Here is a 144,179-nt window from a genome sequence, read left to right as displayed (position 1 = left end):
CCATGAGGGCTATAAGACCGATACGAAGGAAGCAAGAGAGAAACAGACTTAAATAGAGGGGGAGATTTTCAGATTTTCTGAAGTGTTCAGATGAAATGGAGGCATTATCGTCCTGTGAGGTTACAATGTAAAGCCCACAGTCGGTTGCCCTTCAAAAAACTCTGAGGTTCAGGAGAGGAAAACCATACGAGACTTGGCAGAAAAAACGGTTTCGATTTCTGAGTGCATTTCATGAGCATGCTTTACAACTGTTTGTTCCTCGGCTTGTGGGGACGGTCCCTCAGAGAAATCGTGTTGCAATCTTGGTTTTAGTGTGCCTATCAACAGCTTTTCTCTAAACGACTTTACTCCTGTTTCATTACCACTTCTCTACAAGATAAAAACTGCTAAAAGATACAAGGAGAGAGAGAGTGAAGCACCTGCAGCCACTGATGTGGCCCACTCTCTCCTGCAGGGAGTACATCAGGACAGAGCTTATTTTTCCTGCTCCAAGGTGTGTTATTTTAAATTAAAAGCTTTGGGGCTGTTTTGTGTGTTTAGCTGTAGTGGGAATGAGTTGATAAAAGAGGATTAGTAGAATAGACAACCTTGCAGTAGGCATTTGGGTTAGAGACAAAGACTTTATACAGAAAGTGGACCTATTCACTGTGGAGTCATCCATTGGTTTGTAGATTAACATTTAGAAGCCTCGAGTTTGGCATTTTGGCAATTGCCATATTAGCTTCGGGCTGTTGGAAGCAGAAGTGACATGAGAGGTGGGAGCAGAAGGACAACTGAAAGCTGAGCAAGACTTTTTTTGGAGACTAAAATCCAAAAGGCTTTCAAAAACTGAAAACACACTGAACAGCTCAAAGATGAACACTGAGAGCAACCAGATCGGACCATGGGGACCTTTCAATAACAATATATGCAGAACTGAAGAACTAAGGTTTTTCATTATTCAGATTTGTTCAAATGTGTTGTAAACATGTCCTGAAATTGAAGCTTGGCACCTTGCATGATAAACTGAGAGGCAAACATTCCTGCCAATTGTTGCAGAGCCTACAGATCTTTTTCAATAGCCTCCTCTTTTTTCATAAAAACTTCAAACCAACTTACAATCATCATGGCATCCTCCCACCACATCCTCCATCAACTTCCATTTTCTTCCAACTGCACAATACACCCATATGAGCTATAACAGCCATTTCTACATCACAGAAACATCACATTTATCCCTTTTTTACAACCTCCACTTCTTCTAAGACCATCTTCACCCACACACTCTAGTATCAAGCTATTTGATGTGGCCATAAGTAACCCAGCTGTTATTGATGGGTGTACTCAGAGGTTTAAGAGACTTCAAAAGCTACATGTGGACTAACTCTTTAAAGAAAGATAATGCAATATGTCGTATGGAGTCATATATCTAATTTCCACCCAGACTATTGTACGTCTAGTTAATAACTGAATACATAACTAAATACAGATATCTTTATTCTAAAAACAGATATAGAAAGCAGGATTGCTACACTCCTTCTCCGCAGACTGCATATCTAGAAACAATCTTGTTGTAGTCCTTCTGGTCATTCATTTAACTGAAAATGTTATCTTTCTATCAAACATCTCCATGGATGCTTGATATCCTAATGAAATACAACAATCTTATTAAACTGAACATATTGCTGCCTAGAGGCACTGACTCAACACACCTTTAATTTCTTATTATGTTAGGAGTTCAGCAACATATAGAGCAGGTCATTTCATTCTCGTATTAAACTCCATTATGCTGTTCCCCGTCTGCTCACATTATAGCCCTGAATACCTCATGTTGCAAAATATTTACACTGCCCTCAGCTTTGCTCCAGAAAATCATAACAAATGTGCACGACCACATCATCCATAGCAATGCCCCTGTTTCTGTGTGTCCTTATTTCCCCAAACACTCATTCTCCAGTTGGGCAGTTAATTGAATTCGGTGCTGGGTGCAAAGTAGTGAGTCTTTAGCCACAGTTTCCTGTTCGCAGTGCAAGAGGTAGCCGAGGTTGCAAAGCTGTGCTCATATAGAGGAGTCAATGGTGCATAGATACACCCACGGAGTAACTGATCATGATATTCCACGGTGGATGCTCAGAGTCACTACTGGCTCTCAACACGAACACAGGAGTAAATCAGCTGCTCTGTTGTGCAAAAGGAAAGTCTAACTCTCATAACTCAGTGAGATGCTTGATTTGCTTTTGGCTATAGTGAGAGGATGGATACATGTGGATAATACAGATGCTTGATAGTCCTTCCTGACAAAATGATCCTAGTGGGGAGACAGTATGCCTGGAACAAACGGTCCCTGAGTATCTGTTATGTGGCATCCTAAAAAAATAATGTCTGCAGCAGAGTATTACAGGCAGTGTAATCTTGTCCTTCTCTTCAGAGCACCACTTAAAACTTTAAAGTGCTTCATCCCTGACCGCTCCCGCCCTACACGTCCCTTTTCATCACAGTACAGTCCTTTTCAAATATTCATCTGTATGTAGTTTATCTTCGTCATTCAAGCTCAGGGCTGAGACCAGAGCAGTGCAAAGAGAACTTAAAGATTCCTCAGCAGGCTCACAGAATAATGCTGCATCGGAGCCGACCTTTTCCGATAGTGTCTTTAAAAATAGCTCTGGCTGTCCTCCTCTCCCCTCTCACTTCGCACAACACGCCACTGTCACTGTTTCGCACCTGCTGTGGTGAAACCATTGCATAACCATCTCTGCTCATGCAGAAGATCGGCGTTTCTGTCCAGCGACACACTGAGAGAATGTGTGTATGCATGTCTAAAGCCTCTGACAGAGACCAGGAAAGGACACTGAAGGTCAATACACACATCAAACAGGACCAAATTTCTGCACAAATAGAACTATGAATAATGCCAAGATCTTTTTTCATGCAGTGTTTTGCACATGTTTACAAATTAATTTCACCCTTCAGACTCTGCATGATGTCCCTCTTTTTAGTGGAAATTGGGAACATCAGCCTGCATTGGAAAGAGTAGGAATAAATTCCATCAAAGTTATGATGATTTAAAGAATATCATTTTAATATAATATTTCTCCTCACTATAGACAGTGGCAAAGGTAAGATGTAATGTGTTACATCTGATTGGAACAACTATTTATAAATCGTCCTTGAAAACTGCTGATTGATAAAGTGAATCTGAAATTTGGAGAATCCTGCAAATTGTTGGCCTCTCTAATGGCCACGGGTCTCCAGTTACCATGACAGAGTTTTCATCACTTTAACTGAATTACAATACTGGGCTTATTAAATTTAAGGGTAACAAGCAGCCAAACATTTAACGAGTAAGGATGATCTAGAACTTTTAATTTGATTCGGCCCAATCGCAATATATGTTTCATTGCAGTAATCATTGCACAGTTTGGAGAAAATCTTGCAAAAAGAAGCCCAGTTTTAATGCAGAGGCTTTCTGTATATGTAAGAGAAAAAAACAGATGGGATGTGGTTTGAGTGCCAAGACTGCCAACACATACACACCCCTGTGTCAATGTATTGGAAATTCCAGTTAGAAAATGTGAACATGAAGCCCAACCCTACTGTGGCATTACTTTTTAAATGTCCTTTGAGGGATTATCAAGCTTTAAATCAGTTGTTTATTGTGTTGTACTGGTGGATTAGCTCCTAAAAGGTCATGTTAGCAGAAATGTCAGTGAATAACAACAGTCCACCACTGGTTATGAGAGGATTGATGATGAGTGAACAGTACATCTTCAATTTCCAGTTACTCCATCATGCATGCCTGTCATCAAATGGGCAATTTTAAGAAGCCAGCCTCGTATAAAGACAGACATAATACACAAAAAGAAACAGTAAGCGAGAGTGAATGGAAAGGATAACCACAGCAACAGCACGTTAAACTACCAATGTGCAATTCAAGAGGATTTACAAGAAGGGCTTTCAGCAAGAAAGAGGAGTCAATTTCCACTTGCTTTATAGTGAGACTCTGTAATATACAAGAAATAACAAATAGCACTTCTGCTTGGATAGCTTGTCTCAAGTTTTATTGCTGACTTTAATTGCAAAGATTTACCGAGTTGTCTTATCTACAAACTGTCCTAATGTGGCGTTCACACCAACCATTAGCACTGCCCATTTTAATATGACTGTAAAACATTTCAAATGCTTTAAAACTCTTCACCTGAGATTTGTATAAAAACGATCTCCAGTTGAATTAAATCTTCGCACCATGAGTCACAATTAACTCTATTAACTCACTTGAAATGTATCTGCTAATTATTCCTTCTACTGCTTGTTATTGCCTGCGCCATGACTCTGGGGGTTCAAATTTTCAGAAGCGTATTATTGTGAAAGTGTTTTGCGAGAGAGGATTCTGCATTCAAAGCCTTATGGTTTAAACCTGTATAAAAGTGCAAGATTTAAGTAATATTAATTGATGAAATATAAGATTCATTGAAGTGTGAAAACATTAACGTATTTAACTGAAGAATCTAAAGATCTTTACATCGAATCACTCTAGTTCTACAGGCTCACCTTCAGAGGAGCTGCCTGTAATCCATGGAGATAAATGACCTTTTTCTCTTAGACTTATTTAAATGCCAACTTTTAATAGGTTTTTTGGTACCGGCTGTGAATTTGACTCCTGAAATGCTATAGGAAATTGTGCTTTTGCCAACTTTTATAAAACATTGTAATATCCTTTATAACTAAATACTTTTTACAGTTATATAAAGTTTTTGTTTAGCTACTTTATGTCCCTTTTAATGCACACTGGATAAAACATTTGAGAGGGTGTGTCTCTTCCAACACTAAAGAGAGCTTCGGGTGGATTTGTATGCTGTAAGAACAAACATAATACACTCAACTGATTTGATGTCGGACTGACTGAAACGAGATGGATTTGAAATTGCGCTCCAAGACGTCTGCTGCGAATGGTGTGAGCAGTGTTTGCTGTGAGGTGTAGCGAGTCAATTATGGCGAGAGTTCTGGGCAACAGCGTCAATTTCAATTACTGTTATCACTTGCCTTTAAAGATGCGCGCATCAAGAGGCAATGCAGCCTTCAACCAAACAGAATGGCTTTGTAGGTCGATGCACAGATAGAAAAATGAATGGCTTTGATACCGAATGGAGCGCTGAAGTGAAGATAAGAATGAAGATGGAAGTTTCAAAACCTACTGCAGTCCTTTGACGCAAGGCTATTAAATTGACTAAAAGTACAACTCTTAACTTTTAAAATGTTTTCCCCCAAGTTTTGTCGCAGGAAGCTCTTACTGTACATATCTTCTTAACCTTTTCATTGATGCTCCTAAGAGAAGGGCCTGTAGAGGGAAATCGACTGGATACTGGTGGATGAAAGTTCATGATGTAAGGACAAGGGTTTTCTAAGTGCTGACCAGAGCCTCAGCAGGAGGAGGCAGCAGCAGCATGCACAAGCAAGAGCATCTGAAGGAGTTGATTTGAGAGGAATACAACTTGTTTTACTTGATCAAAAAGGTTAGATTGGCTTCGCAGTGTCTATTCTTCCGGGTATATAAATGCAGATGAATGTGTTTTTACTTTTTCAGAGGAAATTCTGTTCATTAATACATGAAGAATAGAAGAATACGTAACTTTTTTCAAGATGGACCCACATCGTGACCTGTGAACCAATATTTCTGTCTGGCTGTTATTTCTAATTAAGCAGCAATCTCCGCAGCACATACTTTTCTAAACAGCCTCTCAACCACTGAGGCGCTCTAATAATCCTGAAATCTTTTAAAGGTCTCGCAAAAGTTATTACAGCCACAGACTTCTTTTGTTTTGCTAGCGGTATATTTCCATACCTCAGTGAAGCTCTTATTGTTACACCCACCAGGGCAAACGTGCACAGAAAGGTGACATTTACCTTATTGAATTTTACATCATTAGCTGCTAATATTTTCTATCAAACACAAATAACAAAAGATTCACCAACTCTGAGTTGAAAATGATTTCAGATCAAGCTGGATAAAACCAATCTCTTTTCAATGAGGGGGGGTGCAGTTTGACTCCACAACTACACCTCATACTGAGAATCTCTTCTACAGAGCTATCCTACCTGTTTTATCACAGCCAATGTGATGGTGAGCTGTGAAATTGACAAACCGGCAGTGAAAAACAAAGTCAACCAAATAAACATAAGGTCACTTTTCTGACTGTTCTGTTTGTAAACTCACATATGAGATATGGAGCGTAAATAGTAAAACATCATTGTTGTATCTCTTTCTTTAACCCTAACGCCTCCACCCCCTTCCTCGGCTATTTCAAACAGAGAAAATTATCCTTTGGGCAAAATAACATTCAATATTTAAACACAGTATCCTGCCCACCAAACAGAACTGGAACTGGAAGCTTCATTTCCCAACTCGCTCTAAATGTCACAAATTTCTCCAACATTTTTCTTCATTTCACAGTCTGGTTTGCGGGGAACCATGAAATGAAGAGGATTTCCAAAATACACATTTTAATTTGAACCCATGCAGCCCTTGAATTATGTAATATTCAAACCGATATTTTAGGTCTTGATCTTTTAACCACATGGGGGTCATACAAAATGTTACCTGAAAGAAGGTAGTCCATATAATCTTCCAGACAGGTCTCTTCTTTTTCTTTTGTTTCTCTTCTTAGACAGAACTAATTAAAGTTGACTCGAAAAACTCCCCCCAATATAACGTTGACAAAACTGTGTTAATGTTCTCTGCAAGGACTGTGAGGTTGACGTAAAGGTTAAATAAAGAGAAATAGCTGTCCTAACTGACAGAGAATAAGGTTTTAAATAAAGGGCAGGCACAAACAAACAAACAATGTATCTGTCCAATCGACACTGTCGCCAACACTCCTCACAGACAGCAGCTCCCAAATGCCAAGGATAATTACTGGATGGTGTACCAGAACTCCTAATTCTCCCTGAATAATTGTCAATAAATATGAGAACAAGATCTGAATTGCTTTTGTTTTATCATCCAAATTCTTGCAGCACAACAAATGCCATTCTGCCCATGTTGCACTTTCTATTTCCGACATTGTGATCGCAAAAAAACTCTAACTTTGTTTCTCTGATCAGGTCATGAGGGTTCAGCCTCTCTCCCGCAGCTGAGGAACATGGTATGAATAAAATGTTGTGTGTCCGTCAGAGGCTTTAAGAGAGTGATCAGTTCCTTTATCTCATCTGTATGTGCTTCTGAAACTCCACTTTGACTTCAGTCCGAGTTTGTTCTCCAGTCTTGTACAAAAACAGCAGTGGTCTTTATCACAAACTCTAAATAACTTTTTACTTCTTCAGAAAAAATGAAAATTGACTCTTAACTTGTAACAATCAAAGCTGGCAAATCCCATCATTACAGGCTCTCTCTCTCCTATGAATATGTATTTTATATTTTAACACTAGAAGTATTCTTCATGTACTGCTTGTACTGCACTTACTTAATTATTTAAAAGGTATACGTAACCATTCCACACAAAAATGTCCAAAAATACCTGGACATTGCAGTGGTTCAGATCCAATATTACTTCATCACTCACATTCTTGTTATTGAATTGATAGAGAGACTACTGGGAGCAGGACATTACATACATTATTAACAGAGATTAGATACAGTAAATGCTCAACAGATTGTATACTATTGATATTCACTCAGAAAAAGGACAGTTAATTACTTTTTGCAAATGGCTTTCCAACTCTCTAATAACTGCTGTCACTGACACAGTAACCATAATCACTGAAATCAATCATACTGGAACTGTGCAGTTGGAAACTCATGCTGGTGTCAAATAAGTGAGTAATTAGTTTGTGGTTTCTATCTTTAAATGTGGATATTTAAACTTTTCAATATTGAAGAGTTTCCGAATCCTATTTATGCGAAAAAAGTTTAACGGTTTAACACATTTATATCTAACTACGATGAAAGTAGCTGCAGTAAAGTTTCTGTTCTTATGGTTTTGCTGACCTGGAAAAGGAGAGAACCCAAAATTAATTAAAAAATATCTCATTTGCACATGTGCATGAGGAGACACTCTCCAAGATGTACCCAGTCTCTCCCAAACAGACAGAACTGCACCAAAGATTTCAAGCGTCTCACTAATTGATTGGATGACAAGGCTGCAGCTAATGGGGAATAAATACGATTAGCAGAAATGGTTTCCTCATATCAGTCATTAACATGAAACAAAGAGTTCATCCTCATCAAACCAATTTAGTGTGGAGCTGTACTTGTCACTATTCAATGAAACGGAAAAATGTGAATATTAATATTCAAATATCAATGTGTTTTTCCATTTTAGTCACAAGAAGATCCATCACTCACATTGAAGACACCGGTTTCATTATAAAGCCAGTTAAAGGCTCGGGGGTTGAAACCGTTTCCGTGAATAACAGTTCTGTGGGAAACATATAGCAAGACAAATACTTAAGATATGATTACTGCCACTTTCCACTGATTTCTTAGAAACCTTGCAATTTAAAAAAGGTACACAATAAATCAGCCAGGTCGTCATGTTATCTTTTTCATTACCAAGATTCTTCTCTTACCTTGAACAGTATTCTTGTAGCCTCATCCTGAGCACATTGGAGTGCAAATCCATTTGATATGGTACCATAGAACACAATACAGTCTGTCATATATTAATTGTACCACGCTTTTTTTGTGTTTATTTTATATATCTTCATTTGGTGTAAATACCATTCTTTTTGTAATGCTAACTAAATTTGGTCTTTTCTTACATCTGAGTTTATTATGTTGTTTATGTTTGCACCATCATACACCAAGTCAAATTCCTTGTATGTCTTACTGTACCTGGCTATCATGACATATTTCCAATTTTGCAGCTTAAAATAAGTATACTTGACCTTTAAGATTACATTAATGCTCCAAACGTCTAATTTAAATATGGAAAAGCAAACTAAAGAACCATAACAAATCTTGTGAATACCAAAACCACAGGGCTTTCCTCCCTACCACAATTAATCATTTCAATCTCCCACGATGCATCATTAATTGAGCCCTTCCGGACTCGTCTGACCTGGACAGTAACAGATAGATATCTTGACTTGTGGATCAATGGGAGTATTTGACAACTGGGAGTCTAAATGGGAATTTGATGACCTGTACTGGTGTCAGTCAGTTGCACCTGTAATTGGACCTTCCTGCCAATCACTGTCGGGTTTGATTGCAGTGAATTGACGACGCAGCTTTGGAGGCCAGCCTGTGCACTGAGCATGCTCCAAGATGGTGCTGACTGCTGATTTAGCATGTTTCATGCTGCACAATGCACTCATTATAGTTAATTGTCCAGGTTTTTTTTAAATAATGAACTGATCATTAAGTTTGGGTAGATATTAACTCCACATCCAATTTATTTGTGGCTTCAACGTCAACACATGTCTACAGCATCCTAAAACAACACTCAGATATCAATATGTTTAAAGAGATGTTGTTGTTCGCTGTAATTGTTCCTCCTGGCCTTACTGGTTGGAAAAAGATTATTTCCTACGTATTTTCCAACATAGGAGTTGGGGGTCAACATTAATAGTCTTTGCTGCTTGTAAAAAAGGTGTTTTAAAATAAATCCTTAGCTTATAAAGTAGTTTTAGTATGAAATTGCCTCGGCGTTAGCTCAGCCAGTTAATACTGTCTAGGGATGCACAAAGAAGACATTTTGCACGAAAAGGAGACTGTAACCTTGGAAGGTATCCACTTGATTTGACTAACTGAGATGTGAAATAATGTCTAATAGTAGCTTTTAAATCCAAAATGCACATTTGCATAAAATAAAAAATCCCATTTTTCTGAAGTTCAAGACAATATGTGAACATCTTCTAAAATCCTACAAAACATTTAGGATTTACCTTTTTTCAATGTACCTTTAATGTAATATCTTTCAATTTCAAAGTTTTAAGTTGGATAATTAGATTAAAAAAGGGTAGATACAGTAGTAATCTCTCTATCTCAATAACACACACGAGGTTGAGATTTATAATTAAACAGTTCAATGATTTATTGTTTAGTCTATAAAATATCAAACCCACTTTCTCTAAGTCCAAGATGATGTCATCAGTGTCAGTCCCAAAAATATATACAAAACATATTGCAGATTATTTTCCTGTTGATAGACTAATCCATACAGTTAACCAATCATCAACTCTGGAAATAAGACAGGGAAAAGATCACAGATTTGAGGACTACAGTCAAAGAGTTCTTGTGGTTCTGCTTTTATTTTTTTTACAATATTTTTTTTAATCTAACTATATCTCGGCACATTTCAGCAACTCTTCTTCCTTTTTATCAATCTGCCAAAGCAAGTCATCAATATACCAAACATAAAAAGCCAGGGAGAATGATGGACCAAACAACCACTTTACAGGGCTAGTTACCCCTAAATGAACCAAAAATAGACTTTATTGTTTCACACTTTATCTCCTTCATATTCACCACCCGCAGCCATCACTAATGTGCGCAGTCATGCAGCCAGTGGTGCTTAAGTTGCAGCCGCTGTGATGCAGCTTTATGTCTGAAAGAGCACAGGCTATGTGGCAGAAGTTATCTGAGGGCACTGCCAGGAGAGCTGCTATCTGAGCAACGGCGAGGAAGCTGATAAGATCCCATCAGCTGTGAGGAAGACTTGCCTCACTGATGATCAAAGTCCTTTACTTTAATTTCTGGCTCAAAGGTTTTGAGAGAAATAACAGTTCACAGTTCAACTTGTGTCCATCACATCGTATAGCTATTTTACTATCCATATTTTAAGTCCCACTTTCCCTTTATTGGACACACCTAGATTTATGGTTAGGCCTTTTCATTTAATATCCTTGTTGTGAAATGCTGGCTGTGGATCAAAGTCTATTAAAACAGAAGCTACGCAGTTTGAGGACAAATTGGTTTTGGAACAAACAGAAGAGGTTGGTAGCTCTTGGGCTGGAAACTTGAACTGCCTGTGCATGAGAGTGCAACTTTTACTTGGAAAAGGAGGAAAGATAATGTTGATGCGAGTCTTAACGTTGAGTTCTAATATAGTTCTGTAACAAATGGTAAACTTACCCAGCCTCAAAGTAAGATTAGAGAGAGTTTGAGTCTGTAAAGTGGTTTGCTAACTGCACTGAATAACATGCACAGCAATAGAATGTCGCATACGCCATCACTAGGAGGCTCTTATTGTCTTGTGTTGTGTTTTATTTACTCTCACTAAGAGAGAATTAGCCAATGAATCAAGAAAATAATTATGAGTGGACACCCTAATCCAGTCCCCCCTTTTGTTTAAATGGGAATCACCAGTCTTTTCTTCTCCAGCCCAATGTTATTATTCCCGACTTTCACACAACACTAGAGAGAAATGTTGACAAAGAAAGCACAACATTATCCACAGACACCATCAGGACCCTCGTAACTACTGTGCGATACAAATGGAGAGTCTACCCCTCCACAAGAGAGTCATGAAGAGTATCATCTCTTTCTCTTGGTAAAATCGAGCCCACAAGTATCCTTCCCTTACAACCACTACCTTCTTTTTTGCCCTTCTCACCCTTGAGTAGATCAACTCGTAAAAATAGGGCTGTCTTTTCCCAGGAATTTTGTTTAAGTGCTGGTGCTGCTCAGGGATTAATCCCTCCAATTGGATCTCAGATTAATTATTATACTTCTTTATACTGGTCCTTTACTTTATGTTGAATGTGTTTATTGCATTTTAAAATTAGATCCAAGGAATGATGTTATCACAGAAGGACTTTCCCAAGAAGCAACCACCATAACTCACGTCTGAAGCAAATGACAAAGAGCCATTTGATGCAATTTATCAAATGGCAACGCATTGAGTCCTAAAAAACTGACTGGACTGAAGTCAAGAGGCAAACCGTCATAATCTTTTTGGAAATACAAATTCAATACATTTATTTTTTCATTTAAACTATGCATTAAAAATAGCCTTGATGATACGGTGGATAGCCACTTTCTCTAATGTGTGTTTTTTGAAATATTATTGTTCCATTAGCAGCCGTTTAAAAGGATCTAAAGTGGGTTTTGATTGGGGGCAGTGTCATCTTGGTAGCTATGCCAATACCATTGATCATGTCAATGGCTGACTAATCGCTTCAAGAAATTGTGCTTTTTTTCTGGCTGCAAAAACCCAAAGATGGTGCAAAAGTGGAAATAAATGTGTTCAATGCCCCTGTCACAGCCACTTTTCCTTTCATCAGCCAGTAAGATCACTATTGATTGGGGGCAGTCAAGATGTGAAGCATGGTTTTCAGGTATATCATTTACTTCCATCTCTTTTTGAAAAAAAAGTTTGTTGTTACCAAAGCATTATTGTATATATGCAACTACCTTACTCTTCGTAAAGCTCAACTATAGTTTTCAAAACACAAGGGCTTAATCCATGTTTAAGAACAGTGCTTTATTTATGAGAGTAGCCTAAAAGGACGATATAGAAATGTATCATAATGGTCCATTTCCAGCATACTGCAAGAGAAGAACCATCGGAGTCCAAAATATCATGAATTTGTCAGTATCATTGTTATTCAGACCAGCTATACTAACACACCACTATAACATCTTTAGCTGTCAGTCTCTTTCAATACATTCATTAATACTGACCTGCTAAAGCTACACAGAATGGATTTGTCAATTCAAAATAGTCTCACTCTTTCTTTTTCCCAACCATGCAGGTGTGAATTACAGTGAGTCACATTGATGTCTGAGGAAGTGATACACTCTGACCTTCACATTTCACATGAGTATCCATCAACTCCATGAAAATAGGGGCTGCCGCTACACCGTAGTGTGGTTTCCAGGGCAACCAAAGCAAATCCCTACTCAATGGCCTTTCATTTCTTTTATGCCATTTGTATCTGTTTCACATAATGTGGGCAAGGTTAAAAGAAAAAGTATACTTATGTTAAGCCCAAGTACACTTTGTAGCCTATGCTCTTACTTGCATAATATGCTAATTTCAACAGGGTACATGAGGATTGATTGTAAAACCTAAAGAAGATGGAAAATGTTGGTAAGGTGATACAAATTAGTCTTCATAGGTCTCTATTATTTTAAACTTGTTATGTTTGGTGTTACATTGTGTTTCATTTGTATTAAATGAACTTTTTCACAGAACCAAAGTAGTGTGATTTGAATTATTGTATGTGGAGTGATGAGGCCCGAGCCTAGACGCCAAACTCACTGATTAAGCAAATCCAAGAAATCATTTTTTTGAGTGCAGTTGTCTGAACAAACACAGTCGACATATTCAAATTGCAAGTGGATGAAGCATTACCGCCGAATATTTGACTGCTTTTGACTGCTTCCTTGGCTGCCAAGTTTGGTGGAATTGAGTCGATATGGTCACAATTGAGGTTAAAAGTCTCCAAACAATCAAAACAAATGTGTTATTTTTATTTTTATTCTACCTAATCAAAACTCAACATTTAAGATACAGTTATAATAAGATACTTCGTACAGACAAGATTGCATTCAAGGAGAAGAGAAAAGATGCTCGGTCACAGATCACACACAATGGAACAGAACTCTGCAACTAGTGGTTGCCCCTAGCAACATCATTTTTAACTGAATCCAACTGCTGGTGCCAGAATAGTCAGGTTACTGATTACACTTTGGAGTAGTAGGTTTTCTATGTATTTCTCTCATTTAACCCATGCATCTCTGTACTGGGAACAATACAGTGATTGAATTGAAAGAAAGTCGGGATACTCCTGCCCTTGAGCTGTTTCAGTAATGAACTGGTTAGGGTTCTGTCATGTACAAGAAGTAATGATTGAAAACCTACACTCATGAACTTCATTAAGAATGACAGCTGAGCAAGACTTTCTGTCTAGGGAATTATACAGAATAAGCCTGGGCTCAACACAGTCTCTGCTACAAGAACAGAAGGGCAAACACATCAATATTTTCAAATGCCAAATGGTATGGGTGGTCTCACACTAACTTATTTACTTTTTTATTGCCAAGTGTTTTATTGCTTATTTAATCTGGTGTTGGCTACATTCATATCTTGACTTCGTTTTCTGTATTGACTTCTGGCTTTGCTAACCCCTCTAGCTGCCGGGCCTGCTTAACATATGGCGAAACTTAATAAGTTAAAGCCGACCTCATAGTTTACAATCTGGTCTGGAGGGATGTTATTTAGTACTTTGATTATAAAGCATCTTAAATCACTAGAAAAATTCGCTATTTAAATACCATTTATTACTATTATGTTCCCAGAATCATTTCAGGAAGGTATTCCAATGTCTTTCCTACAACTTCAGCAACAGTTTGATCTGGCTAAGGAACACTTTTGGTATTAGCAAATACATTACTTTATTGATTCACATACTCTAACTTTGCCTTAAATTCGAATATCTTACCAAGTAATTTCTTTGTTCTACAATCCATTTGTCACCCACTGTTAATGAGTTCCAACACAGTCTGTACGTACAAAAGTCAGAGGCAAGATCAATAGCAAATATTCCATAGATTACAATTAAGGGAGCAACACAGATCATAGACCATTATCTTTATGCCTAAATTCTCCAAACAAAATTAACAGTTCTGGAATGACTTTTGGGTTAGTGCATAACCAAGGAGCTGATTGGTGTTTTCAAAATCAAACTTAAAAAAACATGGGTCTACCATCTGAAGATTCATTTTGAAATATCATTGAATGGGGAAATTTGACTAACAAACTGATTGTTATGCTAAAGTTTTTAATGAAACAATCATTGTTTTTAACTGTATATGAGCGAGAAGTGATATGGGACTGTAGCAGAATACAAAAGGTGGTATGATGTCCTGTTTCTAGGAGGGCACTATTGAGTAATGCAAAAGGAGCATGCACCAGCACAAATTGTATTAACTTCAGCTATGACATTATAAAAACAGAGTGTGTGACATCTTGGTTAATCCTGTTTATTTTTAATTCCAGACATTTAGATAATTAAATTGGTATAAATAGTGCGCTGATGGTTGACAGTTGTGGAAAAAGCCTGAGAGCTTTTTCGAGCAACAGTCGCTTGACAGTTGTGTAGAAAAAAGGCGCTCAAGACACGCAGATTTAATTGAATAAAAAGACACTTTACTATGTGCATTTTATTCAGATATTTCACTCGAGGAGGAATATATGGTTAGAAGAGAAGAGCGGGGTTGGAAAATCTGCTTACAAAATAAAGCTATATCATTCTTACTCGCACATTCAGAAATTAAACTGAGCAATTATTTCCACGTTGGCCCTTTCACTGCATGCTAATAGCAGCTGTCACAGGCAGCTACGTACGGGAGTGTTGGGAATTTTATTTTCAATCTTATCTGCTAATGAGTTAAATTGGGTCTTTGATCTCAAAATGTAGATTCTTTGCAAAAAGATTAAAATGCTAATTTCTTAAAAGGGACATGTTACTACAAGTATCAGAGAAAATGTTCAAATGATCAACTGGTGGGATTAATTATTTGCTAAAGTACCCAGATGCTGGGCTTAGGGAGAAGTTTGTGGATTTTCAACCATATTTTCTCATGCTAGTCATCCCAGTTGCATATCTATAAGGTCCACAGCTTTTGCCACACATCTCTTCTTCCACCTGCAGCACCTGTAGCAATTTACTTCCACCATCCCCTGACATATTGGATGCCTGGAGAGAGTAGATAGTTTAAGAACTGCGGGAGGGCTTTGGCAGTTTTGTCCGTTCACCACACCCGAGCTCACTATCAGAGCATAGAAATGCATTTTGGACAGCCATGCAGTTCCCAGGCATGCAGCAGACATTATGGATTTGTAAACATGTTGTCGGAGTAAATTCCGATTTTCTTGAGCTACAGTCCACCAGGGAGGGAATTAAAATAAATGTAGAAGAGGCTAGGACGCTGAATAGTAATGTGTTGGAAACTATTCGAGAAGTTTTAAAGGCCCCCTATTATGCAAGATGCACTTTTTTCTGTCTTTAATACATAAATGTGTCCCCGGTGTGTAAGGAGACTCACAAAGTTTCAGAAAATACAACCCTCTCTCTTTTCCTCCTTACCCACATATATTAACCTAATATGGGGTTTAATTAATTGTTCAATTATAGCATAATGGGAGACCTTTAAGCTGCAGTTTGTTTGTGTACTTTGGCAAATATACGTATTCACTGGCTTTTTAAGAGTTAGGTGAGGAGAACAATAGGCTCTAATCAATGTTTTCTTGTTTATCAAAAAAGACGACTACATTTATTTGCAATGATCATTTTTAGACAGTGGCAATCCAGCTGCGCTACTCACTGAGACTATATTAACATTTAAATAACTTTAACATTTTAATAATGAACTACTTTCCAAAGAAGTCTTGGCCAGCCCCAAATCATCAACAAAGACTGAAGTGTCCCTGCTACTGTACATGGTGATCAATTATGCAATACATCTTAACATTGTAATAACACCATAGGTTTACACTCTGATTACTGGTTTGAATTATTGAATGTGTTTCCAAAAAATCACGTTTTTTTCCCTCAATTATGGCATGGCATATCTAAATGGCCTACACAAAATCCACTTGGAGCTTCAACTGCAGTTACCATGGAAAAGAGGCCAGTCAGAGATGTGAAGAGGAGCCAAAGATGCAGTTGTGAAGAGAATATGACACCATAGTGGGCAAAGAACCTGAACATCATTTAATTTAAGCTGAAGATGGTCTTATTTGTTTTACAAACAGCGTTATTTTTACCTCTCACACACTGTCATCAGGATATGACAGAATGAAGCTTTGTAATTGGATGTTTCTTACGGAAATACACCTTGATACTCGTATAATTCTCCTCTTATGTATTTAGGTACACAAGGTTGTATTTTCTGATGCAGTTGTTAATCTATTGTACTGAAGCACAAATCCCCCTAAACCGTACATTGATTAACCTGCACTCTATTGTATGGTTCAACATATTTGTGATCTTTAAATGTTTTTCAATATTCATAGTGTAAATAATAATTCTTAAATAATTTCTATTTCTTTACATTCTCATTCTGCCTCCCTTCCTCATGCCCCTCATACACACAACAACACAAGATAAACGCACAATAATCCACAATAAACAAAGTGGGCAGTGATGCAATATTTTCCTCCTTCAAAATGTTGACTGTAGAAATTTCAATAATAATAATCCTGTAGAGAAAATGTGACATCATGAGCGCCCAACTTGAAAATGTCTCACAGTCCTCGAAACGCCTGCTGACTTCACAGCTTCTCCTTTATTTGAGTGTCGGTTCTTCCAGTCCACATCGGATATAAACTTTGTTTACTGAAGAATGCTTTGCTTACTCAGAGACGTTATTTTGCCCTTGGCTGTGTGAGGCTTCATGCCCCATTACTCCTGTTTACAGAGGATGGAAATTGGTTCTGAGTTCTGGATCCTCAGACACTGTTTGGCAACACCTCTGACCACTTCTGTTCCTCTGACAAGGATCCAGCTATCTTGGATAATAACCTGTGAATCACTATCTCAGATTACTCACACAGGAGAGACCGGGGAGAGTTGTGGGCGATAGTGTCAACTGTGTAATTGTGTATGATTTCCGCTTATAGATGACAGAAAAAAATCAATTTGCAGACAGAATAGCGCCATGCATATCTATAAATTGTGCTTCCCTTAAAGTGCCTCCAAGGGCTGTGGCACGTGGCAGACGCTACACACTTTCATCTCGTCACGTTAGCTCATTATGGGGGAGCGACACACCAGCTGTGACTGGATTTCCTCTCTTACCCAAGGCTGTACTGAGTCGCCTGCATCTCCCTCCGCAATCACGCAAAACCAAAGAAGCATTTCCTCACAAACAAACATGTAGAGGGAGAGTGAGAGAGAAACAACAAAAAAGAACATGGTGTCAGGTGAATAAATGATATAATCACGGTTACCAAAGTCCTCCTTGCTCTTGGGCTTGGAGCCAGTGTATTTCTCACCGTGTTATGATCGCTGCGGAGAGAGAAGACCTGCTACTCTGATATGTTTCAGAATCAGAGAGGGTGTTGGCCAGAGTGGATCACCGAGCATTTCATAAAAAGCAGCAAGTAATGAAAAGCGGGAAAGGGTCAGGTCCTCCAGATATGTAGCATTCATATTCAAGGGCGAAGGATAAATAGATCTCTGCCTCTTTTAGTTAGAGTGGAACATCTGGTTATAGATAGACATGTCAGCAGAATACGTGAAAACAAAAACATAATTTCCACTATGATAGTTCAGTATTCAGAACTGTACAGAAAATCAATCATAAAGTTCACAAAACATATTGTGAATAGAGAATATTGTACATGTACGCGTTTCAAAATGTGAAATATAAAAGAGCACTTGTAACATGATTAATTTGATGAACAATATGCACTTCAATAACTCAGATTTATTCAGTGCTGGAATAGTGTGAACATGAGACAAAAGCAGAAGCAGCACTGCATGATCACTGCTGGGAAAGAGCTAGATCTTTATAGACAATCTGTTCATATCGTGGATGTTTCAAGCTGTTGCAATCAATATTTTCAAACTGACAAAGGATCAAAGCTCTGTTTAGTTTGGAAAACTGTTTATTTTACTACTTGGATTAACAAACTCTGTGATAATTATAACCAAAATCTTCGCTTTATATTATGTTATAGTTCATCTACCGGCTTTTTCCTTTTGCATCATAATGATTGTACAAATTAAATTAAAATGAAATAATAAATAATGACAATAATCATTAATGTCAACCATAATTAGCACTATCACAAAAAAGAACATCAAACATGATATGAGGAAACACTGAGGAGAGACAGAGAGAAAATCAGTTTTAGAACTGTGCCCATATTTAAGTTAATGGCTGGCTGCCACACATTAAAATATCTGAGGTTATATAGAAGAGGTGTTATTATGTCTGAGTCCTGATTTCTCATTATTTCCTTCCCCTCGTCTATGTCCTGAGGTTTATTATTTTAATGGCGAGGAGTCAGCCCTGTACATCACCTGCTGAATAAACGACAGCAGGGACGGTTGTTTTTAATGAGTTGAAACATACGGAAGCGCTTCACGTCTTGTCTAACAGGATAGTAATTTCAATGCTGCTGAGAAGGGATAGAGGTGTGAGGGATCAGGATATATAATATTACAAGCTTCTTCTCTATAGTGTACAGTACTTCTTATATATTTACGATTCATACATTCATAGAACAGACAGACGACTGATAAAATACCTCATTCCATGCACTATCGTTTTCTATTATTAGAAAAACAGACGTGTTTGAATAAAATTGATAATGTCACAGGAATGGATTCATCACTAGAATTGCTTTTCATACAAGTAACGGTGTCTGCATTGGCCTATTACAACACATCTTCCTTATTAGAGAACAAATTGCCATTACGCAATTCATATTTGCTTTACATATTTTCACCGGTGCATTAAAATGGTTATTTCTCACAGTGTCCATTAGGCACGTTTAACATTACGGAAAAATGTGTTTCATTATTGAAGATTATATTGGTTTATGAAAATGCGGCTGGAAGGATAAACCACAGTGCTGTCTCACTAGACGTCTGCGTGACTGAAAAGAGAATTCTTATCTATAAATAAATATAGTTGAGACATCTGCAAGTTACTTATTCTGATTCCTGCAGAACTTTAACATAAAGTATGGACTTTCATACAGTCCTTATGAGTCCATGTGCTGGTGTCGTGTCCCTGTGAGGGAATAATGGATGTCTAATCAGATTATGAACCATCTCTGTGTCCTTTTCAACGGATGTAGACAAAAATCAGTTCTCCATTTCAGCCATTGGACCTGAAGCCCCTTTCATCCTATTGTCGGATGGAATATACACCTTCAAACGCTCACATATTTTTCATCAGGGGGAAAACTGCGCTTCAAGGTTATGAAAAGGAACATATTCTTCTTATTAGGAAACGGTGTCTTCACAAACGCTGGCCACATTGTGCTGTATACAGGACTCCTTGTTCCGGGATGAAAGCATTGGAAAAAAACATCTCAGCCACAAGTCATTCAATAAATCCGATGCCTGAAGGAACCAAATTTAATCTGCCCGAGTGAACTTAATCAAATTACACAAAGACTGTGTTTGTGTGGTATCTTTCTACTTATCTTTCCCTTAAAGGTCTGTGTGATTGTTTTAAACGATACATGCACAGATAACCCCTCTATTTATACATCTGCAATGTTTGAAAGAGTTATTATTGCTCTCCTGTTAAGATAAAGTCAAAATGTTTCCTGTGGGTTTCAACACGTTACAGCCTCAAGATGCCATATCTCGTCTGCTTGATGGAGCTTAAGGCAGAACAGACACTAATGGGCTGGGCTAATGCATTTCTGAGGTCATTCAATTAACATCCCAGGTTGATGTCTGCTGTTGATTCCAGCTCCTACAAAATGTCGTCTAATCTCCTCTTTCTCTCCAACCAAGAGTCCTTTTCTAGATGTCTTGTACATTTAGTTTGCTTTATTATCCATAATAATCATACAAATACAATTATTCTCAAAAGTCCATGAAAGGATGGTAGGTAACACAACCCAGTTTTATTAGTTTGGGTTTTGGGGGCATATAGGGAGCAATAGAACAAGTTATTAATACTTCATCTACAATAGTTAGTAGTTTTATCGACTAGTTGGTCTAAAGATGATTTGCAACTACACTGTGAATCTGTTAATTGTGTTATAAAGCAGAAAAGACAAACATTTGCTTGTGCCAGCTTTTTTAAATGTGAGGATAAGAGGGTTTTTTTGGGTAAAATGAGGTTTGAATTTAAAATGGACAAAATATGGGAGGACGTTAATAACTTGAAACTTAAGTCAATATGTTAGGTTATTGGGCAGAAAGGTTTGGTTGTGTTACATATTTAATGTTTTTTTAATTAAAAAAATGGTTAACCTATTGTGTTGCAAGACACATTTGAAAGAAATCTTACTTTAAAGTAAATCAATTCTAACTTGGCGTATGTCTCCTACCAATATTTCCTATTAAGAGCAGACCAAAAGCAACATAAGCATTGACATGGAGTCTTGTTTCTTGTCACACTGAACAGCAATATTTACACTCCTATCAGATCTGTCAGGGGAAAACCTGGCTCTTAAACTGCTAATCGCCCAACTATCAACAGCTAGTTGCTGAATGTGTCTACCTGCTGTTCAGTGCTGTTCAGGTGGTGTTCGGGGATTACTTTGCTAAATACAGCTAACTGCTGCTGCTGCTGCTGCTGCTGCTGCTGCTGCTGCTGCTGCTGCTGCTGCTGCTGCTGCTGCTGCAATACTTTAAGAGTAAACAAAAAGTATAAAGCTGTAAACTAAAACAATGAGCAAAAAGGCGCTAAAATACTCTGTAGAGCTGAGGGGAATGATGTCCGTCTAGTACGATGGGTGACCCTTTCACATTTCACAGGCATCTGATCCAATATTAATAGAAAAAGGTGATTACACAACAGCATTACATCATTTGGGTCAAAATTGTGCGAGTCAACCTACAGGGAGCAATAGCAAGGACTGAAAATATTCCATTGTCAATAGTGGTAGTAGGCGTGTCTAGCTATTGCAGCGACTGTGGCAATGTATTATAGCAATCTGTAGAAATGACTATGTGCAAGTACTGTGACCTCCCACACAGAGATCTACAACTTATGTGGACCATATACCATCGTAATCAGGACTGCTCTTGAATACAGAGCAGATGTTTAAGCAACAATAATGAGTGCTGTCTCACTGAAATAACAGAATTAAATTAAAACTGTTGTTTATGCCTCTGCTTTGGCTGCAGGGTGAAATCTAATTCTGTGCTGCCTGTGTGCATGACCGAAGAGGATGGAGGACAGAGAGTGCCCAGGCCTCTCAGCGGAGAGAGAAGCTGTAGCAGCATGTCAATCTAGATAATTAGTGCTTACACTGAGGGAATGAGACTTTAATCAGCAGAGCTCTGTGTTGATCATCAGTGTTCAGCGTTTTTCAGAGAAGCATCACTGGAATGTTAATGGAGTCACTGACCCTCTGGCTTGTTGGCTAAAGGCAACAAGAGAATGTGCATTCATTAAGACACACTCCCTGTGCTTCTCTTGGCCATTTTTTCCTTCATACATGCCATCTACATTGGTTTTTCCAAATGATTCCAGCAATTTTCAGCAGCAGGTCTCTTTTTTCCACTTTAGAAACTTTTGTTATATCTTAATATTTATTAGATGGATGAGAACATTCTGCCCAGATGACTGTCAAGTATAAACTTCAATCCTCAGGTACTATTTGTGTTCATTGCTCTCGTGGCAAATCAGAAAATTCAATAAATGTATTGAAAGAAAAAAATCCAAAGACAACTTTTAAGTGGGACTTCAACATATCCTCCAACTTCAAGTTTGTTTGTTGGCATTAAATGCAGCATGTGTGGAGAGGATGTGGTCATGGCGGCAGCTGTGTGGATCTGAAAATGCCAAGCCATCACTCTCCTTTTGAAGCCAAGTGTGAAATGGGCTTTAAATCACTTCTACCCCAAGCAGTCACATTATTGATGGCAGCCTCTGAATCCCATGAACGAGGGAGTCTTATCGCTTTAGCACAAATGCTGCAAATTAGTCAAGTAATTATTATGGCTTTAGCCTTATAAATGCAGCTAACCACAAATCCTCTCAAAAACATGCATGCAACGGAAATTAAGTATTTTACAAATACTGTAGCGAATGGTACGGACCAGAGGGCACCTTTTCACAATCCAGTCCTATTCATAAGAAATGTATCTCTGAGTTTCTATCGCACAAGAACGAAAACGATGCAGGTCCCCACTTCTCAATTCATAACGAGAGGCTGGTTCATTTGTGATATTGTATCATTAGACACAAATGGATAGAGATCAAAGAGAAAGGCAATGGATGCTTTCGGTGTTGACGCCTTAACGATTCAACCCAAAAAAGATAACTAACCAGAAAGATTATAAGTACTTTTCCCTTCTAGATCTGTACAGAACATGCCAGACTTAGCTGTGGTGCAGTTATACAGAGATATGGGGCAGCACTCTTGGGACTGGATGACCTGCACTAATGTAGATCTCTTCCCGTCTGAGCCTCGCTGACCTTCAGTTTGTCCGAGCTGTGTTGAGGCTCTGTACTGCAGAGAGGAGAGGGCAACATCGCCAGTGTATTGTTTTTCTGATTACCAGTGCTGGACAGATATCACACCTGTTGGGGGCTGGCGTTCAGTGCCGGCCTGTGGTTGGTGTATTATCAGGCCCCAGCAGCCACCATTCATCTTCCCATTGTGTTTTTCTCGGGGAGATACAAAATGACATCATTCCCACTCTCATCTCATCTCATTCTCCAGAAGCTGTCTCCGCTGTGATGAATCATTTCATCTTCTGTTCATCGTTTGATGGCGTAGAGACAGAGCAGCAGGCGTTTCCAAGGCAAATGTATTGCGTACTCATTTTTACAGGCCATAGACAGTGAATCAAAACATCCAATATTAACATTTCCCGCCTGCACGAAAGATGATTATGGACCTATCCCCACCCCCCTGTACCCATCCTGTATGCTGTACAGTCATACTCAATGCTTCCCTTTATTGTCCTGCCTTGTTATAATATTCTGAATGATGATCCTTCTTTTAGATTGTTTTCAAAATTGTAAGTAATTTATTAAAATAGAGTAGGCACCTGTTTTTATCTGATACAACATAAGCTGCAATAATTAGTAGGGCTGTATCAAATAGTTCAAAGCTTTATTTACAGCATTGAAGATTAAGCTACACAACTATTATTTGTTTTGTAATCTTGGTAGAAATATTCCAGTGTGTAAGATGTTTCTGACTTGTGTGATTCCATCATTTCAAAAGTCAAAATGTGGATTTCAGCACATTTTTATCTTATGTAATATTCTCTATACATTGTAATTTAGGTCTTTCTAAACACTTCAATAGAAGCTCCAAATGTTGAATGTTTAAAAAGACATTGGGGGTTGTATTCTCTTTAAGGTCTATGTCTTCTACATGGATCATCAATCACTGACAATGCTGTCATTATGCCTGAGACGCATAGCTTTATGATTTTATAATGCGTGTTGTCATTAGGGGCATTGTTAAGACTCTTCAACAGTGGTCTGTCTTTTACGAACGAGTAAGCTGTAGACGTTTTCATTTAAATGGAGTCAATATAAGTTTAAATACCAAGCTAGCTAGAGCTGATCAAATCTGCTAGCGACAAATGCTGGAAAAAAGGGATTCATTGTTAAAATCTAACAAACATCTCCAGTGGTAAATCTTCCAGAACGGAAAGCTTGAGGCGCAGCAAAAATAATTTGGTGTGATGGGGCTTAGCAGTTGTACAGTGCATATTGTTTCATTTTACTTCTAAATTTAGACATTTGCCATCTAGATGTGGGAAATAGGTTTTAAGACATCACCATGCTGCTCTGACTCCCCTGCCCTTTCCCTGACACCAACCATGACATGATAAGCTCTTATTAGGAAATCTGTGCCGTGTAATGGCTTCAGCTCTGCCCATCTCACAAAGAAGGCCAATGGAGACCTGGGCAAGGATGCATTTCGTTGTTCACCCACGTTTTCAATCAGCATCACTACGTATAGCCAAATGTATTTTTCATACAAAAACACCTTTATTCCTTCCTCTTAATGTACACTTGAGGAGGAAGAAAATTACCCACAGTGGGTGGTGATTGTGCAAAATGGATGTGAATATCTCAATTGCGAGTGCAGCTCTGCTCCCTGATTGATACAGATGTGTAGGCTGCAAACACACGGATTGCAATTTTCCTCCTGTCGCTGCTGTAAGGGCCGATTTTCAATCACAGCTTCCAATCAGCCCGCTGTTATACAAGATGCACTCACTGATGCTATCGTATTGTTAAACCTAGAAATCTAGTTCTCGTTAAAATTATAGCAAACACTTACAAATATTTCAACTACTCATGTATATATTTAGAACCTTTATATTCCGGTCTACAAAAAGTGTTGGAACGTTTGTGTGAAGTTAAACATACGCGTTAAGGCAAGGGTTACCTGCCAATTTCAAAAACGTTACATTCAATCACTATTTATACATCCCATTCACATCATTTCTTAAGAAAGTGAGGAAAATAATATATAGGCTCCATATATTTAGCCTGGAGTCTCTATTTTTTCTTCAATGGACGTTAGGTTTATCCATTTGGTACAGGGATACATTTTGCCTGTATCAAACCAAAAGTTAGACATTTGGTGTGCTCCATGGGCAGTTTTATTAATTAATAAAGAAAATCTCTGAGAAATATACAAGCAGTCTAACATGAGAGTAGATTTGCTTTGTGCATTACTGAAGACTCAATAGTTATAGCACTTGAAAATAATAATAATGTTAATTTTCATTTCTCAGAACCAAAACGGCTGTCTTCCAAATGACTTCTTTTGTCCTACCAGCAGTCAAAAACCTACAATCATTTATGGAAAAAAAGTAGCAAAAGATTCAGATAGGAAACATTTTGAAGGAGCTAAGTTTGTTTGCTCAAACAAATGATTACTAAAACAGATGTTTATTACATCTCAGATAAGGACTTCAATATTTCTAAAGGATATTCTATATCTAAAGAAATTATTGCCATAGATTGCTCAAAAGTTATAATACAAACTACAAAAAAAAACAAGTGGAGTAACAATAAAAAAATAAATGTAAGTTTTATAGGAAGTAATAGTAATCACAGTGCCTACAAATAACTTCAATAAAATAGAAAAGAAAGGTGTATGTTTTAGGTATAAAAGCAATATTGCCCATGATTTTGAAAGTTATATTTGCACAAGCAACAAAAGTAATCATGTTCCTGCCACCAATCATTTCTTTGGCCAACTTTATTTTCTCATGGTCTGTAGTCTGGCTTGTAAAGAGGCTGGTAAAAAGTGAATGTCACTTCAGGAAAGCTAAAGTATATCATTTTGGGATGCACTTTATGTACATTTTATGATTAATCCGTGCTGAAGTTGCGTAATGTTCTCAGCACGAGATGTTTACATGTCAAAGTGAGTGAGTGCTAAAATTGATACGACTGAATCATCATCGGCTTTGACGTGCAGGAGTTGCACATTTGTTTACTCATTTGAGGTTGCTTCCTTTCATCAAGCGCAGCACAAACACAGAAATCTAATTTACTGCTTTGTCCTTAACTGTACGCTGCCTCTGCTGCTGAAGTGAACAGAGAGGTAGATTGTGTTGGACAGATGTGTGTTTGTGAATAGCTTTTTCATTAACTGTGTATGAAGATAAAAGTAAAAACACATCTTCACCATCTCCTGTGTCTGGCTTGCAGCCTCATCCAATTTCTAACTCTGGCGTCCGATGACAACAAAAGACGAATAAAATAAAAGCTCTGAATACATCAGAATAACAGAGTCATCTTTACTGTAACAGAGGGAATAATTAAGGAGTTCTGACTGGTGTCACATCACCACTCAGCAGAAATTACACCTGGAGGTGGATAAATTGTTTCTCTGTCAGACACATCGTTCTCTGTGAGGAAGGACTATAGGTTTGTTAGAAAATGTAAATTGAAACAGCGTCGGTTTCATCAGAGCGAAGGCGCTTTGCAGATGGGTTGTATAATTGTGATATGGAAGACAACAAATTGTTGAGGACAGAGTTTGAGCGCAGAAGAAACCCACTGGGGCTGCAGAAAAAAGCAAACAAACGATCATACAGGCAATCATTGTCATTTTAAATGCTCCCTCAGCTTTTAACTGCCTGTGTTATATTGTCAAGCCATAAACGTAATAGCAACAATCGTTTTTTCAGATTGTGGGGGAAAACCAACAGTCCGTATAAATGGCTGTAAATCTGTCCTTTCATCTTTATGTTGGTAGCGTCTTTGTCTAATGGGGAATTGTGGATTTAGGGGAGTTTTGTGTGGCTGGGTTGGCTAACGAGAGCGCTCATGTGCATGTTGTCTGTATTCATGTTTTTTTGCATTGTATGTTTTGTTGTTGGACCCCCTCGAAAACGGGATGGGTTATCTCAAGTTGAATGGGTGTAATATACAATACTCAGTTCTGCAGAGAGTATACTGCCAGGAAACTGAAGTTAAGGTATATTGACTTCAACACATTGTATTAAAGTCAATAAATGTAGCTTTGGTAACCTCACAAAGAGGAGAGAGCCTATTAAAGACAACTGTGGAAATGTCAGACAGGCTCAAAAAAGATTTGAGAAAAAGTGCACGTACATCTACTTCATCTAATCCATTTATCTAAACTTATTGTCTTTTTTTTGATGAAGCAGCATTAACTGTGAATGATAAGCGGAAATGGAATGCAGAATGGCGTCAACAACTTTTACAAAGAAACCTATAACAAGAAAGGCTCTCATAAACCAATAGTTTCAATATTAATTGATATGCTGATCATTTTGTTGATAAGTCAAAGGTTTATTTGGTCTATAAACCACAAAATATATTACATTTCTCAACTAGAGGAAAAAGAAACACTTAAAGTGGCCATAAATGATTGTTAAATGACAAGTCAAAAACGATGCTTGTACACCCCTCACCTTTACAGATCTTGATAGAGTTTCAGATCATGATTATCCTGTAGCTCTCATAGCATCGCTTCCAGCAGAAAAAATGCTCTTAAACCCACTGTACAAAACCTGTTCAGCTTACAAACTTAGCAGAGATTCAGCTGCCTGGAGACAGGAGTTGTCAATACTAAAAGAGTGTGATTATTTGTCTAAAATTCACCAGGTGAACACAAACATGTCTCCAAATGAAGATAAAGTTGTTTAACCTTCGCTTATAAATGAGCAACTGTTTTGGGGGACAGGCATCCTGTTACACATTGTGCTGCTGCTTTCACACTGTTCCTGTGATTGACAGCATGTGGCTAAAGTGTAGAGAAACATAATCATTTCATCTTGAAGGCACCAAGCTACCAAATATATAGGTAATGAGTGTATGATTATTATTATTATAATTGCAAAGAATGGCTTTGCAAATGTTTTATGCAGGAAGGAAATGCAGTAATTGATCCATGAATAACTGATTGATTAATACAATTACTTTTATCATCTCAACACAAATCGTTTCAGACGACACGCATATGTCTAACACTAATTCTGAACTGAAAGTGCTGTCCAATTTGTTAACATTAGACAATTCGTACCAGAACAGACCTTACCGAACTTGGAAATGTCACTCAGGTTTGTTTATTAGTTGTGGCCTCGAGCAATAGACACAAACAACATTTTTAATCAATGTGCACCTACGCTTTAAAGTACTTGAAAACTGAAAATTGGCTTTTTGTAGGGAATCTGCAAATCTAGCGAAAATAATTGCAGACTAATCATTTATGCCTCTTTGCTCTCTCAAGTAAACAGACCAAAAATATTCAGATAAACTCTTGATCGATCAGTGCAGATAAAAATGTAATTTGATGCATGCTAATTCTAACAGCTGAGATGTCACCACTTTCGCTGTGGCTGTTTTCTTCCCGCAGAATCAAGCCTCCTAAATGGACCCTCCGGGGCTCAGAGACAACACCATTTGAATATCTACAGTGTTTTCATCTCAAAGATAATCTCAATGTGCCTCCCATGTGCTTCTTATCTGAAGGGCTTTTTAAACTGGCATATCCCTGAATAGACAAACCCAAAAGGCTGCAATAAGCCAAAGCTGCAGTCATGGCATTAGTGCACCCAAAATTCTTGCGGCACTTGTTCAGATTGAAGTAGTAATTCCAATCTTGGCATCTCTGCCGCCTCTCGATGAATGAAACATGTCTATGTGGAGGATCCAGCCCACTGCGGGGTCTTTGTAGTACGTGGGGACGGGCATGAATATCTCATCAATGGCATCTTTCCATGGCAGTAGATTTTAATGTTTCCACTAAGGGAAGTTATTGCAGACAGGCATGGCCAGACTGGCAGTACACACACACACACACACACACACACACACACACACACACACACACACACACACACACACACACACACACACACACACACACACACACACACACACACACACACACACACACACACACACACACACACACACACATACACACACTCTTTCCCACTTCACACTGAGAAGGGCCATGATGACAGTGTTAATGGTATCTGCTATCAAAGGCAGTAGAATTAGCCATGAAGGACAACAAATTTCTACATCAGACACAATCTTGTTAATTGGGATGTTTAGATGAGCGGAGTAAACAAACTTACAGCTATTAATAATGCCAGAGAGGCATAAAGGGATTTGTAGTAATGATGCAAGGGGAATGATGTAGAGGAGCTGTCCAATGTTAATGCAAAGCCACAGGAATAGGCTGAGAAATAAACAGATTCTCAATCATGTCTTCAAAACTGATTGATGGGGATGGTGTGACATTTCCACATCACCGTGCCGAGCAAAGCCCTAATTAGTTGCGCTGCAAAAATAGGGTGAATCAGGCTTTTTTTTCTTAGAGCTATATTCATCCAGGTTTTATTCCTGGGTGTTGAAGGTGAAGAACGGCACTATAACGTTGAAGTCTGCAGGGGAAAAAACTACAAAAAGCCACTCAGCTCTCAGCAGTCATATTTCAGCTAAGACTCCAGGGTACGACGACGCGTTTGATCCCCATGTTCCCTTTGCACTCAAGATTGTTTTTGTCAAGTAACTTGTGAGAGCAGCGCAATCAGAGAAGTTTCATGAGTTGCATCTGAGAATTAGCTCAAATCCAAAAGAGAGCGGGGGTTAAAACTGCTCAAATTAGAGAGGAAAAACTTTGATCCTCAGTAAGAAGGGTTACACGAAAGAGTTTCCAAGAATAATTGTGTTTGCTACTTCACTTTTGGAAAAAAAACTTCTCCAGCTTGTCCTCTGGGAGGACGTCAGAGGCAGAAGTTTGCCAAAGGTAATATTGCCTTTGGAAAAGACAGTGAAGACGATGCATTATTCATCACATCTGGTCAGCATCAAAGGCTAGATGTGAGCAACAGAAAGTTATCACTGCTTCAGTGTTATCACCGCAGAGACCTCCACAGTTTTTGTTCTTCAGCTTAACAAGATGTTGTCTAAGGAATAACACGTCAGAACAGAGCTCAGAGCTGAGAGAGAGGGAGCATAAAAAGAAAGAGAGCACTCTCCCTAAGACTTCCAGATTTTTTTTTTGCATTTTGAAGTTTGACAGCAAATAAATCAGTAATTGTTTTTACAGTTGCACTCATCACAGCAGAAGCAGCACAGAGAAGGATCTGCTGGGTTTAGCTTTACCACCTAGGTTGGTTAAAGGCATCTTGATTTGGGCTTTCATTGATCCTTCTCTGTGCCGCTGATCTTAGACTGTGGAGCCCCAGATTGAGGGCGATTGATGGTCATTTTGTGCTTCTTCCATTTTCTAATAATCAAACCAGTTGTCTCTTTCTCACCAAGTTGCTTGCTGGTGGTCTTGTAGCCTATTCCAGCCTTGTGCTGATCTAGAATCTTGTCCATGATATCCTAAGACATTAGCTCCACCATGATCACAAGATCTGTCTCTGATCTTGCCCTCGGTGGAGAGGTTGTAATCTGATTTATTGACTGTGAACAGGTGTCTTTATCCAGGTATAGAGTTGATATTAGGAGTACTTTCTTAAAGCGAGAGGACTTATTTAACCGGTCCGTGGGAGCTAGAATTCTTGTTGGTTGCAAGGGGATCCAATACTTATTTCCCCCAATTAAATACAAATCAATTTATATCTATTTTTCATGTACATTTCTGGATTTTCTTTTTGATATTCCGTCTCTCACTGTTGAAATAAACCTTCCATTAAAGGTATGGACTTTTAATTTTTTTCAATTCGGCAAACTTACAAAATTGGCAGGGGATCAAATACTTATTTCCTTCACTGTATGTGTGTTTCAGGAAGCAGGATAGCAAAGACTGCTGCAAGACAAAAGGAAAGAAAATGTATAGCTATAAGTTGAATTTAATTTCATAGAACATAAAGCTAGCCTTTATTAGTTTTTTCTCTCAGACTGCGAAGTGTGCTCTAAAGTCATAGGCCATGGAATATGCTATACCTTGAAATTATTGAAAATCAAATGATAAACAATAACTTTGCTTCCATCCTTCCTCATAAATAACAATGCAAGAGCTGTTTGTCATCCTCACTGCATCTTAAACAACTCGAAAGGAAACAGAAGAGTTATTTTCCTGTTTTCACAAATTAAACAAATACATCTTTTTGTCCTCAAGCCACATTATTGAACTATAACACTCAGGAGGTTTAGAGAGAAAACAAGCAGAGGGGAAATGAACATTTTTATAATATCTGATTCAGACGGTGTAGATCACCACTAAGCTTCATTAGCAGTAGGTCCCATAACTGGGCTGTCAGTCCTAATTGGCGTGGCTGAATGACACATTTAAAGTGCCCCGCAGAACAGAAGTGACAAATAATACAATTACAGGCCGTCAGTGGTCCTGTTTGCATAAGACACTGAGAGCTTTATGTGCATGTCTCATATTATCACTACAGGAAAAAGGAAAAGATCTTTTCAAACCCAATGGTCAATGCTTGATGAGGGTTGCTTTAAATTATAATTTATAATCCATACTGTACGTGTGATTGATTACATGGCGCAATAGGTTGCCTGATGCTAAATGACTTTGGGCGACACAGCTGCCGACCATTGCTCTGAAAAAAGGGAAACAAATCACCCCTGCAACCATCCTGAACATCCATCTTCCCCGCCTTGTTGAATTCCTAAGAGGAACGATAAAGAAAAAGAGGCGGTAGAGATGGTTGAATGTGAGAACATTTTTTTAAATGCAGGTATAAAAGACATCTTAAACTCCAACAACACAAGTCAGCCCATGAATTGTGCTTGGTAAGTGCGGGGTGTATGAGACCAGGTGGCCTTCAAATGATGCATCTTCCCTGCCATCAACCCCAGATAGGTACCAAATATTTTTCTTTGGTTTGAGTAGATAGAGAAGGTGTGAAGAGATGTGGAAACTGTGATTTATACAGACACATTAAAACACACACGCTTTTAAACTGCCCTGTGATTTCTCTACAAATTGTTATAGCAAGACCTTACATATTATTTGAATGACGAGATAACTTTTAAATGACTTAGTATTTGCTTCATTTGAATAGTGAAATGGGTTTTTATTGATCTATGTGTTGGCTGCAGCAATCTCATTATGATTGAGTGTGTTAATTAAGATCTCGTTGGGAGTGACATTTCCATGCCCGCTCCCTTTTCTCAAGGGTTGGCGGTACGAGAAAGTCAACACCGCCATCTCGACTCGCCGAGAATAATGAGAGATGACACAGAGGAGATCAAGGTCTTGGTGCAGCCGTGATATATGAATCAATGCATATTCAGAATATATGACGTCATATATTTCAACTTCAAAATCCAGCTCAACAACCAAGGGTTTGGTTTTTACAGTGTGTCTATTTATGTGCTTCTAACCCTTTCTATTACACAATAACATTCACATATAACAAAATGCATTCTTTATTATATTTCAAGGGAACTTGTTTTCTTCTAGATTGCGCTCCCAGTTTGAAACAAATTGACATAAGAAAAATATGCAAAAAAGCGTGGCAATGTTGATGCAACAAAACTATTTTGTTATATGACATGGTTTTACTTAAAAAAGGGAAAATGTGCAAAAGATGTTGGTCTTAAGATCCAATTTCCTGCCCATAGAAAATATATAATTGTTATTGCAACAAAATGACGACTCGTCAACGCTACATTATGGGATTCATGATGCCATGCAGCTACACACCAAGTGTTCATCATGTCCAAACAATGACAAACCAATTGGTGTTGAAATATCTTATCATACCTGATTGAATCTTCATGTAATTGTATATTCATATGTTAAATTGTTTAAAAAAAACACAAGATACTTTGGATAAGCATTATTATCTTAATCTACTGTACAAAGCATACAGTATATGGACAATGCAGAGGCAGATTACCTTCCAGAAAAAGCTGCTAAAGGGAAAAGCAAGTTATTTGTTTTCTAAAACGTAAATTATTAACATATCTGCCACTCTGTCTGACCTGTTTGTGTGGTTTTGCTAACACACAGGCTGTGATATGCCAGGATTCCACAGTTTGCTGGAGGCATCCTCACATCAGGCAGCTTGAAGCTAAGACAATGATTCAGCTATAAAGCTCTGTCTTGGTATTTGTGGAATTGTTACTGAAGTTACATGGTGGGCCACAACAACAACAGCTTCTAGCGATGTTGCTGATGTTGAAAATCATTTGAAAACAAGCCTGACAACCACGCTCTGTGAATCTGTCACGCTCAGACCATCATACTGATCTTTAGCACAACAGTTTTACCAAGACCACCACTATAGTTCAGCAAAATCAACAAACCATCCACAGAGGGCCTCGGATGTACAGTGGGGCAAAAAAGTATTTAGTCAGCCACCAATTGTGCAAGTTCTCCCATTTAAAAAGATGAGAGAGGCCTGTAATTTTTATCATAGGTACACTTCAACTATGAGAGACAGAATGGGGGAAACAATCCAGGAAATCACATTGTAGGATTTTTAATGAATTAATTGGTAAATTCCTCGGTAAAATAAGTATTTGGTCACCTACAAACAAGCAAGATTTCTGGCTCTCACAGACCTGTAACTTCTTCTTTAAGAGGCTCCTCTGTCCTCCACTCGTTACCTGTATTAATGGCACCTTTTTGAACTCGTTATCAGTATAAAAGACACCTGTCCACAACCTCAAACAGTCATACTGCAAACTCCACTATGGCCAAGACCAAAGAGCTGTCAAAGGAGACCAGAGACACAACTGTAGACCTGCACCAGGCTGGGAAAACTGAATCTGCAATATGTAAGCAGCGTGGTGTGAAGAAATCAACTGTGGGAGCAATTATTAGAAAATGGAAGACATACAAGACCACTGCTAATCTCCCTCGATCTGGGGCTCCACGCAAGATCTCACCCCGTGGGGTCAAAATGATCACAAGAACGGTGAGCAAAAATCCCAGAACCACACGGGGGGACCTAGTGAATGACCTGCAGAGAGCTGGGACCAAAGTAACAGAGGCTACCATCAGTAACACACTACGCCGCCAGGGACTTAAATCCTGCAGTTCCAGACGTGTCCCCCTGCTTAAGCCAGTACATGTCCAGGCCCGTCTGAAGTTTGCTAGAGGGCATTTGGATGATCCAGAAGAGGATTGGGAGAATGTCATAAGGTCAGATGAAACCAAAATAGAACTTTTTGGTAAAAACTCAACTCGTCGTGTTTGGAGGAGAAAGAATGCAGAGTTGCATCCAAAGAACACCATACCTACTGTGAAGCATGGGGGTGGAAACATCATGCTTTGGGGCTGTTTTTCTGCAAAGGGACCAGGACGACTGATCCGTGTAAAGGAAAGAATGAATGGGGCCATGTATCGTGAGATTTTGAGTGAAAACCTCCTTCCATCAGCAAGGGCACTGAAGATGAAGCGTGGCTGGGTCGTGATGATCCCAAACACACCGCCAGGGCAACGAAGGAGTGGCTTCGTAAGAAGCATTTCAAGGTCCTGGAGTGGCCTAGCCAGTCTCCAGATCTCAACCCCATAGAAAATCTTTGGAGGGAGTTGAAAGTCCGTGTTGCCCAGCGACAGCCCCAAAACATCACTGCTTTAGAGGAGATCTGCATGGAGGAATGGGCCAAAATACCAGCAACAGTGTGTGAAAACCTTGTGAAGACTTACAGAAAACGTTTGACCTCTGTCATTGCCAACAAAGGGTATATAACAAAGTATTGAGATGAACTTTTGTTATTGACCAAATACTTATTTTCCACAATAATTTGAAAATTAATTCATTAAAAATCAGACAATGTGATTTCCTGGATTTCTTTTTCTCATTCTGTCTCTCATAGTTGAGGTATACCTATGATAAAAATTACAGGCCTCTCTCATCTTTTTAAATGGGAGAACTTGCACAATTGGTGGCTGACTAAATACTTTTTTGCCCCACTGTATGTTAAAAATATCATGGCAATGGATCCGATAGTCATTAAAATACTTCAGTCTGGAGCTAAGAGGTAGATGGAACCGATAACCCGGGAGTCACGCTGCTAAAAACTTGATAAGATCAAATAATTCAGACTGAAGGCTGAATGGATCAATGCCATTTTAATTTAATATGAAGTCTTTAGGATTCCTCTCAAAGGTTTAAATATATTCATCACATTTCACAGCAGTGGGTGCCGATATAGTTCACCCTGGACCAAAAAAAAAACGAGTTAGAGTTAGAGTTGTGTGCATGTGTGGTGCACCATCTCCCTACCCTGTGAGTAAAATGTTGTGTTTTTATTACAGGACAGGGATACTGTTATGTATGTACTGCTCACTGTAGATGTGCAGTTGTTTCCCACCTCTACAAAATACAAAGTCTGCTTGCCCACCAAAAATGCCCAATCACCTCCCAACACCTTGTTCAGCCCGCGACAGAATATACTGATAGCCGACTCATCTCCGTTAACACAGGCTGATAACTCCACCTGCGCCTGCATGCCTCCAAATTGATTCGTCCCTCTCTGCCTGTCTCTGTGGTGCAGCTTGGCTGTATGATTGAGATGCTCTCTAATGAATTCTCAGAGGCCAGGTGCTGATTCTGTTAACTGAATGCAGAGGGAGCCATCTATAAAACAGGAGGGCATACCTTAGTGGACAGTTAAGCAGGGCTCCTGAGGGGACAGCGGAAGATGAAATGCAGAAGTAAATCATAATGTGAAATGTGGTTATAGTATCCCAAACGTCAACGGTAGGTTTTGGAGGAGCCGTTGTGAATCTCAACGAAGGTAGTTCAGCAGTCTACCTCATGGCAAACCAAAAATGGGCATCGTTGAGAATGTTGACGCAGCAGAGCGCAGCCAACGACCTAAGACAAACCTCGCCTGTCACTCTAAAGTGACCACGGCCCTTAAAAGAGGCATCCTTAGCTTTTATTTAAATAAATGGGTGAGTTATACAGAATGTCTAACCCCACAACCATAAAGAACAAAACTTTTTTTTTACCAGTCTGTAAATGTGTTTATTATTTAAGTGAACTGAAGTTTATCAGCCCCAGGGAATGCCACTCAAAGTACATAAAATATCCCCAAGTTAATTATGATGGAAGGTAACATCAGGTTGAGGGCTGTATTCAAATCAATCAATCAATCATGCAATCAATCAATCAATCAAATGTATTCTTATAGCTCAATATCACAAATTAAACATTAGTCTCATTGGGCTTTAGAGTATGTAGTGCAAATATTACCCTCTGTCCATAGACCCTGCATCACACAAGAGAATGTCCCAAAGAAAGGATTAATAGGGGGAAAAATATGCAAGACATTTCTGCACAGAAGTGCAATAGAGGGTTGTGTGTATAGATTCAAAAAAGATAATGCATTTACAACATAGACAATCTAAATGAAATGTCTTTAACCTCAGTTTCACCATAAAGAATCTTGCAAAAGCAACACTCTGAATCTAGTGTTTACCAGAGATGCACATACATTTATTAGAAATAAGTCATTAAGAATGATAAAAACTATTACGACTAAAGAAATCTTAGTCAACTAGGACCAAAACAACTTATTAGCTGACTCGTCCGGGGCAGTCCTAACGGAAAAAACACCAAAAAGAAATACACTATATTGAACAGCCCTATTATGTATAATTGTATGGAGTGACAAGACCAATTTTACAGTCCCCAGCTTCACCTTTACCAGACTGCAGCATCAAATGATCATCACCACATCACTCTATCATAGGCAAGCCGGATAGACGTGCCATGACACAATGGATCCTGTTTTACATAACGCCACCATGATGGACACAATGTCACCCTTGCTGTTAATAGCAGGACGAAATGAGTTGTCTGTCTGGGGACATGCCATACAGGAGATGGCTGCTATTAAGATGAGAGGGCAGGAAGGCAGAATGGTCTTTCCCGCTCATCTGTCCGACATTGTAATATGTGCTGACAAGTTTATTGCCGTGTCCCATCCTTGAACGAGCGCCATTAGCTGTGCCAAGTGCTGATAGTCGGTCTGGCCATGCCAAAGGAACTTTATCACATGAGAGGGGAGATTTTCAAAATGAGTCGACAAATTACTTTAGGATGAACATGTTCAAATAAAAATAAGGTACAAAATGTAGAGAAAAGCTGCTCAGAAATGTGTTTCCAGACGCTCAGCGCTAGCAGGGATTCATCTTTTGCTGAAAACCAAAATAATTAATTGACAGCATTTAGTGGGCTGGAGATGTCATGTTACTGTCATTATTTCATTAGGGTTTGCACTGCAAATACAGCATCCCACTCAAAGCTGGAGGTGGAGAAAATCCCAGTCTGTCACTGAACATTGGTAACAAATGGAATAAATAGTATGAAACATTTTTCAAGGTTAATAGCTAAGGATCACTGCATTGTTTTCTAAATATATAATCTAAAACTTTACCTGGCAGGTTGTGAAATAATGAGTCAACTTTGAGAGGAATAATGTAAAGTTTTCTAAGATTGTCACCATTAGTTACTGTTGCTATGCTTGTCAAGCTTTTCCATTCACACATAAGCAACGGTTTTTACTAAGTGGCAGGTTTAACACTCACATGTGTCTGTCATTTCTGAAACAATGGCTCTTGGATTTCAGACAGAAGTAGACAAAAGCAGGCTTCCTTTTTCTGAGCCAGCAACTGCCAAGTTATGCGACTTGACAATTGTCGTCATGAGCTATCTACATGTAATCAAACTGGTTTAACGCACTGTTGCAGTTGCTTGTTAGTGAGTTGGTTGCTAGCTTGAAATTGTATCGTGATTCAGGTGGTTACAAACTTTTTTGCGAATTTTGTATATTTAGCTTCTGAAACCACAAACTATTTTATGTCATAAAACATTGTTTAAAACATGTGTCCAAACTGTCCAAAGTCTAAAAATGCAGATGGTACATTTACAATACTTGTTGAGACTTTGGTTAATTAAGTATCAAGTGTGCACTTTTTCAAACTCAACTAAATGGAATTGGAGTGGAGTTCTTTATTTGCATGTTTGCTTTTTTTAACATATTGAGTGCCTAATCCTAGTGGGTTAAAACTTTGGCTTTAGTTGCTCTGGTGTACATTTTGCCAAATTTAACAAAGGATAGGATAGAGCCGACAACTTAACACTACACTTGTCCAGAAACAGCTTCGGCATAGTGGGAAACTACTACACAGTGGATATTTCCAGTCGTGAACAAAGCTTTGTTAAAGTCAGCTATTGATATATTCCTTGGCCATGAAAGTAAAGATTGATTACACGGTATGTAAGATAGCCAGACATGCTCACAATTCCAACCAACTGAACTGGACTAAATTCATTTCAACTCCACTGAAGTGATATTAAATGTTCATTAAAAGGAGAAATGAACTGGACAGAGCTGAATTCAACTGAAATGACTTTGAATTGAGAGAGAGATTGAGGAGGGGACAAGACGTGCTGCAAACACTGGCATCCTACTTCTCCAGTCCGGTCACACCTTTCTGCAAATGATACTGCTTATTATCCCTGAGCGCTCTATCACAGCTCTAAATTAGACTGAATTATGGGAGCACAGCCTCTGCCTGAGATTGAGCAACACACTGTGCGACAGTCAGAGGGAACAGCATCTCTTCTTCCATCCTCTCTTCCTTCCTGTCTCTCTTTCATCCTCTTTGTTTCTTACATTGTGTGCCAGTCGTGCTGCTGTAACTTAAAGTCTACTCCCTCCCTTGATTCTCTTCATCTCTAAATTCATTTTTCCTTATCCAATTTGGAATGAAACTACTGTGTCTGTGGACTCTTTCTCCTGCCCTCCATAAATACAAAAGCTGTCAAAAAACGATTGCGCTCACTGACAAACGACAAAAAAAGATCTTGGAAATACAAAGTTTTGCTTTGATGAACACCATCAAATATTTGTTGAGTGAAAAGTTCAAATGATCAGTAAATAATCAATTAGTTACATTAAGTAGAACTGCATTGATTTTGATAACCGTTAAAGTATTTTTTACGCTTAAAATGAACAAAAGCTACAGATAGAATTGCAAATTCTAATAAGTGCGACTTAAATAATATTTAACGAAATATGTTAAGGTTATGAACAGTTGGACAGTTAAAAATTCAGGTCAATGTGGATGTTAGAAAGTGGATTTTGATTTGAAACAGCTGCCTGTCCAAAAGGCACACAGAAAGCAGTGAAGAGTAACAAAAACCACCAAGCTAAACAAAGAGCTGGAATTACAGACAACAGTTGCAGATTTGAGGGTTACCTCGCTGTAGGTACATCAAGTGAGTGTTCCCTTTCACCTTCTCTCATTGTTTTCACCTGTTATTGATACATTTTTAGTCCAAATGACAGCTTTTGCTACGTATCAGATAAGACTGATATTCCATTTAAAACAGAACAAAATGTCTCCCCTGTAACATACAATATTAATATTGTTCATACATTATTTTATAGGCACCTGTGTCCGTTTCAGAAGCACATGTCACAGCAAATAGAGATGGGAACACAGTCGGACTAGGCAGTATGGTTGTACTCCTGGGACACTCCCTGCTGTAGCAGGCAGTACTGCATAACAACACAGAACACACAATAGCTTACACGCAGTGAGGGTTGAAAGCAATCCACCAGTGGGAATCAACTCAGAAATAAAGACCCTTCAGGGAAAATGAAGTGGAAAATCAAAACAGGTAGAGGCTGCAGTGAGAGTCTTGTCAATAGCAGCAGCAGCAGATGTAACAAAAGCTTGGCACGTGTCATGGTTTAGAGTCAGTGTGAGGATGAGGCCTGCAAATTATTCATCAGTTGTTTTGAGGTGTTCTGTCAGGGACAAAGCATCTGTAAGATAAGGGTCGTACAACCTCCCTCAGGTAAAGGGTGGAAGGAGGTATACATAACTGTAGGGAATAAAACAACTTTAATCGACTTTACCTTGACATTAAATGTACCATCAGGAGCTCAGTTACTGAATAAATAAATGTATGTATTTATCCATTGACTTTTCTACCTCCTCCCTGATTTAATAAACACAAACATTACAGTGAGTGTAGTTTGCTGTTACTGTGACTAAGTCTCGAAACAATGTTAAAGGGGATGTGGTGGAACGGGAGATTTGCAATCTGTAACCAACAAACATTACCTGTCTCAATCTCTAAGAAATGTTTCCAGCCACCTGTAGAAGCTATGCCATCATGAATTCAGGTCTTTCTGGGGGTCCCATTACTCAAACACTGAAAAGAATTGTTAAAGGAGCTGTGATGCTGAGACTATGTTTCCGGTGGCAACCACTGTAGAATGTCCGATTAGAACAATAAAAGGAAACGGTGTCCAAAGAAATGAGTCTTGTAATGTCATCAGCTGGATTCCTCTGGGTGTCGACATAGCGCCAGGTTTCAGCATCTGTCAATTCCTGAATCTCAGCAATCCTAGTGCCCACGAAGACTTTGTACTTGCAGGATTCGGAATTCAGCCAGGTAAGTACTGTCGTTGAATCGGTCCAGTAGGTGTAGCAGTGGATATCCAGGGTCAACTCTCTCTTCAGGACTGATGCCAGTTGAGCACCTGTCACGGCAGCACAGAGCTCCAGCCGGGGAATAGATAGTTGCCGTTTGGGGGCCACTCTTGACCGGGCTGCAATGAAGGCAACTTGGGTGCGTCCACTGCCATCCTGCGTGCGAAGATACGCCACAGAGCTGTATGCTTTTTCAGACGCATCACAGAAGACGTGGACGCTCCGATTGCAGGTAGTGAGATCCAGTTCTCCTGCGGTGTAGCATCTAGGCAGTGTAATGCTGGACAGCTGCGGAAGTTCCTCCACCCAGGAAGACCATGCTTGCAAGAGATCTTGAGGTAAGTCTGGATCATCCCATTCCCGTTTACGATCCCAGAGTCGCTGTACCAAGATCTTGGCCCTAGTGGTGAAGGGCACAATGAAGCCAAGTGGGTCGTACTGCTTAGCGAGGGTCCTGTAAATGCTTCGCATTGTGGGCTGAGGGTCCAGCTCCAGCTGGCCATGCTTGAAGCCGATGCTGTCTAATTGACAGTGCCATATTAGTCCGAGGGTGCGCTCCTCTGGGTCAGCTGTATCGTGGTTGAACCAGAGTTCGCTACTTTCTGACCTGGACTCGGGGGGCAGGTGGCTGATTATGCTAGGGCAGTTGCTGGCCCATTGTCGCAGGTCAAAACCACCCTTGGCCAGAAGACTGCGAAGATCATCCACCAGCTGTTTCGCTCCTTCAGCAGTACGTAGACTTTGTAGACAATTGTCCACGTAGAAGCATTGTTCCACTGATGTGCGCAACTTGTCTCCAGGTCCTGCGTGGTCAGTCACATGCTTCTGGAGAGCAAATGTGGCACAGCAGGGGCTTGATGTAGTGCCGAAAGGCAGGACCTGCCACTGGTAGATGTCCGGGGGGTCGTTCCTCCTCATCTCTCTCCAAAGGAATCTCAAGAGTGGCTGGTCCTCTGGGAGAAGGCGGACTTGATGAAACATGCCCTTTATATCCGAACTGATCGCAAAGGGATGTTCACGGAATCGGATGAGAACACCTATTAGGGTAGCACCCAGCACAGGTCCAGGGAGCAGGTGATCATTCAAGCTGATGCCCTTGAAGGAGAAAGAACAGTTGAACACTATTCTATTCTTTCCATTATGGTGGACCATGTGGTGGGGGATATACCACCCCGGACTACTAGCTGCCTCATCCAGGGGTATCTTCTTCACATACCCAGCTTCCACCAGCTTCTTGATCTCACCCTTGTAGGTAGCCGCCTTATCAGGATCCCCAGCCAGCCTCTTCTCCGTACTGCGCAGTTGGGCCATCACAGCTTCCTTAGGCGCAACCAGTGGGGGGAGGTCCTTTTTCCAGAGCAGAGGAGTGGCGTACCGCTGAACTCCCTCTACCGTCACCCTAACGGTCTTCTCCTCCAGAATACGTACTGCCTCTGTGTCTTGTCTTGAGCGTGTCACAAGCTTCTCACTCCGGTAAGGCAAAGTGTCTAATTGCCATAGCTTTTCGACATGACCGAGTAACTCAGCGGTGGTCGGAGTGCTCGATGTCCAAAGGCATTGCTGAGTGGTCAGGCTGTGCCTCAGCAGCTTAGAAGGACCTTGGAGTGCCCATCCCAACTTGGTCTTGACCGCAGCCGGCCCTCCCGGTGGGCCCAGGCGAACAGGTTCAGTTGGGGTTATGAGGTGTGGATGGTCCGATCCAATGAGCAGCAAGGGCTGCGCACGGTCAATGGGCTGCAGAGGTAAGTTCTTCAAGTGACAATATGACTTCTTGAGGGCCGCAACAGGGTAAGTATGGGGTGCCAGACCTAGCTCTTTGGCTGTGAATGCTCTTTGAATGTGGAAGGTCTTACTTGGTTGGTTTGCAGGTGAAACTGTGAACGACACTGTGGCTCCAGGGATGACTCGCACATCTTGACGCACTGTACGCAAGGACAGCTCCTCAGGTAAACCTTGTAGGCCGAGCTGTTGTGCCGCTTCATACAGTAAGATGGTGCGCTCCGAGCCATCATCTAGCAGTGCATATGTGTCCAATGAGTTCTCACCATTCTTTAGGATGACCCGACTCATCTTCAGTAGCACCCTGCTGCTACCAGTAGGTCTGTCCACATAGAGGGTTTCAGCAGTGGAGCTGGTGGGTTTGGCACGCTCCATGGATCCAGTTGTGGCTTTCCTGAAAGTGGTGGTCTTACCGCTACCTCCGGTGTTCACCTCATGAAGGATTTCAAGATGTCGCTTGTCACATTTCTTACATTTAGCCATCAAAGTGCACTCGGAAGAGAAGTGTTCGCGTCCACACTTCCAACACCTCTGATTGGCCCGGATCCATTTCTCGATCTGCTCCTTGGACAGTAACTGAAAATTTGCACACTGATTCAGATAGTGCTGAGGTGTGTTGCAAAATGGGCAGAATTTCTTGGGCTTTTCTCGTGGCTGATCTGAACTACTTGACTGTAACTGAGATGGACACTCTTTTGGCTCACTGTTGTGAAGAACCATTGTGGACTGTGACTTTCGGTCCTTGCGGTGTTCTTTGTAGCTCTGATGTTCCTTACCGTGATCACCAGTGAACTGTGAACCATCAACTTGCACCCTTACCTCATATTCTAGCCAGTCAGCTAGGTCGAGAAGAGTTGGAATGGGAGTTCTTATGGGATTGATATACCTCCTAAAGCTTGCTCTTAAATCATGAGGCAACTTTCCCAGAAGCCGTGAAACATGAGATCCACACCACAGTTCGGTTCTTCCACTGCTGCCAAGTTGCTCCAACATCCCTACTAAAGCGCGCACTTTCAGTGCGAATTGACGAAAGGCCTTAGTGTCACCTGCCTTGACGTTCGGCTCCTCCATGAGCTTGGAGATGCGCTGAAGTGCAAGTTGGTGCGGTTGACCATATAACTCTGTGAGAGCCTCCATGGTGTCAGTATATGGATCCCTGCTGTGACTGTATGAATCAGCGATGAGCATTGCCTCTTCCAGTTTGAGGTGATCCAGTAGAATCTGAAACTTGAAGCGCTCTGTGGCATCGGGCGGAAGAAGGTTATCAAGAGCAACTTTGAGTCTTGCGAACTCACGAGGATCTTCATGAACGAAGTCAGGAATCTTTGGCTTCGGGCCCCGATATGAGTGCTCTCTCTCCACTGAAGGATGTCGAGAATGACGCCCAGGTGAGTAAGAGGGTTCGCGGCGTCAGCTTGACTCATATCCCCTTGGAGTGTCATATTTGTATTGGCTTGAATAGTCATGCCAATAGTCAGCAGGTATACTTGAATACTGGTGTTCCCGTGATGGAGAAGATCTGCGGGAACGATGTTGCCGGGGCCAATCCAGGTAAGGATCCTTCCGTGAAGATGAGCTGTAATGAGGAGGTGATTCTCTGCGGCGACTTGTCTGTCTGCTTGGGTAGTTTCTATCAGGAGATCTGCGGTCGCGGCTAGATGGCCGCCCCATCCTTTCTAGACCTCTGGCTATCTCATCAACTTCTCTTTCCCTTGCATGTAGCTTGCCCTCAGTCGCTGTCGGTTCTAATTTATGCCATGGAGGACGCGGATCCTGTTGATCTCTTGGAGACGTCTCCATACATTGTGAAACCGGCGAGCTTGATCTGGAGCCTGCAGCATAGCCTCTCATGCTATTACGCCTTGAAGGGGGGTAGGAAGAAGTGTGATAATGAGAATCTTTCTCCCTCATTTGGTCCAGACAGCGCCTCAACAGTGCATTCTCATCAGAAAGGATGCGGACACACCTCTCAAGCCCTGGGGAGTTTGACCTGTCTCTGTCTGGGTCTTCATGTGTTGTGGGTGACTCACTCTTCTTTGGTGTTGCCATTGTTAACTAGAGAAGTTTGCCAAATCCGGCTCTCAGGACCATGAAAAGAATTGTTAAAGGAGCTGTGATGCTGAGACTATGTTTCCGGTGGCAACCACTGTAGAATGTCCGATTAGAACAATAAAAGGAAACGGTGTCCAAAGAAATGAGTCTTTATTGAGTCTTCACACCCACAACACAGAGTAAGAATGATCAATGTGTGATCAGAGTTTGTATGTATTTATGTGTGTGGTTTTCAACAGTCAGCCTGCAACAGCTGGACTTCGATCCCACTCCTGAAGATGCCAGAAAAGGAAGAGGTCCTAATGAAACCTCAGCTTTATAGTGCTCAGCCATAGGTGGCCAATTAACTGCCTGACCAAAATAACAATAGCACAACTTACACATTACCAAAATAATATGAATCGATGGGCTTTTGTACAAACACACACACACAAAACCCACACAATTGTGAGGATATTTTCAAATGGTAGTGAAGAATGTGTAGGTGTCAAATTGTTCAAATATTTTATATTTTTGAGTTAAAGTTAAAAAACAATGTTACATTTTAAAGTTTGAGGAGGATAAACGCAGACTTGCTGTGTAATTAAGTGACAGAATATCTTGACAACACAAAAAAGAAATGAGAACAATTTGAATTAATTATGGAATCCCAAAGGGCCGAATCGTGTCTCCCAGTTTTGCATATTTTTGCAGTTTCCAGACATTTGACTTGCAGAAATGTTGCAGTGTATTCCCCAGCTCTGTGTAACCTGTTACGTCAGGATGAATGCATGATTAGAGCTCAGCAGTTTTCCACCAGCAGCCGAGGCAGCAGTCCCTAATGATCAGTTAAACTTTACTTATGCTGATTGCATTAGCATTGATATGTATTTCACTCCGGTTTTTTTAATTGCAGATTCCTCAGTCAGATACTGGGGAAGGCCCTTTAAACTGTTTTTAAAGAGAAAACACCCATAGGCCCAAGTTGTACCATTACTACAAACTAAAGTGTTTATTGGTTACCATCAAAACACTAGCTGTATATGTCTGAAAAGCTTCAGAGGACCAATAAAGGATTACACTGGAAAGACTAACAGTTCTTTTTTTATTGCGCAGTAAGAGTGGCCGTTAAAATCAATGTTGTTAAACTGCCTGTACTGTCTATCATTTTTCCAAGAGAACAATTTAAAAAAGGCCCAAATTATTTCTGAAGAGCCCTCTCCATTGTCTGTATCAGGAGTATCTGCCCTCTGGACTGAGATTCAGAGCACAAAAGGCCAGGTCTAACAGGGAAAGAAATCCCTTCATCTGCCAGGCCATCAAATTCTTAAAAGGCTCATAGGCCCACTTATGAGTGGTTTAAATAAAAACTAGCTGGGTTTACAGTCATGGTTTGGAGATAAAGATTATATTTTTACTATATATTGAGATGGTGCTGAATGTGCTCTAGGTTTTATGTTACGGAATTGCTTTACATTGAATTTGACCTGACTAAAGTGGTAGGTTTTGAATATAAAATTCAGTTAGTTTATTAGGTCAGCTAGTTAAAATGTATGCAGTTCAATAAGAATATAAGGGCAAATATTATGTAAAGTTGAAAGTTTATACAGCAGCCCTACAATAATCACAGACATGCTCCGCAATTATCACAAATTATTAAAGACTCCCAGGTAATATTACTCTTGAAAGTGGAAATTTAAGTTCAGTCATTTTGATGTAAATGCCATCTTGTCGGAAAATGTCAGACAAATGTCCGCAACATAAAACCTAGACTGTCTAAAAAAGAATGTAGGAATGAGTCACATTTTTCAGATTGTCAGCATTTAATTAGGCTTTAAATTGAGCAAACAGCCCAAGTACATGTTTCTCAGATGGAGAGAGACATCATAAATCTCCTGTGGTCTAATGGCATTGTGTTGTGAGTGCTATTCAACATAGCAAACTGCTCACTGAAATTCCTTGGGATAAATTGTTCCTTTTGCATGTTCGTATATCTTACGTACAAGACTTGGTCTGACAAATATGCCATGAATAGTAAAATATATGAACAGTCACACTGGTACATTAAGTCTCTTTTGCCCCTTTTAAATATTTACAAGATTTTGAGATCTATTCTTAAGTGTCTTTAGATCATAGTGGCACACAACACATTAGGCTCTGTGGATGTCACACTGAGCGACTCACACACCGCCTCAGTGTGAACAAGTGAGTGGAGTGTGTGAGTTTGGCTTCCGCTGAGGGGAACCTGCCCCCTGCCAGGCCTTAAAGTCTTTGACAGAGGGGCTTGGAAGGAGAATAAACAGGAGTAGGAGGAGAAGCCCAACTGTAGACATAAAAAGTCAACAGTTCTGTTAGAAGTTCTATTATTTATCCAGGACATCATCTCAACATGCGACACCAAGACACAGGAAAATACAGACTTTTATTGAGCCAGGGTATTGGCTATGAACATGTGTGCAATATTTCATCAAAGTTATGGCACCAAAGGCCCCGGCCGTGGCACAACTGGCTGGGGCACCTGCACCGTATGCCGGCGACCCGGGTTCAATTCCCGACCCGTGGTCCTTTCCGGGTCCCACCCCGACTCACTCTCCCACTTTCCTGTCTCTCTCCACGGTCCTCTCCAATTAGAGGCAAAAAGTCCCCAAAAAAAATAAGTAAAATAAAATAAAAGTTATGGCACCAAAAACAAATTGCATTGAAATTTATGCAAATTGTGATTGCCAACTATCGATAGATCTATACTTTTCAAAACATTTGTTGAACATTTCTCACTATGAGCAAACTTTAGCAAACCAATGGCTCAAAAGTCACAATGACTATGTGAACAAGCACTCTAATAATAATATGAATACTCCTCAAGATGGAATACGAGCAACTAAAACAGGAATATTAGTGGAATATTACAATATTTTAATTAGCAGTGGGAACAGCTCAGTAGAAATACTGTCTGTTTTGGAACAAGGGCACAAATCTGAATATTTCCTGCATTTAATCAGTCAGTGAGAAACCTGGATTTTATCATATTTGTCAAATGCAGGTATGAGTGTGACTAAGCTGTGTGTGTCTGTGTTTGTGTGTGTGTGTGTGTGTGTGTGTGTGTGTGTGTGTGTGTGTGTGTGTGTGTGTGTGTGTGTGTGTGTGTGTGTGTGTGTGTGGGAGTTAAATTAGTCAGTAGGATTAGTGCCACTCCCGTGGCAAGCCCATATGGCACTGAGCTCAGCTCGAAGGCTGCCTCCACTCATTAACATTCCCCGATCATAGAGGCCAAGGGGAGCGCACAAACCAAAGTCTGTGTGTGTGTCTGTGTGTGTGTATGTCCTTTAATACAAAATTGTGATGTATAAACACTCTTGCATAGCAGCACACGTCAATGGCTCAATAGATACTGTACCTGTCCTATCCCCACATAAAAAACCGAGACATCAGAAGGAACAGTTGAAATGTATTTGGTCGTTAAGAAAATCTATTAATAAAAGCTTATGTTTCGGAGGATGATTGAAAACATGAGCTAGTTTGATGAACAGCAGAGTAATGGTGAGTGGGGAGTAAAGTTGAATCCCCAAAATCAGTGTGTGCATTTCAAGAGGGAGTCTGCCATATGTTTGCTGTTGAAGAGGCAGCTGCCCCCTGAAGCCTCAGATTCAATGTTCTCCTGCTTTTGTGTTTTGGCGCCAGTGAGATTCTGTACTAATTACTTTTTGAAACATGAGGAAAAAGTAGAGAGCAACACACAGATGGAGAAAGACAAAGAAAAATATATTTTAAACCCCTCAGATTGAACCATTCTACCTCTAGCCATTATTTTAAGTATTTGAACATAAAACAAAACAGTGAATTAAAACCTTTTTTTACTTAATAAAAGCAACAACACTTTTTTATAAATGTTATAATTTCTGACAGTATTCCTTCTGACTCAGATGTGTGTGATTTTTATTGACAATAAAGGATTTCTAAGAATAAAAACTGACTGAATCAAACTGATAAAAAAAGAAAAAAGAGGGATCAGTCAAATTGTGAGGAGCCACTTATTGTGTATGCCACCTCAATATTAAAAGTGAAGCAGGGAATTATGCAAGACAATAAACAATGATTTGGTGTGGAAAGGATCAGAGTGAATCCAGGCAGGCTGTTCACTGAGCCATTAGATTCCAATGAAAGGACTAGACGGATTAAACCATGCCATTAGTAAGAATCCCGTTAGTTATAAATCATATAGATGGCAATGACTTCACATAGCACCAATATGACATCTGCAACACTGACTCATTAGAAGTGTTTGTTGTTAGTATAAATTAGTGTTAGGCTGGCTTCTCACAGGAATGAATAAAGTGTTAAAGTATAGCTGTCAAAACTTGGCACACTTTAAAATAACAATCCCATCGGAAACATAACTTGATAACACAAGATATGGATCTTTTAGACGCGGAGATTCCATAATAAACACATCTACTGTCTCGAGGCAGCAGAGGAATTGATGTTTTGTATTGTTATACTAGAACTATTGTGCACATAAGCACTATTTTATGGAACACACAACATCCATCTGTCCAATATTTCAGTAGCAGCTACTGTATGTGATTCCCTGCCGTTTCCATCTCTTCTTTCCATTTGACTGGGTCCCTTTGGAGAACAGAAATCCCAGCACGACACCTTAACAAACACTGACAGACAGTAAAGACAGAGAAGTTCAAGCTCTCATAGCGGCTGACCTGTGGGTCACAATATCATCTGCCTCACATGAGAAACCACCCAAGTGCGTCCCGTCGATAATACCAAGGTCAAGTTCATCCTATCTTTGGTAAACATAAATGTTAAGGCCTTGTTAGTAATGGCAAAGTGCATCTCTGACAGAGAGGAAAAACAGAACACACATGCACTGGAAATGCGGTATTGCCATAACGCTGACATATTTATCTTGCATAAAGCACATTGTTTGAGGCGCACATAAATAGGATATTGAAACTGGCAAAAATAATCACCCACACATTTTTTTTTTTTTAAATGTGGCTGCTCTTACAAAGCTGAAGCAAGAAGAATCGCAAGTTTAACATCCACCGCATTTTGCCTGAAGCTTGTTAACAAACCTGATGATCATTGAATCCTTCAAAAACTAGATGCCCTACATACATTTTAAACATATACAGAGTTGTTTTGCAGTTTAGGATCTAAAAAAGGGATGAGATAGGTTGAGATAGATAAAGGGAACAAGGTCTGTGAGCTGGAGGGGAGTGCATTTTAGGGTGAAGTAAAGTTCAGCTGATCTCTGGCATCAGAAGGACAGATTTTAAACAATGTTTTCACTGTAAGCACAGAATGCATTTTTGCCATTTTGTGATATTTTTTTGATTTAATATGTAAGTTTTTTTTATTATTTTGCTCATTATGTGTCAAATGTAGCTTGTTAAAAATAACTGTATCTATTCCTCAATTGTTGATTGCAATGTTACGGCTAATCAAGCTAGCCCACTATACTACAGTAGCTGTCCCGAGCTAATGCATTGCTAAAACATCATTCTGTTGTAGTGTGTTTAATTACTTTGGGAATAAGTTGGGTGTTATATGACCTCAGTCAAGGATGTTATGTGGTCTATTTGTTTATACCTGGAATTCGTTTGTCTGTCAGCAGGTTACAGGAAAACTACTGGCTCGAATTAAATGAAACTTGGCAGAGGGGTGAAGCATAGGCTGCAAAAGAACCCATTTTAGCGTATCCAGATCAAGGAGCGGATACACAACTATGTTTACAGTTTCGTTAACATTGCGTGAGAGGGCATTCTGCCTGTTGTAGGAGGTCTTTGTTCTGCGAGAGCCCTTTCTAGTTGGAGGTGTATTTAGCTCGCTGCATAGCTGTGCAACACTCAATGTCTAAAATCAAAAACAATGTACAATTTTGTTCTTCCTTTTCGTATTTCTCATTCAGCACTGCCTTTGGGGTACAGAGCGTGGTGAAAACTGCTCAGCACATCACCAGGACAGAGCTGCCATCCATGGAGGACCTCTACACCCAGCGGTGTAGGAAGAAGGCCGGTAGGATAATAAAGGACCCCCATCACCCCAGCAACAATCTGTTGGCAGACGGTACCGCAGCATCCGGACCAAGACCACCAGACTCAGGGACAGTTTTATACCACAGGCTATAAGACTGCTGAACTCCTGAGCTCTGTGAATGTTTACTCACATCTGTTTATAGTACACACATACACATATATATATATATATATATATATATATATATATTATACACATCTGCCATACATATCTGTTTATAGTACACATATCTATATATTATACATATCTGCCATATACATCTGTTTATACGTAATATATGCATCTGTCCATACCTCCTCATTCAACAGTGTAAAGTATTTAAATACTCTCAATGTATTCCACATATGTATATATTTCACATCCTTAAATCTTTATTGTTGTTATTGTAAATATTCTTCTCTCTTTTTGCACTATTTTATTTATCTTATTCGCACCATGTATGTTGAGTTGTTGGAGGAGCATGGGATATAAGATTTTCATTGCCACCATACACGTTGTATATGCTGTGCATATGACCAATAAAACCTTGAAACCTTATCTTCATTTCAACTCCATCTGAAATAATGAAAATGAAGCTTCCATTTCGTACCGCTCATAAAGTGTTTGGTTCTCCACACAACGCCGGCACCAAAAACCTTTAGTGAGAGTCAAAGAAGCAAGATGCAGCTGCTTGATATTTGACAGAAGAGAGTCACTACTGTGCAGGACCTGATGTTATTATATTATATTTTACTGGATCCCCAAAAGTTTTTCCGAGTCTGAGGGATGGACAGTGGCCTGCTGTTTGTGTTTTACTCCAATGTAAGACATGGGGGACCTGCACATCAGCAAAGACATTCATAAGACTAGCGCAATGAATAAGGGATGTGTGGAGTTTCACGTTTAGTCATTTGGAAACGAGAAGTTTCGGAAAGTTATGAAAGAGTATTATAATTGGTATTTGGCCCTTTTGTGTTAAAAAATAACTTCATTGAAATTGAAGATCCCCTCAACTCCAAGTCTGGACATTTGATGGAGACATAAACATCACGAGACTGTGAACTTTGACTTTAAGAACTTTTATTAGACAAACGTTCCCTATTCCAGGTTTGTCAGAGTGATTCTCACATCTGTTTTACTTCTCTATACTTCAACTCTGCTTAATCGATTGTCTTCATCTCAATGTAATTACATATAGATTTTCAGAAATAGATTTTATGAGAGGCAGAAAATAACAAGACTAATAAGACTGATTATTTAATCAAAAGGTACATAAAAGACTTGTTTAAATGCATTTCTGATTTCTAACGTTTTATCAGTAGTTTGGTAGATTTTAATAATTCTTCATTTTTTCAAACTTATTACAAAAATCTGTACCAAAGATCCAACAAAGACTCCCCTAGACCATACATCTCTGGTTCAGGTTCAGAGACAACCCCTGTAGCAATATGACTGTATAGTTGTTTTCTCTTCCCAAGATGAAAGAGTGTGTGAGAGGGGTCTCTTGAAAACAGTGTTGGAAGGTGTTGAGCAAGCAGCCATAGTGGTAATTCAAACAAGGGCTTGTACAAGACATACAAAAGGCAGCAGAGAGGAATGTTCGGAGAAGTGGAAGGAAAAGAAAAAATGAGAAGTACTCCTGTTCTGGGGGACATTTTCTTTTCAGTGAGAGAAAGGGCTCGTCGCTTCTGCCTCAGTGGTGCCCCTGGCTGTGCCTGTGTTCAACTGTGGGAACAAACCACTTGGTGGCACGTACTGAATAGGGGGCCTTCGCCCCTTGGCACTCCCTGAGAGGACCTGCCAGCAAACAGGCTTTGGACCATCGCTTTGTTCTAGTCACTCTCATCTTGTTATTTTTTCTTTTATAGACACACTTATTACATCCTTTCTATCAATACCTTCATCTCCAGTATCTGCTCATGTTTATTCAGGGTTTATTTGATAGGGACGCATACAGTCTATATATACAGACAAACGGAAAACAGCTCTCCAATGCAAGAGCGTTTATAGTGGATATACCAGCTTAGATCACCTCCATTACATTTAAGAACTAGACGCTTTTTAGGGGGGAAGCTAAGCAGAACTCAATGCTGAACCACACATTTAAAGGCAACAATTAACTTTTCATGATCTGAAAACACACAGGGGGAAAAATTCTTAGACGAAACACAAACAGCACCCGAAGCAAAAAACACTGAGGTACCGGCCCATCAATCACATGGTAGCCATGCCTTAAAGCATACGCTGCTTTAAGGTCAATTTTACTCTCAATAGGACCAAAACCTACTAAAGGAACATCAGGCGACATTGAGTAAAACCAGAAACGAACAATTGAGACCATAGACGTATTAGTAAAATGGTTATGGACGCTTTTAAATCAAATAAGCAGTAGGGTAATTTCTACTAAACTCATAGAATAAATTCATCATCAGATTTACTTTTGCAACCAGTCGAGATGCCTCCTGCTGGCCATTTTCAGGACTACCGGTTAAAGGATCTTACCCATAGTTTAACCTTTGTGGCAAGGATTAACCTTTTATATTGCCCTTGAAATATGGCAAAGATGGTACCTTATGTGCTCTTTGTCCAACATGTTCAGGGACTGATTGTTAAGACACTATAGATTTTAATAACAGAGCAGTGGGCCTGGAAACATAAGAATTGTGCCTTTATATGCTTATGTTTCTACTCCCTTTGTTATTACCCTCTAACAAGCAGCTACAGCAAAGAAATATCAAGCAATAGAAGAGGAGGGGAACCCCAATATGTATGCCCATGTGTAATAACTAGTCATCTCTTGAGCCTCTTTCCAAAGAGGCTTCCCTGTTGGCCAGGATCTCTATGGTTGGACATGATCACTCGGAGCTGGCCTGGAGGGCTGGCCCAGATTCCTCTCTCCCTCTTCTTGGGTATTACTACTGGCCATGGTGGCCTAAAAACACACTAACACAGACAGAGTCTATTAGTGATTTAAGTTCCTGATGAGGGCTGATTTGTCCCACCTATAGAGATGTGGGGCCTCTCAATTTGGCCAACACACCACCCCCTGCTATAGGGGTCCAGATTGGAGTGAAGAGGGATGATGGAGGGAGGTGTGGTTTAGGCAGCACACATTAATGGACAATAGAGTCTGCCACACAAAAGGACTAGTAAAAGGATTGCAGCAAAATGTATATCTGTGCGTGACATAAAAAGAGAAACCATGTTTGTGAGCGAGCATTACTGCAAGCATTTGTGTGAAATCCGCTCCCTTGATCCATTTTCCCATTAAACCAAATCACTGATCATAACTTCAAACTTATTGTTGTCTACTGTGAAAACTAATTTAGATATGAACTGAAGACAGACTGAAAAGTTGCATGAAGATAACGCCTTGAAATGCTCTTGATACCAAAAATCTCCCTTTTCTTTTTAACAGGAAGCTACTAATGAGCAAGAGGCTTGTGAAGATGAATACATAATTGAAAAGGAAAGAGATTTGAAGCTCTTAATACTCCGTCAGATATCATATGATATTGACAAAGCAGGAATAAAAGAAAAAACAAAGGCAGGGGAACACATTGAAAAGAGGTCCAATGTGCAGGGCCATGGTTTAAATGATTTGGTTAAACGTAATATAACCCTTTAATGATAGACTGAAGTACATTTGAATGATATTGCACAGAAAAACCATGGTGTGCAATGCGTCAATAGTAGGTTACAGCAGCAGTAACTACAACAGCATCAAAGCCTTATAGACTATAATGTATACCTGTCAGGATTCGCCTTATAATTTCTACTATAATAACATTTTTTAGCTCTAGTACTAAATATAGCCCGTCAGCCTCTGTAATCCATTCCACTCCACACAGCAGGAGGTGCAAGGTGCTGCAGGTACATATCACGGACATCCAGGGGCATTAATAATGACTGTGCTTCATGTATATTGCAGGTTCTCACTTGGTGTGTTTTGAGTACTCTGCCTCCCCATGATCTGTGTGGGGACATGGCCCCATACCTCATGAATCGTAAATAATGTAAGAGATGCCATGTTTGCGCAGATAAGGATGGCTGAGCAGCTGACTTTTGAGGAAAACCAAGTGAATGTTGAATTTCACAGGCCAGTGGGAGGTATGGCTGCTGCTGATCTCCATCAGATTGACTGTCTGCTGGAATAAAAAAACACACTCATAATATCCTCATAAATGTATAGAGAAACTTGAAAGGTTCGAACAAACTATTTCAAGGAATGAAAGAGATGTCATTTTTGAGGAGACATTGAGAAAATTACAATGACCTACTCTAGCATGCAGGAGAAAGAGAGGTGACACGATTAAGTCGATAAGCTTGTTCACAGAATATATGATATCACTGCCGAGCCTGACATCTACTTTTGGAATAAGATTTAAGAGCGAGCTAAAAATATTCAACTTAAAAAAAAGAAAGGGGCTATTTTCTGTGAGGGACTTCCTTTGTGCACGGGAGAAAACGACAAGTAAATGTAATGAAAATCTAAGGGGGTTTCTTTGAAGCGCCAAAAATACATAATAGAAAAAGCATGATGCAAGCGTCCTGAAGACATAGGCTTGATCAGTCAACTCTTTGAGAAACAGATTGGATTATGATCAACAAAGGACTTATTGTAAATAGAAAGCTCAACTGCGGTGAATTGGGAACTTCAATGATACTGAATAATAGCTTGTTAGTTTGTACCACGTTTGCACATCAAACGAAACAGACCATAAAAGATTTGAAGCATTTGAGTTTAACAATTCACTTAAGAGTATAAAACAAAGATAAAAAAAACTCTTTGTTACACGCAGGGCTAATGTGATAAGCTAAAGGGTAATTGACTCTGGGGAGTGTTCGGATAAAACCGAGCAAGTCATATAATCCCTCTCCAAGTACTATATTGTTTCGTAGTGTAACCCTGTTCTTGTCATCTAAGTGGGCATGCTCCGTTTAAAGTTTGCCATTTTAAAACAACTTTTAGGACCTCTTTGTGCAGGAGTTGTGTTAGTGTGAGGGATTAGCAGCTGTCCCTGTGGTGGCCCTGAGTGATAGCCTGCCAGTGGAAACACAGAGAGAAAGCTGATGCCCCCTCTTACAAGCCAAAAGGAGCAAGCTCCTCACGGGTTAGACAAGTAGCAGGGTGAGAGAAGAGGGAGAGTGGAACAATGGCGCTATGGGGAGTAGTGTTGCACGATGTACCGATACTTCAAAAGCACCGCGATTCTTGGAAATTAAAAATGTCACGATTCCTAAATTTATTAGTATCGATACTTCTAGAATGTCCGTGTTCCATATTTGTAAGAGACATATTTCATGTTGGTGTGTGCAACGCACGCTCGAGTGCCTCCCTATGGACGTCCGTGTTTTTTCTCCTCACGCACGCAGCAAGAGGCTGCACTGCTGCTGTCATTTAACAAACACTACAGAGAGATGGCTGCATGTGCGAGTGATACTGTGGCCGCCGGTCCACGGCTGGTTGATAAAGATGACGCGAGGAGTGAGATATGGAGGTACTTTGCCTACCTTGCTGACAGTGAGGGCAAAGCTACCGATATGTCGAGACCTGTTTGTCGTAAGTGCTACAAACAATTGCAAACTAAGGGAGCCAACACCTCGAACCTGGCGAAACACTTGGCCGACAAGCACGCCGAGTTGCACAAGGAGTTTAAAGACCGACAGGTTAGTATGTGAAATATAACATGTATCATCACGTTCATGAACTTCATGCCCTTAAAACAAGTCAAATGAGAAGGCTATAGTTTATTTTGTGACAAGTCACTGTTTTGCACCACCGTAGTTTGACCAGGCTATCTACAGAAATAGCAGGCTAACTATGGGCATTATCCTCATGGCTAACCACAATAGCCTGCCTAACGCTAGTTCAGCATCTTTCTTTGAAAACGCAACTTTCATAGATGACGTAAATAATTCGCAAGCTGCTAAAATAAAGCATACAAAACATCAGCTAAAATGATCTATAGCCTTTATTAGCCTATATGATAAAAATCACAGCATGTGCATGTTTGTCAGTGATTTATTTAGCCTGTATTGGGTTACAGCATTTAAAGAGCATGAACCTGCTGTACGCAAAGGAGGTGTAGGCCTATATGAAACCTTTGCCTTGTAAGAAATTATGGACTCAAATATAAAGTTAACCATCAAAGAAATCAGACATTGAAGTACAGGAAACGCCTATATTAATCCATGTCACAGTTTAAACAACATTAGGTTAACTCATTATATCCTATGAATAATGGTAATGTTATGGTTAAGTGAATGTTAGCAATTATCACTACCACTGCATAGAGATGTTAAGTTAGTCACAAGTTATTGTTACTATCACACATAAACTATTTAGGTCCTCCGTTATGACACATTTATCACCATCATATTTTAAATATTTCCATTTTCTTCTGCTACAGCGGTCTGCAGCTATGGGCTCTGGAAGAGCAACTCCTCAAAGGCAGCAGCCAACCCAGCAGCCAACCCTCCAAGCTATGTTTGAGCAGCACAACAAGTACCCCAGGGAGTCCAAGGAGGTAAAACGGCTTAACAGGGCAGTAGCAGAATTCATCTGTCTGGATCAAGTGCCAGTTTATATAGTGGAAAAAGCTGGGTTTAGAAACCTTATGCAAAATCTCGACAAAAGGTATGACGTCCCATCCAGGAATTTTTTCATGTACAATGAAATTCCCAAGATGTACAATGAAACAAGAGCGATAATCAGTGCCCAACTTAGTCACACACCGAATACATTTTTCTCCTGCACCACTGATCTCTGGACCAGCAGAACTGTGGACACTTACATGGCAGTAACACTCCAGTTCATTACACAGTCCTGGGAGATGCAGTCCTGGTGTTTAGGGTGCTCTGCATTGTATTCTGATCACACAGCCGACACTCTAAAGGAAACCCTGGAGGAAATTATCACAGATTCCTGGGGGCTAGACATGGCCAATATGGCTGGAATGACAACAGATAATGCGTCAAACAACCGCAAAGCTTTCAGTGAATACACCTGGATACCCTGTTTCGGGCACAATCTGCATTTGGCAGTGAACAAAGCCATAGATATTGATCGTGTGGCAAGCTGTCTGTCCAGGCTCCGTAAGACTGTGTCAGGCTTCTCCAGATCAAACAAGATGTCTAGACTGTTCAAAGACAAACAAAAGTCTTTAAAACTGCCACAACATACATTAATCCATGATGAGCCCACCCGATGGGGTTCCACCTATGACATGGTGGAACGATTTTGTGAGCAGCAGCAAGCTGTCTCTGCGGTTCTGGCTGAGGACCGGAAGAAGTGGCACCTGATGCCCAGAGACACAGACATGACCACTATAGAAATAGTGAGGGATGTCTTGGCTCCACTCAGTGACTTCACTGATGCCCTGAGTGGAGAGAAAGAAACCACCATATCATCAGTCCTGCCACTGATGTGGAAAATCAAAGCCTGCCTAATAGAAGAGGAAGGCGACCGCCCCTTGGCCATAGAAATGAAGAACAAAATTAGAGGAGATTTTGAGAAAAGGTACGATGACCACAACCTGCAGATGACCCTAAACACCTCTACGTTCCTTGATCCGAGATTTAAAGATACTTTTGTAACAATGGAGGAGGATATCAAGAGGGAGCTGCTCCTTAAATCTGAGGCCGTTCAGCTTCCACCCCACAGTCCAGTGGACCCTAGAGGAACAGGTGCTGCACCAAAGAGGAATAAGAGAGACTTAAAAAGTTTGCTCTGCACCATAACCACAGAGAAGAAAGGGGCAGATAATTCTGAAACGAGGCACCATTCTCCCACACCTGCAACACCCACAGATAGACGACTAAATGTTGAGTTTCTTGAATACAAACAATTGAGAGAAATCAGCCCTGCAGAGGATCCCCTGGCCTGGTGGAGTCAACATGAGGCACAACTGCCCATCCTGGCACACTTTGCAAAGAACTATCTTTGCATTGCAGCATCAAGTTGTGCTTCAGAGCGAGTCTTCAGCACATCTGGAAATATCTGTAGCCCAAGACGTTCCAGGCTGACTGAAGAACATTTAGACATGCTAGTGTTCTTGGCCAAGAACTTAAATAAGTGTAAGAAATGAATATCTGCTGGCCATTCTAGGGCTAATGCTCTTAAGAGACTCAGTTTTGAGTATAAGAGATGCTGCAGCTAAATTGTATTTGTTTTTTTAAACTCAGTTGTGAGTATAAGAGATGATGCAGCTAAATTTTATTTGTTTTTTTAAACTCAGTTGTGAGTATAAGAGATAATGCAGCTACATTTTATTTGTTTTTTTAAATTGAATGCCATTGCTTTAATTTGTTATTTATGTTTATTACTGGTAACGCTTGTGTTTCTTATGACTGAGATAATGCTGCTAAATTTATTTATTTTTTTACCTTGAGTGTCATTGCTCTAATTTATTTTTTATATTTTGATATTTCATATTTTGTTCAAATGTTTAATATATCTGCTGTTCATATGTTCATTTATTAGTGTGTTATGATAAGAATGTTGCCCCAGTTTTAAAATAAAGCACATCAATGATATTTGAGAGTGTTTCTCCCTTTTCAGGAAAAGTATCGAAAAAGTATCGGAATCGCAATTCTTGACTTGGTATCGGTATCGAAACAATAATTTTGGTATCGTGACAACACTAATGGGGAGGAGGGAGGAACGGGAGGGTGAAGCGCTAAAGAGGCAACTGTGTAATGACCAAGGAAGAAAAACAAGGGAAATAGGTCTGACTGAAAGAAAAATGGAGTCAGGGACTAAATCACCCTTAGCAGGTGTAGCTTTTACTAAGGGGAAGCACAAATTATCGCAGGGGAACAAATGGGGGAGGGGGTGTTTACGGGTTCACTGAGGCTTATCTGTATTCTGGACCGGTGTGGGGAAACAGGGTATTCATACAAAGAGCATCAGCCCACAGCTGCTGTTGGTTTGAGAGTGATTCAAACACCCTGATCGAAAGGGGTAACGGCCAACTTTACAACCAAAGGAAACAAGATAGGACATAGGACACTGTGAATTCTTCAAAGCCGGAGCCTTGCATGTGAAGTTAACTTCGCCAAAGAAGCTTGAAAGGTTTTGATGTTAAAATGTTATTCCTTAGTGATTAAAATAGTGTTAAACCATACTGTAGCAGCTGATGATACATATTCTCAATGGCTGGCTTGTTGCATTGATTGGCAACAAAGTGAAGGTGAATTTCAGGTGTGGATATTTTCTGGTAATTCTACATGGAGAGTGCAGAGCATTGCTTGGACGATGTTGGTTTGACTCCAGAAGGCTACAGCAGGACCCCGGCAGCTGGCCCAGCTTAGCACAGTCTGGCCTTCGCCAGAACAGCTGCTGCAGGTAGGAACTCTGGGATGCCGAGTGTGTCCTCGCAGGCTGGATCCCTGAGCACAGCAGCAGAGCCGGAGTGCAATAGTAGATTGTTCTCCCAGGCTTTATTTGAAGTCTCTGTGGAGAGGGAGTGCTGCAATGCTCAAAACTCCAGCCTCACTCTGTGATGCACAATCTATCCTCCTGCTGGAAGTCCTTCATTATTTAGGAAGGACACCCCCATTTGATTGAAAATATATTCGATTGAACATATACGAGGCCAACAACAGGGAAGCTGGTAAAGTGATGTACTATCCAGATAAGCACTACATTTCTAAATAACATCTGTACGAAAATATGCAGTGATATTTCAGTGTACACAGTTCTGCCTCTCTGCTGCTTTCAGTTAAATTCTAAAACAAATTGCTTGTTGAGCAAAGAGATAAGATTATTTCCAACAGTCTTTTATTAAACAGATTGAACATTGGACTTTTTTTTCTCTTTCCAATAGAATCCTTGAGAGCCTGAGACACAGTTTATCACAATGTGTTTATTACAATACATTTTGCAGCCTTAATTATAATGAGGCATTTTTTATCCACTACCTAATTGTCAAATTTACCAAAACCATTTCACATACTCTTATTTAGTCCAATGTAAAATGGTCCTCTCGGTCAATCCCACCTCCTGAAAAATTATTTTTGTAGATACTAATTTGCAACAGTAAATGTGTTTAAGAGACACATAATGCCAGCTGGATGTTTTTATCTAATGAGGAAACTTTTTAATGGCTGCAACTGCAAAGTCACAAAATGTTTAGACAGAATGTTCAGTGATGTCCGATTTTAATTTGTTTTCTCTCCTATTCTCAAGTAAAGCGTGATAAAAGGTTTTTAATGGTTATGTTGGGTAACTCGCAGCAGCAGCTGGTCATGGTTAAAGCAAGTTTGTGTGGTCTTGCATAAATAATCCAAGAAGTCAAAAGTGACTTGAAGCATGAAAGGCAGAACATGTTTAATTTATCAACAGGCAGCAAAAGCACAATCAAGCAAAGTGCTGTTTGTTGTTTAGACCCATTCTCTGGAGAGATTCTCAATGCAAACTTCAAATCAAACCGAAAATAGCTAAAAGTTCAGGGTGAACAGATGATTAAATCCCTGTATTGTACCAAGAATCCTTCCAATTCTTGGTCATATTTGTATGCATCTCCTTCTTGTGAGTGTATCCCTCAGTAACACACTTCCAATGCCTATAACTAATAAATCCCACCTCTCTTGTTATAATGAAAAAGAGGTAAAGTGGGAGTTCTCTTTAAAAACTGGCTGTTCATGTAGAAACTGAATGACTCTCTCTCTTTCAATTTTGCAAATATCTTGGATGTTATAACAGTTTGACAGAACATGGTGTAGCCCTTCAACCATTTGTTATTATACAACTGAAATAAAATAAATGATGCCATATCCTATCACTTCTTACTTGCTTGCATTAAATCAGAAACTAGATAATAATCATCATCAATCAAGCATCTGTGCACAGAATTAAAAGTATGTGAACAGCATGGATGCCTTGAGGCCTTAGCAATTGATTCACTATGGGATTCAACTGATTATTCACAACGCTACTGTTCAGAATGTAAATGCAAAGGGTAGAGAGAAATTAAAAAGGGAGCAATGACGCGTAAAGAGCAAACAACTGTTGAGAGCCACTGGCAACATATGCTGCATTGAACTTGGTCAGTTTCCTTCTTTTCTCAGTATGAGTGAGTCACTGCTTTATTGTTATCATTGTGAAGAAGAAGAAGAACAAGAAGAACAAGAAGAAGAAGAAGAAGAAGAAGAAGAAGAAGAAGAACAAGAAGAACAAGAACAAGAACAAGAACAAGAACAAGAAGAAGAACAAGAAGAAGAACAAGAAGAACAAGAACAAGAACAAGAACAAGAACAAGAAAAAGAAGACCTTTCTCTCCTCAGGAAACTTCAGAGAGAAAGGGCTCCTCCCTGTGGCGAGGCTACAGCTGTCCGTCTCGATGAGAGACTGCGCCATAGCAACAGTCCTACGTAGCAACCGTCTCTTTGAATAAGGATAGCCTTGGACACCATTCAGACAGTATCTTGTCTCCTCAGTACTAAGAAACAGAGGACATTGTAAAGGGAGTATTCTATCACACGCAGGCTGCTTTGCAAACATTCAGCAGCCTCTTTTGCTTCTTAGTTGATACAAGTGAGTGCATGCCGTGACATTGTAGAATGAGGGTTCCCTCAAACTACATTTTGTGAATAAAAAAGGGTCACGCTAAGCAGAGAAAAGCAAAGTGAAGGCACAAAAAGGGAGAAATCTGCTCAGAACAGAACAGCTAGAATAAAGACTTAGGTTCTGCATATGAATAACAACGCCTCTTAGGCCCCTCAGGTGGAAAAAAACAACCAAGTATCTGCTTTTAAACTTCTGCCCTTTATCATTTACACAGTCCGGATGATGAATCCTTCAAAACACTGAGCTTGAAATGAGACCAGACAGCTCAAAAACCTGCCTTATATTGAGCTTTCCTCAGCCAGCCAAAGTCCAATTTCAGTCCAACAATGCAGTAACTTTGATCAGTCTATACGGCTGATTTAGGATGCCACTACTAACTGTCTGTCACTCCTACGCAGCCCCCCAGGAGCCGTCGAGCTGAGCATGCTGGGATTGGGACATGCCAGGAAATCGGGAGAGGGTTGATAGAAGACGGTGGCTGGTTTCCAGATCAACATATATATGTCAAGCCAAGAAGCTCCCTGACACCATGTCACTCATAGGATGTCAGTTTGCCTGAGTATTTAATGCTAAGAATGGAAATCTGGAAATATATTATATGTTTTGTTACTTACAAATCCTGCAAAACCAACATTGAATTGATCTTAAATAAAGCCAGAGCCCCAGATACTGTAATAAAGCTTAGGCCAAAAACCTCTAACAATGTCCAAAAACCATCAAATAAATTATCCAGATGAGGGGGTAAAGCATTGTTGGTTTTGTTCTTTGCATCAAAATTGTTGTCATAAAAGAAATGTAAAATGTTCCTATTTATTAAAAAGTTGCGTGCACAGCAGCACACTCACATAACACGTCAAAAAGGCTCTTCAGATGTCTGACACAGTAGTAACACATGTGCTTACATCCCAATTAAAATCATTTGAGTATAAAAAGTATTCACCTCTACATGCAATGGTTGATTTCCGCTTCACACACCTTGAAATGCCTGGATTCAAGAGCTCAAACCCTTTTAGAATTGTTGGAGTTGTTTAAATGTGAAATATCGGCAGCCTTATTATTTTAATACATCCTACTCTTTAATGTCCTTAACTCCACATGATAAAGTGTACATTTTGACCAGTGTTGTCTGACAGCTACTAATTAATTTTATTTTAATGCTGCACGGCTCAATCCAAAGACAATCCCCCCGCCTCTCCCTGTCACACACTCGCTTTGTTTCTCTTGGCTCCCTGCGGCCATTATGTGAATGGGACCTCTGCTTGTTCTGTCACACTTTGATCATTCCCGTTATTAATCACTTGCCAGATACATCTGTCAGATGTGCTTCACCGTTATGCTTTCACACAATTTAGTACCTGCTGCAAAGCACAATGTCAAGTATCTACAGGGGTTGGACAGAATAGCAGCAGCAACACCTTTGCAATCTAATGCAATCTGGAGCTGAAGCCCTGCAACACACACATCAAATGTTTTCAAAGACAATGCCCACTATCTGTTCAAACTGTGAAGTATGTGATGATTATTGCAGATGCATTTTAATGCTAGGCTACTAGTTACCAGTAATAATGTTCTATTTTCTTCAGAAATGTACATAAACTACAATGAAAATACAAAAAAAGGTAAATTACTTGATATATTTTCTTTTTCTTTTTATGTTTATGTTTTTCTTGCCTTTTTGCTCCAAGTCTCACTGACACAAAGAGACAAAGGAGGAAACTAAGATCTTAATGCTCCTAGGGCGGTGGTGTCAGAGTCCATAGGGAAACCAGAAGGTCACCGGTACAAGACCCCGAAAGACCAAGTCTTTCAGAGGTGTCCCTGAGCCAGTTACCGTTCCCTACACTGCTCCCCGGGTGCCATAGGCCTACATATGGAAGCCCGCTGCTCCTAACACTAGGATGGGTCAAATGCAGAATGTTATTTTCCTGTGGAGTGGGAGTAAGCATTTATTTGACTAAATAAAGATTCCATCTATGGGAAAGCCTTTCTAATATATTATAGGTTCGATTTTTTGATACGATGGTCTGCTCAATTAAAAAAGTGGAAGGCATTCAAATTGTACTTTCCTTCACCATACATGCTGTTGGAATATTAGCAAAAAAAATTAACCGATTCCTACAGAAAGCACCAGGCGAAAACTCAGGAGGATTGCAGGATACGCACTACTTCCCCCTCAGAGACGGTATGTAGTTAATCATTACAGCTCATATGCATTTTATTAACATAGATGGAGAGTTATATTATTGACAGAGAATTGTTAAGAGAAACTTGTACTTTTGTACTTTCTACTTTTCCACTTCCTGGTAGGCCTACTGAGAAATGTAGAACAGCTTGTCGGGTCGCACTTGTCGCGGTTGACAATGATGATAAGTCTGTTTAAACAGAACATTGGCAGCTATTCTTTTCACACCAAGTTTGTATAGTCACACATTGAAATCAACAGCATTGGCCCATCAGTTTCACACTTCGCTAGCTGTCCCTTTTCATAGTTTCGCAGTGCTTGATTCAAATAAACAGCAGGCTGTCACAAAACCTGTCTTAACAACTGCACAATCTTTGATGTGGTTCAAACGTTTTTCCGTCTCTTTTCACTGCTGGAGAGAGCAACACCGAAACCAAGAAAGGTCAATAATGAAATCTGCAGCAAAGGAACAAAAAGGATATTCACCAAACTGTTATTGTTCAGAATCCTGAAATAGCATGTTCTGAGTCGGTACTTGACACTCATTAATTTATGTAGCCTATACATGCTAAACGAGTTCAGATCGAATCCCTTTCAGTATTATTTGTCAGAGGAGGAAAACATGTTGGCATCAAAGAGGCAAACTGAGCAATACACTGCACTTAAAAACAACAGGCGAGAGCATTTAAATAAGAAAAATAATGCATACCAGATCAAGCAACTGTGAATACATACCCACGTAGATCACAAGAGCAGCAGAAGCCTGCGGCTATGATTAAACTCCAAACTTTAACTTGTAGAATGTGTATTCATTAAACACCCTGCACCGCGAATAAGTTAGGGGGTAGTTTTTTGGTGATCGTTTTTATAGAAAAGTTTCCATGTGGATATTTTTGCAAACAACTCTTTGGGGTTTTTCAGTCCTTTTTCAGACTAATTTTCAGGTTTTTGTAAACCTGCAGGGCCTGCTTTGGTTATTTAGAAAAACAGATGAAGAATGATTGTGATTAAAGACGTTTACTGTCTGGAGTCGTGCTTTGTGAACTCATTTTGCTTTCCAGTGTCCATCATGTTGCTGTAAAAAGAATATTATTTACCTCAGGGATGCATAGGTATAAACTTGCATTAAATGAAAATACTAAATTCAAGCACCACAAAATCCTAATTATTAACTTGAGTAAATGTAGCTACTTAGTGTTGCATTCCACCACTGACAACATGCCAAAGCATAACAATCTCAACTGTTAGATCACCATGAATTACATACAGTATAAGAGCCTGGCGGCTGCTATAGAGAAGCAGTAAACCAAAGAATAATAAAATGAAGGATAATTAAGCAAGCCGTCACATACCTAATGTCTGTGGAGGAAATGACTAACTAAAAATAGCCATGTTGAGTTTCCCTTAAAGCATTACAGGAACTGTATGTGAAATGGATGTGTGCACTAATGTTTATATTTCTGAAGTCATTAAACAATACATTTCACTTTGTAAAGCCATTATAAAGTACTGTAACCTCCTCTTCTTGAGACGAAATTTACAGTAGCAATTCCACAGAATCATCACCAACAACCCAGGGGCACAAAGCAGAAACAGTTCACTAATAATGAAACTTAATGCATTTCACTACTTTGCATTGCAAGATAACAGCATTAAAGCGTGAAAATAAATGTGCAGAAAGACCCACAGAAGGTGAGCCGTTTTAATTATACATTCACAACATGCAAACACTATAAACAAGCTAGCAAACAGTTGGAACCAATGTGTTGAACAAAAATACTTAGATCAGTCAATAGCAACAGTGGAAATACTGCTAATATGCGTCAGGAGGGTGGAATGCATGCAGCTAACTCTTACCTTAGATTGGTGGGCAGGGACGAAGAAAAAGCTGTCCTTTGGTAAGAGTTGGTACCCTATGACATGAAGCTGGCTAATACGTTAGCCGTTAAGTGCAAGTGTTGCTAAAAGACAAAGCTGAAATAACTAGCTAATAGAGTCGGGTAAACAAAAATATATTCGTGTTCTACTTAGCCAAGAGAAAGCCACATGCCTTTTTGACAGGTGTGCTACAAAAATGCAAAACAACGGCAGCTGTTTAGAAGTTCTTTTCAACAGCTTTAGTTCACAAAGCAGCAGCTGGCAGTATCGTTCATGTAGCACAGGTAGCTTAAATCAGTGCTGTTAAAAGAGACGTCACTAGTTTGAATAAACCGCTCTTTAACCGGGTATGTTCGATGTGTGTTACTCATGTGGTGGTGGACAATAATGTAGAAGGCTACATTCCATGTCCTACTACTTTATACTACATATCCACAAACATTCATGATTGACATTTATTTGACAGCTTAGTTACTTTGAAGATTCATATTCATCCAACAACAGAATACATTTTTGAAATGGGCTGCCCAATCAGTAGGACATTTTTTGTATTTTATGTAAGTCACAGTAAAATTACTTTTCTTTTTCACTTTCTACATCATAACTTCTACATAATGATGTTAAGTGCATTGTAAACAACGTAGATAGGAATTTTGGGTTCAGCAATTTACTTTATGGCAACGCAATAGCCTGTAACCAAATTCACCCTTGAGAACAATAAAGATTGAATTGCAAACCAAGGACACTCATATAAATGTTTAATTTTTGGCAGGGAGCTTTGCTTGAAACACTGCCGTATTGGCTCAGCTAACATTTATGAAAAGGAAGCAAATAGCCAAAAAGTTGATGTTCTCAAAGGATCAGTTTGGTGTATTTAAGATGTCATTGTCCCTGACAGCATCACACAAATGGGAAGAAATCAGGCCTATCCATAAGTGTGTGTTTCTGTGTGTGTTTTTGTGTGTGTTTCTGTGTGTACACGTGTATGTGAGGGATGTGATGTGATGTGAACCCCTGCTGTTGGGTAACCCCACTGTGTGTGATCTGACAGCTCCCACTGCTGTCTGTATGACAGAATAAAAGAGCATCAATGTGTGTGTGAATCAGCTTGTGAAAAGGAGGAGGAAGTGGCCAGAAAGAAAAAGAGAAAACAGAAGCTTATTCACACACAAGAAATAAATACATTTACTCAAGTGAATGTCTCTTTGAAAGCTTATCTGTGTGGGCTTGGACAAACTACATGTCCAACAGCCTTTTGAAACCCACAGCAAGCAAGAATGGGACTGATGGTATCTGCTGGGCTGACCACTATAAAGATGAAAATCTAAGATTTAACCATCAAAGTCTAAATTGTAATTGAGCCCTCAGCAATGTCTTCAGAGGAGGAATGGCACCGTGGGAGATTTATCACTTCTTTCTCAAAGCAGGAAAACATGACAACTCCTCATTTATCTTTCAGCTTTTAACAACTACAAAGTCTTGAAGTGTTGATGATTAAAATAAAAGCACAGTAAGTGTTAAACTTGCACTTAAAGATAACAGGTGTGCATTTATTTTCCACTTCAAAGCAAAGAAAAAGCGAACTGAATGCATCCTTGAGTGATGCACTTTGCAGTTCTAGCTCCTCTAAACAGAGCCTTAGCATAAAAACATACAATTTACCATGACATTTGTTGTGGGGCAAAATAGTATTTAGTCAGCCACCAATTGTGCAAGTTCTCCCATTTAAAAAGATGAGAGATGCCTGTAATTTTCATCATAGGTACACATCAACTATGAGAGACAGAATGGGGGAAACAATCCAGGAAATCACATTGTAGGATTTTTAATGAATTAATTGGTAAATTCCTCGGTAAAATAAGTATTTGGTCACCTACAAACAAGCAAGATTTCTGGCTCTCACAGACCTGTAACTTCTTCTTTAAGAGGCTCCTCTGTCCTCCACTCGTTACCTGTATTAATGGCACCTTTTTGAACTCGTTATCAGTATAAAAGACACCTGTCCACAACCTCAAACAGTCATACTCCAAACTCTACTATGGCCAAGACCAAAGAGCTGTCAAAGGAGACCAGAGACAAAATTGTAGACCTGCACCAGGTTGGGAAAACTGAATCTGCAATAGGTAAGCAGCTTGGTGTGAAGAAATCAACTGTGGGAGCAATTATTAGAAAATGGAAGACATACAAGACCACTGCTAATCTCCCTCGATCTGGGGCTCCACGCAAGATCTCACCCCGTGGGGTCAAGATGATCACAAGAATGGTGAGCAAAAATCCCAGAACCACATGGGGGGACCTAGTGAATGACCTGCAGAGAGCTGGGACCAAAGTAACAGAGGCTACCATCAGTAACACACTACGCCGCCAGGGACTTAAATCCTGCAGTTCCAGACGTGTCCCCCTGCTTAAGCCAGTACATGTCCAGGCCCGTCTGAAGTTTGCTAGAGGGCATTTGGATGATCCAGAAGAGGATTGGGAGAATGTCATATGGTCAGATGAAACCAAAATAGAACTTTTTGGTAAAAACTCAACTCGTCGTGTTTGGAGGAGAAAGAATGCAGAGTTGCATCCAAAGAACACCATACCTACTGTGAAGCATGGGGGTGGAAACATCATGCTTTGGGGCTGTTTTTCTGCAAAGGGACCAGGACGACTGATCCGTGTAAAGGAAAGAATGAATGGGGCCATGTATCGTGAGATTTTGAGTGAAAACCTCCTTCCATCAGCAAAGGCACTGAAGATGAAGCGTGGCTGGGTCTTTCAACATGACAATGATCCCAAACACACCGCCAGGGCAACGAAGGAGTGGCTTCGTAAGAAGCATTTCAAGGTCCTGGAGTGGCCTAGCCAGTCTCCAGATCTCAACCCCATAGAAAATTTTTGGAGGGAGTTGAAAGTCCGTGTTGCCCAGCGACAGCCCCAAAACATCACTGCTTTAGAGGAGATCTGCATGGAGGAATGGGCCAAAATACCAGCAACAGTGTGTGAAAACCTTGTGAAGACTTACAGAAAACATTTGACCTCTGTCATTGCCAACAAAGGGTATATAACAAAGTATTGAGATGAACTTTTGTTATTGACCAAATACTTATTTTCCACAATAATTTGAAAATAAATTCTTTAAAAATCCTACAATGTGATTTTCTGGATTTTTTTCCCTCATTCTGTCTGTCATAGTTGAGGTATACCTATGATAAAAATTACAGGCCTCTCTCATCTTTTTAAATGGGAGAACTTGCACAATTGGTGGCTGACTAAATACTTTTTTGCCCCACTGTATGTGGTTCTTACTCTCAGAAAACGTTAGTTTTAATCGTAGCGTATACAAATCATTCGTCCAAAAATACGACTTACACAAACATGAAGTCCACATATCAGAATTAAAGTCTGCTTAAAGTATAAAAGACTTACACGGGTTTCTGAGGGTATTATTGTCACTCCAGTAAGGGTGGCAGAGAATGAAAAGCCTACATGTTAACGGCAAATACAGCGATACCTGGGTAAATTAAATGAGTACAATATCTTCTCATTTAGGGTCTGGATCGCTTCATGTCAGGTGTGATATCTCATTAGAAAACATAGAAATAAAAAGATGGGATTGTTTCATTTAAAATATTTAAAGATATTGACTGTCGATAGAGATATTTCAATTTAATGTGGAAGTAATCTACGTTCCTATCGGAATTTTTTTAATTATGATTTCTTAGAGGAAAGGGTTTGTTCCAAAACGTTTTCAGGCCAACTTGAAGTGCCAATGTACTCTCGGGGAACAGGAATAAAAGTGATGCAGACATTTTACTCTCCTGGGACAGCGGAAAATTCAGTTTCTACCTGACTGAAACATCTAGAAACTGAATATTGAGAGTCTCTTCAAAGTGTCACATTCTCCCATTTCAGACACTGTTTTGCAATGATGTTCACTGTGCATCACACAACTCATGTGAGCTGGGGCTTGTGTTTTAGAGGAATTCTGCTGTAAAGCAAGCTTTGTAGAATTTGTCAGGAAACCTTGAGCAGCTAAAGATTTACCATGAAAAACAAATATATTCTAATACATTTGATCAAAAAGGAGTGAAAACATTTTTCAATACCCTTCCCTCCAAAGAGCCTAAAATCTAAATGATATATTTAAGCATTGCAGTGCCTGTAGAGGAGGGCAGTTTAAATATCAGTTTCTGGATACACACCAAGGGAGTGGACAATTGCTCATTCTTAATGTGGCATGCCATGTCATATTTACTGAACTTAAAAGCTGTTTACTTCGAAGCGAGGCTCGACTTGCACACAGAGAAACATGTTAGTGATGCATGACTCTTGTCCTCTACAGGCTGTGGATGACTCATGCTTCTGAACGACTATCAGGATATACAGCTGAGGGCAATGTTTGTTTCTTGAAACATATCAAATGGAAAAACAAGACAGACGGTTTTATCACCGTGTTACACTGAACGCCCCGCTCTTGTGCACACAGACAAGTTTTGCATCACAAATCTTTGCTGAAAGATTTCTCAGAAGTTACAGTTCAGTTGAATATATCAGTCATGTCAGTTAAGTAACTTGTGATAGGTAGGCCTATGCCTGAAGGGTAGCACATTGCCATGTGCGAAAGAATGTGAATTAATGCTAAGTTAACAAAACATTTTCTATTCATCTTAATGTTATTATCAGGTAACCTTGTAATTTTGATTCTTGTCATGATTGAGGTGGATGTACGCTGTTTTCAAATTATACTGAGAAGTATTTCTGATTTAACAGTGAGCCAAGTTATATCAATGACTGTAGACTTTTAGAAATAGCCTACTTGGCAATATGCAATGAATGCATAGATACAACATAATAACCCCTTTAAAATTAGGATTTACGTTTGAGGTTTTATTATTCAATGCCTTAGATAAGGTATGTCTATTCAACTCCTAATTGAGGCTGTTGTGTTTACCTCTAACAGCCAACTAACAGGGTTACAACTCCAATTACAACCATTAGTGACAGAATGACAAAATAATTGGAAATACACAGGAAAGAATTAAAGCAGCTTTTACTTTGGAAAAAATTGTAACATGCAATGTGAACACAACAAAAGATGGGCTGATTCAAATGATTGAAAGGGAGGATAAAGCAAAACAACTATTTACAGTTACTCTTGTCAGGGAAGGTTAAAACATAATTTATGCTTCATCTCCATCAACTTCCTAATCAGTCACACTGCTACACTGGAGAAAATATATAAAATCTTGAGTGAAAAACGCTTTCTTCTAAATACTCCCCAAAGACACTGCACAACAGTCATATTTTCTGCTAAAGAGTATGCACTGCCTCAAACTAACATAATCAATGATTATGGGTAACTCAATAAAAGCCACTATTGCCGAAATGCCTGTCCTACTAAACGTGTAGGCTACGAGGCAAACAAATGTGTATCACAGAAACTAGTCAAACCAGAACACATTGTGATAAAATGTTCAGTAGTAGGTCGTAATTATTATGCATCATGTTGTCAGTGCAGTGAAGTCAGTCACAGCAAGATGCAGCCCTTGATGGCATGGCCTCCAAAATTCAGTCCTTGTACTCGGTGTACTTTTTGGCCGACCCATGCACCTTGTTAGCGGGGTATTTCAGTCTATTTAGGGCCATTTTCCGAAGCACTGCTTGGGGTAGATCGACTTTACACTTCTCGGCGAGCTCCACCAGATAGATCATCACGTCGCTGAGCTCCTGGGCCAGCTGCTCTCGCTCGGACTCGGTCCAGTCCGGCAGGCCCTCTGCCACCTCCCCCCGCCACTGGAAGAGCTCCGACACCTCTCCCACCTCCCCGACCATAGCCAGGAGCAGGTTGCGGGGCTGGTGGAACTGATTCCAGTCCCTCTCGTCCGTGAACTCCGCTTGCATCCGCCTAATGTCCTCAATGGTGGGCTCGGGGCTGAATGTGAACCTTTCTGCCGCGGTTCCTCCTCCGTTCTGCAGCTTTGAGTGAGCCGATGCCCCCGTTGTTGCTCCGTTGACAAGTGAGTGTGACTTGTCGCTGCTGCCGTTTAAAGACACTGATCGCTCGTCGCCGTTTAATCCACAGGCGTCTTTTCCGCTTGTAGCCATCATGTTTTATATTTTATTTAACCAGCGCTGGCAGTAAAAGCTAAGGACTGTGAACTATCTGCTCAGCAACAGTACCATGTGAATAACTCCCGCCAGATGTCTAACCGGATATGATGCAATTTATGTCGGAAACCGGAATATCACCAATGAGCCGTGTGACTGGGCTTTGTAGTTTTTTCATAGAAACCATCCTCGTCCAAACTCATATCAAATGTCACTTAAAGAAACTACAGCTCCCATGTTGACTTTAACATAACAACATGGCAGCCTCCTCTGTTGCAGCAAGTGAGCTGCTACAACATATGAATAAACATATATCAATCTTCTATCCAAAGGCTTCGTGTGTTATCAGACGGATAAGCACATCAAGCTTACGATGCTGCAGCCAGCCGCAGCTGAAAGTAAAAAGGTAAGGAAGACTGCTACTGCATGACCTGTATCCTGCTAACCTGTAAGTAGTATTAAACGATACAATATTGTATGTATGGAAGCATATATCTGCCAATATGATTAAATATCAAGATCCTGCATGTCATTATGATGTGAAAAACATACTCCAAGCATGAATCAAAGACGTAAACAATGACTTTGTATTGCAAGTTTAATAGAATTGGAATTACATTATTTTACTAGTTGAAATGCGGTTATTTAGCTTTCTTTCTGCTTTGCCTCGTGGGATAACACTATACATCAAAAGCAAACTCATACAAATCAATTGTTTCTATGCATAATATACTGTGTTTTAGTCACATTTTACACACTGCATATTTCCATTCACCTTGAAATAGTTTGTATAAGGGAGTCAAGGCTCATCTTCAGTTTGAGGCATGTATTGTGGACACTTTATAATATTGCAATTTTCTGGCAAATTTTGATCTCCTCAATCCTCCACCTGTCTTTATTTTGGTCGTGTCCGTCTCACACCTGTCCCCTGTGTCTCTCAGTGCGCCCCAGCAGCTGGTTGGAGTGGTAGGTTTGGAAGTCCACGCCCAGATTAACTCGAACACCAAGCTGTTCTCCGGCTCATCAGTTCGCTTCTCGGCTCCTCCAAACTCCCTGGTGTCACCCTTTGATGCAACCTTACCAGGCACATTACCTGTAAGTATTGCTAAACATATTGCAAACAAAGCTAACCTGTTACGTGATCCATTCTTGTCAGGTCATCACATAATGTCCCTGTGTGTCTCCAGGTCCTGAATATACGATGTGTCGAAGCTGCTGTGATGACAGCATTGGCTCTCAACTGCACCATAAACAGGAAATCTCTTTTTGATAGGAAACACTACTTCTACGCTGACCTCCCTGTGAGTCTTTACTCCTTTATCTACTTTCTGTGTAGTGTCTAGGTTTGAATATGCTGAAGCACGGACGTTAGTTGGGGAAATTTCATCAGACAAACAGCAGTGTAAAGACATTTATGCTGCATAATTACCGGTACTTTAAAAGATATATATATAAGCTGTCCTCATCTGCCTCCAACTTCACCATTACAGCTTTCCCACTGAACTATCCCTGCCATGAGCTCTTATCCAAGTAGTGAGCAAATCTTGCTGAAGCAGCAAAAATGTTATTTGCCACACATACAGACGAATGACACTGAAAGCTATTAAAGAAAATGAGCAGTGTTTTTTTTCTTCAGCCAGCCCATTTCCTTCAGTGCACTTCGATTGTTGTATTATCCTCAGGTCATTCCCCTCTAAACGCATTTGTTGATAATCTGGGCATAGCTCTCTTTTATTCACATAATCTGAATGATTATTATAGTCATATAACCCCAGGGAGTGTTATGTAGCTAAACAAATCTGGGAGTTTGATTGTGAACAGTAGGAACTAATAATGAAAAATGAAATATAAATAGTTAATTTAAAAGAAAATTATAATTCCTATCTATTGCATTTACCCTTAAAGAACTTCAGATACCAGTCATTTTCTGGTGATTTCTAATTGAATTTCCTCAAACAGTTACTGCTGACTACACTCTTTTTAAGCAGCGCTAATTATCAGATGTATTTATTTGGCCAACTTGAAGCCTTGTTTCTATGTGATAAAGAAAGTCAAATCCTTTTAACATTTTTGCCTGTTTTTGTGTCCTCCAACTATTGGGGAAAATGTCCTGCACTTTAGTTAGTCTCCGCCAGCTCATTGTTAACTTTGTTTGTCTGTTGCTAGGTAGTAATCATGCATTCGATTAAAGCCAAACAATGTCGTGAAAGATGTTTGAGTGGTTTATCACGCTGAGAGATACTGCAGAGTGGTTGACATTTTGCTGTTCCCCAAAGTAGCAAAACCTTTTTTTTAAATGGGCATGTGGTTAGCATGTGCATATTCAACATTTTATATGAACCAACTTGTATTTTACGGTAGTGGTAGAGCTCTTCAACAAACCTCCCCCCCTCTTTAACATCTATATTTCTATTTAACAGTCTGTCTTGCCCATGTGATGTTCACTTTGCTCCCTGTAATCGAGTCGTCGCATGGCAAGGTTTCACTAGCCCTCAGAGCCCAGGGGTAATTTAGCTTCCATTATGAGTGACATTTTAAGGCTTTTAGAGGGAAAGACAAAATGCCATAGGAACAGTGACTCCGCAGTGACTAACCCTGGAGAGACCTTTTTTCTAATAAATCTAAGAAACTCTGGGAAGAAAGGTGCTGAAGAATTTAGCAATTTGAGTTTTTAAAGTCATTATTTCCCTGGTAAGATATTATGCTAACACTGCTTTGGGCAAGGTAATGAGAAGGGTAATTTTAGCCTGAATAACTTAAGAGACAGATTTCATTTAGTAGTATTTTATAGAAACTGCCCAAAGAAGGGGCTTAAAATCTCCATGAAATAGCAGGAAATACAGTAGGTATGAGCTTTAGCTGGTATTTGTATTGCAATATTCTTACTACTGTATAACACAAACATAAATCATCTCTACTTTTGAGAGATAATTTAGTCTTGCTCTAATTCCCTAGCTTACGTCACTGTATTGTGAAAATGTGACTGATAAGGCTAGATGGAGCATAACAGCTTTCTGTAGATCTTGATAGATGGAAGTATTTCCCATTTATTTTTTCACAGACTCAATGGTTATCACACAGTTGCAGCATAACATATTTTAATCACAATGGTAGGGTTACATTATCTTCCAAGTAAGTCCATGTATCTTGAAAGTCTAACAAAATCCCCTCCAGAAGCGCAGGGATTACTGTTGGGTTCCACTCGCTCTTTTGTGTGTTTGCTGAGGATTGCATCACCTCCTTTGGAGCAATTCTTAGCAGTTGACACACACAGCAGGGAGGATAATATATGATTACATTTTTTTATTTTATTGTGATTTTCCCCAAAAACTCATGCTGCGTAGTTTAGCCTGAACTTTTGTTTGTGTTTTAGAGTCAGTGTTTACACCTGCTGTTGCCTTGCTTATATTTATTTAATTTCCACTAGTCTCATCAGCTGCTCCAAAGAGTGATGTTGTATGACAGCATGATAGAGTGAAGTCAGAGTGGTTTTTGATTAGTCAGATGATGGCGAGTCTTTTCACATTTGACCTAAAGTTTGAGTGTAATCAAACGCTCGTAAAAAAACCAAACCATCAGCAGGACCCAGGGAGAAATGATACCGCCCTTGAAAAATACATTTGTAAATTGCATTGTACATTATTGATGTAATCCCTGATTGCATTCAGTGAAACACCACAGTTGCTCATTAAACGATGAATGCGGCTGTCCAACAAGCATTCCTTCTTCAGTCGTAATGGCAAGCAGGGCACATGAATACTGTATGTAAAGTAACGTGCATCAGCAACTCCATGCTAACCTACCTTTAAGTAGGTAAATACCTTGAGATATTAATGTTTCTAAATAAACACATGGGCTGGCTATTGAATCCTGGATATGTGTCAAACGAGAGCTTTGAGTTTCTGTAGGACACTCTTGGGTAGCAAAGAAAAACATCAGTGTGCAGCGCGAGGAACGAGACAGCGACTGAGTCTTGTCTGTTGAGTGAATTTGAAACTAATCAGAGAATGACTCAGCAGATCACAACATGAAAATGAGTTTGGAGTAGTCATTGGACAATATGAATATTTCATTTCACAATTAAAATAGTTGCAATTTCACAATATCATCCCGCTTTTCATCAAAATATGCTTTAAAAAATCACAACAAATACTGGATATTAACCTTACATTTTGTTAGGAGAAATAGAGATAGGACACACAACTTGTTTTAAAATAAAAAACTTTATAAATTATATATTAAAGATAATGTTAAATAGTAAGTTCCTCAGCCATAATTAAAGGATAACAACAATTAATACAATTTTAATCATTTCCCCCTTAACTAGACAGCTCTTTCAAGTCACTCAAGTGAGGATTATCCTGAGGATGGAAATGAACCATGATGAACTTATTGTGAGTGTTTCACGAATCCTAGTTTGCAATGTGTTTCGCCAACGCTGTATGTGAGCAGGCAGGCATCTGTATCTCTAGATAATGGGAGGGTGAGGAGTCATTTAGAGCATCCCTGCTCATTATGGCCTTGAGCCTAATCGGAAAAAAATATTGTGGCCACCACTAGCTTATTACCAAGGGACATTCCTCACCCTTCATTAATATATGTAGCAAACAGAGTCTATTTATTATGCAGGAAATGCTAGTACTCTTCACTTTAACAGATGCTCCCCAATGTATAGTTCGTGCTTCCCCCAGCAGAGGAAACATTTGTAACGCTGAGACAAAACTCATGAAGAGATTACGTTTGGAACAGGGGATTTCTGATAAGCTGCAACAGTTTTCACAAAAAACCCTGAAGATTTAAGGATTGAATCCACCAAAAGAACTGGAATTGAAAAAGAATATCCCCCAATAGTCTTATTTTCTCTCTCATCTTTTTTAAAAAGAGGAAGTGATTGATTTTGAAGATCAAGCTCATTGTGCAGAGAGCCAGGGACTAACAGCACCCCAATCTCCTCTCCCACGTCCGCGCTCTCTTTAGCATAAGTATGATTAATGTGTGGTTCCTGTGATGTGGTTGCTATGGTAACGTGGGGAATAAATACTCGGGGCAGTAGATTCTTTTCAGAACAGAGGAGAGGATGAAATATTTATTATTAGGTTTTTCTCAGTAGGAACCTTGAGTGAAGTGGCAGCTCTCCTTCTGCATTACAATGCCTGCACAGCCAATCAGTCTGTGAACGACTGTGTGAAAAACGCTTTCTGCCTCACCTTTACATGGACCCTGACTGCAGCAAAAATCAGATTGTTATTTCAGTGGAATGGTTGAAAACACTCACTGCTGGAAAATGGTATCTACATCCATAATTTGATGTTTTTGCTACTATGTATTTGAGTGAATGAATGGCAAGCAGTTAAACACACTTTACTGAATTACTGAATTACTGAAATTCATTTTGTTTGTTTTCCTGTAATTCTCAGTTCATGTCTATACATGGAAAATATCTACAACAAGCAATTCCATGTTACAACATAGCAGTTACTAAACAGCCAAGTATTATCATCATACTACAATCAACAATTTACATGAGCGTAACGGAAGCAGGACATAAATGTAAGAAGTCAAAAATAACAATGAAATAACTCCACAGCAAGGAAAACGCATTATTTTTATTGTAGCTCTATTTTTACATGAACTACATGGAAATCAGTTCGTATTTTTTAAAAGATATGAATGGATGGCATTGTAAAGTTATTCCTGACTGGTGTACTACTACTACAACTTATTGTACTACTGCCCATTACCACACAACCTAGCTGCCCACATTTCTACAGGTCTGCATTTTATACAGCCTGGTGTGTTTTCAAATTTCAGGCTGGATACCAGATCACACAGCAACGGCGGCCCATCGCAGTAGATGGCCTCCTGGCCTACAGCTTCCTTGGAGGGAAAAAAAGGAACCAGGTGATCAAAAAATCTGTCAGCATCAAACAGATCCAGCTGGAGCAGGACAGCGGCAAGAGTCTCCACGATGACCTCCGCAGCCAGACTCTCATAGACCTCAACAGAGCAGGTAACGTAAGGGAAGGAGTGTTAGTCTGTGCACTTTATTGAAAGGATTTTCTGGTTGTCCACAAAAAGCAACAATAAACAGATTCTACCATTGTTTAGTCGCTGTGTAGCCTGATACAGCCTGTTCTTATGTGCCATAGACACTCACTGTGGAAAAAAAACTACTCAAAACATCAAGTAGCCCCAAAAACCGTGTTCAATAAAAAATATAAAAGTTTTAAAAGTAAATCTTCAGCAGAAACAAATGAGCTTGGGGCTGTGGGCAACAGACAAACGGAAAGTTGGTTAGTTTTTGTCTTTTTGTGAGATTCTTTTGCCGGTAAAATAAATATTTTACAACGTTTTCTCCTTTAAAAATGGGCCAACAGTTTTTCAGACAGACATGTTCTGTATATTTAAAACGCTCAACAAACTGTTGAGGTTTGCTCCAGAGTTACATAGAATAGAAGGTGCCTGAGATGTAACACACAGCTGTCTTCACATGTCTCAGGTGTAGGACTAATGGAGCTGGTGATGGAGCCCGACATGAGCTGTGGAGAGGAAGCTGCAGCAGCTGTCGGAGAGCTGCAACTCATCCTGCAAACCCTTGGCACCTGTCAAGGCAACATGTCTGGTATAGAAATCATTCTCCGACCCTTTCCCTCTATTTCTTCGGAGGTGCTTAACTCTAAACTCAAAGTTATTACCTACTCATTTTGCATGTTGTCCGTCTCTCTCCACAGAGGGCCAGCTGAGAGTAGATGCCAATGTGTCTGTGCATGAACCAGGTGAGCCGCTGGGTATCAGGACAGAGGTGAAGAACATCAACAGCATCCGGTACCTCGCCAGGGCTATAGGTAATCTTCTTAAAAAGTTACCATCTTAAAAAAAGCAGAGCAGGATGTCTTAAGAGTGCTATATGAATGGTCTTTAAACATGTACCATTTCTTAGGTTGGTAAATCTTCCTTTTGACTGTGACGTGTTCATGAGCTTTAAGTCATAATGTGCAAATCATAAGAATGATACATGAAGTTGTGATGTATTTCAAAGCATTAAAACAACACATAGGTATCTTTGTTGTTCTGAATTCGAGGCATTCACTTCTTTCCTTACGGAATTGTTTTTCTTCTGATTATTCCGATACCACGTGAGTGCAGCACAGAGCCCTATTTGTATTTCTAAGCAAAGTGAAACATTTTGAATCCTCCCTTTAACTCAAATTCGCTCCAAAATAAAAATGGGTTCTTCTTTGGACCATGCTACACCCTTCCACCAAGATGTAGGAAAATTGGGCAAGTAGTTTTCCTGTAATCCTGCTAAAAGAAAGACAAAAAACAAGCCAAAAACCTCAGCCGTACTTTTTTAAAATAACGGTGAAATTCTGCATACACATAAATGCATCATTTAAAATAATCAATCCCATTTCACCAAAGTAGTATTTTAATGTATGACTTTAAATGATATTGAAATACTGTCGCAGTGTAATTCTGCTTTTCTACTAACATACTTGAAGGATCTTAAAACTTGTTTGAACACTTCTGCAAGTTTGTTTCTGGCAGGTGTTACACAAACTCTATATATTTATTACTGTCACAGACAGAATCAGTTTTCTGTTGCAATGAAAAGAGGACAGATGGATTTATGAAGAGGCATTCAGACAGGAGTCATAGTTATCATTGACAGTAACTTGTGAAGCATAAACTTAGGACTGACAACAAGTCACGAACAATTAGCCGTGTGATGGCAGCGTGTGATGCTGAATTGGCTTCTTGAAGCTGCTCATTTAAAAAAGCATAGATTTTATGTCAACTCTCACTGTTGACTGACCTCCACTATGAAAAGCTGACAAAGAGCCAGAGCCAGAAAATCTCAGCATTTTACGTGTTGGTTTTCTGAGCATGGTTTGACATACTGTGGCGCTGTGCATGAATTATTCATCGATAAGGTGGTATCGCATTTACTCTGCTGCCGATTTGGTATTTAAAAGTCATGGAGAAAGCATCGTTTATCACAGTTACAACGTGGCAGCTGTCAGACACCTGAGGAGTGCCAGGGCATCACAGCAGATGTTTCGCATTTAGCACACAATTATATCTGTGTGTACAGGATTTATTGAGTAAACTCTCTGTATTTATTGTTATGTTCCCCTTTTCACATCAACAGACTACGAGATCCAGAGACAGATCGCAGTCCTGCAGAGAGGCGGGACGGTGCAAAGCGAGACCCGGGCGTTTGATTCCAAATCAGGGTAAGAGGATGAAAGTGCAGGGCCGTGTTGCCAGACTTGATCCAGTACCACAGCCTCTGACTGGGAGCTCTGCCTGCTTCATTATAGGAGCAACCATCATGGTAATCGTGATGAATAGAGTCATTTGGATGGTGCTGTCATGCCGTGTTATCTGTGAGCTATGTGCTACTCTCAGGCTTATGGGTTTAACAGAATGAGCCGACTCACACACAGCTGAGGCCTTCATCATCTTCTGCTGCTGTGGCTTCTCCCCGTCAGGCTTGCACTTTCGAAAACCACAAGATATTCAGTTCATTATTACAGTTAACAAAGAAAATAACAAATCTTCCCGTTTTAAGATGTTTGAAGTTGCTGCATTTCTGCTTGACCTTTTTGGTACAATTCCTCAAGGAACATTTTCCTCTAAGATCTATTATGAAGAACTTTGTAAAGCATGTTTATGAATCCTAATGATCATTTATGAGCTGTGTCTGTTTTTCCTCTAGGGAAACTGTTCCTATGAGGGACAAGGAGGGTCTTCAGGACTACAGGTGAGCGTGGGTTCTGCATATGTGGGTCTGTCCTGGGAGAATGCGCTTATTGACGTTGATGATATGATATCAGAAGATGAGCTTGGCCTCAGTGGGGACTAAAGAGGACGAGAACCTGAGTGACAGCTAGATGGAGGGATATAAAAGAACCTCAGTCATTTGTGTGTGTGTGTGTGGGGGGGGGGGGGGGTGTTTAGGAGGGGGATTTATAGATGGACGATGGAGTCAAGTTATTAGTGGAGAGAGTGAAATGTCACAAGTGTTGAGAGAACTTTTAGTATCAAAGCAAAAGCCAACCTCCTCTCCTCTAAACTCATCTGTACTGCTGATAAAGCATTCTCCCCCCTCTCTTTCTTTGTCTCCCCCCCCTCCCTTTCTCCCTTCAGGTTTATGCCAGAGCCCAACCTGCCCCCTCTGATTGTGTATGAGGATAACGCATCGCTGCCCACTGGCATTGATGCTTGTCAGGCGGTGGTGGTGCAGAAGATAAGAGAAGCACTGCCAGAGCTGCCCGCTGTCAAAAGAGAGAGACTGGTGCAAGCGTACGGCATCCTGCCCGAGCACAGCCTCACTCTGGTGGTGAGTTTATGAGCGAGGGATGCAATCCATTAGCTGATCGACAGAAAAATAATCAAACATTAATCGATTATTATTGATTTTTTAAGCCCCTCAAATATGCAGATTTCAGTCCTATTTAACTTTTTTCAGATAATATAAAGTCCAAAATAAGGAATTGAATAAGTGGATGAAAGCTACCAGTGACAGAGGAGTTGATTCCATGACTAAATCTGTTTCTTGCATCTTTCTTTTAATTGCCATTTCATCAAGTTCACGTAGAGTCAGCTCGGACACAGTTCTGCTTGGCAGCTGTATACTGCCGGACTCTGCTGGGCTAATTTGATCCTAATTAGTATATGTATGTGAAGGATGAAAGTATTTTACCGTGCTCTTTTTACAGAATGAGGAGGGGCTGGTGGAGTACTTTGAGGCGGTGTTGAGGGCAACCAAGAAGGAGCCGAGGAAGGTGATTGGCTGGGTGACCAATGACCTGGTGGGTCACCTGAAACAGCAGGACATGAGTGTAACCCAGAGGTGAGACATTTACACATACACCCTCATGTCGCTTTTACAATGGTCACATTATGCTCATTGTTTGTATTGCAGGTTTGATTTTCATTTGTTTTGCCAGCTTGGCTCATTAATGCCATGCTATTCTGCTGCCAACGCTCAGTTCTTAGATGTCAGGGCTCCTGCACATGAGCCCTTTGAGGCTCCTTTGTGGTTCCTCCCTTTGTAGCTCTATGCTGCATGTGAAAAATGTTGGTGAATTGAAACTATTGCAAGAGGAATGGAATATGTATACAAAGCTGCACAATAGGGGTGTTCTACTCCATCAATCGAATCTCTATACATCATCTAAGATATGCCTTTATTAACAAAACTTTTGTACACCCCTTTAACACTCTTACAACTTCAGAGTTTGGCTGTCATTAGTAACTTTTCTCTAAATCTTCTCAAACTTCTTTCTTGTTAAAAACTGAATAGTTTTCATCCTAAAGGCCCCCTCTGATAAATAAACATCCTAAGAAGAAAGAGGTGAGAAGAAAGGTTAACATAATCCCTTGAGGGGTCCTTTAGCTTAGGGGTTAAGAAGCTGACTATGAACCATGACGCCCTCCCTTCAGGTCGGCTGAGAAGCTTCCTCTCCCATCTCTGCCTCACTCAGAACCTGTCATCTCTTCACTGTGTGATATGGCAGCATAACACTTTCTGTCAGGAGTCTCGAGCCACTGCTTCAAGGATTAAACTTTGATTTCATGTCAAAAGGAATTGTCACCTACAAGTGATTTAGTACATCTGTTGGCAGACGTTCAACCCTGCATCCTTTTACTCATCACAAAACTTAAGTCTGAGATACTAACTTCAAGCATTAATAGCAGATGGCTATACAGAAAGATTTGACGTACTCTGCTCTTTAAGGGGGAAAAGTCCCGGCAGGAAGGAACTAATCCCTACTTGATAAACAAATAAATCATTAGATCCTCTTTCAATCAAAAACACCAAACAATTGGCACATAAGGAGGAGTATGGGCTGGTGGAGGGAGATCTGGCATGTGAAGTTGCATTCAGACTAAATTATATTTACCCAAACAATAATAGGGATAGTAAATAGCACGGGAAGGGTTGTAAACATGACCTGCAGGAGCTAGTGTAACAACAGCCTTTGATAAACCATAAACTATACGTTTTTATCAATCATTTCACTGTCGTTAACCTCTGTTACTGTCCTTCAATGTCCTTACTACACTGAAACAGCATCTTTCATAAAAATGAGCATAAAATCATAACCTCAAAACAGAAAACCTTACGTAAGGGTTCAGATATATAATCTATGTTCAGGCCATGAAGGGCAGCCCGTAGAAGCTTCAGTAAAACTGGAGTAGTGTATTCTCGTCTCTTCATTGTTGTCAGGTGTCACTCACTGCTACATTTTGCACATTTTGGAGTCTGTTCATTGATTTCTTGATTTAAACCAGTTAAAAGGGCGTTTCAATCGTCTACAACAGGAATTAAAAGCATGAATGATAGCTTGAGTGTCATCTAAACTCAGGATGGATTATAACCTGGCAGTATTTTGTAAATGATAGTTGCATGACTCTATGATGTTGTTCTTGTGTTTCACAAAAGTCAGGTTTGTGCCAAAGACTAAAACCAGGTTCCTGACATTTAGTGTAACATTGCCTGATAAGGGATTAAGAGAGGATGGATACTTGGATGCTGATTCTCGTGCCCAAAGATTCATTTGTGTCTCTGTAGAAATGAATAGACTGCACCACAACAGTGAGAGGTATCAGGAAATGGTGGCTGCCGTGATGCATGATTATGATTCAGCTTTATTATTCAGCTGATAGCCACACCACTGTGAAAGAGCCGAGGATCACGACGCATGAATGAAGCAGCAGCTGCCAGACTTCAGCGCTCTACCTGATCCAAATATATGCTTGATATCTAGTGAGGATGAATGAGGTCTGTAAGTAATCTGACCTCTTTATATGCACAGCAGGCGTAGCTGGCATCATATTGAATCGAACAATAGCCGCTTGAGGGATATTGATATTCAATTTACTAAGCAAGGGAACATAATAAATGGCTATCTACAGAACTAAGTGAAAGAAAAACAAATTTAGTTGTTCAAATCGATCTAATTTGGGGGTTTCTACTCTTGAGAGACATTACACAAACCTTCAGTTTTTCTCGGCTCAATAAGAGATGCCACTATAAATCTAAATTATTGAACAGTTTTCTCTCTATACTTCAATAGATTTAAAACTGGAGAGTTTTGTGTCCCCCTGTGCCGATTCAGTCCTCACAATAATGTTTCTATAGTCGAGCCACAATGTCTGCACACCAACAATAGTCTGATGAAATGGTTTGAATGACATCAACGATGATTAGATTATCACGCTCACTAATACTGATTAAACCATCGCATAATATACAAGAATAAAATGTGTGAGGTCATAAATCACCTGATATTCCCTAATTCTTTGTGTCTGTTGATGAGAAAACCCTGTGACAGTTTGACAGCCCGTCAGAGGAAAGCCTATTGTTACAAATGCAATTACAGTCGTGAAATCATTACTTTGGTGTAGCTTTAATCGCTCCCTGCTGAAAGCCTGTTCGGATTTTAGTATATGTCTCTTGGAATTGGATAAAATCGTATTTTGATGCAGGAAAAGTTGTCGTAGCACTTTTTCAAATTTGTTTATCTAGCCATTCACGAACGCAACACCAATTGTGTCCCACTCTTTCTGTTCCTATACTGAGACTCTCAGTTTTACTTCGAATGGTAGTTCAATAGCCCCTGCAACTAAAAGAAAAATGAGAGGATTCGAATGCAGAGTTGTATTTGTGAAGCACCAGCTCCTAACTTTAGAAATGTCTCTTCAGCTTGTTTAAAATGAATTGGTTTTTTCTCCTCTAATCATTTTTACTGCTGAGAAAGTGTTCTTCCCTCTTTTTTTTGACTCCTCCCTTCACTCAGAAAAATGTTAGTTCTAAACTCATTCCTTACAATAAACATTTAATTGAACGTGAAACAAGTCATGTGTTGGCGTCAGCACAGAATGCTGTAAGCTGTACTTTATCTACCATCCCCAGACTGATGTGAAGCACTTGTGTGTGAGTAAACCACAATGCGCGTGTTTATTTATGCATGATGCTGCATTTGCTTTGGTTGAAAGTAGGAGAAATAAAGAAAAACAAAGAGTTGCCAGCAGGACTGCATGAGGGGGACGAAACAGAGAAACTCAGAAACAAACAGTAACAGCGTTTTGAAGAGTTTTGCAAAAAAGCATGCAATGTGTGATGAGGAGTGTAAATATGAAATCTCCTAATGTTGTCTGTATAATAAGTCCAAACCTGCTTATGACACTACATGTGAAACAGGTAAATCATTTAACAAGATTTCTGAAATTGTATGTTTAAAAATGCAAATGGGGTGTTACCTAATACTGAATTTTGGTGAAATTAGGTGAACTCTTAAGACGTGAATGTACAGTCTTTCAAAAATCTCATCATTACCAGTGCATTAAAGAGTCTGGCCTTCGCAAATGATTCAAGATTGTTTGCTTCATGATATGGAATTAGTCTTAGTAAGCACTCTTGAAAAACCCAGAGAAAGACAGAAATAGTAAAGCCACTCACTCATAATGTACATAATGCACTAAACAAGTATAAAATAGATATCCATACTGGTGAAATAATCATAAAAGTAGTAAACGGGCTAAAGAAAATCAAATAAACCCAAACGCATGAAAACATAGATAAACAGGAGCACCTGGAGGGAAATTAGCAGCAACATCAAACAGCCCACTTAATAAATTACTCCGAGTGCAGTAAAAAAAACAAGCCCCTTCGCAGGAATATTCAACCAGCAGTGCTGCTTATGTATTTCATTTTTTAAATGAAATTACAGTTTCTAGTTTAGTTGAACTTCTCTGCATGCCCACTGGCTGAGTGCAGAAGTACCACTGCTCTATTTGACACGTAAACAGTCTGCCAAAAGGAGATGGATACTTCTCATCTTTTTCTCCACAGTGTTTATATTCTGTTTGAGGACGGTTAGCTGAGAGGGAGTGTCTGGTCTGCAGTGCCTCCACTTAATATATTCTAACAGGCTTTTTGTTTCCGTTTGTCAAGTAGCCTGGGGAATAAACAAGAAGACATATGGAAGACAAACACATTAAAGTCAATTCGTGAATGTTGATGGACTATTTCAGTCTGACTCTTCCTCTCTCTCCTTCTCCTTCTTTTATATAACTAATTCTTCAGTACTTCTGTAAAAGTGAGGCGCTAAAGGAAAAAAAAAAGTAGGAATTGATTGTATTCATGAGCTGCCCAACTTTGAGAGTTTTGGGCTGTTAACATGTCTTCTTCCAGTCGATCTATTTGTTGAATGTTGAAGAATCAAGCTGTTATTCCAAATTGTGTTTTTTCTCATTCTCTGAGAAAGAAATATCGGCATCAGTGCTAATTGAATACACCAAACCTTCTCCTGTCTATGTTCTAAAATAGGTTTTTTTTCATAAATCAGTTGTAACCTGGTCTACATCTATCATCAAAACAAAGCACAAATATTTTTTGGAGTTGTTTTCTGATTTATGGAGTGTTGCAAAATGATCCAAAATGTGTAACTGTAATACATCAACAGCATTAAACAATCATTTTGAAAGGAGCTTTAATCAATATTAGGATTTATGTTGATCATATGTATGCAAATGAACAAATATCTAAAAAGAAAAGTGCCTCATTTGCATTTTAAAAATCACTTCAGAAAGCTTGTAATGCAAAAAATAATCGTTTTAATGTGAGCAATTAAGTAGGGATACTAATCAGTTGCAGCTGTAGTGTCTCCCCTTAAACTTTAATTAAATTAGCCCTTCATGTAATTTCAGCCCGATCTCTCCCAAAGCCCTGGCTGAGCTGCTGGAACTCCAGGAAACAGGACACATCTCTTCTTCTGCTGCCAGGCGGGTCAGTCAGCTACACACACCATGCAATTATCTGCTTCTATCTGTCACACACAGACACAGAAACACAGACACACAGACACAGACACACATACACACACACACACACACACACACACACAGACACACAGACACACAGACACACACACACACACACACACACACACACACACACACACACACACACACACACACACACACACACACACACACACACACACACTCCAGCTATTGTTGGTTTGTGTTGTGGTGCTCACCTGTCTCCTCTCAGGTGTTCCAGGAGATGTGGAGGTCACCCGGCAAGACGGCCGCGCAGATCATCCAGGAGCAGGACCTGGGTCTTGTTAGTGACACCTCACAGCTGCACAGCATCTGCCAGAAAGTGTTGGACGCGCACCCTGATGTGGTGAGGGCTCACGCGGAAACTCTTACCTTGTTATTACTTGTTTTTTTACTTGTTTTGTATGAGATTATTTGGTGTTTTTTGTGCCTCTGTAGGTTAACGCCATCAAAAGCGGAAACAAAAAGGTTCTGAACAAGCTGATGGGTCTGGTTCAGAGAGAGACCAAAGGCAGAGCTGATCCGGTTCTGGTGAGGAGAATTATAGAAGAGAAGACATCATGAAGGATGGACTGTTCTGCAAGAAAATCCTGGACCATGTGACCTTCATGATAGACGAACGATATGACAGTGATGTTTGTAGATATTTATGAACAGGCAGAGTAATCATGTCGCTCTATCAAAACAATATATGGTACCTGGTCTTAGGCAGGTGAAGAAAACTATTGAAATTCAGGCTGACAATGAAGCTAACATCTTCAGTTTTGGATATGTGTTTTTGTAAATACTGAGCAGTGACTTCACCGGACAACAACCATGACCGCTGTATTTATGTGTTGAAAATGTAATAAATGTTTTGAGAAGAATGCTCTCTGTGGCAGTGTGTTGTAAAGTATTCAGATTATTTAGTAAATTATGAATTCAATGCTTCAATAATTATGCTTTCATATTTTAACCTGGTGATAAGATTCTGAAAAACGTACATGTACTGTATGGAGAAGAAAAGATAAGAAATATTTTTGTAAAATTAAGCACCTTTTGTTTACCCTTGAAAACTTAAGATAGATTTAAATGCTACTACAGAATATTGGGTTTCAAGAACTATGCATCTCAGCATTCCTGCATTTAATTAAATATAACTGTAACAATGTACCATGTAAATATTGGCAATAATGGTCATACGTTATGCCTGAAAATCTCATAGGCAGAAGTTGAATTGCTGCCCCGACGGATGATGCTCTATTGATCTTAAGAGGCAACAGCCATGAACATCAGGCAGGAGAGCGTTCACTGAGCTCCCTCTGGTGGTGAAAGCGTGGTACTTGCCTTATAATATTGTCTATAATATGTTGCATTCAAACGTGTTCTTGTGCATTCAAATACACAATATTAATTTAGGAGCTGTCAAAAGGTATTCTATAATAGTCTCCTGTATCTCTAGTCCATAGTTACTGCACATGAACGAAGAAGTTCATGTGTTCACCTAAGAACAAGACCTATTTTTAAACTAAGTCTCTCTTTCTCTGTGGCAGGCAATTAAAAGAAGACATTATTGTCTACAGTACAAAAAGCAACAAACCACCTCTGCTGGAAAGAAAGAAGGTATATTTTAAAACCTGTTGGCTAAAATAGCTGTTAAAAAACATTGCATGTTTATGTTTAAAGAGTGTTAGGGAATCGTCAACACATAACGTACATTCTGTTTCTTTACCAGAAGTTGACTTTTATTAAAAGAGGCATGCTTTTGTGTCTCAAACTTCAGCCAAAAACAGCAACCTGATCACATTAAGACAGAAATCTTGAGGCCAAATGGTGTCAGTAGGGATCAATCTTTGGAATAAGAACCTACTCAGACTCAAACCTGGTGTATTATCTCACCTTTCTACAATGCTGTAAAACAGTCATTGTAATTCTGTGCTGGGTACGTTACACATACTGAATGGATCTGTGCAGGTTGAGGTGTCAGAGTGTAGTATGAAAAGGCTGATAAAGTGCTCAGCAACATTCTTTTCCCAGAGAGAAATACTTATTCACTAGCAAATCTGAAAATGGCTTTGACACAAAAATACTATGCTAAGCCATTTTTTAAAAACAAAAATATGTGAAGAAAGATTTCAATACATAAACGTTTGCCTGCTTTGCATGTAGTAGAAGGTGAATGGATTTAAAAAGGAACAAAAACAAAGAATCCAAATTAAAAACTCAAGTTAAATCAAATTCATCATATTATGAGCCAGACCTACAGTAGGGTAGGAGAGTACAAAAGCACATTTATAGTTTGTATATTTTAGGAGCAGCCCATTGTCTCGGAGTCTAAATGTTTAAAATGAAAAAAAAGTCTGCCATGAAATAAACCATCTAAAAGTTCTCACTTTTTTTTCTATATAGAAATCCAAGATTGAAGTAAACTTTAAACAAATTATCTTCCAAGAAATTCAATTTACCAGGTTAATGTCACCCTGTTACTGCATCCTTATATAAAGTTCTGAAAAGATGGAATCGTATTTTTTAAGTTTAAAACAAACGCAACGTGGTCATCGATAATATGAGACAGAACAATATTTTGTGCACTTCTTCCGTCACTATTCCTTTATACTTAGACAACAGACAGCTTCAAGTAACAAACCTCATTCCTGTGTAAATCCATTCAAAATCAGGCAATATAGAGAACTAAAATCATAATTTAGGCACTATAAGTATACAAGTATTTCTGTCCTGGGTAATTCATTAAGACAGCCGAGGCATGCTTTGTAACAAAATATATCTCTTGTATATTCCAATTTTAACAAACACGTGTAATACCTGGACTAAAATAAAGGCGATTTACAAACAGTTTGCCCTCTGTGACTGTTACAATGTGATATGTTTTCAACCGATGCAGAACTACATCTCTCCCAACAGAAATATTTGAGATTTATCACAACTACAACACCCTACATAAACCCCAAATAGAAGATAACGACAAACTATAACAAGTATATCTACCATAATCTTGTGGCAAAACAAACTCTTAAATACCCCTTACCATTGTGGAAATATCCCAAATTAATTATTCCTACAATATCATTGATTTGCATAGTGTTTTGTGTCATTACAATTTCTTTTCTTACAAATATTTACATTATAAACCATCACTAAAGTAAGGCAAATTAAATATAGAACGACAAATCCTGGTTTTGGTGCTTGTGTCTGGAGAACATGCGAGTTACTAGTGCATTGTAGGAAAATTGCTTCACCAAAAGGCTGTTTAAGAACTGAGAGAACAGAACATGCATTAAGAAACTCCTGAGGTACCGTCATGACTTTACAGAAAAACACCAAACAAATATGCATTTAACCCACAGACATTTTGTGAAAACACCCACAAGTATTAAAGGGACCCACCTGTTTTGCCCCAAAAATTGTAGTAACGTAACAGTGGCATAAGAATAAAGTTTCGATTCTTTGCGATGATCCTGCTGCTGTTCAGATACAACAGTGTATCTTTAAGTTACATGTTTATGCTGTTAATTCAAAGGCTTGCCCTCTGAAAGTGACAGAGGCTCTATGTGTGCTCAGGTGTGTTTGTAGACCTATGGCAAAGAGGCAACAACTTTCCAGGAAGGCCACCTGAGTATTCAACAGAACCAAAGTGAGCACCAGACATCTAGCTGTGTTAGAGAAGACATTCAGGAAGATATTTAGAGTTAAAATATGGGCTGTTTTTGTTAAAATAATCTCTCTACAGTCTTTGGTTGGTGGACTTGGTGGAAGCGCTCTCCTATCAGCATAATGGGCTGGTGCAGGCTTCAGTAAACAGGTCAATATAAGCCCTCCCTATTGGTGGCCAAAAAGACCCTTACAAAACCAGAAATGGTCAAATAAAAAGGATAAGAAATTGATTATCTTTGCTTCGAAAAATATAGATATTTTAAATAGATGTAATAAAAATCACTGGATCTGAGAAGTTTCTTCAACAAGTACTGCTTGAGAAGGACACAACAAGCAGAAACCCATTATTAAAGAGTCCTTTGCAGTCTTTCAGAGTCAAACTGGACACGATTACTCTTCCATAGGAATGTAGGATAAGATGGAGTGCTCTTGTGCAATGGCAGCCAGTTCTTTGAGGAACTCCGTAAAGAGGACGGTAGCAAAAACCTCTGTCCGATCCAGAGAGATGGCTTTGGGTTTTGGTGGTGGCGAACTCTTCAACATCCTTGCTGCCTCGCTGTGGGTGGAGTGCCTGCTGCTGCTGCTGCTGCTGCTGCTGCTGCTGCTATCTGAAAACATGAGGATTTAAAAGTGTTATAAATTATTAGCAAAGTATTTCTTAATACATATCAGCAGGACTGTAAGATCTTAAGTTTTTGAAGAAAAAATAAAACAAGAAAGGAGCCCATCCCCGTTAAACCAACTGAAAAATTCCCTTTAAATTATCCTTCTGCAAACATACTTCTGACATGGTCTTTTTTATCACGAGTACAACTCTGAAACCAAAGGAAGGCTGGTTCAATACAGGCCTTACACTCCAGGGTGCCTTAGTGAAAAGAGACATATCTATACAAAATCAAGAAGAATTTATTCTGATTCCCAAACAGGTTCTGCAAAAACAGCAGATAATGAATGCAAATGTTGTTTGAACTCGACCAATTTTCGACAGCAAGTTAGATTGAGGATTAACATCACTGCAGAGTGTTATCCTGTAGCCTACAGCAAAATATCCCTCAAAGTAACTAAAAATGTATTTCAAATTGATAGCTAAAGTCCAATTATGTTTGTCAAAAAAACTCAAACATCTGTGATTATAATCTTAAAAAGTCAACAGTAACACATTTTGGGAATTGAGCTCTGAAGCTACAACTGGCTAGTTAGCGTAGCTTTGCATTAAGACTGGAAAAGTTAAATGCTGCTGACCCAATGGTTAAAAACAATCGGTGTACAGTCCCCGCTAAAGGTCATTGACAAACACATTATCATGTTTGTTTCCTCTATGTAAAAACATGTGTAAAAAGAACAGTTTTCTTTTTGTTTTCCTAAGCTAATTTAAGCTAACCAACTGCTAACATTTGCCTCATTTCCCCATTCAGACACAGTAGTTTCAATCTTTTCATGCTCATGCTCAGCAACAAAGCTTATATGCATATTTCCCAGAACATCAAACTGTTCTGTTAAATTTCAGCACTTTAAGTACCAGAGAAAGCCCCACGTGAAATTTCAATTATCATTGAATAAATATTCATGTAAACCTATATATCTATGTGGAAAAACAGATTCCAACAATAGCTAGCATAGAAACTATAGATAAATTATAGATGTGGGTGTGCTGTCACCTGCTGCCATGTATGAAGTCTCTCTGGCCAGCAGCCAGTGTTGGGCAGTAGTAATCAGCTCTGGGAAGTCTTTCCTGGAGGCAGCCTGCTGTTCTATCTGGTTCTTTACAGTGGCAAGAACCTGAGGGGAAACACAGAGAATAGCCCGACTATTACTTTACATTCACACATCTGCAGTATTTACACTGATGTAATTAAGGCGAAATTAATTACAACAAGCAGCCTGATTGTGCTAATCAAGGCTCTCTTGTTCAGCTGTAAATGAAAAAAACAGGAAGAATAAAGGAAGCCGTCTGTACTTCATCTCACTCTAGAAGGACTACAAAACTGCACTCAAGAAATTCATTTTATTCCTTTTTAAATTTAACTTACTGAAGGTTTACTGCATGTTTCAACATCTTTCAGTGTAACAACAAAACACAAATCAATTAAATAGTTTTTCTTCCTTTTGTCAAGGTGATGACACACAAGCCTCAGGGGAAGGAGAAAAAAATAAAAGGCTCACTCACAAATCATTTGGTTTACCTGGTAGAGAGAGCGAACAGTCGGCTGAAAAACTAAGTTGGTGTTGAGGAGGAAGGAGCGCAGCAGAGGCTGGGGGTAGGTAGCCAACTGCGCCAGGATGCCCGTCAGAAGCAAGTTGACGTGAAGCGAGTTAGACAGCATGTTCTCCAGACGAGACAACAACACACTGACAAATGGACCTGCAGGGAGAATAATCAAACAATATTTTAATTGTGCTGTCCCAATGATTGGTAAGTTACAGGACTGCTGGTAATCAAAAATTCCCCTTACCAGTAAAAGGTGCTGACTGGTTTCTACCCCCACTTCCGCCACCAAGCTGAACCCCAAATGGTGAATGCAGTTTCTCTGTCTCTGGTGTCTCAGCAGAGAAGGGTGAAATCCATTTCTTCCTCCTCTTCCTCCTCTGCAGGTGTGATAGGCTTCTTTAACTGTGCATCAGGTTTGACCTGTTTTCTCGCTGCTTCAGTATCCAACGTACGGATGAGCTCCTCGTACTGAGCCAAAAGGTCATCACTGGGCTCGGCAGATGTGGTGTTTTGAGGGTTAGAATTACAATCCATCTGACCTTTGGCCTTTGTGTCCAAGCTGTTCATATCACCCATCACTGAAGTTGGAAGTGAAACACTTAGTCCGTTTTTCAGAGGAGCCTCAGCTGAATCTGGTTGGCTTTCTTCTGATTCAGAATCATTGCGTTTGGGCTTTATGTGCTCAACCTCTCTAGTGTCTTTCTTGGCAACAAGATCATAAACCCTCACATCGTCCTCAAATTCATTTTCCTCAATATATGAGCCTTTTACCAACATGGTGGCTGTTTTCCTCATCTCCCGGATGTGCTGTGGGAGCTCATCAGGAGGCTCCTGTGCAGGCTCACTCTCCACAGGAGCCTCATTGGTCTGCACTGGGCACGCATCATAGCTATCATCCCACTCCAACTCCATTTGGGTGATGGAGGCCAGCTCTGTATTCTGCGGCAGGCTGGGTCGAGGGCGGGGAGCGATCAACTGTGGAACTTTCCTGAGAGCCATCTGAGTTTGCCGACTCTTCAGCCCCGGCTCCTCCAGGACGCCAGGCTGGTATTTCTCAGGAGGGGGATCCTCGCCGTCGTACAGCGCTGACCAAACCCGGCAGGCCTGTATGCAGCTGCTGATGCTCAGTCGGGCGTCGTAGAGGTAATGAAGATAACTGACATCCAGGTAGACTTCAGAGCCGATGGTGCAGGAGTTACCAGAGCCATCATCCTCTCCTAAGAAACTCTCATTTTCCTCTGGAAGATAAACAGATAGGAAATGTTGATAAGAGCTGACGTGCGGCACCTCAGCGTAGCGCTCACAGGGAGCAGAACTAATGAGTTTGACATGTAGCTACAGGGGGTAAAGTGATGTAAACAGCAGGAGATCTCACTATTTGATAAAATACTCACAATCCTTCTGTCATAAGTTCATGTCTTAGATAAATACCTTGCATCGTATTTTAATAAAAACATTTTTTATATACTTTTGGGGGTTTCAGCAACAGCAACATGGTTATTTAATCAAATCATTTCATCAACTTTGCTTTCCAATTTCAGCTACGATAATAATTAACTGTCCAACTAGTCCATGTCCAAGGATAATTATGGCCCAATTTTAATTCTAGTTTATCATTACATTTATTCGGTTACTTCTTAGCCCCTGCTACACCTTTATACAAGTTTCATGGAAATTTGAGAAGTTTTATCATAATCCTTCAGACAAACAAACCAAGCCGAAAATATGGCCTCCTTGGCTGAGATAAAGTTTGTTGGATAATTTATAAAACATATTGGCCCAACCTGTATGATCTTGTGTTATCTGACTTCATTATTTAAATGTGTTCCTGTTCCCAGATATCAAAAGCCATTAAAAAGATGTCAAATTAAGCAAAAATGTAATCCAAGCGGTAATGAATCCATCACATTTCTTCCTTAATGTCTCGTCCTTCTCACCCGTGGCGCTCTTGTTGTTTGGGGTCTCTCCACCCTTTGAAAAGAGGATGGAGTCCAGCTGCCGGAGAGGCGGGGGGCTGTGATCTGGAGAGCAGCAGGACGGTGTTAATGCCAGGATCTTGGCTGCAGACACGGAGTAGCAGTCTCTCTCCCCCACAACACGTCTCTGACTCAACATCATGTGATTACAGGGGATCAGGTACCTGGGGAGGCAGATGGGAACAGATCCTGTAAGGAAAACCAACGGGTGGCAGTAGGAGGGGTGAGCAGACAGATGGTAACACGAGTCTGCTCGGTGGGAGGTAGAGAGTGAAAGCTCATCTCATCGTAACCAATTAGATGTTCCATGCTTCATAACTGGAGTTGGTCTGCATGTTTGCCACTCACCTCAATACGAGCTGCAGCATCACGTCTTCACAGTATAAGCCAATGAGAGTGCGGAAAAGTGCCAGGGACACGGTGCCCAACTGCAGAGACGAACGGAGAGATACAATGAAACCCAGCACAACAACATCGATAACTAATCAATCAATTGATTCACTTTCAAAGCAAAATTAATGAACAATCACAGAATGTTTTGCATTTTTCTTTATTATATCTTTGTATATGTAATATTTTGAATTTTCTCCCCATTTTTATTTTACTATGTTTCGTTCTGCAATGTTTGTTAACTGAGGTTGACAAGGGCATGGAGTGGGGAGTATGGAATAACAAAAAAAAGTGGGCATAATGCTGCTGCTGCTGCTGCTGCTATTAGAAAATAGATATTTGTTTATTTTTGCTTTGATTAGCCTAAGGAAGAATGAGGGTTAAGAGCATAGTTTAGAATGAAAAATATGCTTGTGTTATTTCTTCCTTCAGTCACAGTCTAAAGCAGCAGCATGAAGAGCATGACTTCCTTTGAATGTATTGAACATCAAAGGTAAAAGAAAATGGGTAAAAAGCAGAAATGGTGAATATTTGCATGTTAGTCAATATTTAATTTAGCTCATGGTTATTTTTTCAGTGAGTTTCAGGTGTGTCAAAGCTAGCCAACACTGGAGGGAACTCCCCAAGTCATTTACACAGCCAAACAGCAGTGTAAAGAACCCATTATGAATTCCCTTTAATCATTTTAACAAGATGTTCCAACACCACTTCTTCTTGTAATGCTGCTAATATCAGTTGCTTTGCTAAAAAAGATAGTGACTGCAACTGAGCATCACCATGGTAACAATCTGCCAGCTTTGGTGCTGACATTTAAAAGTTTGCTCAAGTGCCTCTGGGGTCGTTTTCTGGAGTTATTAAACATGAGCCATGCAGTATTTGAGTGCAGAGCGTATGAGTGAGTGTGTCCCTGTGTGTATGGGTGTTTTTAAGGATTGTTGTCCACAATCCTCCTCCTGTACCTGGTAGGGTGTGTTGACACGGCTGACCAGAGTATCCAGGATGTGGACGCTCTCGTGTTGATGGAGGAGGATGAAGGAGAGGAAGGTCTGCAGCAGGGCCGGCTCAGACACGGCCCTCAGGAAGAGGTCGAGGTACGCTGTGGTTGTCATCACCTCCTCCAGGGTCAGCTTCATAGAGGGAGGAATCATTGAGTCAGAGTCACTGTGTGTTAGTGAGTCACAAATAAAAAACCATGCCATAGAAACTTTGTTTAAAATGTTGACAGTATAAAGCAAAATGCTGTTGTCACATGCGAGTATGCTTGTAGAAATGTGACTTTAGACTACCGTTTTCATCCACTCTGCATATATAAAATGAAGCTGAACAAGTATGTTTACCTCCACCATGAAGTTTTGTGTTTATTTGTTTTTGTTAGCTTGTCAGCAGGATTACGGAAAAACTCCTAGGACAAATTCATAGAACTTGGTGGGAGTTTGTAGCAGGGGCAAAGGAAGAATCCATCCCATTTTGGAGAGAACCGGGCATAAACAAGCATTATTTTTCGAAACAAATATTGGCGGAGGTCTGCGCTTCAGTGGGCCCTTTTAGTTACAAATGAGACCATTGAGTTAAGCTCCATTAGGAATGGATTTCTTTTTCTCAAGGAAGTTAGGCAATGTTCTCTACTGAATTCTGTCCCTAGAGAGAGATTAGAGTCTTAATACTGCTCTCATATAGGATTGCTTGATTAGCGTGCATATTAGTAGCCTATTGGCTCTTTTTTAGCCATTATAGATCTCTTAATGCCTCATGATCATATTCTACAAGTTCCAGGACATTAACTGAGAATATTTACATAACATACATTAATATATACAGTATATATAATACATACATATAATATACATGCTAATCTTAGTGTACAGTGACGTATCCATCTAATACAGTCTTATAGGGCCGTAATATATTGGTTTTCTTTGTATTTATGTCTCTTACAGGCACATATATTGTATTTTGAAATGTGTTATATGGCTTTGTTGGTTGCCACAACAATAGGTTAGGTTACTGAGAAGCATAGATGTAAAGCGAGAGGCACTGCATAAAGGTGACAGGGACAATACTGACCTTGTGCAGAGCTGGAGCTAGCACTGGCACGAGGAATCCGTTGTAGATGTAGCTAACCAGCTGGTTTCTGATATCAGGGTGGGCCACCTGGGAACGGTCACATGGCAGTCAATAGTGCATTCAGGTAGAAGGTGGCAGCCATTCAACACATGTAAATACATTTTTCATATGGCACAGCTTCGTGTGTGTGCGGCCTCGTCACATGTTTTTACCTGAATGACAGCGTTGCAGAACTCCAGAGAGTTGAGGAACTGGACGAGGGACGGCATCTGCAGCCAGTCCTCTTTGTGCAGGCAGTGCCACTCTTCACTGGGAACCTCCAGCTTGGTGGGCAGAGACGAATAGAGGCCGCTCAGCCCTGTGGCAAGCACCTGAGAAGGCAGAGAGACAAATACGATGTTACTCCAAGGATAAATTACAGCGAGAAAACACTTGGCGTTTTTCTCCCCCTTTCAAGCTACATGAACGATATCTGTCTTTTGGATGGAACATAGAAAATCCTTCTCTCAGTGGCTGAAAGATCTCTCAACTTATTGCCAAGAAGGGCCAAAAAAGATCTTAAACCTTTTAGAAAATACATGGAAAATGTCTACATTTTCAGGAAAATTACTGGGGGGGATACATTTGTGTGTGTCTTCAAGTGTTGAAAATATAATTTTAATTTTAATAAGGCGACAACGTTATTATCCAAAGAAACAGACTGTGCGTTAAACCTAGCATCATATGACATACATAAAGTCTAATGAACAATACTCATAAAGTGAATACAGATAGAATATAATGGGCTTCATTAACATTCATGAGGCAGTCTGTAGCGTAAAATAAATATATTTAACTGTCAGTGTACGTTTCAGCTTCACACAAAAGATTTATAACAGTGTTTTATTGCTCACTACAATGCACAACACTTTTGTAAATCATTTCTTCCTTTCCATTTGGATAATGTAATGCGGATGCACTGCAGCAGACTACGTAATAGCCTGTTCCTCCTCCTCACGCGGCACGACAGCATACATAAAGATTTATACCTCCTACAGGTCAGCTCTATAAATATTTAAGCAGCAAAGAGTTTTACTGCCTATAACTTTAGTTGTATAAGCATAATGATATGGTAATTATATCACTAATGAATGCATTAAAGTCAGAAAGCGTTCCATATAACAAACACTCAGTATTAATATGACTTCTCTTTATTGTTAGAGATGTCATTTCAAGTATTTATAGGGTAAGATTTCAAACAACAACCCTGCATTGTTATTCAACTTGAGTGTATCATTAATGTTGCATTGATGTATACATCCTCTATAGGATTATCTTTGGAGCTGCCAGTGGAACCAATTAAATTCAGACTCCAGTTGTTAAATTGGCATTCTATCAAAAGCTTTCTCGATGCAATGTCTGCAGCTGTGGCTAAAAGGCATTATTTACATGAGATTAACTCGCAACCGTGCCATAATCTTATGAATGCCAGACATGTGTTACATTCACCGTGATGGTTTAACCTTGTTTGAATTGGCTTCATGAATTCATCTGCAATTGTTTGAATGATTATGATGGTCACGGTAAAAAACAAAGTCTGGGTTTTTAGAGAGACTGGCAGATAATTGTTAAAAAATTTCTCATACAAAAAGGTGATGTTAGTGTGGGAAATTAAGAGCAGAAAGACTGACTCCGAGGAGATTCAGAGGCATGTAAAACTACCAAGTGAAAGAAAGCAAGAGAATAATCAGAAGGTAATTCCTCTGTTGGGACTGACCGGACAGAAGTATGTATTCTCTGCAACGTGTTTGGCCACTCGCTCGTTCTCAGCAGACAATGACATGATGAGCAGGAGAGCGTCTCTGGCCTGCTGGCCCACCGTCCCCTCCCGGTGGATGAAAGGGATGAGCAGGGAGAAGATGAGAAAGTTTGTGGCTCCCTGATCCTCGCTGGTGTGGAAAAACAGCTCCAGAATCGAAGGGTCCTTTGCCAGCACGCAGCAGAGCTGGTTGAGTAGCAGCACCAGCTCGGCCTCCACCTGCGGGGCGGCGGTGCCCGAGCAGGAGGACAGCAGCATCATGAGGGGCCGCAGGATGGGTTTGTGATGCAGCAGGGGCTGCTGCGCCTGGCCCACCAGCATCTCGTACATCTTCAGCTGCTCCAGCTTCATGTCGTCTGTGAACTCTCTGCGCAGGCTCCACACGAACAGACGCTCCATCACGTTTTCCATCACCACAAACTCCAGGATGGGGCCCATGGCGCCGGCCTGCCCACTGTCCTCCTCCATCAGCAGGAACAGCATGTGCTCCACATAGTTCTGCACCGCATTCGCTTCGTCTCCAGGGATGGGGCCGAAACGAGAGGTACCACCAGAGCCACCGCTGAGGTTGATGACACTCAGGGGGTGCAGGGTGGAGCTGCTGCGCAGGGGGTCATGCTTCTCTAGGATCTTCACCACCTAAAGTAAGAGAGAAGAGGAATATATTCATATTTACTGAACACATTTTGATATATCATAGCCATTGCTGTTATAATTAGACTTTAAAATAAAGCAGTAAGAGATAAGGCTGATTTTGGTGAACGTTTTTAAATAATGGACACAGAATTGGTAAAAAAAAAAAGTGATTTTGACTTGAATTCTTTGTTTAATATACAGTATATGTATAACGGTTTTTCCTTATAAAACACAAACAATTCAGTTTGAAATACGCCCATTTCTTTTGTTGGCTCACCTTAAATAGTTAAAAACATGAGAAATTCTGCTAATTTAGCAATGCTACACACTGATATACACTGACAGCCAACATTTGAAAGAAAAGGTAGTGAAGACTGACAAGAACTCAATCAACTAAATCCAAGGAAGACGCGAATTGATCACTGGGATTTAAAAAGCGCAAAAAGCACAGAATCGGTTTCCATTTATGTTGACAAAGAGGATTGTAACCTTTACCACTCGCGTAATGTAAAGCAAATGTAGCTATACTGTGGAGTCCTGACCTATGGTGCAAGTAAGTTTTCCTTCTTACGAAGCAGTATTTGTACAGATATTGTCTGCACAGGTAACATCATTCTCTTCTCTCTGGCAGGTTAATTATCAACAATGATGGGGTGTAAACAGAGCCGCAGCACAGTGCAGATAAACTCAGATTGGTGGCACAGAGTGAAACAGTCCTTTGTGTATCCAGCCCCTCCCTTGTGTTTCGGCTGCGTAGAAACCAGAGTAACAATAATGGAGCCAGTGTCTCTGGCCTGCCACTGCTGCCATGACAATAACTGGCTGAGCACACGAGAGCAAGGCCGATGGAAACAAGAGAGCAGAGTTTATAATGCTCAAGCTCAAGGGGGGCGGACCTGATCAGACTCTGCGGCCATGACTGCAGTGACAGGAAGGGCTCAGGTTTGAAAAATCAGGTATGACGTATGGGGTCAGATTAATAATGACACTCTGAAGGTCAGTTTCAGACCAGGTTAAGGTCTGTTAAACTATGACGCAGACTTAAGTGTGATTGATGATGTCTTGCTTCTATGGGTCAGAATAACATTTCTCCTGCAGGGATATGACCTTTAGAAATAAAAGCTGCTTCAAAAAGGTGTTAGAATTGAACAATGTGATTCAGATCTAGTCATCTCAGCTGCTAGAGAGTAAAGGCTTACTTTAACGTTCCCCACTCAGAGCGGTGCCCTCAAGCAATGCCCAAACAGATCAGACAGGGTGTGTACAAGTGCGTGTAAATCTGTGAATCTCTTTGAAGCAAAAGCACAGCTCTCAGTGAGACTTCCCTGAATAAATAGAGGTTAAAAAATACGCCCAGTGAAGTGAAAATTAAACTACATCAGAAGAATCTTAAACTCAAAAAGCAATAATTATGTCGCAATGATGCTTGAACTTCTCCTAATAGTCGTAAAAGTACTTCAGTGTTAACGATTTAAAGAACTTTTGTATTTGTACATAGACTACAGTCAAATACGTGAAGCTGTTTGAGTTAAACATCAGTCCACCCATAAAGCTTAGGCCCCAGATAAGTGTTTTGACTCATATTTTATGCATTATTATTGACACTAGTTTGACCTTTAACATCTGAACTTTTGTTTCAGGTGACAGATAATGACAGAAATGTTATTGTTACCAAACTCCAGATTTTCTCAAATGTACACTGGATGGGGGTGTTTCCACATAAACTGCACACGTCACAGTTACAGGTTTATTGAGGTTCAGACACTGAAGTATTGTCAGCGTGTTCCTTGTCATTATGGCCCTTCACTGTCTCTAGTTAGGGATATTCTGCAGCCACAGCAACAGAGCGATCACCGTGATTGTCACAACAGACACATAGCGCTGCGTGAGGCCTGCAGTGCAGCAGATAACACAGCAAATGAACATAAACCGTATCTTCCAGTGCAGCAGAGCTTTTTACAGAAGGAAAAGGTCATCAATACTTACAACACGTTACTCGGATTTTAAGGTTTTCCGAACTGAAACCAAAGTCAAGAGCACTCTTATCGGGCTGCAGATTAGCTAAGCATGGAAATAAGACTCTGCAGGAGTGAAATTGTGCTGCCAGTTTGCCTAAAGCAAAACAAGCTTTAATAATCTGGCACAGGGAGTTCTCATTTTGTATGCTCACAGTCATGCTGGGACTAGTGAAGGAATATGCCTATGAAAACGTAAGAAGAATGACGGACCCCAGACAGGACTTTATGCAGGAGTCGAAAACAAAATGCAATGTAACTCTACCATCATGTTCGCTGCCAAGTCTATCCGCACTGTTCTGCCAAGCCTGCTAAACCTGGCAACCTACTATAACACACTTGTATTCAAAACAAAAGGCTCACTTACAACACGGTACTCCAATCCCAATCTGAATTCAACAATAAGTCTTAACAGATACATCAACACAAGGCATGTCGGTGGAGAAGTTAATCTTTTCCAAGAACTTATAAAACTGGTTTGACAAAAGAATTCTGAGCATAAAGCCCACTTACTGGAAAATACTTACTTTACGATTTCCAAGATCGATAATAAAACTCCAAGCTCAATTTATCAGACTAATGTGAAATCCTCAATAAACAATGGAATGTAATATACAGCCGAAAACACAAGGGACCAACTAAAATGATAGATCTTGAAAATATTCTAAACAATTGTGCCAATTACTCATAAGAAAAAAATCTAAGTCCCACTCCAAACATTTTTGAAGTCAAAATCTGTTCTAAATAATGATGTGTCTCATTCAGTATGTTTTTTTAAAAGTACTGTGTTGAAAACTCACAACTACTCTTTCTCCCTCTCTGACAAATCCATGATTTATGAATATGCAATTATCCTTCATTGCAAAAGTTTAACTACTGAACACAAAATGCCTCCTTCTTCACATAGAAGTACATTCTCAGGTTTTTGTGCACTGAAGGTTTCTATATCCACATTTTGTGGTCCAATTTGCAAGTTGTGATATTACAAAATCTGACTTTTATGCACGTGTGAAAACAGCCATCTTGCGTCTAACACAAATTCTACTTTATTTCTTCCCCTCTGACAGTAGAAACTGACTCTAGTGCAGCAACACTAAACTGCAGTGTGGTTATGGTCAGGGGAGTATTGGCAGTGTGAAGCCGACGGCCTCAGACTCCTGGCTCTCTGCAGCAGCAGAGTGTGTCCCTTTTCACCCCTGTGGATCCTGGCAGCCTGAGAGACCTGCTCCTCCCACGCTGAGAGGAACAAATGATACACAGAAGGACAGCCAGGCACTGATGGGTTAGTAAAGAGTGTTGGTAACCAAGTGTCAGCTGCCTTTATGTTGACATAAGTGGTTGTCAGTGTGGGGTCGTCAGTGTGGGGTCTAACTTTTGGTGGCGCTCACAGCTAAATTGAGATGATTTTCACTGTGTTTTTATTTCATTTTTCACAAGGGCTGCAGCACAGGCAGTATGAGAAAAATAAAGCAAGTTTTGAGCATGAAGCATGTAAACATGAACAGTAAAATAAGGAGCGCCTTAGTAGACAAATGGTTACAGCACATGCAACATCCCAGTTTTTAAAATCTTGGAGTAAAAGTACAATATCTCCCTCTGAAATGTTGGAATGAAAGGGAGTAAAAACTAAAAGCTGTACAAAATGTAAATACCCAAGTAAAGCACAATAACCTCAGACTTCAGTACAGAACTTGAGGGAACATATCTGTGTTGTTTAATGCACATGTGCAGAGCTTATGAGAGTGGTGTTGACCTTCTCATTTAACTGGGAGCCGTGTATTTCCTGTCAAACTAATCCTTTAAGTATATAGGCTCTTGATTTAGAGCTGGCATTTACCTGAGCCCAGTGGTTCTTGAACACAATCATGCAGGTCTCTGGATCCACCCCCTTCAGGACCAGAGCCTGCCCATCTCGATTCCCATTGGCAACCATGGAGGCCATCATGGTGACCGGATCACACGCGGGTTAAACCATGTCAGAGGCAGGAGAGGGAGGACATTCCTGACAGCTTACTGCGTGCAAGCATAACCACGAAGGGAAGCATAATCACTGAGGACCTGGGGAGGCAAAGAAAAAACACAAGCAGATGTTATTATACACAGAGCAGAAAAATTGCTTCATTGAATAGCAGCACAGATGCACTGATATGACTGCAGTGCATTTCTCTCCCTCTGCATGGCTAGACAGCAGCTATGACAGGCATGCAGGAAAGAGAACAATAACAGGCGCTGTCAGATGACTCCATAGAGGAGACACACAGCTCGCTTGACTTTGGCTCACAGAGTTGCCTGCCGCTCTCTGGACTTCGGACTGAGCTGTCAAATTGCTTTTGGACTACCTCAGACGCCCAAAGTGGATTCCTGCAGCTACTCTGACATCACTCTCATTACAAAAACATTTTTTGACATCAGAAGGCGAACAGCGAGTGGGTGTGAACAACTCAAGAGGGGAGCTAGGGGGGAAAAGACAACTTATTGAGGCAAGTGAGGGCTGCCTTGCTCACATTGCTTGCTTGTTTTGAAAAAATATATATTACTTGCAGTTGAAAATAGCCTGAGGGCAGCTTTGTAGATCTGTTCCAACACTCACATTGGCAGCGTGGAAATTTGGAAGTTGACCACTTTTTTCCCTCAGAAAGGAACTCATTTGTTGGTTTCCTTGGAAAGGACATTACTGGAAAGAGTGACTCTGCTAAACAAGAGAGCTGTTTATTTTTTTAACTACAGGGAACAGAAAGAGTTGAGTGTTTTTTTCAATTATGAGAGAAAAACTTTAAGGATAAATCCAGTTCTCTGCTGTAATACTGTACAATGTTTCCATGACACGCCTGCACTCCAACAGGAAGGAGGTCAGGATTTGCCTTATCTGTCTGAGTTTCCTCTGCGTGCAGACAGTGAATGTTTGTGACGACCTTCATTACAATTTCAAATTATGTCACATGTATCTGAAAATCACAGTCAGGTTCAAAAGGATCTTACACACAATTACTCCAACAAGATTAAGACTGTACACCCATGCTATGAGCTTTGCGAGGCTGTACTCTGCCACTGTGGTGTTTTCAGCTTACATTTAACATTTGGGCGGCAAATGCAGATTGTTTTCATTATTGATTAATTTATCAACCTTTTCTGGATTAATCATCAAAATATATTCAATTTAACATGAACTAAGAAAAGCAGGAAATACACTTTTTTTTTTTTTTTAAAAGGTACAAAAAATAAAATTCCTGCCATTTTGTAAGAAACATAACTTAAAAAATGAACAATTATCAAATAGATAGTTACAAAGATATAAGGTTAATCAAAGGATTGACAAATAAATGTTTAATTTGTCAAAACCCCGGTGATGGCACTAAAGGAAAAGACAATAAATATGTTTTACTGAATACGTGAGAACGTTGTGTTTGCTGGTGGTGGTAGAGGAAGAGGTAGAGGAAGACGTAGGGAACCACTACCACGATTCATCCCCAAATTGTATTGCAACCCAGCCTATAGACAACAACTAGAGTAAAGGTCATGGAATCACAAAAAAATCAGTAGTCCTCATCTTCAGGGGAACTTGTGAAATGTAATCTACATCCACCCAATGGATTTATAATTATGGCCAAAAGCTCTGGACCAAATGATCCAAACAACAACCCTGGAGCCATACCGCTAGCGTGGCAGAAAAAGACACGACACCGGGACAAAGTTAAACCCTCACACACAACACAATGTAGGATCATGTTAACTCCACAGGGGATCAACTGTAAGACAAGCAGCAGCTGCATGCCACAACACCAAAGTATAGCCTTTAGCTCCTGCCCCTAAATGTGCCTCTAAACCAATCACAGTTCATCTTCTTCTTTTGAATTCAATTGTGCGAGAGTACCACAGAAACATCCCCACCAAGCACTGAGTGCAGGCATAACAAGGAACACACAGTCAAACTTTCACCATCTGCTTCCAGTTAGAGGAGAGGTGCCGGCTTGTTGGATTCCTGACAAGGAATGTAAAGGCAGCGTGGAGGTTGTGTCTGACTGTGTGTGTGTGTGTGTGTGTGTGTGTGTGTGTGTGTGTGTGTGTGTGTGTGTGTGTGTGTGTGTGTGTGTGTGTGTGTGTGTGTGTGTGTGTGTGTGTGCTTTCTTACCTCTGATAAACCATCTTTAACAGGATTGTGGCGCTAAGCAGACGAGGACCTCATTCTTGACTGGTCCTGTTGTCACACACAAAAATAAGAGAGAGATGTCAAAGAGGAGCAGGAAGTGAGTGTCCGTGTGAGAGGCAGGGCATGTTGGGAAGTGAGTAAACTTCTCCGAAAGCCACTTGGACGGAGATGGAGAGGGAGGAGGTTCGATGAAGGAGGGAGGAAAGAGCGGGAGGGGGAGGGAGCATAAAAGGAAAAACATGGTTAGAGAGAAAGTTCACAGAAAAGGAGAAGGTACAAGTAAAATTACAGAATCAAAGTTTTCAAAAATGCATAGAAAACAATTGTGTCGCATGGCATGCTGTAGAAATTTACCATCAATATCTCATCATCATGTTCCCTCAGTATGAGAGAACTACACTATTGGCACTTCCAATTAGTCTTGTCATGGTAATTGGCATCCTACTCGAGTGTGGGAGGCCCCTTTCTCCCCAACATTACACCAAGCCACTGTGAGACTCATATCATTTTATGCAGCAGCTTCAAAACTTAAAACATTTTATGAATCATATTTACAAAACCCATTGACCACAGAACCTCTCTGCAGTAGATGTTTTGGTCCATAACAATCTAAAAATGTGGGTTTCTTGGAAACAATGCAATCTTTCATGAAAGTGTGATGTCGTGTAAACAGAGTGAGAGGGAGACAGATGGATATGTGTGTGTGGGTGAGTGTGTTAAACAGAGTCATCACACACTCATTTCGTTATTCATGCTGGGTTTGCGCCTCTCGATGCAGATTCCCTCAAGCAGCACTGTATAGAAACCACACATTACAATTTACAGGAACTTCTAAAAATATCTGCCATTTTAAGGACACATTTAACTTTAATCGGCTAATTGAAACACCACTGATAATCAATTGTTTTATTGAAAGTAGTTAATCGTGCGAGTTAGAGAAACTGGTATGGATGTTTTCTGTATTTTCTGATATTTAATAGACAAATTATTATGATTATTATGCTCCAAGATTAGCATTATCTAACCAGTGAAAAGCTCCCCTCAGACAACAATGACAACAAGAGCCTTCCTCCTCAAATCATTCAGTATTAAACTATAAGCAAAATGAGACTTGGATTTACCAAAAACAGAGGCTGAGTGCCAGCATCTTATTTTACTAAATAGGAAATTCTCGACCAATTCTCCAGATCAAGAAAAGATCTACCACTTGATTTAAGGAAGAAAATTAGCTTTTTCCAACTAATTTTGTGAAGTGCTATTCATGAAAGTCATGACCTACATCTTGCTCTCATTTAAAGTACATGCTGTCACACAGAGGGAGAAGTCACTGCTCTACTTGCTCAAAATAACCTCAAATGCTGTGGTGCAAGTATGGGACGAGCACTTAAATATAGGTTGTTAAAAATATAAATGTTGAGTGCGTGTGTGTATGTTATTGTGTGTGTGTACATTGTAGAGTTAAATATTTGAGATCAGAATGTTGACATGGTGATGGAGTGTTGTGTGAGTCTACATTTGTGTTTAAGGTCTCAAACAGCCGGTGTTGCAGTCGAAATGAAACACACGCCCTAATTTGATCATTTCCAATGTTCCAATTATGGCAATTTCGTAATTGCATATATTTGTCGCTTCCACTTATCAACAGGTAGAGACACGATCAAGACAGCAGAAACAAAATCAGCACGGGATTTCCCTCAATGCAGATACAGCCATGTACTGTATTCGTTTCCAGCATGAGAATACATTTAGATGTCACAATTTAACACTTTTCAGGAACACAGATTGCCCGTTCTAATAAACATTCTTTTCAGTGACACTGCGATAATTATTTCCTAAACTTATGCTATGTTGAAGACTATGAATTAATATCTACCATCAAATCAGAATCAGGGTTTACCTCCATGATGCTTTTCAAAAAGTAAATATTGCTTCATATTATGGTGCATAACTATAATCCCAGTAAGAGAAATTTATGAGTCACATATGAGTCACACTCGAATAGAAATTGGAAGAATTTGCATTAACAATGTAGGTTTTCAAAATGAACACAGATCTGAAAGGTTTGAAACGGAGACGATGCAGCGTGGAAAATGTTTACCAAATGTCACAAACAGTATCCCAGAACCAACACTTTTGAAAAAATCTAAGAGAAACTGTTGTTTTTTATAGTTTTTTAGGACACAATGAGTGATTAGAGGAAAGCAGGTTCATTACCAATCAAAATCAGGTAGAAATAACTTGTTTTTTAACATGAAATTAGAGAAGGCATATTGTTGCCATGTTATTTAACTAAACAAAAAGCTTAAATGCACTGAATATACTCCTCTTTTGACTTAACTGGGCTGTGACTTACGTTATAACAAGCCATGTATTTGATCACTTCAACAGTTTTAAAGACAGTCTTTTTACTGCTATTTTCATTAGTATTTGAGTTACACAAACACACCCACATCGACATTTAAATTCCCACATTAAAGTATTTATGCTCACATTAAGACATGAATGTTTCACTAAGGAATATTAAATAACAATAAAACAACAAACTATAATAAAGGCAAATTAAAGAGTTGTGTTTTGTAGATACAATGCACCATAAATTAAAGCTTGGCCTGGTTTCTTTATATACATTTTGGGGACTGCTACATCTGAACTCCTCCAGATTAACACAAAATAAGTGTTGGGACCTCTCCATATGATCACGAAATGAGATAATAGAGTGAAGTGTTACAAGCATCCATTTTTAGTGAAACATGTCATGCCTTCCTGCGTTGCCAGTTCCAATTACTGCATCAGTTAAAGTACTTATTTCACATCACTACACACAGAGCTGTGGCCCATAAATGTAATTCATTTCATTGAATGGTTTTCCAAGTGGTGTTGCATAAAGAGCAACAGGCTCTCCTCTCCTCACTCCCCAAGGTAAACACGATGACAATGTGAGAACATAGGATCGGCTATTGTGTCGCACCTCAGTGTTTTTCCATCCCGAGAATAAAAGTAGGTTTCTAAAGCCAGAGGCTGAAAGGAGCAATCACAGTGTAAAAAGAGAAAAAGAAATGCATCCAGGGGGATTTTGCCTTTTTTTTAAATCTGGTTTCTGGTATTGTCAGCTTTGTGCCATCCCAGTTTTCATACACACAGGCGTGGTCTGTACAAATAACTCAGAGAAAGGACACACCCTTTACTCAGAATAGAGATCATCTTACTTGCTAAACAGGAGTTTAAAACATCAGTCGTGGAAATTTGATTAGCAAACAGTCAGAGAGAACATATACAAAACTAGTTCCTTATACGACATTTATTTTACATTTATAGAAGGGTAATCATCATTTCAGTTGTTGGCTCTAAACTCTGGAGTATTTTTCAAACAATTAGATCTCCCTCTTCCATTGATTCCTTTAAAACCTTTCTAAAATGATTCTTCTCTTTTCGTTATCCTATTAATTATTCACATAAAGACATGTGTGAGCAATATCGTTTCTGTGTTTGAATCAAGGTATCATAAACCTTTGTTAATTGATTTATATTCTGTTATCTGTACCTGTGTTTTTTTTTGTAAAGCACTTTGGTCAATGTTTGTTGTGTTGTGTAAGGGCGGAAGAGTTTCCAGCCCTCCAGCAAACAAAAGAAAAGTCAGTGTTTTGGGGTTTCATTTATTTGATCCAACCTTATACTATAATTTACAGTGGCCCAGTGGCAGATACCGGCAACCCGCTGACAGACGGGCCCATTAAAGTGATAGCAGCTGATGAAATATTTAAGGGCTACAGGTGAAGTCATTGAGAGGACAGATAGTGCCTGATCTTGTAATTTATAGTTAGCCTCGTCCAACCATCAACACAGCAGGAAGGAAAAAGGCAATTTATTTCCTTATCTCTGTCTCCATTTTTCCCTTGAGCTACCACGGTGTTAGATCATATATCTTTAGCAGGACACATTGAGTCATGATCAGAGCAAACAATGTCTGGTCATTTAAGATATCCAATACAAATTTAAAATGGATATCCTAAATGATCAGACATCCATCGGCCGTCATTTTACTTTTAAATGTCACTTTAACTGAAGAATTAAAACAACAATTATTTTTGTATTATGTATATTATTACTACACTTGTCTATCTGGTTAAAGGATGTCTTATTATTTTAATGTGTGCAAAACAACTTTAAATAAAACAAATAAGTGGATGGAGGACAACATTTAAAGAAAAATGCATACAATTGTTAAAAGAAGTCTCTGACGATCTTTTTTTGTCGTCATCATATATCACATGGTGTATCCCCACATAAAACATGCCAAACAGGTGCTGAATTTTGATGAGAATGTGATTACTAAGCAGAACAGTGTTGCTCCATGCTGCATGACTGTGAATTTTCACATGCACATGAAGGCTGGGTGTTGGCTGTTGAATTCATCTCTAAACTGGTTTCAGAAACAGGCTGGGTGTAAAATACTGCTCAGTGATCATGAAAAGCGATTCACACATCGCAGGTGCTTTCTGAAGCTGGGAGAAGAGGAGGAGTTAACAGAAGTATCAAACACCCAGAACGGAAAACAAACCTTTGCAAAAAGTGAGCTCAAAGTAGATAAAAAAGAAGCAAAGAGAGGATAAAAGCACCCTCAGCCCCATTGTTACGATCAAAGACATGAGGTTAATTTCCCATGCTGCATCTCTGCTGAACAGTCTAGAGTGGTGAGAGGGACTTTTTACTGCAGACAGAGACATGTTAACCTGCTCCCTGACACTGCCGGCTAAGTGGAACGCCATAACTAACCTGTATGCATGAGTCACTGCATGTATTGTAGCTTATGGGTATATACAGTAGGTGTGTAAGGATTTTTTTCACCGCCTAAGGACTGAGGTGTAACCATGGATAAAACTGTGAAGGAATGCAGAAAATAACTCACAGTCTCTTTGAACTTTCTGAATGAGCCTTTTTGACAAGCAACCAAGTGATTCTTTTGTTTTTAATTCATAAAATGTCAAATCTCCTTTCCAGCACGAGTGTCAATGGCAAAAGCCCAACAGGGGGCCATCCCTATTCCCAGGAATACTGTACTGTAAGTGAGTGGTAGCTAAGGGCTATCTTCACAGCACAACAACAAAGTGAGATTGACGTTTTGAATGCATGCTGAATATCTAAAAATCTAAATTCAAGAAAGTCTTGAGGGTTTGGGTAGGTTGTTGACTTCAACAAAACTGACCCAGGGAAACATAACTTGAACATTTGACTAGGGGAAACATTTGAAAGGTCACCTGAATGTGTCATATTACTGTAACAGGATATTGAGTGGGGAAACTTGGATGCGTCCCACCTAACATTCATAATCTGTAATCTTAGAATGCAAATATATTTTCCTATAATTCTAATCCTCACAAAATATTAGAACCAAAATGTTGAAAAAGGGTTTCTGATACCACAGATCATAACACATTTCCTTGTGACCCTCACAGGCTAAATTACCACATTGTAATTACACAATGTGGGCTGGTCGGTGACATCATTCATGGTTTCATGTTGGTATTCAGCCCATCCCCACACGACAATAGGCGTCTGTCAGTGATAAGAATGTGTTTAGTGTGGGCATATGCTATCTCTGCTCCTGCTGCTTCCTCTAGATCGTTTGCATCACGTAAAACATGCTGATAAAAACACAACAGCAACCATATTTGAATGTGGACTGGAAGCATCGGCCTGTCTGAAGTTCAGAGATGTTTATCCATGAGAGGATGAGAGTTAACCTCAGCACTGCTGTCAAGCAATCAGTCAACTGGATTAAAAGAGGGTTTTTGAGTCCTTTCATAAAAGCCATGATACACAGCTATCTCAAAAACTGGAGTTTGTTTTAAAGGGAATAAATTGCATATCAAAATGCCTGTTGGCCACATTGGTGTTAAATATTTGCTTGGGTGTGCATAACTAGTGAACCTGTTTTTCTAAGCGCTGATTCTTACACTTTTTCAGACCTTTTGTTACCTTTGAAACAAGTTGAGTTAAGAAGAGGGGAATGTTTACTTTAGTCTTCAGTTGGCTGCACACCTCTCCTATATGATGACTAACATTTTCAAGGCAAAGGAGATGCAAACTAATGCTGATGGCTCCTACACCTTATGCAACACAATGTTTTACTTTATATCAGTGACTGGCTTGCAGGAAAAAGACAACAAAATACCAGCTGCATAAACATTTTGAACCTTCAATCCACGTCATTCTCTCACTGAGTTCAACCTGGTTTAGTTACTATTTCTAATTTTTCACTCTAAAGAAAGGCTTTTTTTGAAAGACACAGCAGAGTTTGCCGGGGGAAAGAGGGTATTTCTTTGTACTAAACTGGAACACAAACAACTGGGCCAATATGTCCTTTGAAAGAAAACAAAACACCACTCTGAGGTCTGTTTGTTTTGTATGGCGCTAAAGTCATAACCTTGTTAGCTTAACATAGCTCAGGCTAAGAAGCAAGAGGAGAACAGCTAGCCTGGCTGTCCAAGGTGTAACAAATATTAACCTTATTGATGACAAAGATTCTAGGAAGTCACTGCATTTGTGCGCCAAGAAATAGTAACAGCACAGACTCACCCATAAACCTACAACATGTTTTTGCATGAGTATGTTTAGATATTAAAACAGTAGATACAATATATGCATTTCCAAGCTTTTAAATTGTAAGATGGGCCTTAGATGACTTTATTAATCCCCAGAGCGTAGGCTAGCTGTTTCTCCGAGCACCAAGTGTTTATCCTAATTGCTAAACTATGCTAAACACCTCCCAGACACATTTTCTTGCTACCAACACAGGCATGAGAATGGTATCAGCCTTCTCACATAAAATTTACCAAAATGAAATGTACTATTCTATTAAAAAGGTAATGACGCCTTACTATTATATGAGCCCTGTAATATAAATACTGCCAGATCACGTAGCTTTCATGCTGTGCAGTTTCTGGACATAAACGGGAAAGGTTGGACTAATCCCAAACACGGGACAAAGCTGAGCTGGCTGTGAACGTGGTTGGATAAAGGGGAAACAGGTTCTCACACACACACACACACACACACACACACACACACACACACACACACACACACACACACACACACACACACACACACACACACACACACACACACACACACACACACACACACACACATAAAACTGGTGTTTTGGTGACTGCAGCACCTGTTCCCCTTCTTTCACACAAAAAACTGTCCTTTTGACATAATTTTGGGAGAAATCACAAACACTTTTCTATTGCTTAAGATGTTTTTAAAACGGAGGGTATTTCGATTCAAAAGCACTGTAAATAATCAGTAACATCATGTGAAGTAGTCCTATAGGCAGCAACAAGCAGGTCCAAGCGAATCGGATCCCTAACTTGAGAATTGAACCTATATGTCACGTATACAGGTATGGCCGTTATTCACAGTCTAGCATGCTTTAATGGCGACTCAAGGACTCCTGCTTGTGAATGTCTTGGTTTCAAGTCTGTAAACTCATGTAAGCCAAACCGATTTCTCACTTTATAAACATTTGAGTCCCCTCTTAACATCACTACTAATCATACAGATGGCTGATTAGCTGCACATTCCTCTCATTCCTCAGAAACTTGTAACATAAAACTTGAACTTCAGTTGCATTCTGTGCTGCATGTCCAAAACCTACTCATGTTTAGGACGACCTTATGAGAAGGAGCTCAATTTGTAGAGATGTACTTTGTTGCTGTATTCTCTGGAAACAGGAGGGACTACATTTAGACAGCATCAGAATAACTTCTATACAAAATTCTTCTGAATAAATGCATGTTTGTAAAAAAACACACATTCAAATCACCATGAACTTCGTCCCTACCATCATTAAAACCTCAACTCTTCAAATTCTTTAATGATGGCATTAACGAAGTGTAAAGCATAGGAAACAAAACTACTGGCAGTGTGATATTGGGCTTTAAAAAGCATCCACAAGATTGTTAGGTCCAGAGCAGCCACATTTTTGGACAGTTTAACAGAATAGGAGATAGAGATTGTCCAGTTGTTATCATGTGACTAAAATATGGAGTATTCAGACACATAGGTTAGGGTGATGTGATACTGACCATTACCAACATAGACCTCCATATAAATCATGTGATTGTGTGTAATTGAATCCTCTTTCATGACAAACTGGGTGAAAGTTATCCTTCCAAAATGTACTCAATACCAATAAGAAGCAATCATGGACTATAACGGTAGGTTGGTTTCATACAGTTGTGTTAAGGGCTAATTTTAAAGGCTTCTTTTGTATTGTGAAAAATCTTATTAACAAAATGTATAGATTTTAAACAATTAGTCAAGTAATTGATTAGTCTATTGTGTGATAAAACATTACTCCTTTGGTTGTTTGTGTGTCATTTTTAATGCAAAAATTAAGATAACACTCTGGTTCCAACTTCTTAAATGGTGTTTCATTGTCTCATATGAAAGCACACTTAATATATTTAGGTTTTGGACTGTTTACTGTACAAAATAAACTATTTGAACAGGTCACGTTGGCAGTTGTCACTAGTTGTAGACAAAATGATGAACTCCAAAATGAAAAACATTATTTAATATTGAAGATGATTGTTTGTTTCAACCCAACAAGAAAACCTGTAACATCTGCTAAGAGGCTTGAAGTCTCTTGCCAACTTGCAAACACACAAACAAAGAGGGTGGAAAAATAACCTCCCTGCAGCTGAGTAATAAATCACACACATACAAAGTAGCTCCTCCGACTGTTTCTCAACAGAGAGAGAGAAAAATGCACTACAACAACATCAACAACACTTTTGAGTGGTGAGTCTAGAAACTGGTTCAGTTTACATCAGCTGGCTGTGGATCACATTGATTTAGCATGTGGGAAGAGAGCACCTGTAAAGGAATGCCACGGACACAAGAAGGCTAGCCATGAAACATTAATGCTGTTTGCTGGTAACTCTACACCACCTCCATTTCTCCTCCCTCACGAAGGATATCTAAGTTCAAAGCTCATCAGGAGCCTGAAAGGCGAATCAGGACAGGTATAGGCTGCAGACTTCCTCTATCAGTATCTGTCAAATGACTTTGCCAGGGGGCTCATAACAACAACAACAACAACACGTGGATGCAATATTTTTGGACACATTGCAAGTTTCTGCAATATTTTGAAACCAGATCCATTTAAAAACATGTAATTAAAATGTGACTGAGGCTGCAGTAATGCTGAGCTATGATTAGAGATTGGGTGGGTCTACTTTGTCTCTATGGTGAGGACACAACAGTGAAGAAACGCGGTGGAGTTTAGTTTTTAACTTATTTTACCTTACAAGGATGCAAAAAAACCTAATAATCCAGTATTTCTTTACTGGTAATTGCCACAGTAAACCCAGCACAGACATCTGGTTGCCCCTAAAGAAACCGAACCCTTCCTCCCACCCGCACATGTCAATCACACACAACTGTCAAAGAAAACACACATGGTCCAACAACAGCAGAAATGCCACTGTCAGGTTACATTTTAACAGGTGAGAAAAGCATAACAGGCTGTAAACCAGATTTAGAATGAGTTGTGCTTCGGGTTTTCTTTCTGTCTTACCGAAGGTCGGATCCTCCGGTTGGACGGTAACAACACAGCAGTGTGAGCCGCGTCGAAAAGCAGGTTTAACCTCAAACACACTCGGTATGTCCTCTCAGTAAAAGAAAAAAAACGGAGTTGCTCCTGGTTACAGCTCCTTAATTTGCCTGTTTCATAACCGGACACGGTGGTATTATACGTGTAACCAAGCTACTTAACCTGGTCCGCGGCACACACAGATACACACATAGGTGAAGCTGCACTAATCCTCGTAGACGCTCCTCCCTCTGAGCTACAACTGGCCCACATACAGAGGAGCGTTTCTTACGGGTTAGTTTTCTGCATGAGAAATAAATTATACATGGCTCCTATGCACGTGTAAAATAACATTTGACATAAATTACAATGTTTATGTTACAACTTTGACTAGGTTTATCCACATAACGTGTTTAATATTGGAAAAACTGAGTAAAACTTTCCAGGATCCAGTCTACCAAAAGCCATAATAATTTGAGGACTGCAGAATCTTATTTCTTATTAGCCAGATCGTACGGATACGGCATTTAAAGAGACATTATACTGAATACTTTTTTGTCAAGACAGAAAAGATAAGAGAATTCAGATATGACATATATCTTCACAGTATGTCGCCACCTGTTGGACAGAAACCTGAGGTGCAAGGATTGGATGAATAGTCCAATCCTTGCACCATGTGACAAATTAAGCAACTTTTGTTTAAAAAAACAAACAAACGAACATAATGTGTCTAGTTTAGAAAGGATTGATACCAGGATCTCCAGTTAATCTGGAAATGTACACTCTCCTCCAAGCCTTTTTTAGATTTTAAATCCTTCTTAAATGTGTGATTTATTTATTCCCTATTATGTCCATTCTACAGTGGACTGTTTTTTGGTTGAATCCACCAAGTAGGCTACATCCACTCAGATCCACTTAACTGCTTTTTAGCTTGATTTAAAGACATATTGATTTAAAGGTTTGTGGCTGTAAAGGTCTGTAGTGACATCTAGTGGAAGATGACCTCATTTTGCAAATGTTCCCTGAATGTATTTCCAATCTATTCAGAGTAGCTATTTATGTATGTGATTGAAGAATACAGCCGATTTAACTTGACTGAAAATAGCAATTTCACACCTATTGTGTAATATTATTGTTGTTTTTTTAATCAAATGCTTTGTCTGATTGTTCTTGTGTTGTGGTAATACATCTCATTGGGTTGTTTTACATTAAAGTCAAACTTAAATATCAATCATTCACAATGATAGACACAATAACCAAATACATCTCACACAGAAGTATATCCACTTTATTATTAGTTTTCACATTTGTATACAAATCTACACAAAATCATGAAACGATATCATGATCTTTAACAAATAGCCTGCTTTAATAAATATTGCCTGCTAGACAATTATCCTTAGGTGGTGAATAAACAAATCTAAAATATAGACCTATAAACAAGGTGCACAGTCCTCATCCTGTCCTCCCTCCCTATTGGGATTTTAAATGGGTTAATTAATCCTGCTTTGGATGTGTGCATTCCCACGAATGAAGTGCCTGTTGGGGTCCTGACGGTGAGTGGCACCACCTCCACCCACTGCGGGCAGAGAGGCTGCCGTGGGCAGGACACTGACACCTCCAGTGGTCAGGACAGTAACACACACACCGACCGTGGAGAAGAACACCGCTACATTATATATCTGGAAAGTAGATATTTGTTTACCTACATTGTTTCGATGGCTGAATCCCGGGGTGAGGCAGAGGGAGAGGGGCAACGCAGAGGTCCGCGGGACGTCCGGAGCAGGAGCCAGGCAACAGGTATGTTTGTTTGGGAATGTTAGCAGGCTGACATCAAATCTGTTTCCTGAACAGTCTAACGGCGAGTTTGTTACTAAAACATGTTGTCAGGTCATCATTTGTTGTCGGACATGATCATGTGATTAGACTTTTAATTGAAGTTATAGTTTCAACACGTTTTGTGATTTTCTAACTCGAGGTTTATGGATGTTTAAAGAACATGCCAGTGTTTTTTCTCGCTATACGAACTCAATCACCTTTTTATTTCATATGTCATTATCTAAAAAACGTAGGTTTTATTTTCCTACAATCCCAGGCATCCACGTTTTTTTGTATTGGTTTATACAGAAAATAAAAATAAATTAGAAAACTCTTGAAACGTAGTTGACCTGTTTAATCCACCACCAAGAACATCAAGTTTGCATTACTTTTGTCAAAGTCACTTTATTTGCTGTGTGGTAATGTGATGAGTCTGATTTGATTTGATCATGTCATATTGAAATGAATAGAAACCACTTGTGGTCTGAAACAATAAAAGACAAACATACATGTTGTTGCATAGCATGAAGAAAAGTTGTCTTCACTTGTATTGATAACACAAACTCAGCCATGTGTTGTCATTGATTACTGTAGAAACACAGACAAATAGGCATATATACCTTTTAAAATGTCTTTATTGTGGACTGACCCACACTGGGTGAATATTTTGCATTGGTCATCAATATGCTTTAAAATATCTTCAATTTTAAATATCAATACTGTGTGTTAACAGCTGCATTTTAAAGCTTCTGGTACTTATTAAGTTGCTATGAGACACAAACAATATATACTGTATAAAGCAGGGAGGCTGGTTCTCAATTTTTGTTCTCCTAAAAAACTTAATGGCACATTTAATTATCTTGTGTCACATTATCACTGAAGTAAAAGTGTTATTAGATCAACCACTGATGCATTTCTCAGTAAAATAATGATGTGTTTCTGTAAGTGTTGAGAGTAATTGGCCATGGCGACAGAACTGAAAACCTGTACGTCTCCTTATTACAGTAACATCATTCACCTTTCCACCCTTTGGCCTGCATACCTTAAAGCAATATGTGTCACTAAGAGAAAACGTCTCTGTTGTTCCTCGTAGTTCTTACAGATTGGTTGGGCCAGCATTCATCCTGTGATTTAATGAGTCAACAGGCTTTCCTTTTCAGTCAGCTGCATCACATTCAAGTACTGAAAGTGTCTCAGAAATCTACCCATAAGCTCCTCCACCTGGTGTGCAAATACTAATTTTTTAACGTCCCTTTGCCCTGTCCTGGCCAGATATCTGGAGCCAGAGTTTAATCTCAGACTCACCCCACCCAACCACACCCTGACCCCCACCAGCTGTCTGGATGGGAATTTCAGGCTGCTGCATCATGAACAATCTGTTCTTGTCTGGACTTGATGCAGTTTTACCTCCTTTCAGTATAATTCTTTAATACGATACATTTCAACACCTTCGGCCTTCATGATTTAGTCAGACGCCATTTCTGGTAGTTTCCACTGTGAATCACTCGTCTGCTTTGACAACATCTAATTTTCTCTGGCTGAAAACATTCATGACACCATCTTGTTTTTCTAGTCATGACAATGGTGGAAGAAATATAATTAAGTTAAAGTACTTATACGTTTGTCTAAAAATACTTGATTAAAAGTCAAAACACTGAATTCAAAACGTTACATAAAGTAAAGGTACAGAAGTGTTATCAGCAACATGAACCTATAGTATCAAAAATAAACATTCAAAATGTTATCTTATTACAGAATACTGTATTATTATGTATTTACCACAAAAACATGAGCATTCAAGCAAGTGGCTATAACTCTAGTGGAGTATAAAGTTGAATATTTCCCTGTGAGATGTAGTTGAGTAGTATGAAGAAGCATACAAAAAAAGTATTTCAAAACTGTATTCAAGTAGTACTTAAGTAAATATACTCAGTTACATTCAATGAATATTCATCTTCTAATAATTCATCTCCCTTTGACTCAACTTGCCCATGCATGTTGGAAAAAGCCACTTAATACGAATAAAGTCCAATAAAGCCTAAAAAAATGTCTTTATTGGTCTTTATCTTCCTCACTTCCTGAGTATGAAGTGAGGACCCTCTAAGGCAGATTGTTTTTCTTTCTCTCCCTTTGTTGCCTGCAGCCTCCCCAGCTGCTCTGACTGCTGCTGCTGTGCTGAGTAATGTCCGCATGTGTTCAGAGAGCGGCTGTGAGTGTGTTGGGAAAAAGCTGCTGACCTCAGCAGTTTTCTCCTGTGTGTGTGCCGTCCTTTCATGTAGCACTAGCACACAAATACCAAGGGATGATTGATTATTAGAAATTCGACCCAAAACTTTTTAAGGTGTTCAGGGAATTGGTCAAGTAATCTGACTTCTGTTTTTTTATTTTCCTCAATATGTTGCTCTCAGTTGAAAGTTTTATGAATGAATAAGACCTTACAGCTCCTCCAAGACTATTTAACAGGTGCACCATTTACACAGGGGGTCAGGGGGGTTAGTTTGATGGACCGTCAGTGGGTTGGTTTATTGGTTCACCACTTTGATCCTGATAAGAATATCTCAACATCTATCTGATGTGTTGTCATTTAATTAGGTGCAGAAATACTTTTATTCCCCACAAAATGAAATCTGGACTAAATATTTACTGTTATCATTATTTTTTTCCTCAGACTTTGGAGTTTTTAGTATGAGTCGAATTTATTTTGACTTTCTTTTTACCAGGTATTCTACTTTATTCATTTCAGTATCTTCATTGTAAAGTATTGTTGTACCTTTCTCCAGTTTTACTTATATGTTAAGAACAATATGCGGCTGATATATTTATTCAACCTTTATGTGTACTTGAGAGATACAAGGGGGGGAACAAATTAACAATCATATCAAAGTCAATTATAAAAACATAGAAAAGAAAAAAGTATAACAGCAACAAAACTAACAGAAAAACATTATAAAATAAGAAGGGAAAAAATTAAGAAAGGCAAACTTGTATAAATAGAATTTAAAATGAATTACATTTTGAATGCCCAAACATTTGAATAGATTTTAGGGAGGTGCTATAATTTTTTCATGGAGGCATGTACACTTAATTAAATACTTTTTTTCTATTTGTAAAGTTAATAAGTTTGGTTTTTGATTAAATGATTTGCCAAACATGTAGGCTGTGACTTTACTTTGGTTAGTTGAGGTAAAAACCTGTTGCAATTGACAGTGACGGTGCTTTGTCATGGTGGCACAAGCTCCACTTCCTGAATGATCACATTCCAGTTCCTGAGATTGGCCAGGTAAACACAGGGAGCTGAGATATCACAGGGCCCTCCTTCTCCTCTCTGCTGTCGGTGGGTGTGTGACGGCTGCAGTCACAGTTCAGTTCATCACGGTCAGACGAGGATCCTGTTGGATTTATTCTTGTGATCCTGGAGATTTTATATTTATTCCTTTAATTCCTTACAGGTAGGAACACTACTTAATATCACAAGAGAGAACAGCAGCAATTCACATGCACAAGAAAGTAAGGTTACGTAGACTGTTGTTTTATGTACATAGACTGCATATTTATAGGGGAATAGTGGAAGTGGTAGGAACAGAGCTTAATCCTTTGCCTACCAGTTGCTGAAACACCTCCTTCTCATCAACTGAAAGTACAGAAATTCTTCTCACATGTTGTTAAAGTGTAACTCGAGGCAGTAGCGCTGTGGCATTAACAGATAACAACTAACAGGTGTGACAGGTGCATTTGTCTGCCAACGCGGTCATGGTTTCAGGCTCAAGGCATTAACAACAATGCAGGCTCCAACCACTGCCTTCTTTTGTTTACACTCAAATACAATGAAAAACAAAGACTTCTCATTAGATAACTTTGTTTGCACTGATATCATTTCTTATCCTATAGCTGTTAACCAATGGACTGGGCATGCGTCTTTACCACTGGGTGTTTGAGTTACACATGAATGACATGTCACTGCCATAAAGATACAGGAAATAATATAAGTAAGTGTTTTGTGTGTGTCTGCAGCAGAACGCGGGAAAGCTATAGTTTCACTTTAGCTCGGTTTAACATTCTGAAAATCAGTATAAATATCTGTCCTTTCAATACTGACTTTCCTTTTAGATATAATGTCTATCATTTCAGCTGCCCTCCTACTGGCATTATTGTATAGATTCACATTGACCCAGCACAGTATCTGTTGACTTTATTGCCTCCATTTTTACACAGATGTTCAGTGCAGTTATATTGTTTTATACACCTTTTACGTTTTTGCCATCAGTGTACTATCTGGTTAGAATACGTATAACTTTATCTCTTTATCTACTGTATTAAGTGTGATAGAAGATTAAATAGATAAATTGATGAAATGTAAACATAAGGGAATGTATCATAATGCTAATCATTGAATCATGACAATGTGCTAAAAGTAGGGGCTGGAATAACTGGTTCATCGAGATGTAATTACTTATCCTGCTGGTAAGGTTATACTTCTTGTATTTCTAGTTCAAAAACTCCAGACTGTAAATAGTAGCACTCAAGTAGTATTTAGATGACAATGATCAGACATGAAACTCAATTATGAAAGATTACATTTTCTTTCAGACGATTTGTAGTTACACATGACTTTAAAATCCTCTCTGTTTTCCTCTTCAGATCATCCTGAAAGAACCAAACCCGATCATTTACATTTAAGGTATGTCATATTTCTCAGCCTATTGTTTTTTATTTTGAATAGCGGATCCACTAGTTTCACCTATCTGTTGACTAAAACCGAGCACTGTCTCTTTAACAGTCAGATCTGCTGATGCTGGGGAGGTTGTGAATGGACTAAACAAAACACTAATCTATCCTCATTGACTCACAGGGGGTCAATGTTAGGACACATTTTTAGGTTTTTATTATTATTTTTTATACATTAAAGATAGTAAACCCCTCATTGGCTCTTGAGACATCATAGAGATCAGTTTATTATTACTTTAAAGTAACACACTCAAACATCTCCATATTGTTATTTATAGCAGTGACAAGCATTAATTGCAGGGGGGGGAGTTTGGATCTCACTTCCCAGGGATCATTACTTGTGATTTGTGATGACAGACACCCAGTTCATTACAATGACAATGCAAGGGGCTATTATCAGTGGGCCATAAGGTCCATCTGCATTATTTTACCTTATTAGGTGATAGTTAATGACTTAACAGACATTAACTTTAGTGAAAATATTCAGGTTTAGTAGTTTAAGATCCTGTTGTTGCCAGCTAAGCTATTTTATTAAATAAACCACATGGTATAGAGCCGAGGGGCAGGATTTTATGTTTTCCCCCAGATAGTTGACATCAGCTTCCTGCAGTCGTTCCTTAATGAGCACTGTGCATTAATGGTGTGCCTGCCTCCACTGTCAAGAGAATTCAGCTTTGGTAAAGAGACTGTCAGCTCAGAGAATCACAATAGTTTAATCTCTTCACTTTTAAAAGCTGAAAGACATGAGATCCCTGTATTACAATGTAGCTGGTGTAAAGTAATGCCATTTAAGGATTAGAAAGTAATCTTTACTTATTGAGGGCTTAATAGCCACAGGATATGAAACTGTGACAAACATGTTTGGCTGTGGGAGAGAAGGTGTCGTGTGGAGGAGTATTGTTTACCTTGAAGTGGTATCTTTTACTAGGCACCATGTTCTTTAAGGTAGGTGGATTTCAACTGAGCTCATGAACATTGTTATGACGTTGAAACAACCTTCAGTTTGCTGGAATTTACGTGCAATATTTTGCTTTAAATAGGCAAATCTTATTCATAGTTAAACAGCAGTGATTAATTATTTACCTGACTAAAGCAAAACTATCGGAGCTTGGATTTTGCGGTTTTGTGCTCCTTGTGCATACATGGAGCTATAAACTCTACCACTATTTATCATATACATTGATCATTTGTTTTCTATCTTTTAAGTCAAATTAACCCTGACTTTGTTACTCTTTTCTTTCTAAGGGCTGAATCTGCTTTATTTGTGCCCATACTATCTATTTTTTTAAATGTATGTTAATGAGCAATAATTTGTCCCTTAAGCAAATATAACAAAAATAAAATGCACCATTTAGTATCTCATGATGAATAAATAGACTTTTCAAAAAACATTTATTTTAATTAAAAAAAAGAGACATTACTTTGAATATTTTCACTTTTGCATTACTTAGCATCAACCGTACAGTAAGCATAGATCTCACATCACTCAGGGGAACGCGACAAGATTTCCATTCATCAATTGAGTCACCACCGTGGTATGAAACTGCTCTTGTTCGTGTGGCCCCACCCCTTAATGATAAATGTTCTTCCTGTTCTGCTCTCTTTCAGCCAAGGGCCTCTGTCTTCAATACGAGCTGCTATCAAACGAAGTAAGTGTGACAAACTCTGCTTTTTGACATTTTTAGATCACTTGAAGGGTTCATTGGTTGGCTACGTTTTTTTATTTTTTTTTATCAAATCATGATTTATATGATAACTTGGTAACTTTTTCAGGATCTAAAATGTTTAGATTTAGTTAAATAAAGTGTCTCAGCAGCGAAAACTGTAACAAATCATTGATTTGATCTTTCCTCCTCCTTCCCTCCCAGCAAGAACAACCTCTCAGAGTGATCCCACCAGAGAAAGAAGGTAATTCAAACAAAAGGTCCAGAGTTGAAAACATTACAATCGCAAATGATGTTTTCTTCTGGAGCGGACATTTTGTTTCTCAATTATGTTGCATATGAATGCATGTTGCTTTGTTGAGTTACAAATAGTAATTACAGCAGTGTACATTGTTAGCTGGTCTAAGAAATAAATCCAGTTCAATTATAAATTACAGTGTGTAAGATGTAGTTCTGTAGTTGGTTAATTTTGTTTGGTTTGTATTTCAGGCGTCCAGAGATCACCATCGTCTCAGCAGAACCTTTGGCCAGTAACGACTGGTTCTCAGGAACCTCTGGACTCTTTCCTCGTCCTCCTCAGCCGGGCTGGTCCGCAGGCATTCAAACTGTCACCCAGGTAAGCCTTGTGTAGTATTTCCAAGCATAGCTTCAGTCAGAGTTTCAAAGTTCTTCTTCCTGAACAGTTTGAGCAGAAACACAAATATGGTTCTTACAAACCAGGGATAAAGTTTTGGTGGAGAAATTTCTTGGCAAAAAGTAGGAAAATGAGACATTTACAAACCTAAAAACATTGATAAAATGTCAAAATTGCTTAAACAGTACATTATATTGTAAATAAATCCTCCATAGTTGAAAAATGCATGCCGATGTGAACATCTCTCTCTTTCATGACTCAGCCCCCACCGTCCTATGACCAGGTGATTCAAGAGAAGACGCAGGAGGAGCATATTTTCAAGCCCACTGCGGCCCCCCGCCGGACCACCTGCACCTCCACAAGTGCCACGCAGACTGAACCTGCGAGAAAAGAGACCTCTGGTGCTGCTCCTAAGTCAGCAGTGAAAAGATCTGCAGGTGAGGTGTATGAGAAACATCAATAGTGATGGAAATGCTAAATGAACTTATGTATCCCTAAATGAAACATTTTTCCTTGTCATCAAATGAAAAACATAACATTTTTATATACTTGTGATTTTTTAATGATTATCACATTGCCTTCCAGGTAAAAAGCCACAAAAGCCACCAAGGCCATCACTGCCGAAACCAGTAGACAGAGAATCACTCCCTGAAAGTGTTACACCCGCTGATGGGAAGACTGGAACAAATACTGCAGTATCAACAATCACTGAGGACCAGAGTGATTCCAAGTCAGATGTAAAGCAGCCAATCAAGGAGGATTCCACTCACACCTGCAGCAGATCAGTCACTGTTCACTGGGATAATCCTACAAAACATCTCTCTGCCAACACTGAAACTTCTCCCTCTCCTTCGGACTCAGAAAACAAACAACGCCCAGTTCCACTTCCCCGTACAAAAACCCGAAAGCAGGAGCTCAAAGTTCAGGACTTGGTGAAGATCAGTGAACATTCTGACAACATTAACTTTGATGCAGAAGTGGTCTCCTCTAATAAGTACTTAGAGGAGTTATTGGAGGTCTTTACGGAGTCTGAGGAGAACTGTGACATTGTAAATCAATTAGAAGAGGAGATACAAGGTGAGGATGCTGGTGGCGAGATGAACAACAGCCACAGTCAACGCAATATCCGGGCCAGGATCCAGGCCTTTGAGACCACTTCCGAGGAGGGAAATGAACCAGCCAAACCAGAACCTCTACCCAGGAGGGCGAGCACCAAACCTCCAGTTGCTGCTAAACCTTCTGTGGCTCTTAAACCTCAGTTGAGCCACAGTGAGCCACTAGTCAATGACTATCAAAATGTATCAAACATCCCCCAAATCCAGACACCATCCCCCAGACCTCAGCCCCCAAAGAAACCAGCAGATCTAGCTGTAAAAGAGGAACTAGAGATCTTACTCAACAAGTCTTCCATGAAAAGATCCCGTCCGTCTGTTTTAACCAGAGCCAACAGCGTCTTTGAAGAGGACTCTCCACTAGTTCCCCCGACACCTCCAGTGAAAACTTTTAAGGAGCCTCTAAAGCCCAACCTTAACATAAACAACCACAACTCTGCCGCCCTGGCCACAGAGAATGTGTATATGGACACTGCAACAAGTGAGTAGCATTTCATAATTATAATGTACGTTGTGTTGGACGAATGAATGTCTTTTGAATTCTTTTATTAGACAGGTATCTATTCATTTGTTGATTAAACATGTGTTTTATCACAACAATAGCCTTAAACTTAAAAGAGGAGTCATTGCAAATAACTGACTAAGAAAATACAGACGTGAGAAAAACCAAGATCCTGTGTCAGTTCAAATGTGTAAAATTATGTTTTATTTTATTAAACATAAATGTCCATTATCTGGCCTGTCTGATTGTTTAAACTATCACGTTTTCAAGCAATGAGAAAATTGATAAAACAAGCAAATGTCTAGCTAACAACTAGCGATGTTTAGTATTTTATGGAGTCGTTGTGGGGAAAACAACAATTTTGGAACTGCTTATTTGCATCCCTTTGATACAATAATTGCATGAGATAAATCTATAGATCTAATTTAATTTCAAACATTTATTTTTAATTGTATGGCTCCTGAGCATCTCCATTTTGGTCAGTGAGTGTTATAAAATATATGTATACTCAAGTGTCTCTTTGTTCAGATCGCCCGGTCAGGCCTCTAAGTAATGTGGACAGCAATGGAGGCTCTTTTGCCAAACCAAGTATCACACGGAGACCAACCACCATCAGGGTCCCCAGCAAAACGGGTTCATGTGAGTCCCTCTATTGTGCCGTACACCATACATGGTTACTGTCATAATAAGATAACTTGTTAAATGACAATTGAGTTTTGATATTAGCAAAAATACAATGTTTTCTATTTTATCAAAACACAATGTTTTATAGTTGATATTTTCCTGTTTGTATTTTAATAACACTTGAAGCACACATTTTCAGTAAATTGTGGTAAAGTCAGATCTCTTCTCCTCAGTGTCGGATAACTTTCAGGACAGTCCCCCTCCTCTTCCTGCTCAGAAGCCCGTAGGCTCCCTAAACAACTCATTGAACCACAGACAAAGTCAGCCCCACATCCAACGCCAGGTAAGAATGGCAGCCCATAAAAAAATATGAATGAAATGTTTACACTTATTCCCACCCTTGCATTAATTCTTATACACACAAATTTACAATAACAACATGAACAACACAAAAATCAAAAAACAAATATATATGAAACCTCTGACACTTCAGAAGAGTTACAGGTTTCCACAAAATTAATGATTTCTTGACACACTTCTTTGTTCTTTATCCTTGTATATATATATATATATATCTATTCATAAACTTTGACGTGGCACATTTTGAGTCCATGAAGTGTCTCTCAATCAGGTTTATCTTGTCTATCAGCTGCGCGGCTTACCTGCTTCATTTTCTCTGCCCTCCGTAAAACAAAGAAACTATCCCATGGACACATTTCCTGCTGTTGAGCTGCAGCTAACTGTTGTTGAATGCTATGTCTTATAGCCTGGTTTCTATGGTTTCCACTGCTCTAGGCTGTGAGTTAGTGGCAATTAAAATGGACAATTGAATTTTTCTTCAGGGGTCTTTACAAGTCGGTCCAGAGCCATCACTACCACCTCGGTGAGTAAATGGAGAACTTCTTACGTAATAATAACGTAATATTCAAACAATATCCTTTTTATTTTTTAATAATTTAAAATGAATATATAACATTTTTTCTTGTTTATTTATTAATCTTTTCTATATATATTTAATTGTTCTTGTTTAGGTAGCTTTGTGAAAAATATTCCCTTTTATTGTCTAACTTAATAAAGATTTATTTTAAACAAAAACAACGTGTTGTACTAATGGTGCAGGAGGCTGACTTCAAGCAAAACCCTCCCACCTCGCCCACCCCCAGCCAAACTAGGCCCAGGGAGGCCTCCCCCGCCCAGCCTTCAGAACACAGGTCGATCCCATTCAGCATCATGGGAGACTTCACCTAAACAACCGGCACAGACGTCCCAGAAGATGGGACCTGTATTACCTCCAAGGCCCAACCCAGGCCACCGTCTATACAACAAATACACTGTAAGAGAAATCCCACTGCACCAATCATCATGTTAGAAATACCACTATGAGCACCTGTTTACCTTTTGATTTCGTTCAACAGCTTGAACTTCCTCATGGAGTTGCTGACACAGACTACAATGGGAGTAATACAGGAGAACTGTCATTTCAGGTCTCTTACTAATTTTACTGTTTTGCATATTGCTCTAAAATGGCTGGTTCATGGTTCAATTCAGTAACATCAATGCCTTTGTTGCCTTTTCAATAGAAAAATGAAGTGCTTCTGCTGCTGGAGGAGATTGACCACAATATGTTTGAGTGCCAAGTTGGAGGAACTAAAGGCAGAGTGCAAAAGTCTTGCATGAAGGTCATAACTCCTCTTTCCTCTATCTCACACACATCCCCACAACAGGTAACTCGTTGTTCATTTATGATTGAATGCATATTTCTAATGCATGAGACTGTCTGGCTCAGTGACTCTGATACATTAACCTTTAAGTCTCTTTGCCATCTTGCTATAGGCTCCCAGTCCATCTGGTCCAGGTGGAGCTGGTTATGAACTTACTGTGCAGGCCAAACATGACTTCACTCCAGGTGACACATCTTTTATTATTTTAAGAAAACAAACAGCTTCAAATACTGGCTAACATTAGACAATAACACTAACACTAGACAGTATATTTAAAGTAAAGGTTGATATCTTGAAAAATACATGCTTTTTGCCAAGAGTGAAATGAGAAGATTGATACCTACAATGTCAATCTTTTTCAATTCATGGAGCTAGAGCCTGAAAGAGCCTAAGCAAAAAGACAGGAAGCAGGGACAGGTAGCCTGACTCTCAAAAATTGCAACACATAGGCCACCGTGGATAAAGCAAACTATACCTAGCTTGTTAAGTGTACTTATGAGTGAGCTTTTGAAGATTGGGAAGATTTTCTTAAGGAGAGCGAGGGTTTGCGTGTGCTTTCATTCTTTATGCTCGTGCTTTGAGACCATTAGCTTAAATTAGAAGAATACGGAAAGCTATCCTGGCTCTATCTAAAAGGTAGACAACACCTGTTAAGCTCAGTAATATTATTTACTTAATACGTTTTAGTTTATTCAAACGCAAAAACCATTCATTCATGATATTTTAGTAATTAAGAGAGAGCCAGGTAAGCTGTTTCTCCCTGCTACACATCATGCTAGGCTAGGCTAACAGCCCATAGTAACTCTGAATTGATAATGCAATGCATTTTTTAACTAATATTTGATCAATGTTTATTCATGAATATAACATGGTCAAACAAGCTGGCTGAAAATTATCCAAATTATTGCGTAACTGAAATTCAAAAATGCAATTCGTTTTGAATTTGGTGGTTTTGAGCCGTTCCGATTTTTTTGTATGAGGCCGTAAACGGGTGTTTCCTTCTGCACACAGAGGGTCCAGGAGAGCTGAGTCTGAGATCCGGAGATGTTGTGACCAATGTGGAGATTGTGGACAATGATTGGTACAGAGGCACTTGTAGGGGATTTTCTGGTTTCTTTCCAGCAAATTATGTCAATATACTGGTAAGTTTCAACCATTGAAATCCTTCATTATTGTAATCTTTGGTAACACCAAGGCTTGTAATTTAGAGATGTTTACAATGGTTAAGGATTTCCTGAATTAAAACACGTTATTACCATTTCTCCAATTAGTCAAATTCACCAAAACCCAAACCAGAACGGAAAGCAAGGCCACCATCTGCAGCAGTCAGGTAGTGTCTTTACATAACCTTTTTTGGGTTTCCACAATTTAGGGCTGTAAAAAAAAACGTTGTTGTTTTTTGTGGGACACTCAAGGAACACTTAAAAGAATGGCTGTTGAATATCTGACCAGAATTATTGGGACAAACCTCATAAATGGTTTACACAAGCCTTTGGAAACTACCCTGATTAACTAACCTGACATTTGAAATGTTGCCTGCTCTAAAGTGGCCCGAGGTGCGTGGCGAGGTTCGACTTTGAGGGGGAGAGCAGCGAAGAGCTGTCATTCTCTGAGGGGGATGTGATCCAGCTGAAGGCGTACGTTGGAGAGGACTGGGCTCAGGGACAGATTGGTGTGTCGACTGGTATTTTCCCTCTGAACTTTGTAGAGGTTGTTGAAGATCTGCCTCCACCCCCAAGTCAGCAGAAGAGACAATCCATCAGGATAGCACTGCCCGGTGAGAATCAATTCATTCTTTTCACTGTGTTCTGATTTGACCACCAACAGTTAGTTTAAATATTACATTTCTCAGGTTCCTGAAATGGGAATTTCTACAATTCACCAGCTTTTTATCGTCTCCATCCTTAAATTAAATTGAATTAAATTAGGTCTGTCTATATGTTTGCTGGCGTTGCCCTCTGTGGCATGTCAGGAACTTGTGCTTGTTTTTATTTCATTAAATAGCTGTTTACCAAAGGTCTTGACACACTCATGCATAAAGGGCCGAAACCAGGCCATTAACTACCTCCAAGTGTGCACACAGACTTTTAAAAATGTTGTTCCCTGATTGAAAGGTTTATTTGTTTTACTTTTAGTAACCTAAACGCCATGTTCTCCAACAGGCTTGGCTGCTTCTCCGAGTAAGCCACTTGAATTTGCCAAACCTGCTCAGGTAACAAATATTTATATAAACAGAACATCAAAGAGGATGATGTTGGCTTTTGAAACAAACCCATTACTGTTTGTTCCAGTCGAGTATTGAGAATTCTTATAACTATTGAATCTCTTCTTTTGTCCTGCTCCCTCTGCAGGTGTCTCAGCCCGGTGGAGAGTGTGTCGTGGCTCTGTACGACTTTGACGGGAACACAGAGGAAGAACTGTCGTTTCAGCAGGGTGACAGCATCCTGATCAGTCGGCATATTGACGCTGAGTGGAGCTGCGGTCGTCTCAATGACAGAGAGGGAATGTTCCCAAGGGCTTTTGTTGAGAGCAGCTCAGGTATGAAGTTCTCACAGGATCGGTTTGACAAAATGACTACCCTCATGTCATTATTAAATCAAGTATTTATTATTTGTTGCTAATTTTCAACTAAGCATCTATTCAGATTCAGAAAAACATTCAGAAGAAGCAACAATTAGTGATTTTATGGGGGGGGGAAATTTTTCCAATTACTTATTACAAAACTCGTAAACTTCTTTGTCACACATTCGTTCAAGTCTTTAAACCTGCTTTATTTTACCTTTTATAAAACCAAAAATGTATTGTAGCATTAACTGGCTGAATGAACAGTAATTTAACCAGTGTTATTATTCTTTCTTTAACAGGCCCACAGTCGTCTAATAAGCAGCAGAGTGGGGCTTGTACGGGCAGAGCTCTGTTTACCTTCGCATCAGACTGTGATGAGGAGCTCTCTCTGCAGGTATAGTAGTGATATTTTTACTTGAACACATTTTTTAATATCTGCACTAAGCCTTCACTTTGGATAACCTCTCACTTCTTTCTCTCTCAGGTTGGGGATATTATAACTGGTCTGGAGTCTGTTGATGACGAATGGTTCCTCGGTGATTTGAGAGGGAAACGGGCTCTGGTCCCTAAAAACTATTTGCAAGTTCTTGGATAGTGCCATTTGGATTTTCCTACAAGAGACACTGAAAAAAAACCTGAAATGAGATCGGAGAACTGATGTTTCCAGCAGCAGAAGTCTGAACTGTCTTAACTGAAATGCAGTATTTCATCTTAAAGTGGTGAAACATTTTTTTTGTCTGCTGCCTTGACTTAAGTGTTCACAAAATGTATCATGTTATAAATATACCAAGTAAAGCTGACTGGCAATATTGATTCATATGATTTTTGGAGTCAACTGTGCTTTTGCCCCATCAAGTGGTATAATTTCTTACTGCTGGGTTATTTCTCCCAATATTTTAAACCATGTGGTTAACATTTGAGGATGCAAACTGAAACTATATTGGATGGGCAAATATTCAAAAGGTCAGATCACTTCAAGGGTATAAAAAAAAAGTGCTTCACCATATGAAATACCGTCTCAAACCAGGCTTTTCACAACTTTACTTTCTGCTTGTTTGCATTAACATGTTCACCCCTTTGAATAAATATTAAGAGGCTAAGTACTTGAGGCTCCATTAAGTGTTCTCAAATAACCATGGACATTTAGTCACAAAATCAGAAACATACCGGTACAAATTCAAATGTTGGGTATTCTAGATCCTAAGTCTTTAATGGAACACCATCTTTATGCAGGGCAATTGGATTTCATTTCTTTTTCAACCTTTGTCTTACTATATAAACAAAATCACAAGACAAACAGTATGTTGGTCATTTACATTTTTTATTAAATCTGTCAGGGTGTTTTAGACTGTCTCCTGGATGGGGGGCTCGTAGCCATCAGCCCTCTCCACCTTGGCTCCTGTGTCGTCACCGGTGGTTTTTGCAGCACCACTAGCACCGCCCTCACCGTGGAGCTCCATCAGTTTGCCCACTGCAACAGAATAAATTGTTTCATCATTAAAATAGATAAGACGCAGCGAATGCAACTGGATGTTTAAAGTTAAAACTGCAATGATGCTGGAATAATGTGTCCTCCATCACGCCTCAAACCCAGTCATGATCTTACACTGAGCCCCAATAACCTGGAAACCAGTCCAACTAATGCAGACTCAGTCCACTCTTCCATACAATCAATGAGGCATGGTTTCCTTGTATGGGAACATCAGGTGATCTCAAAGGGTATAATCAGGCGATCATCTGGACGAACAGTTTTTCATCATGCGTTCTCACAGGTGGTGGAAAATTAAGTAAATGAGGCACAACTGTGTTAAAGCTTTGTGCAACTTACACTCAAACTTGGGCTTCTTAAGCATCTTGACCTTGCGGACGTAGACGTCATGGAGGGGGTAGATGGACTGGCAAGCCTTCTCAATGTCCTTACCAACGCTGTCTGGGATCCTGCAACACAACATACATAAAATCATGCCATTACAGACAACACCATCTTGACAATACGAGAGGATATATGCAAGATGGAAATATCAAGACTTTCTCTATACAACCAAACATTTAAAGAGGGTTTGTACTTTTAATCACTGACAGAAGCTCAACAAACAGGTATTAACATTTCAAAAAGGTGTGGACATAAAATCTAGGGGAAAATGCACACAACTTACATTTTGTTGACGACTTCCTTCAGGTCATTGGTCTGGACCTCACGGGTCATGATCTCCATCATCTTCTTGCGGATCTGACGGACCTGCTGGGACTGGGCGTAGGATGTCTTTCTGATCTGGTTGGTGCGCTTCTTTGTGAAACCCACGCAGAACAGACGCAGAAGGTAGCCATCGGTGGTCTTCACATCCACATGAGCTTCGATCATGGTCTAGAAAAAACAATCCGTATTACAACTCAAAGGGAACATTTCACTTGGTCTCAACCTGTCATATTTCTTTTGAGATTGAGATAGTATGCTAAGAAAGGGTCACAATACCAGGAATGTAGTAAATAATACTAGTAAAAATCCACAAGTCTGAATACAAGTCAGATACTATGGTTTAAAAAAGGAAAACCTAAAACTGATCTACTTCAACAAACACAAAGATTTGAAATGGATTTTGGTAGGAAGATGCTACAATTGTTGCACAATTTAAACATCCTCTTCACCAGATTGCAGTTAGTTTAAGTTGGCGTTTGGATTTATTTAACCTCTTAGGAAGCAAAATGCATGTGTAAATACACAACTCCTTATTTTCAGAAAGAATACATTTTGCACCTAAAATCATGTGTTGATTTCATTAATTGTGACCTCTTTTAGTATTTACATCTGCTTACTAAACTTAAAATTATTGAATACTGCTGATAACTCTGAATAGAGCTTTTCCTTCTTGTTAATGCGAATAAAATATACCATAGCTGTGTTTTAGAAGGTTAAAAATAGTCAACACGAGTAGTCCGGTCAACCTTCCTCAGTCATTATCCAGACTCCATAAAGCAGCACATGATGCAGGTATACCTTTTACTTTTCTTAAATTATAAAGACCTGACCATTAACCTTATACTGTGGAAAGGATGACCTTTAACAGGGCTAGGTATTGAATCTCAAGCATTTGAGAAGGAATAAAGGTTAAATAAAATTGCATTTGGTATTCATTTTCAGAAGCACATGTAGTGCTTCTGATAAAACCATGATCATTACCTGCCATTTCTTGACCATGGAGCACATCTTGTCACGGGTCAGGTCCATGCCGTGGAAGTTGGTGAGGCAGTTCTTGCCCTGAACATCCTCAGTGATGAGTTTGAACTTGCGGAAGGCCACCTCGTCGTTCTGCAGATCAGCGAGGCTCACCTCGAACACACGGCCCTTAAGACCATCTGAGGCGATTCCTGGGGGGTTACAAAAAAAAGATTAGGCAACAAGCAAATGTGGGAGGGAAAGAAATACAACATATAATACATGGCTACTTCAACTGAAACGTGATTAAAAGTCTATTAGAATAAACTATTTATAGTCTCATGCATCCTATAACCAAAATGTCCCTAGCATGGGACTGGTTCACAAAGCAATCCTGGTCCAATGTATGAGAGGCAGCCGAATGTTAATGTACATATCTACAGGGATAATTTACACTATGAAGACTTACTGGTTCCCTGAGTCCTGGTGACCAAGGTCTTGCCAAGATTGCGGATGTTGAACATGGCTGGTGCCTTGACATCATACCAGTCCTTCTTGGAGAAAGGGTCAACACTGCAGGAAAGAAGAAACAAGCGTTTAGAGCAAACCATTTTCCACCAACAAATCAAACACGAAATAGTGCTGAGACGAGACTCACTGTTAGCTAACCAGCTAAGCACGCACTGCAAAGGACACCATTCCCGTAAGCACCGTGGAGGATTTACTTATATGTAATGTGTTAGCCAGTGTCGGCAATACCCTTAACGGTGTTGCAATATAGTTCAGACACTCGGTCATTTCCTACAGTTTCATTATTCGAATGAAACAACATCTAATATTTAGCGATTAGCTGCCATGTTGATAGGTAAGCTAACATTAGTCGGCTAATACCATGCTAACATGTAGTAGCCTTCAGCAAATAACTCAAATTGGAGCTCTACAGTAATACTGCAGGAGCTTTGTGAAATTTAGTTAGCCCCGAAGAGGAAATACACAAGTCTGACTAAATCAACTGAATTATATCAGAAAAGCACTGCGACGAGTACAAGGGACTCATGCAGCGCCACAGAGGCCGGCGACGAGACTAGCACAGTGGCCCGGTGACATCCATCTAATATCTACTTCATCCTTCAGATTTCTCTCCCCAAATTAACACCAGTGAATGTGCAAAGCATGTTTCGCATAACGATCTGAGAATTTGCTACTTACATCTTCTTTTTGGCACCTTTTTTGCCGCCTTTGGTCAGCCTCTTATTCTTGCCGACTGCCATGTTGGCTACAGGGAGTGAAAGAGGAGGAAGGACGAAATAACGCGAGAGTTAAAGAGATCCGACCCGGTCGTGAGATTTGTCTTTTCTCGCGAGTGCTTGTAGTTTTTGTCGGCGCCCTCTACTGGTAAAAAGTTAATAACGTGATTCTTATGAAGTAACTTCTTTTCCCCAGTTATTCACAGCTTAATAAGCAAAATAGTAAGGCAATCTTTACAAAACAAAATGTTTTATCATATAGGATGAACAGATACTTCAACTTATAGGATGAAAACTTATATAGACGATACAAAAAAAATGTAACAATAAAAACAATAAAATAACCCAAAAATGAATCAACTTCATAAAGTAACGGGAAAACATCTTACTTATTGGGGTCCATTGAAGCAAAAAAATGTGGCTATTTTAAGTTTTATAGCAACTGAAGATATACTTCTTAAATGTACAGTTTTATTCAGTTACACAAACAACCCCAATTCAAAGAGCATTATATACTTTTAAATGCACTGTTATCAGTATATAATAATATTACACTGTGTTTTGAAAATCAATTAATATAGGAACAGAACAAAATATCTTTGTCTCTTAGTTTCTGAAATTATTTAAATCATAGGCATATTTCAAGTTTGTAAAAAAAAAGGTAAATAACATAAATTAAAAAAATTACAAATTAAACACTATTCAGAAGGTATATTGTGTTTAATTACTTTAAATGAGCAATTCATTTTTACATTTTAAATTTAAAGTAACTGGTAATAGTGCTGTGACTTTAGGCATTGGCAATTAAAAGTCACCATCCTGATATCTGAACAGGCTGAACCAGTCTCTAGGTGTGTTAATTTGTCAAGCGGGTGCAGCTTGTTATACACCCAAACAGTTATTGTAACAAAGGGAAGAATGTGTCTGTTAAAAATATAATCTAAGTAAAAAAATAAAAAAATCATGCACACTCATAACGAGTATTATTCCTAAAGCAACAAAAGTCTGATAAATGCAGTACCTCTGTACATACAATATATTTTTAAAAATGTCATTTGAGAGGTGAAACTGTGTTGACAAATAGACTGTGGAAGAGACACTGCAGTATAGAGACACTTAATATGTCCATTATTTTGTATTCTTTTATGCAGCTTGTAGTGCCACCAATTATATGTCACAGAATTTAACCTAACATGTTTTGAGACCTTACTATTAATATAATATATCTTGTTTGAGCATTTTTGTTTTATCTTTATTGTCTGATGTTTTGTTTGAACATGCATCAATATTAAACTGATGGTTTGGAATAATCTCTCTTATCCTCATTAATGTAGTTTTTCTGCATTCATTGTGTATAATGCAAGCTTTACTCTGACACAAAAGTAAACTCAAAGTGCTCATTACTTTGATTGCAGTCTTTGACAAAAAATAACTGAAATGATCATCTGCTGATTGTACTTTCAAACAATAATGGCAGGAAGACTGCAAACGATTACTACAGTAAAACTTTAATATACCACCAAATGTCTCAGGCTTGGAGTCTCATTATCGCTGGGCTGTTAGATGAATAATAGGACATGGTTGTGTTCAATTCAAAGGTCAGCACAAGTCTTTCAAAGCTTTATTTAAAAAGTAGTACCTTTGGGCTGCAGTGAACAAGTCTGCTTATTTCAGGTCATTACTGTGCATCAGAGATGAGGCCTGTGTCTCTCGGGTGCTACTGCTGGCTTCCATGACTCCCAAGCTCCCTGAGGACTCAGCTACACTTTACTGGGAGGTCAGTGGTAACAGTGACGCCAGCTGCCTCTGTGGCAACAACAATCATAGTTGCTCATCCATGATGCAGAGAAAATATGAGGTAACTCGCATGAGCAGAGAAAGGATAAGACAAAAACATCACAATATAGGGAATTGTTTAATACAGGTCATATCTTTACAAATGACGTTTTAATAGGATTTCCTTAAGGCAAAAATGTACATGGATAAACAATGACCCCTCATATCTTCAGCTGTGTAAACATCTGAGATGGCATGCGTTGTAGTTGGTGCTAATTTGAAAAGGCAAGCAAAGCACACCTGTCAGTCAGCTTTAATGTTTGGTTTTCACTGCCTGAGGAGACACCAGTCAATGTGCTGTTGTGCTGCAAAAACTTCTAAATGCTTTTCAAACCCCCTCTTCTGTATGTTCTTTTATTCCAAAGCAAAAAGCAGTGTTGGGTGCTTGTTCAACAAATTAGACCATCATAAGATACAAGTTACCTGCTAAGGGCTCATAGTATAGTCCAGTAATGTTCTGATTTATTATTTATGATATGTTTTTTGACTGTTATTTTCTTAGGGTTGATCTGTATCTGCAGTTGCTGAATTATCTTATAAATACTATATGGGTTAAGGATTATTTTCGGAATCATTCCCAGTTTTATTGCAACCTTGGTTTGAAAATAAAAGGAATTTGTCTTGGTGAATAACATTAAACACAGTTAAAAAGTCAAGAGACAAATTAAAATAGGAATGTACAATATAAAACAAACAAACATGAAATACAAAAAATTTGTTTTTATTGTTTTGACATTCTTCGGATCCTTCCAGGTTTTCTTGCAGGTAAAAAGTACCACGCTATTTACTTTCTCAAGAGGTGGAATGAGAGGCTATGTTGCTTAATTGCAGGATGGCTACAGAAGATTAAAGCAATAAAATACAGGTACAATTTTTTTATATGCATTGAATATTGCCAGTATTCTTAGGGGTCTCATGCTTTTTTTCTATAACTGTTCATTTTACCAAGTATGTTATTGCGGCTATATAATCTTATACATTTAAGTTTAGAACAATGGATCAGAGTATCTAAAGAAAAATATAGGTCAGTAAAAACATGTTACATCTCAAATGTATATAGTATAAAGCTGCCTTACAATTAAAAAATGTAGTATTGAAAATGTTACTTGGGTAGGCATACGTTTGAATGAGGTAGAGCAGAACGCGAAAATACTCAGGTTAGCCAAACATTGAGTATTTTTCCCCCACTGCCTCTGTATCCTGGTCAGGATGATGACATATGAGTCGCTGTAACAAAATAGATCTGGAAGCTTTGTAGATTTTAGCTGAATCCTAGCGTTTCGTGCTGGAAAGCCACCTGAGCCGCACACCTGCCAATGAGCTGAGCACACTCAGCTCCGCACTGCGCATGCGCCACTTACTCAAGAGCTACACTGTCATGGCGGTGACGAACTGAAGCTACCGGGGTAAATCAGGAAGAGAATGCGGCGCAGCTGGGTTAACGTTGACATTTAAGCAAATCTGAGGAGTTTACCGGGAAGAACCGAGCTGTGTTTTGTCGACTTCCACTGGAGCTGCTGACAGACTCACCCCCCTTGTCCCAGTTTGGGAGTGTTTAGCCTCTGCCAAGCGCGTTACCTGTCAAGTGTCTGGACTCAGTTTCAATAGCAACTTCCACTGCTGCACGGAGGTGTTAAAGTGACCGTATCCTAGTTTGACCAAGTACAGGGGGGAAAAACAGGTTAAGGACGAGCCCTGCTTCACCTGCCCCCCTCTTGTGATCTGCAGACTTCCTTGCGGCTTTTAACAGCATTAATCTATCCTGTGGGATCAAGTTACGGACCAGGGAAGAGGAGTAGTTGTCTGTGGAGTGAAGCGGTGACATATCCCGCAGTGTCAACGGCCAACAACGGCTTTTTTGTGTCTACTTTCGCTATAACTATTTTGGATGGGGAGGTTTGCTTTGTGTGCCTGTAGACTGTCAACAACTCAGCTGAAGGGGAGTTAGAGTCCTCTTTCTCCTCCGACATCGGCTGCTCTGTCACCGTTGGAGGTGAACAGGTGCCTTACCTGTGAACACCACCTGCCCCGTCCTTCCTTAGCAATGGCTAGCGAGGAGACAGCCGGCTCTGCTGATGCACAGGACGGGACTTCAGGAGCCATGGCGCTCAACCCCGGAGTGCCTATCCGGGGGATAAAGATGAAATTCGGCGTGCTCGCTGGCCTGGTGGAAGTTGGGGAAGTTTCCAACCGGGATATTGTGGAGACGGTGTTCAACCTGGTAAGCTGATTATGAGCTTTAGGATAGGCCTTGAGATAACACGCTGTCACCCTGTAGTAGTAGAACTGAAAGACACATCTTTGAAAAGTCTGACATCATCCTCATCTGCATAACAAGGCATTCATGATCTTGCAACACAAATGAATATTTCTTACTGTATGTTGAGTATCATGCGTCATAAACTAAATGACTTTTATTCTTGATGCCCTTTTTTGAAACCTATATTATTTATTCACTTAATAGCTTGTCGATATAGTTTTGCATTGTGACAATGCCAGTGCAAACACTAGGCTTACATACCGTCAGTATTTCTTATTTTATACCTAAGACCATTTTGTACAGTTTTGAATGATGTTCCAACTGGGTATCTCTACATCACATGATTAATTATTATTATTACCTACATTTCCTCAGTTTTTAATTGAAGAAGACATGATGCTTTGTAGGGAGATTCAACCTGACAGAAGAGCTGTTGAAGCAAATCAGCTGCTGTTTTCTGTGACATATTAAGGTCATTCAGAGTGTGTGTGTGCTTTATCTCTCTACTACCTGTTGTTGGACACCTTAAAGTCCTTATCCAGCTTTGTCTGTCTGCTGCACTAATAGCCCTTTGGCTGCCTGAGTTATGAAATGGCTTCGCAGCACCTGCACGAGAATGAATGAAACTACCAGTAAGGAAGTTCAGCGAAGGATAGAGCATGCTCAAATTATTCTGGCTGTTCGCTGGGAGGGAACGAGAAAGAAGGAGAGGTGGAGGTGTAACCAGTAGAACTGCTCTGTCACTTTTGCAACACAATGGAGTCCTTTTTAAGGAAAGGGAGGCTCATCCTCCATGTCTGTAGTCACAAAGTTTGCCCTAATACCAACCCCCACAGTGAACTGTAGTAAGGACACTTCTCCTCGTGTGGCTGTTTCACTACCACATACAAAGCTATTGCGTCATCCAACCTTCAAGTCAACCACTGCGTGTTTATGGGTTCAACAAAAGAGCAGAAATACAGATCAAATTCTTTCTAGATTTTAGCCATAGCTACTACATAATGTTTTTCTGTAAAGCTTTAGATGTTACGATGTATTGTATAATACTTTTCTTGATATTCTATTGGTCTCCTGTCTTGTGCCCTTAACGGAAAGACTTAATATAGTGTGAATTTTAAAAAAAATCTCAGAAACAAAAATAGCACTTTTACTATTGGTAAAAACTTTCATTTACAGTATCATGTGTTCCTAACATGCAAAAGTTGTTGAACATATAGTTGACAGTGTGAACATATGTCTGTACCAGATTTAAGACACAAGAAGTCCTCAGAAGAGTTTCAGGATACACATGTTTTTGTCATTGTAAAATGATGAGAGAGAATGCTTCTTTTACATATTTGCAAAAACAAGGCCAGGAAATTCAGCTTTAGATGCAGATGGACTGGCCTTTATTGGTTTCTGAAGTGTTATTTCTAAAGTTAAAAATGTATAATTAGTGTTTTATTAAGAGCATATATGGAATGAGATTATTGCATTGTTGATCACAAACTCTTTCCTTCTGTCATTTTTAATGAGTCAGAAAAACATTTAGATTTATGAGGCAGAATATATGATACATTTCACGAGGAGGTATTGTTTTCAGTTGCACAGTCCAAATAGAAATGGCTGTTTGGCAGCTAAAAGACAGGCAGGCATATTTTTTGACAGAAATATCAGCTGTCAGTGCCTCTGGGAAGCCATGTTCAGTATGATCAGTGTCATTTTAGGCTTTGAGAGATCACATCATGCATTTAATTATGCTCATCACCCTCCATACTCTCTCTCATACCCTCCACATCCTCTGCTCCTTCAATTGAACGATAATTTGATTTACCGGAGAGGCCAGAGTCTCCTCTTTAGCACAATCTCATTTGTGGCCTTCGCAATGCAAAAGTCCTTCACTGCATCTGGCAGTTTCCCCAGGAGGATTATTTTTAACAATTCTAGTGTGACCTAAAACAGTATTTGTGATTACTCGTGACACACGGGCTGGGGCTATATCTCCAAGATTCATTATTGCTTTAGTTGAGTTTTTAAGCACTTCATTGTGCTGGCTTTGTTTTCACCTTATCGAAGAAGCTTTACCTCACACTACACTGTCGGTTTTACACCTCGGTTTTTATGATGCTATAGTTCTGTATGTCTGTTTCAGATTAAATTCGAGAGGGAAGTTTAGAAAAATGTACACCAGTTAATATTCAAACTATTCAAAATGTTTTTAAATGAAGTGGAGTATCATAAACACACAGCTGCACATAACTATAGTTAAAGACTCGTATTCTGCTACTGAGAAATGCTGTTTGCCTTGTCCTGATCGTACCTGTCATGGTTGGCCATAATATAGTCTTTTTTTAAAGCAGCGCTGGAGGCAGGAAACGTCACTCTTTTTTTTCATTTTGTATTATTTTTTCATGCATTGAAACCAAGCACTGTGTTATTCACACTTCAAAAATATACAGTAGCTTGATTCTACGCATTTCCAATTACTCAAGGTTTACGTTCAATACCTTTCCTGTACAGAACGGAGAGTTGGTTTTCACCTTTAAACTGACCTTCTCTACATTGGCTTTTGGTTTGCCTTCACATCTATACAAGTACACCCACACAGTTTTATTGAAGGACCCTGAGGGCCTATTTCTGCACAAAATGTATATCTATAAATACATTAATGAAAACACTTTGGTTCAATACATTATCACAAAGCTCCACAGATTTTGTAATAAAAAGCATTTCACACTTTTAGCCTTTCAAGCGGCGATAAGTCATATATTCTGCACTGTATCTAAGGACTAATAATAATATGGAAGGGTTACTACCAATTCCACTGGGAATCACTGCCCTACTTCACAACTCAATGCAGTTTTCTATCACCTCATTGTTTAGTTTGTGGGTCCATCAAAACCATAGTGGTTCAGATAAAACACTCGGCAGCAGCTCCTAGGCTACTAGACCACACCAGCTGATAACGTGCTATGCTGCTAGCACAGCTCAGAGGTACTGGGGAATAAAGTTTAACATCTAGCAAGCCAGAGGAAGCATAGGGGATCTATTTCTGTCTATCTGTCATATTCAAAAATGGTCCAATGGTCACTTGTGTTTAGCCCTAGTTTAGTCTGCCAACTCTTGAGATTTTGCATCTCTTGTACTTGGTAAATGTTTGATTATTTTCCCGGTCAAATGCTTACTTCATTGCTTAAGTCAAGTAGCAAACAGTGTCTTGGTGTGCACTCCTTTTGCTGTGGGAGCAGTCTGCATTTTTACAGGAAGTTGCTTAGTGTTGGTTTTCTTGGTCTGGTTGCAAACACATTGCTGAATGCTGCAAGGAGCTGCAAAGTGAGGGTAACAGTTAATTCTGACATATCACATCACATCTGATATAACCGTCTACTCTGATGTCATTTTCAATTGACACCGAAATGGGGTTAAGGAACAGCTAACGGTTCAAGACATTAACCTATATTTTACAAGATAATTACATCTCCGTATACAGGCTCAACAATAAGGATTGTTTACCTTCCCAGAGAAAGTGGGGCTAGTAAATCTAGCAACTTTCTTGCCAAATCTTAAACTGAGAGGATGGTATTAGCTATGGATTGCGCCCTCTCTCTTAAGTCACAATTCTGTTGAGAGTCCATTTACTTTAACAATGATAAACATATGACAACTAACTTTATTAATATGCATGGAGCAAGATAAGAGTGGTATCAAGTATTTTAAAGAGTGCAAAGGTCGCGGCATCAGGTCCCTTTATAATAATCTGGGTATTGATAATAGGCAACACAAATATCATGTATAACTCTTTACCATTGCAATGCCGCCTTCCACTGAGTGCAGTGTCTTGTAAACCATTTGCCCAATGTACAGCTCTGTGGCTCATCATGGCTCCTCTGTTAGTGACACAGGAGATGGGGGGGTTTTGTTGTGTGGAATGTAACTTTGGCTTTACCTGAAGTCAAGGTCAGAGGGTTGACTGCAAGCTTTGTGGACGGCAGGGGAAACCAAATCTATCTGTGGACATGTTCGGAAATATTACATTGAAGTATAAGTTTGCTTTTAATTTCTACACATTCTGGAAGAAAGGGCAGCTACATTAGGAATTGTGATTTTCTGTGTTTTGTAATGATTTGTCTTTTACTTAATCTGTCAATTTTCGGGATTAGACATCCAAGAATCCAAAACCTCCCAAAACAAACTGATTCTGTTCTATTACAGGATTTATTAGAAAGAATAATCGGATGATTATTTACGAAACAATATTTCATACGACCCTTTAAGCTTCACGACATCATTTTGTAAGACAAGGCTTAATATTTATTTTTGTATTTAATAACTTAGTTTTTCTTCTTTGTTCAGAGTTATCTTGAGCCATTGATGATACATATAATTGCACCGTCAGTCTAAATACTGTTTATTAAATCTATATGTGGCTGTAGCTTAAAGATCCACTTATGTTTCAGGTTTGTCAATATTTGATGCTCTGAGCCTGTATTAAGTTTCCTTTGGGAGGTGCAACTGCAGAAAAAACACAAACACCTTGCTTTGTTCTGAATTCCTGTACTCTACTCGTACAAAAGAGAAATCCTGGTTTATTTGATTTGTTCGGAATTATTTTAAGGTGCGTTGGAGCTCACTTTAGCATCTTTTGCACTGATGTTGACACTGAGGATCCTCCTTTGAGAAGCGAGCTGTCATAAATAGAATGAATTGTTCCAAACTGCATCTTCACAGTTCTTCTTAAAATAGCCTACTTTAGTACCTTTTCTAACACGTCTCTTCAGGGCAGAACATGCAAAGTGACTGTGCTCTGGAATTAAAAATGTATCAGGTTGTAAAATCGTGAAATTGATTTAAATAGCTTTACTTTTGGTATCAGCACATCAGCGGAGGCGTTTTTCCTGTAAATCATAGCGATTTAAGAATGACTGCAGGGAGAAAGGGAGATA

General features: G+C 39.5%; 7 protein-coding genes across 13 annotated transcripts in view; 4 read left to right on the top strand and 3 right to left on the bottom strand.

The window, feature by feature from the left end:
* The first annotated feature begins 55,498 nt into the window (after positions 1-55,498).
* LOC134865299 (E3 SUMO-protein ligase ZBED1-like) lies at positions 55,499-58,859 on the top strand. Its single transcript, XM_063884802.1, has 2 exons — positions 55,499-55,991; positions 56,735-58,859. The coding sequence occupies exons 1-2, from the start codon at positions 55,626-55,628 to the stop codon at positions 58,409-58,411; spliced, it is 2,043 nt and encodes a 680-aa protein (XP_063740872.1). The 5' UTR covers positions 55,499-55,625; the 3' UTR covers positions 58,412-58,859.
* Positions 58,860-70,971: 12,112 nt separating this feature from the next.
* Positions 70,972-72,179, bottom strand: dctpp1 (dCTP pyrophosphatase 1). The gene has a single exon (XM_063883494.1). It carries the CDS (start codon positions 72,044-72,046, stop codon positions 71,507-71,509), a length of 540 nt encoding a protein of 179 aa, XP_063739564.1. The 5' UTR covers positions 72,047-72,179; the 3' UTR covers positions 70,972-71,506.
* Positions 72,180-72,285: 106 nt separating this feature from the next.
* On the top strand, positions 72,286-87,773 carry gatb (glutamyl-tRNA(Gln) amidotransferase, subunit B). Its single transcript, XM_063883493.1, has 13 exons — positions 72,286-72,452; positions 72,988-73,141; positions 73,234-73,347; positions 77,858-78,056; positions 78,546-78,668; positions 78,778-78,891; positions 80,199-80,283; positions 80,769-80,813; positions 81,200-81,392; positions 81,772-81,905; positions 86,771-86,849; positions 87,117-87,251; positions 87,344-87,773. Exons 1-13 carry the CDS (start codon positions 72,304-72,306, stop codon positions 87,467-87,469), a joined length of 1,650 nt encoding a protein of 549 aa, XP_063739563.1. The 5' UTR covers positions 72,286-72,303; the 3' UTR covers positions 87,470-87,773.
* Positions 87,774-88,598: 825 nt separating this feature from the next.
* Positions 88,599-115,623, bottom strand: fhip1aa (FHF complex subunit HOOK interacting protein 1Aa). The gene is given in 14 exon segments (XM_063883492.1): positions 88,599-91,164; positions 92,215-92,335; positions 92,740-92,918; positions 93,010-93,110; positions 93,112-94,003; positions 94,703-94,905; positions 95,090-95,169; positions 96,091-96,258; positions 97,196-97,282; positions 97,408-97,566; positions 98,952-99,632; positions 103,482-103,702; positions 105,774-105,839; positions 115,381-115,623. Coding segments are annotated over 12 exon segments (2,997 nt in total). The 5' UTR covers positions 103,590-103,702; positions 105,774-105,839; positions 115,381-115,623; the 3' UTR covers positions 88,599-90,946.
* A 1,475-nt stretch (positions 115,624-117,098) lies between these two features.
* Positions 117,099-131,582, top strand: sh3d19 (SH3 domain containing 19). Of its 3 annotated transcripts, none has more exons than XM_063883709.1 (21): positions 117,099-117,195; positions 121,852-121,891; positions 123,547-123,587; positions 123,807-123,846; positions 124,092-124,218; positions 124,520-124,673; positions 124,822-125,829; positions 126,379-126,489; positions 126,708-126,817; positions 127,317-127,357; positions 127,594-127,807; positions 127,890-127,958; positions 128,055-128,198; positions 128,308-128,380; positions 129,207-129,337; positions 129,467-129,525; positions 129,743-129,972; positions 130,358-130,407; positions 130,547-130,733; positions 131,060-131,154; positions 131,245-131,582. In XM_063883709.1, the coding sequence occupies exons 1-21, from the start codon at positions 117,114-117,116 to the stop codon at positions 131,353-131,355; spliced, it is 3,117 nt and encodes a 1,038-aa protein (XP_063739779.1). In that variant the 5' UTR covers positions 117,099-117,113; the 3' UTR covers positions 131,356-131,582. The 3 variants fall into 3 exon arrangements, with proteins under 3 accessions (XP_063739779.1, XP_063739778.1, XP_063739780.1); XM_063883708.1 differs by having other exon boundaries at positions 124,499-124,673; XM_063883710.1 differs by lacking the exon at positions 117,099-117,195 and adding an exon at positions 121,144-121,199 and having other exon boundaries at positions 124,499-124,673.
* Positions 131,583-132,062: 480 nt separating this feature from the next.
* rps3a (ribosomal protein S3A) lies at positions 132,063-135,257 on the bottom strand. The gene is made up of 6 exons (XM_063883711.1): positions 135,124-135,257; positions 134,384-134,487; positions 133,939-134,126; positions 132,917-133,125; positions 132,589-132,698; positions 132,063-132,231 (listed from the first exon to the last, which is right to left on the bottom strand). Exons 1-6 carry the CDS (start codon positions 135,183-135,185, stop codon positions 132,104-132,106), a joined length of 801 nt encoding a protein of 266 aa, XP_063739781.1. The 5' UTR covers positions 135,186-135,257; the 3' UTR covers positions 132,063-132,103.
* A 3,114-nt stretch (positions 135,258-138,371) lies between these two features.
* lrba (LPS-responsive vesicle trafficking, beach and anchor containing) overlaps positions 138,372-144,179 on the top strand; it is a 177,679-nt gene continuing 171,871 nt past the window's right edge. For all 5 annotated transcript variants that reach the window (XM_063883718.1, XM_063883721.1, XM_063883719.1 and 2 more), the window contains exon 1: positions 138,372-139,218. In XM_063883718.1, the coding sequence (XP_063739788.1) occupies positions 139,042-139,218 (177 nt within the window). In that variant the 5' untranslated portion in view covers positions 138,372-139,041. The remainder of the gene's footprint in view (positions 139,219-144,179) is intronic.

This window comes from Eleginops maclovinus, chromosome 5 (genome assembly GCF_036324505.1).
Source record: "Eleginops maclovinus isolate JMC-PN-2008 ecotype Puerto Natales chromosome 5, JC_Emac_rtc_rv5, whole genome shotgun sequence".
Taxonomy (NCBI): domain Eukaryota; kingdom Metazoa; phylum Chordata; class Actinopteri; order Perciformes; family Eleginopidae; genus Eleginops; species Eleginops maclovinus.
Note: the sequence above shows the minus strand (reverse complement) of the source record. Positions and strands in the feature narration are given on the sequence as shown.

Excerpts from the sequence above, each read along its gene's own strand:
- rps3a (XM_063883711.1), bottom strand. The coding sequence starts at position 135,185 with ATGGCAGTCGGCAAGAATAAGAGGCTGACCAAAGGCGGCAAAAAAGGT. Across the intron at positions 133,126-133,938 it reads CCATGGTCAAGAAATGGCAG|ACCATGATCGAAGCTCATGT; the intron begins GTAATGATCATG and ends TGTTTTTTCTAG. Across the intron at positions 132,699-132,916 it reads AAGGAAGTCGTCAACAAAAT|GATCCCAGACAGCGTTGGTA; the intron begins GTAAGTTGTGTG and ends GTTGTGTTGCAG.
- sh3d19 (XM_063883708.1), top strand. The coding sequence starts at position 117,114 with ATGGCTGAATCCCGGGGTGAGGCAGAGGGAGAGGGGCAACGCAGAGGT. Across the intron at positions 126,818-127,316 it reads AGCCCCACATCCAACGCCAG|GGGTCTTTACAAGTCGGTCC; the intron begins GTAAGAATGGCA and ends ATTTTTCTTCAG. Across the intron at positions 130,408-130,546 it reads AATTTGCCAAACCTGCTCAG|GTGTCTCAGCCCGGTGGAGA; the intron begins GTAACAAATATT and ends CTCCCTCTGCAG.
- dctpp1 (XM_063883494.1), bottom strand. The coding sequence starts at position 72,046 with ATGATGGCTACAAGCGGAAAAGACGCCTGTGGATTAAACGGCGACGAG.
- gatb (XM_063883493.1), top strand. The coding sequence starts at position 72,304 with ATGGCAGCCTCCTCTGTTGCAGCAAGTGAGCTGCTACAACATATGAAT. Across the intron at positions 72,453-72,987 it reads CCGCAGCTGAAAGTAAAAAG|TGCGCCCCAGCAGCTGGTTG; the intron begins GTAAGGAAGACT and ends TGTGTCTCTCAG. Across the intron at positions 86,850-87,116 it reads CTTCTTCTGCTGCCAGGCGG|GTGTTCCAGGAGATGTGGAG; the intron begins GTCAGTCAGCTA and ends GTCTCCTCTCAG.
- LOC134865299 (XM_063884802.1), top strand. The coding sequence starts at position 55,626 with ATGTTGGTGTGTGCAACGCACGCTCGAGTGCCTCCCTATGGACGTCCG. Across the intron at positions 55,992-56,734 it reads AGGAGTTTAAAGACCGACAG|CGGTCTGCAGCTATGGGCTC; the intron begins GTTAGTATGTGA and ends CTTCTGCTACAG.